The 144,179-nt window shown below is 42.1% G+C and overlaps 1 protein-coding gene across 1 annotated transcript; it reads left to right on the top strand.

Moving 5' to 3' along the window:
- The first annotated feature begins 82,697 nt into the window (after positions 1-82,697).
- Positions 82,698-132,514, top strand: LOC126237513 (uncharacterized). Its single transcript, XM_049947682.1, has 2 exons — positions 82,698-82,963; positions 132,124-132,514. Exons 1-2 carry the CDS (start codon positions 82,748-82,750, stop codon positions 132,307-132,309), a joined length of 402 nt encoding a protein of 133 aa, XP_049803639.1. The 5' UTR covers positions 82,698-82,747; the 3' UTR covers positions 132,310-132,514.
- The last annotated feature ends 11,665 nt before the right edge of the window (positions 132,515-144,179 follow it).

The following is a 144,179-nucleotide window of genomic DNA, read 5'->3' as shown; positions in this document are numbered from 1 at the left end:
TAGTTCTTCATAGAAGCTTTCAGACTCATCTTTTTTCCCTTCTTCAGGTGCGTATACACTTATAACGGTGGCGTTACCCCTTATCAGTTTCAGCCTAAACTGTAAGTATTCTTTCACTTACATATGTACATTATTGTATGTCTTTTTCCCATTTTTTTATGCAGGAGTAGTGCTACACCTTTGCTCTTTTATGTTGTTCAAAACCACCATAGAACATAATGTAACCCCTTCATATTTATTTCCTCTTAATTTCTTTTTAGTTTCTGTGAGTGCTACAGCATCGATACTCATGTTGCTTAGTATGTTTATCAGTTCTGTCTCCTTTTGGGAAATTCCTCTCACATTCCAGATTGCTACTTTGATGTTTCCATTTATCCATTTTCGTTTGTCCTTTTTCACAGCATTTTCATTTACCTTTGAGACCGTCCTGTTGCCGTGGCTCGTTTGGGTAGTGGGTGTAGTCTGTATTTTCTTAGAGTTGGTTACCAGCCATCTGATCAACCCCCTACTAGGAGGATCAGGATTTTCTTGCGGGGTTATCTCCCTTAGCCGATATGTTCCGGTTGTTTAAAGGCGCCGGAAATAAGTTCGCCTTTCATTCTCTCCCATTTGCTTTGTAGCCTGTATCCACTGTGTTTCATACACTGTCTAGGGGTTCACGACTCATACCTTCTAGGATGTGGGAGTAGGGTTTGTTGCAGAGCTGCATTGAAATCCTTGAGGTCTGATTGATTTCTCAAATTTCAGTGGACATGCCCCAGAGTTTTGTTTCTGCAAACAGGTATCGGCAGCCTGAGCAGACTCCACTGTCCTTTGCCAACCTTTGATCGTTGTAGAATAGAAAAAAAATTGGAAGACACCCTCAGACCTCGAAACCTAATACCACTGGGGTCGAAAGAGGAAGAGTTGGCCAAGGGAGGCCGATAGGAAAGAAAGCAGATGAAGCCTGACACAAGTAAGTGGAAGTAATATCAGCTAAGAGTCCATGTGGTTGCCACCCGTATACACCCAAGACAGGAGCCCCTGGGGGCCATGGGTGACCCTACCGGGAGCATAGCTCCCGCCAGCATGGCTCAGTGGATCACTGATACACACAAACCTCCCCACCAACGTTAAGGTGGTAGTCCCTGAGGAGGTACCAATTAGATGGAGGCGAAAATTTAGGGGGGTATGAGATAGAATTTGTGATCTAAGGAAGTAAGATAACATTATGTAGATTGGCGTAAGGAAAATTTAGTTTAAAATAGTGATCAAGAAAGAACAAAGGTGTTACTGAAACTAAAAATCTATAGTACAGGATGTGTGGAAGTGAAACATCGATACTGAGGCAACTGCATAAGAGGAAACTGAAAGAATTTCAAATATGGTGCTATATAAGGGTGTCACATCTTCTGTGCCCGACGAATGATTATATGGAGAGGAAAGAAACAAGATTGTGGATTACCTTTACTATAAAAAAGACGTGGTCGTAGAGCATGTTGCTATGGCAGTGGGAGGAGCAGCAACGAGGAAAAGTTGTAGAGAATTATAAAAATTCTTCACAGTACCCATTTTTTGCAGGATGTTTGTCCAAGGCATGATGGAAAGCTTTTGTGAAGTTTGGGAAGTATGAGACAGGTAAACCCATATTCAAAGTTATAAGATGGGTCGTGGGCCGAGCCTGGATAGCTCAGAAGATAAGAACATTACCCACGGAAGACTAAGTTCCTGGTTCGAGTGCTACTCTGACAAGCAGCTTAAGTCAGGAAGTCTCACAACAGCACATGCTTCGCTCTAGAGAAAACTACTCACGCTAGTTGGGAATTAGTACATATAAAGCAGAATCTGCGTGCCGGAGATGTTCTCAGATGTAAAAATTTGTAGACTCTCGGAAAAGAAGGTTGACGGTAGTAAACCGACAGCGAGTAAATATGATGGGTGAGTTAGTAGCGCTGGTTTTGTAATTTTAGTCTAATTTGAGCTTTTAGTTTGAAGCTAAGTTGTAATTATATGATGATTTTACGTCCGATAACTAATCAATAAGGTTCCTTATATTTTTTTCAAACAGATATGATGATTCTAACATGGGAATGTGGTATGGACTACAAGCTACAACTTTATTCTTCTTAGAACTTTGTCGATTGTATGGCTGGTTGGTTGATTCGGGGAAGGGAACCAAACAGTGAGGTCATCGGTCCCATCAGATTACGAAAGGATATGAAAGGAATTTGGCAGTGCCCTTCCAAATGAACTATCCTGGCGGTAGCCTGAAGCGATTTAGGGAAATCACGGGAAACCTAATTCAGGATGGCCGGACGCGGGTTTGAACCGACGTCCTCCCGAATTCGAGTCCAGTGTGCTGACCACCTCGCTCGGCGGTGATTGTATGTATCTCAGGTTATGCAAAGTGCTCATTGTCTGAATAGTGAAGCGTTAACCAGTGTTTATCTGCTCACTCAGCTGCAAACAAAGCAAGTACGTGCTTGCAAACTTCTGTCGAGCTACCGAGGAAATTATGTCGTAAGCGTGGCTCTCTGATCCAGTTGTCGCTGACTGTTGTAATGCATTCTGTCAACAAATTAAACGTTGATGATTAATTCAAACAAAAATAGCTACTGTCTACTCTCTAACAGCCATATAACGAACCTCTCCCTTCAAAAAGAAGTTACTGATGACGGACAAATCACGTTGCCTTTGTAATCATCGCCCAAATAAGTTATATAATACTTTGATGTCGTGTTGATCTTCATTGTCTTCACAAAGCCGGCCGCTGTGACCGAGCGGTTCTAGGCGCTTTAGTCCGGAACCGCACTGCTGCTACGGTAGCAGGTTCGAATCCTGCCTCGGGCATGGATGTGTGTGATGTCCTTAGGTTAGTTAGGTTTAAGTAGTTCTAAGTTCTATGGGACTGATGACCTCAGATGTTAAATCCCATAGTGCTTAGAGCAATTTGAACAATTTTTTTTGTCTTCACAAAAGAAGACGAAGTAAATATTCTAGAATTCGAATCAAGAACAACTGTCAACATGAACTACTTACGAGTGGATATCTTCGGTATAGCGAAGCTGCTTAAAACATTGAACAAAGGCAAGGCTTTCGATCCAGACTGTATACCAGTTAGAGTATGTTGATACAATAACTCCCCACTTACCACTCTGGAAGGAAGATCGTAACCAGAGACTGGAAAGTTGCAAAAGTCGCCCCTATGTCCAAGAAGGAAATAAGATTAATCCACTGAATCACAGACTATATCTCTAACGTGAATTTGGTGTAGGACTTTGGAATATATACTTTGCTCGAACATTGTGAATTACCTCGAAGAAAACGATTTAGCGACAAATAACCAACACGGAGTCAGAAAATATCGTTCTTGTGAAACACAACAGGCTCTTTATTCTCACGAAGTAATGAATGCTATTGACAGGGGCGTCAAATTGATTCCATATTTTTAGGTTTTCAGAAGGCTTTTGACACCCGTACTCACAAGCGACTTCCAATTAAATTGCATGCCTATGGAATATCGTCTCAGCTGTGTGACTGGATTCGTCATTTCCTGTCAGAAAGGTCGAAGTTCGTAATAACTGACGAAAAGTCATCGAGTAAAACAGAAGTAATATCTGGTGGTCTCCAAGAAAATGTTACAGGTCCTCTGCAGTTCCTGATCTACATAAATGATTTACGACGCAATTTGAGCAGCCCTCTTAAATTGTTTGCAGATGATGCTGTCATTTACCGACATGTAAAGTCCTAACAAATTGCAAAATGATTTAGACAAAATATTTGTATGGTGCTAAAGTGGTAATTGATTCTAAATAACGAACATGAGTAGTGAACAGATGTACCCAGCAGATCGGATGGTGCAAGAGGTGCAGGACGCACTGCTGCTCTTGCAACAACAGGGTAAGGATGTAATTTTCTGCTGGGTTCCAGGGCACATAGGGATTCCTGGAAATGAACTTGCAGATGCGGCTGCCAAGGAGGCTTGCTCCATCCCACCTCCTGCTCGCTGTTCCGTCCCCCTGCAGGCCATTACGTCTTTCGTGACTCGGAAGGTCATGCGTTGGTGGGAGGCTCAGTGGCTGGACGTGAGGGATAATAAGTTGCGAGCGGTGAAGGATTCTGTCCGACCGTGGCTCACCTCCTTCCGACAACGACGCGCTGAGGAAGTAGCCCTTACACGGCTTAGAATAGGACATTGTCCTTTGACACATGGGTTTCTGTTACGTCGTGAGGAGCCACCAACATGTCAGACATGTGGGACACAGCTGTCGATACGACATATTTTAACTGAGTGTGTTTCATATGCGGGATTGAGGGAAGATTTCAGTTTCCCACCAGACCTACCCTCTCTTTTAACTAATAATGAGGCGAGTGTCGCTAGAGTTTTACGTTTTTGTGTGATGTCTGGCCTTCTTCCCAAAATATTGGGATTGAAGTCTTAATGTGCTGTCCAGTGGTTTGGTCACCCATTATTTGTAAGTGGTCACTCAGCCACCGTTAATTATTTTTACCTGTTTGTACTGCTATTTTATTTTTAGTTTTATCTCCCTGTTTTGATGTGCTGTGTCCAATCTTGCAATTTGAGCAATACCCATTCTCTCACAATTCGGCTCTGAATTGAACTTTTGGGAACGGGCGCTGATAACCTAAAACACTAATAATCATCATCATCATCATGAGTAGTAAAATTAATTCGCTGAATATCGGTTACACGATAATTCACACAAATCGAAAGACAGTAAACTCAACTAAATACCTAGGAAATACAACTACGAACAACGTAATTTGGAACGACCAAACAGATGACGTTATGGGGAAAGGAAACCAAAGACTGCGATTTATAAGCAGAACATTAAGAAAATGTAGCAGCTCTACTTTGATACTGGTTACAAAAAGCTCAAACAAGGGCAGCTCGTCTTGTATTACCGCGGAATAAGAGAGAGAGTGCCACGGATATGATACACGAATTGGCGTTGCAGTCATTAAAACAAAGGCGTTTTTCACTGCGGCAAGACTTCCTCATGAAATTTCAATCACTAATTTTCTCCTCAGAGTGTGAAAATAGTCGTTTGGCGCCCACCTACGTAGCGAGAAATCACCGTCATAACAAAATAACAGAAATAAAAGCACGCAAGGAAAGATTTAAGTGTCTCTTTTTTACGCGCGCTGTTCGAGAGCGGAACTGTAGAGCAGTAGCTTTTCGATGAACCCTCTACTTGTGAGTTGCAGAGTAATCATGTAGTTGCAGATGTACATATAAATGTAAGACTTTCAAAAGCCGAAATAATTTTTTGATTCTGATTTGGGTCCAATGTAAGTAAACCATAGCTAGATTGACGTCAGTACCATAATAACACGAAAATGTTATTATAATCTTTTAAATTCACTTCTGAGGCAATAACTGATAAAGAGAGAAAAGCAAAACCAGAAATGCTGAAATTCTTCTTGCAGAGGATACGGGTATTATATGAAGTTATTTCTCAAAATGCTCCACAAATATTCAATCGTATACGGACAATATTTCAAAGTGATGCGAAGATTGGTAATTTGAGTCAAATGTTCAGAAATGTAAAATTTCACCTTTCACAAATCGAAAAAATTTAGTAGCCTTCGACTTGGATACATCAATATATGTATCAAGCAGGCTTTTAGATGACGCTAAGGAACTATCTCGTTCCATTTTGCAAAAAAGAAAAACTAGAGAGCATTAACCATACAACAAAATTACACGCCTCTCTGCGTATCTCAATTCGATATCTTGAACCCTTCAGCAAATAAAAGTGTTGTAACGCCTTCCGCTAGTTACCCACTATACTCCACAAGCCGTTGTACAGTGCATGACAACGTGGGATGGTGGATATCTCGCACCAGTTCTATCCTTGTTCTATTCCGTTTGCGTAATGTGCGTCTGTCTATACACCTCAACACCCGCGTTAATCTACCTTAATCTTAGTCGCGTGATCCCTGCGCAAGATATATGATGCTGGCAACAGCTTCTCGATAACAGCTTCTCTAAATTTACTCACAAGGTTTCTCGAAAACTACGTCGTTTTTATTACAAGGAATCCAATTGAAGTTCCCCGAGAATTTCTATAACGTTTTCGTATAGGTTATTGAAAGTGATCTTAATAAACAAAAAAGATAAAAAAGCTTATGTAAACGAGCACTTGTTTGCTTTACTTCTGGACTGTCTCTTTCTGAATGTATAAACTGTGTATGAATGTAAACTGTTGCATATCAAAACAGTTCAGTTCATAGAAAAGAAAAATGTGGACCAGCTAATCTCACGTATACAGTTAACATCTAAATCTGTCTGTAAGAATAATAAACAATTCTGACTGTGCGAATGTAAATGAAAATGCCTTGTCTTAATCAACACTAAATTTTACAAAAAAAATTTAGTGTGAACGTTAATAAGAGAAACTAAACTCAACACTGTTAACTGAGTCTGTGAAACTGAAAACTCATATCTCCTGTATTTGGCTTACCTGTGTCAAAATAGGAAACGCAATGCAGCTGCTAGCGTAGAAAAAGAAGAAAAGAAGCGTCTCAATTTGTAAGCTGCTACTAACGACAGAGAATCTCTGTAATGAAAACTTGGTTCTCATAAAACTTAGCTCTCATATAGAAGACTGTTCATCAGGTAATGTGAGCTGGATAGTGATACAGGATATTTTTCTCAAGAAACTATATTAAAAAAAAGTTCATCTCAAAAAAATTTCTTGGCGCTATTCCATTTATAAAATATAAAAAAAAATGGTTCAAATGGCTCTGAGCACTATGGGACTTAATTTCTGAGGTCATAAGTCCGCTAGAACTTAGAACTACTTAAACCTAACTAGCCTAAGGACATCACACACATCCATGCCCAAGGCAGGATTCGAACCTGCGACCGTAGCGGTCGCGCGGTTCCAAACTGTAGCGCCTAGAACCACTCAGCCACCCCGGCCGGCTATAAAATCTCACCATTGAAGGTTTAGCAAGCAGTAAGAAAATATTTCATTACAAACACAATTATGAAAGATCAACACTGGTGAAATACAAAAATGTAACTCACCTTGAAAATTTATTCTGACACAAAAGTTATCATACTAATGATTAAACTCTTTTCGTCTTTTCAAATGCATTAACATTTTCTGTGAGAAAACTTTATAAAAATAACATGAAATTCCTGAGTTGGATGCCTGTGGTGAATCAAGAATGCCTAACTAAATGCTGACGCAATAAAGTGAAACATGTTCATTCGTTACTTTAAATCCCCATCTTCTCAAAACAATATCCATCTTATAAACCTATCTCATTCAGTGCATATTGATACTATTCCTTTTGTAATAATGAGATCTTTCATGAGATCAATAAAATATTTCCCAAGAGTACCATGTTCTGAGTGCTTCGTGTACATGCTTTCCGCCACGACATCTGACTACAACTCCCCATCTCCCCTCCTCTCGATTAACACTTAACACCCAAGCATCTTAAAAGAGAAAAGACGACCTAACTAGTATACGGACAGAACAGCATCTCTGACGAGGCTGCAAACGCATAACTAAGCGACATAAATATTACATGCACGTCCTAAGACATTCAAACAAGAAAAATACCTAAAAAATTTTACAGACATAACTTTCATTACCCCTCAGTTCCTCTGGTCCTAATTTTACAGAGTGAGATTTGTAAGTGACATAGATTAGTCCAAAAAACTCTAGCGAAGTTATGAAATAGAATAGAAAAGAACACCGGTTCTAACAACGGAATAACATAATGAGAATTAAAAAGTAACTTGTTTTACAGTAGTGGCAAAGGTATTAAATCGTCATGCACAGGCACAGAATCATAGTAATAAACATCAGTGTGCACTAGGCTCAAGTAAGACAGATGTGTAATTCAGCATAATATTCAAATGATGTAATAGTGTTATTGATGACAGTCATCCCTTTTTCATTCATTACTGTTCTGTATACATAAGAAATGATTGATGGATACACACTGCCGATAGTCTGTGAGGTTGTTGCAATAGGTTTGTTTCATCATAAAGATCAAGATAACACTTCACTGAAATTTCGTATGTGTACAGAACTGCATAAAACGTATTTCATCGATGATATACAGTGTAGTCAAGGAAGATTATAGACGACCCCAGTGTACGCTATGTAACACTAAAATCTCGTTCAAGTGTGTCTCGAAGTAAATATTTTGTCGAAGACTCAGTGGGATACAAACATTGTTTTAAATCCCATTGACATCGACAGATATTGCGTAAGTAGAATAAGCTAAGAGCGGACTCAGTGGATGACGTACCGGGCCATAAATTCTCCGCTAACAACTCAAAGCCAATGTGTCTTACAATCACATACTGCCAGGTGTATATTTCCATATTAAGACGAAAACGTAGTTTCAGTTCAACAGATGTTGTGTGGTTGATAGTAGCCTTGTCATAAATCAAACTTTGTTGTGAAATGTGTATTCCTTGCGTCATCATATCACAGTGCAGGCGTAAAGAATCTCAAGATGTGTTCAGTCGGAATATTACATACGAGATAAATATCGTTATAAAATATCAAATACGTAAGCTATTATAAAGAATGAAAGATGTGTATTACAATGTTGTAAAACACTATTAGCTAAGGAAGTTTGCACAGAAGAATAAGTTTCGTGGAGGCAGTCATGAACAGTCCACAATACAGAGCTAACGTTGAAAATCCTAATGCTAATCAAATGACAGAATACCGTGAAGATTGCATATTAAAATATAAAAGAGGTTATTCACATCAGTGGAACAAAAAATCTAGGTTAGAAATAATGAACAAAACGTTGTTTCCATACAAGACATTAAATGAGAATAGAAAAATTATATCGTCAATGTACAAATATGTGTCAAAATTCAGTAACAGAAAGAAATGCATCATCATGACATATTAAATCAATGTTCATGTGTATAAGACTGACGGACGTATGTAAAATTACTATAAATCGGGATACTACTGCCCACAGAATTCTCAAGCTCCAGGAACTACTAAAGAGGAGTGTGGACAAAGGAACAGAGCAAAGGGTTTGCGCACAAAGCTGTCATTGTACCTGGTAAAACAAACAGTTTGTCTCTCAAACAAAAGAATACTAAAATGTGGCCAAAAGTGCTTATTCTATGCACATACCTACTAACAATTATCATCTAAGAACAACATGCTTAACATTTCCCACACACAAGGAAGATAAAGCAGTAAAAAAAAAAAAAAAAAAAAAAAAAAAAAAAAAAAAAAAAACTTTGAGATATTCAAAAAAATAAAGAATCGGCGTGCCTATTTAGTTCTAAATATGTTTAACCTATTACGCTTATGTACAAAGACCATAGCTGAATAAAGTGTCATTGACCTGTTGCCGGAAAAAGAAGTGTAGTTAGAGCACGGAACAGCAGAGCAATTGTAAAATGAAGATTACGAACGTATCTGTGATCTGACACAAATCTCAATAAAATATAGTGTTCTGAAAAGCTGTTAAAGATAAAACGTTCTGTCATCACAGTATGGAAAATCAAGTAGCATATAATCCCGAAACAGCCTATCTCAGTTCATAAGAAACTCCCTACATCAGACAAAAATCACTAAACCACAATATCTCGAAGTGTGCACCACAATCAAAAGAAAAAGTCCCTCGCAGTGTCTAACCCACCGCATGTTAAGCACAGTTCCTCACAAACATATATCATAAATCCACATAATGATAAAATCAGCATATAATTGAACTTTCACAAAGCCATCGTGTCCACTACCAAAGGGAAAAAAATCATCAATAATCTCAATATCCTTCATCTATATGTGTGCCTAAAAGTTTCTTATGGCTCTCTGCTCATAGAATATGAATTGTGTTATTCTGTCTGAGTAGTCTCTGCTGAAAATAAGAAATCTGCTTCAGTCAGTTAAGTAACATGGCGAACTCATCCAAGGAATAATTACCTGATTCGCATGTAAGTACGTAACATCTTACGCCAGAGTCTTTCAAATTGCTCAGCATAACAATGTATCCACCTGTAAGAAATATTTCATTAGTTTACGCTGTATTTCATGTTACCTCCTTTCAATCAAGCTTTCATTTTATTTTATGTTACTATGTGATAAAAATTTGTTGCTTCCTTACTAGTTTGTCGTTTTTCAAACTCCATGTGACATATACAGCTAAAATAGTTTATAATCAACGATATAGGAATGATAGTAGTGATGAAGAGTAGGCTGAAGTTTAAGACATTAGTCAGGAAGAATCAATATTCTAAGAAGTGGGATACGGAAGTGTTAAGGAATGACGAGATACGGTTGAAGTTCTCTAAGGCTATAGATACAACAATAAGGAATAGCTCAGTAGGCAGTATAGTTGAAGAGGAATGGACATCTCTAAAAAGGCCATCACAGAACTTGGGAAGGAAAACATATTTACAAAGAAGGTAACTGTGAAGAAACCATGGGTAATAGAAGAAACACTTCAACTGATCGATGAAAGGAGGAAATACAAAAAAGTTCCGGGAAACCCAGGAATACAGAAATACAAGTCGCTGATGAATGAAATGAATAGGAAGTGCAGGGAAGCTAAGACGAAATGGCCGCAGGAAAAATTTGAAGACATCGAAAAAGAAATTATTGTCGGAGGGACATACTCAGGATACAGGAAAGTCAAAACAACTTTAGATGAATGGTGGGCTCCATGTGGTTACCAAGTTGTGCAGCGACCGTAAACCATAAAATTACCAAATATGCAGCAACCAGTCGCAAAGTCATGTTTCATTTCTTTACTTTTGCAAATCGATTTCAACTGATGAACAGCCATCGTCGGTGCTTTCAACCAACATGTGCCCTGAGTAGTAATACTGTCTTAAGCAGAGGAAACATAAAGTGATACATCGAGATTGACTATCAATCTTGATGTATCACTTTATGCACGAGCTTTAGACTGCTTGCACATTACACGATTTCGCTCGTACGGGAAAAAACCGTACGGGCAAATTTTCGTAGTCGACTGTTGAAGAGCATGAGACCTTCCACATTGTACGGTTACAACACGGGCACGATTTTTAGTCGTGTTGCAGCCGTCCAGTGCCACTGCCGCCACACGGCACCGTACCGTAATCTCGGCTCAGTGGCCCACGTGAACAAGTGGACGCTTTCACACTACACGATTTCAGTCGTACGGGAGCTGTCCCCAGTGTTATTTCTACTGCGTTCATTTTGGTTTCACGTTGCGATTGTCCGTGTTTTCAGTTTGTGTGTGTCGTTGGCTTATTTTCATATTATGGAAGGAATTGACGCTGAAATTTTGTTATCGCTGGTTGAATCAAAACCTGTATTATGGGACAAAACTTAAGATATTTATAAGGATAGAAACGCAACAAGAAAAGCCTGGGAAGAGGTATGTTCAGCACTCAACTAAGATTTTGAGAGCTTTAGTGATACAGAAAAAAATGCATTTGTTAAGTACTACCAATTAAGCAAAGTAAAACCTAATTTGTAAATATTTATTTGTATTATAACTGAATAACATTTTACTTTTCCTTATAAGGCATTACGGCCGTGTGAAGTTGGTTCACCCAGAATTTTACCATCTAGTCGTTAGTTCCGTAAATTTTGTTAAGTAAATAATTAAATACCTGGAATATTTATTCTCTCAATATAAGGTGGTCGAGGTATAATTAGGATAACTAAATAAAATAGTATTGAAAGTTTAAAAAATGCAATTTATTTCATGAAGGCTACAGAATACTGATTTTCGATCTGTAGAAGAGACACTTCATACAATCTTTTGTTCTACATTTGACAAATTATATTTCAGACATTTGCCAGGGCACACTTCCACATCTGACACAAAATATCTGCTAAGCACAATTCTGATGTTGTTTGCTGCCAAGCCTCCTCTTGTAGTATTTTCCCCTGACAAATTTTCCAGGCCTGTGATTGTCGTTGTGTCCTCAACAATATATCCGTCTCTGTCACGTACATAGTTGTGCAATACAATGCAAGAATTGACAATGAACACTGCAAAATGTGGCTGCACATTGATAAGGCGATGGAACACGCGCCATTTATTACTAAGAATGCCAAATGCAAATTCCACATATCTTCGTGCTCTGCACAGTCGAGAGTTAAATATTCTTTTCTCAACTGTTAAGTGTTTTCCTCCAAAGGGTCTGAATAGGTGTTTGTGTAAGCCAAACGCTTCGTCTCCAACAAAAAGGTATGGTATTTTAGGACTCTCCGTCCCTGAAAGAGGTTGTTCCACAGGTAATGGTAGAGAACCACTTTCTATTGATCTCCACAATTTGGACCTCTTAAAATGATGAGTCACATTCTTTACCATACCTCCCTACATCAACGTAAACAAATCTGTTCTTTGCGTCTGCTACAGACATAAGTATAAAAGAAAAGTAATCTTTGTAATTGTAATACATTGATCCCGAGTCAAACGGACAAGTCAGTCTTATATGCTTACCGTTGACAGCGCCAAGACAGTGTGGGAAATTAGAGATACTTTAAAAGTCAGAAGCGATTGACATCCACGTATCAAAGGTTGCTGTTGGTATACACTCTTCTCGCATTACTGAGCAATCGCTGCACACACTTCTTCAACAATTTTTCTAGGCGTTGAATTCCAACCCTGTAGCTATAGTGCAAATCCGTAGACGTATAGCCACTAGCCAAATAACTAAAATAATTGACCATTAATTATTACATAACTCAACAATACTAAAAAAGTTTTCATAAAAATACTCAGATAATACATTTGTATGTATGCACACAAGGAAGTTATCCGAAGATGGACCAACCTCCGAGACTGTTTCGCAAAATCGAAAAAAAGAATGAGAACGCTGCCAAACAAATTGGATCTGGGGCCGAAAAACGCAAGAAATACCTGTTTTAAGACCCAATTTCAATTTTTAAACAAGATGTACACCGAAAGGGATACGGTAGACAGCCTGGACCCAGAAATTAAACCAGGAACACTTGACGAAGACAGGGAGCCAGAAGGTGACAGTACTACAACTCTGACTTCTGCTAACGTAAACCCGCCATACAGGCTCACAGGAGGAAGAAAACATAAGAAACCAGACGAGGTTGAGATGAAGATACTAAAAGTTCTGGAACCTAAAACTCCCTGCAGTAAGATGTCCTTCCTTCAGAGTTTAATGCCTCATTTGACGAACTATTCTAACAGTGAATTCCTTCAGTTTCAAATGGGAGTATTAAATGTAATTGATAACATAAACAAAATGAAGCAAACAGTTCCTTATCCTCAACCAAGGCAATCCTCTTCCATGACTTCTTATCCGCCATTCCCTAAGTGTACCATTTTTAAACATTCAACAACCTCCATTTCCACCTCAACAATATGCAGGATCTAGTTTTTCACATTACAACTAGCGTAGAAGAACATTCCTTGTATCAGCATAGGCCTATATGTGGACACCAAAATCATTCAAAGGAAGCACAGTATTCAACGCCTCTCCAAAAAAGTACACAATCCAAACCAGAAACACAGACAACATCACATGACATGCACGAAATTGTTCACAGTGACTCTCCACAAAGTGAAAATGTTGCAAGTCCGTCTATTTCTCCTTCAGGTAATTCCTCATATTCCGATTTCTTCAATTGATATCATCAATTTGTTTTTGGTCCGTCACAAATAATCTACCAAAACAATAAACACAATGAAATCCATAATTTGATCAGAAACCTGCAATGTTTGTATTTTCCGAATTTCATATTTGTTCATAATTGTGTTTTGATTGATAACATAATCTCAAATCTAGCCTAATAAATAAAATCGATTATTTTACGTGTTTTAGGTACTTTGGTAAATAGAAATATAATAAAAGAATTTTATGTATAGAATTTGAAAAAATACAGCAATAAGATTCTATACATGTGTTATTTAGCTTCAATGGCATATTTTTTCAAACACCACCAATAACAAAGCTGTATTTAAAAACTTACCTTGAAGTCATAGCCAGCATTTCAATAGGCTGTATACAGTTTCTGAATTGCGTGTTTTGGCGTTGCAGAACATTCTTCAGTTTCCCATGCAGTTAATCGAAGGAGCCAACTGACATACGAAAGTAGTTAAAAATGATGTGTAGAAAACCCCGACTTTTTCACATCTCAGATTAATTGGATGAACCCAGTGAAGATGATTGCGCCTTCGTCTTTTCCGACGTCGATACAGTATCAATAACGCAATGACTTGTTCATGATCCACAATAAGAACTGTACCAGGTCACACTTTGAAGGGAACTGATGTTCTTGTTTAACGTTTAAAAAACGTTCAGTGTGAAAATCAACTGACTACGATATAAACCCGTACGCTTTTTTCCCGTACGAGCGAAATCGTGTAATGTGCAAGCGGCGTTACATATTCTCTCTAACTACTCGAACTTTGTTGCCTCCAATAATTTCGTTGATTACAATCACTGAAGTTGTCATAATTACATAAAATGTTATCGTTCTGAGATTACAATTAAAACATATCGAACAGGATACAAACTCATGGAAAAATATGTTAAATGATTCAGATAAGCAATGCTGATTACATTTTTGTTAATCATACTGAAACTAAATTATCCCAAGTCAGTTAGTTTCGCACTGTGAATTACAGTGAGTACGAAGTAATTCGATGCCGTTATGTTAAACAATAGTACAGCAACTTGATAGTATGACAAACAGAATTGTTACAGGTACATTATAAAGTACAGTTTGTTTGGTGCTTCTTTTGTAATTCAACTGTTTGTAAATGAAAAGTCCTAATTACAACGAAACTAATCACGATACATCTTCCTGGCAATGGATGGACGTAATATTAGCTGATACTTTGCCATGAAATTGTTGAAAATGACATTGTAGGGCTTATAAGTCGAAATTACATATATTGGTCCTACCTTGTCATTTATCAAGCAATCAATTGACCCAGATTAACTTCGAACTTTTTACAAAAAAAAGAGGCTGTTACTCTGAATGGAAAGAATAACAACCTAATTTTGTATTTATCCTACTGTTTGCATACACTTTTCACTAGTCCTTTTTTGCTACATAGTCCTTTATCTGGTTCGCTGCTCAGAAGCGACTGCAAGACTGTCTGGTTGGTAGGAAGCATTTTCGATTTCACACGATTCCTTAAAAATACGTGTAAAATGCTATTGTCAGAAATGATATCCGATTTATCCACCACATCAGTTTTTTTGTAAAATTTACCCTTTTATTACAGTTTTATGACTGTTTTTATATACAGTATGTATACTGAAGCAACATTAAGACTTACTGTTAAACAGACTAGAGGTTTTCTGGGAAGAACCGTTGGATATTAAATTGAAATCAACGCCTCGATCAGCTGAAGGGATACAGCTTGCAGCGGATTATGGAGCAAACATCGTCTTCTGTCAGGATATATCGATTTTGATGGCGAATAAGTGTGAAACGAAGTAACATTTCGTCCCTCAGATTAGGGTGTTTTTCTTTTTTTTCTTTTGAGATAAACAGGTACAGGGTGGAGGTACGAAATTATATAATTACCGAGAAGTTGCGAACGACATTTCATTTAAGAAATTTCTTTGTGTATAAATGTCACTAATTTATTCCTAAAGTTCATTATATCGATCTAATTTGTTGTTTGCACAAAATTCTATAAAAGGAGCCACGACTGGGGGTTTTGAATGATATGATAAGAGGTTTTACAGTCAGTACACTGACACAAAAATTTCGGTGGAAGAATATGATGTAGATATTATTTGCTAAGACAAACTTTTTTACTTTGAATTAATAATCAGAAAACTGGGTTATATGTTTGTTCTCATATCAAAAATTTGATGACTGATGGTTTTCATGTGAGAAAATGTAATTTATATTACAATGCTAAACATTCTGTTAGTTACTTTGGAGTATAACTTCATAATCTTTTTATTTTGCAAATTATTTCATGTTAGTTTTGCTTGTTTAACAAATGATGTCTAGTGTTTCTCCACAGAAACATTCACTAAGATATTTCTGACATTCAAGTTTGCACACTGCTTGTCAATACTGTTATGTAAATTTTCTGGCCGCAGTGAAACGCGATTTTTGATAGGTGGTGCAAATACAAGTCGTAAAGGAAATAACGAGTTTAGACAGTCTTTTTCGTAAGCTATACGTCGTATAACATCCCCGACCGGTCATATACTGCAGTTAAAATATGAATACATTATTAAAATACCGAAGTTTCTATAAACTTTGTTTTTGGAAGAGATGATCATTTATTTACAGCAGTTTTAGCCACAAAGTAATGGCCTTGCATAGTTCAACTCTATTAGAAAGGCAATTCTAAACATTAAATTTCCCTGTGAATACAACAATTAGTACTGTGAAATGAACATCTGTGCTTCACTAGTAGTGAACTCCGCATTTTTGTTATACAGTTATTCTCCGCGAGGAGACTCGTGGTAGGTTAAGCATTCTGTTTCCAGTGGCACTGTTTGGCGGACAACTGCTATAGCAGTCGCAGTACAATATCGGCAGATACTTCATTAGTTCATGAAATAGAGGGTTGCTGACAGAAGGCGCACTCTCTCACAGGAAATTATCTTGTAGCGTAGGCAGTGTACAAACTGTACGAGCTAAGATAGCAAGACAATACAACCCACCACCACACATTATTCAGATTTACTAGGTACCGCACGCAGTTTAAATTTATTAGCAGAAATATAAATGATCCCATCTACGAACGCCAATCCATTACACTAAAATCGTTAGCCTGCTGTATCGAATACTGCATGCAGAAAGAAATTGATAATTTTGTCATATTAACATTTATAGTAAAAACGCCGTACATAAACCCATAAAAGGTAAGAGAACATCTATGGCCAATTACTTTTTATTTTGAGTTCTTGTTTGTTGATGTGGAATGCATCCAAACAGTTCACTACAAATGTCAATAATTAGCATTAACGTAGAATACTTGAAAGTGAAAATTTTTACGAACATTACAAAACTATTGCGTTTGTTATATGTTTGTATGATTTAGTTATTATTTGTTAGCATGAATGTACATTAAATTTACAACAGCTCGCAGTTAATTTATGGCAGTTCGTGATGAATGCATTTGTCTTTGTCTTCGTGAACAACTGCGTTTATTTTTTACGGCAGCAGTACCCAAAATGTAACTTAATAATTTACATTACATATCTACATTTCTCCTTCTTCTGTAGACTGTATCTCTCTGTATTCATCCACTCCCACAAACAAAAATCTGATGATTTTAGGTCGACAGATAGTGATAGTCGCTAATGACACTTCCACGACAAATCGATGCACTAGGCTCTGCGTTCGAAATGTGGTCTCTCACAAATGATGGAATGTGGAGGGTCTCATCATCATGAACGTATAAGGCAGTCTGTATTTACAATCTGCTTCTCAGCCAATGTAAATAAAAACGCGATTAATTATGCTCCGTCAGTCATCCACGAAAATAATAGTGCCTGCGATCGTAAGGATCACGCCACACTACACTTTCTGTAGAAACGATCTTAGGATTTGTATCCAATATAACATGTGCATAGTCCTACAGGAATCGATAACAAACTATTATAACTCACGATGTTAACTGTATGTTGTTACTGCATATTTTATCGAAAACCTCGCTCAGTAGAAATTTTTACACTTGGCAGTCATTCGCTTTACGCAATGTGTGAATACAACACGCGACATAAAATATAACGATTTGGCATAAAAGGTGTAGGATAGCAGTTAAATGAAATGTGTTCTCTCTCGGAGACCATTCGGAATAAATCACATGTTTCTTCACGAACTTCTTTTGTTTCAAATGACAACCTCCCCCCCCTCCCCCCCATCCCCTCCTCTGTCAGGTTGCCATGCGTCCCAACACATCGAGATCGCCACTTTTATGGACCTTCTTGGAAATTTTTGGAAATTCGTGGTAAGTTCCTGTGGGACTAAACTGCTGAGGCCATCGGTCCCTAGGCTTAAACACTACTTAATCTAACTTAAACTAACTTACGCTAAAGACAACACACACACCCACGCCGGAGGTAGGACTCGAAACTCCGACGAGGGGAGCCGCGGTTCTGACATCCCGACAAGACACAATTTTATCCCGATTTTGCAAAATATTGTTACTAGCTTGGTTCAAGAACTTAAGTAACGCTGTCTGTTAGCGCAACATATGAATGAAGCCTCAGTTTTATTTGTGTCAACAAGTTTATGCTGACAAGGTTATCTCACATATGGCGTTGCATGCCCATCCTGTATCTACGATGCAGGCACCTTCCAGATCTAGCGCCGTCATTCGAGAAAATACCAGACTCCTCCAGTAGTATGTGGCTGGAACTATTTAAACAGCGCCACGCGGAAGAATCGGGCAGTATCATTTGAATAGTGATCTGATAAGACGATTCTTTGTCAACATAATACGAATAACGAGTGCAAGTGAGTAATGTTTGAAGTGCTTACTGCGGGTATATAGAGCGTGAACTGTATAGTGACGCGTATTTCGATGACAAAAGTGCTGTACACCATCAACAATTTATTTTATGTAACAGACATGGACTCCAAACATGTCTATATATGACAGAATTGCATTATTGTCGACTGTTTACCGTTTAATAAAATTATCATAGCTTACGAAAATGCCTAAGAATGGTAAGAAAAAGTGTCACTTTTCGGATGATTACACGAAAGCTGGTCTTTTGTCAAGAAAGGACGTACGGATCAGGAAGCGTTGTGTGTGATTTGTAGCCGTTTGATCTCAGTAACTCACGGAGGTAAGGCAGATGTGAGGCATCACATTTCTATGAAGAATAACACAAAAAATTTGCGGTAACATTGACATCAAAGCCTATTTGTACATTAAAGAAGATACCCAGGAAGAACTGCTCGTTGCTGCTGCAGAACTAACAACAACTCATAAAGTTGTCAGGCATCATCAATCGTTCAGTTCTCCTGCCTGTATCGTAACACTGAGTGCAGCCGTGTATCCTGACTCCAAAGTCGCCACAGGGCAGCGTAAAGCCAGGACTAAACTACAGGAATTGTTAAAAATATTCCCGCTCCACACTCCGTGTCCGAATACATGAATCATTTACAAGAAGACTCATTTTACGGCATCGGAACCGGGGTATCGAACCACAAGATTGAAAAGATGTTTCCTTTAGTTCTTCACTACTTTACTGAAACTGACGGAATCCAACAGAAGCAGTTGAAATTTGATTCACTGAATAATGAAACATCAGAGACAATTGAAAAGTTTTGTCTAGCCACTTTAAGGCAACCGGAAATTCCGTTAGGTTAATTAGTCGCTTTTTGCGGAGACAATAACAATATAAACTTCGGAGGGCTTCATCGACGCGGTTAGCGGAATGTGTTTCACCAACTTAAAGAAGAACTAGGCAATATGTAGAAGGAATTGGAGGTCCTGCTCATAATCTCCACAATACTATATCAAGCGCTGCTAGAGTCTAAATTCTCGGCATAGAAATAATCGCCATGAAAATATTTAACTATATTTCAGTATACACGGTAAGGACAGGGAAGCTATAAGGTTTCTGCTTATACGTTGATGTCAATGCTCAGACTCCTCTGTCTCACTCAAAAAAAAGATGTTTATCGTTAATGCTCGTAGTTGGGACAATTCTTAAGATTTGGATTCCATTAACACGATGTTTTGACACCGAAGACAGGCCACCTACAATAATTTCATATCTTTTCAGTAGTCCGATCAGCGAAATTTGCTTCATCTTTCTGCAGTCAAACTTCGGGCTGTATGGAAAAAATATAAAAAGTGTGGTGAAGAATAAAGTCTCGATAGTTGAAATAAGAAATATATTAATCGACACTCTGAATGAAAGGAAGTCTCCCGATTTTATTGGCATGCAAACCAAGATGAGTTTGAACAAATTAAAGAATGAGAACCCTAATCAAGGAATAATCAATTTGATTTCGAAATTCAAGGAAAGACAATGACTTTCTATACCATAGCATTTGATTACTTAGAGAAATGGGCTAATTCTTTTAATAAATACCAAGTATTTGATTGGATGACGCTATCTGAAACACAAGATTGGGTGACGACTGGAAACACTATTACAGACCTGACTAAAAATGGTGTGAAGATTTCAGGCGACAATTGTTTTCAGGAATTCATGTATCTGAAGAGCTCTTTAGAAACTAAGCGTGACTCGGAAGGATAGAAGTCTAAACGCTCCGTGGAAGAAAAATGGATTTACTTTCCTAAGGAAACCCAAAATCCTGTACGCACATGCCAGCTGCTAAAATTATGTATTTGTTTTCTATTCCCGCACACAGTGCCCTTGTGGAAAGAGTATTATCGCTGATATCGGCCCATTGTACCGAAGAAAGAAATCGACTGCTGCGAGAGGCTGTGGAGTCAGTCTTACAGTGCTAGTTTAGCTACAAGCTGATTTCCGTGGAGTCTTATAAATACGTAAATGGAAAAAAATAATTGCTCAAAAATGTGAAATCTTTCGAAATATCTTGTGTACCGACTACTTCTGCTGCAACAAGTTCCATGAATTGTGTTCTAAATAAAAAGTAATTATTTGAAATAAATTTTTATTTCATTTCTACACCCCCATCTCAGAGTGTCCCGCCGAGGACCCGGCGAGATATGGCAACGCTACACCTCTCGGACATCCAGTGTAGTGTCCCACGGGATGCAGATAAAAATGGTATATTGATGGTTCATTACGTCGAAAACAGGTTTCAACGGATCATGTAAATGGACTGGTGTTTTTCAATGAGATTAATACTATTATGTTTTAACTACCAGCACAGGAAAGTAGTAATGATCGTATTAACTGTAATGGTATCGTTTTCAACCCACGTGGAGACCTCTTAAAAATGAGAGTAGTGACACTTTTCGGAAAGAGGGCGGGAAACGTGCGGAATGAGTTTCCCAAGTCTGTCAGTTCAACAAAATCTCGCTTCCACAACTCATGGTTCCATAAAACCTGCATCAACGTGCTCAAACTTTTCCCATATTTTTGTGAAAAGTTTCACTGTAAAGTTTATGTCCCACTTTACTTCTCTTTACAGAAGCTCTCGTAGGTCATTAAAAATAGGATAGCGTCCCGTTGACAGCACGGTAGCCACTTCATTATTTAATTATACAAAAGTCAAGTATTAACCACGCAGCAAAAGACTCTTCCTATTGCGTACTCATATTCATCACTCGACCGTTTACGAAACGTTATTGACGCCCATCCTCTATCTGAATTATGTAAGTAATATTTCCGCAGTCAACAGAAATGTTCTGCCTTCGCATTATCGCATAGAAAAAGTAGAAATAGAGTATGAAAGAAGTTAGACTATCATGAATAATTCAGATGTTGTATATTGTAAGCACTTTTTTCTGGCTTTGTGCATGGAAGACATAATGGGTTTGCACATCCGAGAGGTTCTTCAATGTTTTAACTATGAGTTCGCGGCGCGTAGCCCATCTTCAATTTGAACAGGTGCTACGAGTCCTGCACTGCTGCCAAGAGATGGCAGCACTCGTTGGCACGGGCCTCTAACTTCAGCATTCTACGTTGGCGATGAGAAAGGAAAGCGGTCTTATTCTGTGCTCTTGGCGATTTTGAAGCAGAAGGGTTTAAAGCTGCGATTAAAGATCTTGACAGTGTTTAGGTCAAATTTTGTCATTGTCGGACGGATAAAAAGCTTCAAATATTATCGCCATGCTTTTAATTAATTATATTTTTCTCTGCAGGCACAACCGTTACTGTTACGTCCATTCAGTTTTGAAATTATGAAATACGTGTAACGGAAAGAAGGTTTAATGTTAGTCAGAGACAGAGTATTTCCTGAATCTGAAGCAATGTTGGCTCTATTGGTTCTTCATTTGTTTTAATTCCCTTTGCCCTCTTTTTGAAAGGGAGCCGCAACAGAGGGGGTCCGGTGGAGAGTCGAGACAAACTTGTGCTTCGTGGAGTGGGACCATAGCCTTTTCGGTAGTTGCAGGGCCAAAAGTTTGAATGACTGACTGGTCCATTCTTCTAACACAAGCCAACATGGCCTTACTGTTCTGGCACTGTGAACGTCAGAAAGCAAGGAGAAACTACATCCGTTATTTTTCCCCATGGTTTGTCTATCTTCTGTATAACGGAATGATCGTGTAATTCTTGTGGATAAAATATTCCGGAGGTAAAGTAGTCTCCTATTCGTATCTCCGAGCATTGAATAATCAGGAATATGTTACAATCAGGAAAAACAAAACAAGTTCTACATGTCGGGGAGTGGAATGTTAGATCCCTCTCAATTGAAGGATGAAGCTAGATATAGTGGGAGTTAGTGAAGTGCAGTGGCAGGAAGAACAGGACTCTGAGCAGGTGTGTACATGTTTATAAATCCAAAATTAAATAGGGTTAATGCAGGACTCGTCTACTAAAGTAGGAATGCAGGTAACCTACTATGAACAGCACAGTGGTCACATTATCATAAACGAGATAGACACGAACCCAACAATAACGACAGCAGTGCAAGGTGCCTATTAGCTCCTTAGATGATGAAAAGATTGAAAGCAGCGATGAGGTGTCAGAAGAAATTATGTAAATTGTTAAGGAAGACGAAAATTTAATTGTTATGAGGAACTGGGATTCTATATTAAGAAAATGAAGAAAAGGAAAAATAGTAAGATAAGATGAATTTAGAGAAAGAAATGAAAGATTTTGCACAGAGCATAATTTGATCATTTAAACACTTGGTTTAAGAATCACGAGAGAAGACTGCGTACTTATAAGACACTGAGAGATTTCACATCGATTACTTAATGGTTAGACAGATATTTAGAAACCTGATTATAAACATTCCCAGGGATGGTCGTCGAATCTGACCATAAATTATGGATTGTGAATGGTTGCTTAAAACTGAAGAAATTACAGAAATGTAGGAAATTATAGAGATGGTTCCTGGAAAAACAGAAAAAAACAGTTTATTGAGAGCTTCAGCAGTAGCGTTAGGCTAAGTTTGAAGGTAAAAGGGGAAGGAATATAAGAGAAGCCGAATGGATAGCTTTGAGATATGAAATAGTGAAGGTAGTACAGTATCAAACAGACAAAATGACAAGGCCAGTATAAGATCTTGGATAGCGCGTGAGATACAGCATTTAATTGACTAAAGGACAAAATGTGAAAATCTAGCAAACGGAGCATGCAAAAGGAAATACAGACCTTTACAAATGAGACTGACAGAAAGTGCAAAATGGCTAAGCTGATATGGTTTAGAGGACAAAGACAAGGCTGTAGAAGCGCACGTGACTAGGGACGGATAGAAGCCGTCTATAGGCCAATTATAGACTCCTTTGGAAAAACGATAAGTGGCTGCATGCATACAAACAACTCAGATGGCAAGTCAGGACAAAGCAAACAAGGGAAAGCTGAGAGGTGGAAGGAACATAGAAAAGGTCTATTCAAGGGAGATGAATAGTGTTATAGAAAGTAAGTGAAGGTGAGATGGAAGATACAACCCTGTGAGAAGTCGAAACAAAGACCTTGGAGTAGACACATTCCCTCAGAATTCTCAAAATTATGAGGTCTTGGAAGAGCCACCAGCTACAAAACTATTTCACTCGGCGTGCAACATAAATGAGACAGGTGAAGTGCCCTCAGGCTTCAAGATGAATGTAATGATTCCAATACAAAGAAAATAATTCAGGACGGGTGTGAGTATTACCGAACTATCAGTTTAATTATTCATGGTTGAGAAATACTGACGCGATTAATTTACAGAATAGTAAGAAAATGAGTAGAAACCGACTTCGGGAAAATCACTTTGTGCTCCAAGAGAAATTTAGGTACAGTGATGGATGCAATACTGACCCTTACCAGGTTAAAGTAGAGGCAAATTACATTTATACATTTAGAGAATGCTTTTGACAGTACTGACTGGAATACACTCTTCCAATTCTAAAAGCAGCAGGAGTAAAATAAAGGGAGCGGAACGTTATTCACAGCTCCTACAGGAACCAGACTGTAGGTATAAAAGTCGAAGAACATGAAAGGTAAGCAATAGTTGACACATGAGTGAACAGAGTTGTAGCCTATCCCTGTTGTTATTTAATCTATAAACTGAGCAAACTGTAAAGGAATAAGAAAGGAGAAGACTCTAAACGTAGTAGATGAGCTTCGCTATTTTGGAAGCAGAATGAATGATGATGTTCAAAGTATAGAAAATTTAAAATCCACAGTAGCTGTAGCAAGAAGTCTGTTAACGTTTCATTTATATGTTAGTACTACTGTTCAGCCACGTTATTCTAGTTCTATACTAGTTTGTATTATTAATTTATATCTTTATATTCTTCCACATTATTCTCAAAAATATGATTATATTGACAAGAGAAGAATATTTTTATGCTATTATCATTATTAATTTTTTTATTTTCTTTATTTATTTAAGTGTGACTTTTTTTAGAAGTTTGTTATCGAAAGTGGGGAGTCTTTCACATCGATTTTCTTAGAAACTTTTTTTTATAAATGTAGTAATTAAGTAAAACCTATTCCTAACACATTTTCTAAATATCATGTACATGTAAATACTGTGAATATTGTTGGTCATTATCAAAAAATGTTTTTCTTTCTAGACATTCATATCAACATTGCTACACTAACAAATAAGAATTATTTCCAAGAATTGCTTTGACAAAGAAATATACATACATATGTATAGAAATATTATACTAACAAATGGTACGAATGTTAAAGGGAAAACATCCAACAAGATAATTTTTTATTCTTTGTTGTTATGAGAAGAAAATAAGTAAAATGTAGTTATTCTTTTATTTTTTGGGGAGAAAATATGTACCATATAGTTTTAGTGTTTATTATGCCTTACTTTTGTTCTTTATCCACTGTCCATTTCAGAACTAATGACTTATTTTTATCGATAGTCTGCTTTTACTTAAGTCCATAGTCAATGACTGTTATTTTGTAGTTTATTAGCTGTCAGGTGTGCTTTACTTATTTAGTTTTTCACATGTGTCTTTTGCACAATTCCTACATCACATGAATTCACACATTTTCACGATCCTATGAATATTTATGCATGAGGTTGATGAATGTTTTTGCACGAAGTTGATGGACTTGAGCGAGATGGATGTGGGCAAGTACTTTATGTACAGCTTCGTTCATCGTTCCTTGTTGGCTTTGCAATGGTGTATTGCTGTTGTGGAGGTCCCATAATGGATTGGAGCTGTGAGTGCAGAACCTCATGGTTTACTGGCTTTGTATGCGTGAAAGTCCTCATTAGATGTCGCTGAAAGCGGTTGTTTTTCGTTGTAATACTTCACAGACGACTAGTTTACAATAGGAAGGGATTTGGAAAGGTATGTCGTCTATTCTTCACCCATCTTCTTCCTTGGTCTCAATCTTGTGAATCTTCAGCTTCTTCCTGCTTTTTCTCTGCTTCTTACTTGATTCTTGGTTCTTCTGTGGGCAGGATATTGGAATATTTATTGATAATTAGTCGCTTTGAAGCTCTCCTCTTAGTAACAGTTTGATAAATTCTCTGGACGTGTCTTTCTACTTTGCGGAAGTTTTCCTCAGTTTCCTGCTCCAGCATTGCTGTTTAATAGCAGTAGTGTGACTTTTACACATATTTTTTGCGTGGTGGCTTGTCCAAGCCTTCTTCTCGTCGGGCCGTTTTTTGCTCGCTCTGTTGAGTCAGAGCTTCCCGGGACCCTCCTGGCGTTCTGGGTCATGTCCCTGCAGGGTTCGGCTTAGCAGCAGATTTACTGCCGACTTCGGATACAAGTGCTCTTTGTATGTCTCGCTGTCCTTTCCCTTCTCTCGACGCTTATGCCTTGAAGGAATCGTGTCTTGCTAATTACATCCTTTTCTTTCTTGATACTCCTCTCGTTGCAACTTGGGGGTCATTGCATCTGGTTCTTGCTGGAGTTTTTTACAATGGTTCTTACAAAAAGTTTTACTTATAATCATCTAACATATACCTAGTACCTACATTGTTTTACGCCTTCTTAAAAAGTTTTACAAATTTTGGCGCCCTTTCCATGTTACAATTCTAAGATATTTTGAGTCTTAACTTCTACTAGAATCCTCAAATTCGTTTTTTATTTTTGTGTAGTGTCGTGGTGTATAGCATTTTAGTGTTTCATGCTGTTAGACTATCTACACTTTATCCCTTCACCTTAATCTATGCTACTATTGGTGTTATTTTTGTTTTTGTTTTTATTGAAACTACTTTCTTTTCGCCACCTTCCTCTCTCTTCATTCTTCTTTCTCCTGACGATCTTATCTGTAACATAAACTTTAAATATTGTGCTGATTATTTACTTGAACTTCTTGAAATTTTTCGTCAATTTCTTTATGGACTTCTAACATGAGTTGAGGCGATTCTCCCTTTTGTGCATACCATTCTAATTCTTCGTCCTCATTATCTCACATCATTCTTAATTGTTTGTTTGTAACTGGTATTTCTTCTAATTTTAGCTTTTGCTCAAAGAGAAGTGTGACATTCCAGAATGTTACGCTACCTTTCCCCATATCTATTATCGCTCGTCTCTCATTTAAAAAATCTGCACCTACAATCAAATCTACAGTTAGTGTAGGTGTAATCACAAAGTTGGCTTCGATCTTTTGACCTAGGCATGAAAGAGTTAACCTTGGTTGTCTCATAACTTCTGCAGCATTGTTTCTAATAGGACCTCTTACTTTAATCTTACGTGTTTTCAGAACTGGCAATTCCTCATTGGCATTACACTGCATGAATAAATTTTCTGAGATTGCGGTCAGTTCACTTCCGCTATCAATTACAATATTGACTGGGATCTGTTTTACCATGGCCTTCACAATTGGTTGTATTTGAAAGGGTTGGTTCTGTTCTTCTTCTTCTTGCATCAACGAATACTCCACTGAATCATACATGAGTCTCTTCAGGACTTTCCCCTGTGAATTCGAACTTTCTGTAGGGTAAGCTTCGACTGCTACTTCTCTTTTATTTCCTCTTCTCTATTTCTTCCTTCATTTATGCTTTCTTCAACATCCTCTACTTTTTCCTCATCTTCATCTATCTTCTCCTTCTTCGTCGCTACTTCCACATAATCGCAACTAAATGCTCTAATTATCGCTTCATAACTTCCATCATTATATACATTGGGTTCTGTGCCCACTAGTAACTTATTTTCAACTTCTGTTGACTGCGCATTATCCTCATTGAATTCGCTTTCCCCGGTTTCCATCTCAAATAGCTCTGCAATACTCATTACTTCATCCTTTCCTCCTACATTCGTTGTGCATGCCTCTGGTAATTCATCTTCCTCGTCAGTATTCTCCCAATTAATTTTGTCCCAACACAATATTGTTATTTTCCTGTCTTCATTTTCATCTGGTCCCTGCGGTTTTGTTTCTTCCTTCATCTCTTCTCGTGATAAGGTATTTACTTCTCTGTTCAAGGTGCTGCAATTATCCTGGGTCAGTGCGTCATTCTCTTTGGCTTGGACGCTTAGCTGTCAATTCGAACGTTTTTCGGGGTTTGGTGGTCTTACCTCCACCTCTTCTATCTGTATTCTATTTTCTTGTTCAGCTTGTTGATATTGGTTTCTTTGTTGATAATTTGTCCGTCTATTGGTTCTCCAATACCCATTCCGGTTGTCATTATTCGCTCTGTAATAGTTGTTGCGGTTCCTCGGTGATTTATAGTTATTCCCATATTCTCTTCTAAATCCGTACCCGTTTCTTTCTTGAAATCTGTTGTCATTTCTTGGTGTGAAGTTATCACGTGGTTCGTAATTATTGTTTCTTCGTACTGTGTTTTGTGGATTCCAATGCCTTTTGCTTTCGTTTTCACGTTCGCTTCGTCTTTTTCTTGGGTCATCTTCCGAAAATATAAACTCTAGTTCCCTTAGAATTCCTTTAAATGCTTCGACGTCATTGCCTCCGCGACCTACTAATGATTGCTGGTATTTCAATGGTAACTTCATCGCGCATAATTTAATCAACTCTCCGTCACTGTATGGTACATCTAAGCATTGATTTTTCTTTGCCATTACTTCGAAAAATTTCACGGGACTCTTCTCTCCTGAATTTTCAAAATATGGGTTCTGTAATAATTCGTACTTCACTCTTTTCTGTGCTTCGCTGGACCAATATCGTGAGAGAAACTTCTCTCTGAAATCTTCGTACGATCGGCATGTCACTGCAACATTCTGCATGGTTTCTGCGACTGTTCCTGACATGTGTGCACATATTAAGTCTAATTTGTGTGCTAGCGTGCAGTGTTCTGGTAATCCTACTCGGAATTGGTCAATAAAAGTTCGTGGATGTAATGAGTTTACTTCTCGAAAGTGTTGAAATTTTCTGACTGTGAGGAAATGATCGTTGTCGTACTTCGTCATGGTTCCATGTGAAGTTCGCGATTCTTCGCCACTTTTGTTTCTGATCATTTCTCCCGTCGTTCTTTCCGGTTGTGGTAGATCGATTGGATATTGTCCACTGTAACTTTCGCCACCCTTGCGTGATATCGTTGGAGTGGTACGCAATAATTTTCTTCCATCGGTTGTGAACGTGCAGCTGAATGAATTGCACTGTACTCTTCGCGACCTGGCTTTCCATTGTCAGGTACTGGTTCGGTATCTTGTCTGGCTAACCTTGCCGCTTCATTGCACGATCCAAACTGTCTTGAAACATACATTTGTAGTTCCGCATGTGTTTGTGGTGCCGTTTGTTCATCAAGAGTTTCGAAATGTGTTTGTTGCTGTGCAGGCTGTCTGATTTCACGTATGTTACTTTCCGCCTGTGATTGGAATCGCAAATGCATGATATCTTCGTTAATTGCTTGTTTTTCCGGTGCTGTTACAGATACGGATGTGGTTGCAGACTCAGTGCTTGTTCTGTCCTGTTCACTACGCTCTTCAATGGTTTGCAGCAACTCTGTTCGCAATTTCTGAAATTGTTGCTTCGTTTGCGCTTGTATTTTGACTATGCGATTATCATATCTTTTCAGCGCTGCTTTTGTGATACGTTTGTTTTCAGCAATTTCACGCGCTGTACCTGCTGCTTGTCTAGTAATTACGTTTATTTGTTTCTCTAGTTTCTTGACTTCTCCCTGGGTGTTGTTACGTAATGTTTTGATCTCGTCCTGAATGTCATTAAGCAATGTTTGTACGTCCACTTGTAACTTGTCAATGTTTGTTCTCAATTGATTGTGACATGTTATTAAGTTTCCTATCACTTCTCGAGATTCTTTTGCCTCTTCTTCAATATGGCTTAGGTGTAACTGAATTTTTTGTTTTGTTCTTTAATCTTATGCATTTGTTTCGTGGTTTCTGCATTCTGAATTTGGTTCGCAATTTCTTTATTTTGCCTTTCCATGGTTTCCGTCATTTGTTGTAATAATTCTGCCAAGTTGGTGGGTCCTATTGCGTTTTCTTCCGACGTCCTACGCTCTGTACTTTCGCCCAAGTGTTGGTTTGCAACCGATTTCACTGAACTGTGCGGTGACACGTTTCTGCCCGAATTTCTTGTACTCTGTTGTGAGGGAGCTCTGATTACTTGTACTATGGGTTCAACGTATTCAAGACGCAAGTTAGAATCCTCATCGACTGTCTCTCTACTTTCCTGCTCCTCTGTCGTATGCTGACCTACGTTTTCTGTGCCTTGGCGTACATTACCCTCTTTATGGTGCGTTATCTGTCCTATTTCTCGGGATACTGCATCGTCTGTTGTACTGTCCTCTATTCTCTGTCCGTCTTAATGCTGGGTCTCTACCTCAATTCGGTCAATGTCTCGATCTGCCATTGCAAATCTTTCGGATTCCCTTATTTTCTGTTTCAAAAGCAATTCACGCGCCCTACTTTGCGTTAACATGCGCTCATAGGATCTCACGCGTTTCATAAACTTTTTGCTCACACGACTTGACCGTTATTATACCCAAGACTGACAATCCATTCACTTACTTGTTGGGTCAGAACCAACTTGTCAACGATATATCCGCCACCTGTGCGCTTGCATTGGAGAGAAAACTTAATTCTAACAATATTAAAATTCATAACTTAATTATGCTATTGTCTCTGCTAGAATGTCTCACTTACTATTGAATACTTTCTTACTATCTATCGCTGCATCTACTGTTTTCGACTATTTATACCATTCAGAAAAATTATTCGTTACGAAAATTTTCAACAGGATATTTTTCTGACCCAGTTAGGCATGTGGTCGACCCTCAATCATGGTATTTTACCATCCTGGCAGGGTCGCCATTCTATAACATTCTGCTTGGTGTTCAAAATCGTGTCTCCCTACCACTTTCACGCAATGACGCTCTGAGTGCGTTTTTTAGGGAATTGACTAGTTTGAACCTGGGACCTGTTGCTGGAAAGGAGACGCCAGACCACACATGACATGTAGAGTTCAGAAGAGTTCAGTGAGACTAGCGATGATATAATCAAATACTTCATGATTTCAGCGTCAGCTCCACTGCACTCCCTGTAAAAGAATCTTAATACTAACTAAATTTAGTGGAAGGAGTTCAAGGCTTTCCTATTTTTAGTTAGCTGGTAAAATAACGTCGAAAAAGCAGTTAAGTTTAGGAATGGAATGTTTATTCTACTCACAAAACATTGTTTATAAATTGCGCTATTGATGAAAGGAAATATTTTAATACAGGATGATAAAAACCAACTACGTTCAACAAAAATGTGAACGAATATTAGCTGAATGGGTTTCCAAGCTACAATGGATCGAAGGATGACCTGTGCCATATCATATCTATAATATAGGTTTAAATTGAGTTTCATAAAAGAGAAAACTATCAAAATGGTCTACAGTGACCCTCAATTATCTTTCAAAAATGGTTCAAATGGCTCTGAGCACCACGGGACTTAACATCTATGGTCATCAGTCCCCTAAAACTTAGAACTACTTAAACCTAACTAACCTAAGGACATCACACAACACCCAGTCATCATCAATTATCTTTAATTATTTAACTTGTCGTAAATTACAGTGGCTGATGTGGCTTCTCAATAATTATATAACAGAAAAATCATTGCATTTCAGATTTTAACTTCAAATAGGAAATATGAATACCATGAGCTTTAATTGACGATCGACACTAGTATTGAGCAAAAAGGGGATGTAACAGATGAGGCTTCTGCAGTTCTGAGTGAAGCCTTATGCGCTGTTATGCGGCATTGTGTGCGTTCATTACCTTGTTGGTGGTTAGGCAGCGTCAGGGAGCAGAGGGCGGCGCAGCTCCACACACCTCGCCGTCTCGGAAGCAACTTCTAACTTCTCCTTACTACAATTTTCCGAAGTTGGTTTAAGAAAAAGGTATCTGGCTGTGTTTTCAACTGACCAATCAGGGTGTCAATGTTAACCTTAAGCTCCGCCTACAAAAATTCTGTCTATCCAATGAGATATGTTATACGTTTCGTGGTGGGGCAATGTTTTTAATGTTTGCTACGTAACAGAGACGCGTATAGTCTCACGCTAAAACTTGCAGCTGGTGTGGCCCTTTTAGTGTTATCGTAAGATCTATACTGTTCTTCTGGAGGGATCTATCTTTTAACATGGGCTGTTGGCTGCTCTTGGCTGTTGGCCGGCGATGTGGGTGTCCTTTATCGTAGGACCTTCTGGCCTACATGGCTCTGCTCTCGGTTTCTGTTCTCGTTTCTCCCCTCGGAACTGCGTCTTTTTCATGGTGGGAAGGTATGACATGCATTTAGGCGTTCTTGTGTTAGTCTGTGGTATTCCATTTGCTCACTCGTTGATCATATTACTTTGATTAATTTAATGTCAGGATTTATTCGGAGCTATCTGACATATTGCCGGAATTGCTATCATGTCAGGGTTTTCACAGAAGGTGTTGGATTTGCCTGACACCTTACACGCTATTTTGGAAGCAGAATGAATGATGATGGTCAATGTCTAGAAAATGTAAAATCCACAGTAGCAGTAGCAAGAAGTCTGTTAACGTTTCATTTATATGTTAGTTAGTCTTTTCTGAAGGTATTTTTCTAAAGCATAGCAGAACACAGCTAATAGTTCAGTCAAGCAGGGTAGTTCTGTAAATGTGGTGCTACAGAAGAAACTGAAATTTAGATGTGTAAGTCGAGGAAATTACGAAGAGGTGTTGAGCCGAATTGGAGGAAAAGAAGCGATTGGTTGGCACGCTCAGGCTAAAAGAAGTGATCGGTTGATTGGACACATCCTGAGGCATCAAGAAATCATCAATTTATTACTGGGGGGAAGTTCTGGGGTATAGATTCTAGAGGGAAAGCTTGGCTTGATTGCAACAAGCAAGTTTAAATGGGTGTAGGTTAGTGTGTAGTTATACATGAAGAGGCCTGCACAGGGTGGACTGCTGTGGAGAGCTGCGGGGTCAAGCCAGTCTTCTAACGTAAGACCACAACAACAATAACAACAACCAGATGCTGAAATGAGAAATTCAGGAGCAGGAAATTAGAATTGAGAAAAGGGAAACTGTATATGGCTGAAGTGGCGTAACTTGGTCCCTGACAGTTGCAGTGGGCTGGGCGCGGCAGCTTAGGGGGCCTACCACAACATCTGTGTGGCAACGCCTCAGTGTTGTCACGGCTCTGTAGATGGCTGCTGTTTGGGCCTGCAGCCGTTAGTGCTCCACAGTTGAAAGCTGGCAAAAGCGCCACGAGCTTTCAATGATCTACTCGTGTGAAGATTGTGTCGTGAAAAGCAGCATTATTACATTAGCTTCAATTGCAGTTTTGCAAGATTGGAGGGCACGTCAAGTCTGTGTTGATGGCTGAGGACAACGCCTTCCTTCGGTCTGGAACCGCGCGACTGCTACGGTCGCAGGTTCCAATCCTGCCTCGGGCATGGATGTGTGTGATGTCCTTAGGTTAGTTAGGTTTAAGTAGTTCTAAGTTCTAGGGGACTGACGACCTCAGATGTTAAGTCCCATAGTGCTCAGAGCCATTTGAGCCGCACGGCGCCTTTACAGGCTGTTGCCACTGCGTCTCTGACACCAATACTTGACGTGTGCTCCCTACTCTGTGCAGTTGAGTGTACTGGTGTTTTCTTTTGAATTATTGTCAAGTTTAATCAGTTGAAATGTTATTGCTACACGTCATTATAGAAACTGCGCCGAGTCCGGACCTTTGCCTGCCGTATGCTGGTAGTCCCGATCCTCAGACAGAAACACCGTGCGCGTCTATGCTGTGCGACTGTGTTCGGTTGTATCCTTTTGAGTTTACTGTCGAGTTTCCATTCGGTGATGATCAACGAGTGTCTCTTGTGTTGGACTATCCAGAAAGCGGATCGTATGTAGAATGTCGGCTTGAATTCATACGAAAATTTGCCGGTGTGCGTTTCCCAATGATTCTACGATACATAAATTAGTGAAGAAATTTCAAGAAACTGAATCATTGTTACACAAACGAAGGCCTAGAGAGCCTAGCGTTTTATCCGACAATAAATTAGACGGGATAGGGGAGGCCTTGGAATGAAGTGCGAGAAAATCACTGCGCCGTTTGGCGCTTCAGACTGGTGAGTCAAGAGCATCTGCTGACAGAGGTGAGCACAAACTGAAACTGAAACCAAACAAAACAACGATAGTGCATCAACTGAGGAACTCAGATACTGTTGCTCGTCGTCGTTATTGCAACTGGCTGTTTCAGTTTCTGCGCGTTGAGGAAGTTGATGGTTCAACTGGCTCTAAGCACTATGGGACTTAACATCTGAGATCATCTGTCCCCTAGACTTAGAAGAACTTAAACCTAAATAACCTAAGGACATCACATACTTGCGAAAGCTTCCTAGTTTCATGTTCAACATTTTATGCTTAATCTTCTTCTTCTCCTCTCCTTGCGCAATGTCTTTTTCATATTTCCACAATGGTCTATTTGCTTTGCTCGCTATCTTGTAATGATTCAAGTGTGCCTGACGAGTATGTGTTTATTCGTTCTTCTTTTTTGTTCCATTCACACTACGCGCGGGGTTTGTCTTGTTACTTTCTAGCTGTTCCATGTTATGTGCGTTGTTACCGGTTTCAGTCTTTTGCTCTGGTAGCTTGCTGTTTGCTTTTTAACTCATTCTTCTTCGCGTTTGTTATCGATTCGTTTGACAGTCATTTTTGTGTGTCTCATTGGCTCTGGGGTCTCCACGAATCTTGGCCATGCGTTTTCCTCTCTGTCCCTTCTCACATTCGCATAATTGTCAATTACATCTTCTATCTTTTTATCACTGCTATCTTGATTTTTTATGAGGATTTATCCTGTTCCTCAAGGTTTTTTCCTCATCTCCGTCTGTGTCTCGGCTTTCGTCAAATGTTTCCGATGTGCTTGCTTTATCTTCGATGTTCTTAGTATCGTTTGCAGTTTCATTCGCTATGTTTTCAGGAATTTCTGTAGTGACATCCTTTACTTGCTGTGTACTGGTTATGGGTGGAGGGGAGGGGAATTCTTTATCCTGCTAGAGACTGACAGGATTGATTGAGATAATCTCCTGACGAGAAAAGGACGTTAGCGGCAGTACTGCGGTTCGTCTGCTGCTGGGACAGTTCGCTCTTACGATCCACCGTTTTACGTAAGTGCGTTGTTGCCCATTGTATATCACCAAGAATTAATACTTGGGTAAAGTTAGTTATTAATATGTATGATACCGATTTCCATTTTCATTGACGCATACTGATGTTTCTGTTTTTGGTGAAACACACACCCCGTTTCTCATTTTTGATTTGTAATTATGGTACCGAGTGCTTTCAGGAATGTCTTGACTGGTTCTTTTCGAAAGTTGTACTTGCCCTGCCTACTTTTGTGGCAATTAATTCACTTGAAGTGCCGGCAATATTGTCGAACTTTAATTTACAAATTCAAATTTCGATTATTTTGTTACAGTACTGCAAAGTGGCCGCTTATACAAAAAGTCAATTCTGAGATGACTCTAGCTAAATTCCATATATTTGTTCTTTTATTAATGTCACCTTTCAAAACGTAATTTGTAAATTTAATATGGGACGATCTTTCGAGGAACTTGTCATAAAGCTCTTTTCTTCCGAGTAGGCCATTGCAGCGTCTTGAGCTTTTCTGTCTGTAGCCGATGGTCATCTGGCATGCACCAGACTGCAGTTGGTGATTTAGCATTGCCTATGTAATTAGTGCTAGTGTCTCTCTTGCCTCGACCCTCGCTCTTGCGCTGCTACAGCCGTCTGCAGTAGAACACGTTGTCTGAGTTATCCAGGCGTCACCGACGACTTAACACTTGATAGCTTTAGTTCTGACCGCACGCATCTCCTTCTCTCCAAACTTCTTGAAGTTCTCCTGCACACTTTGTGGGACTAACACTCCTGGAAGAAAGGATATGACGGAGAAATGGCTTAGCCACAGCCTAGGGGCATTGTTTCTCCTTTGTCAGCCAGAACGTACAATACACAGCCGTATACAGAGAGAGCGTCACACAGGAACACTAGCTTCCAGAGGGTCGCAACCTAATTAGGGTCAGACGCCATAGAGGGCGCACACAACACAAGCTATGTTATGCTTCTGCTATACGTTACACAAATAGTTCCCAAATGGGCATCTGTGTGCTACAAGCCGTTATAAGCCAACATATGGTTCTTCTGAAGTCAGTGTCATCTTCAAGTGTCAGCATCAATAGTTAGTTCGACAGTATCAACGCCATGCCTCAAGACAGAATCAGGACGTACGAGATGCGACAATAAAATAATGAGACTGATTTTCTTTGCAAGATGTGGCAACTCTGCAGGCTTGCTTACGCACAATATCTTTGACCTTGGTTTATAAGCTGCTTCTAGTCCAAGTGTAACATTGATGCAACTGCTCAGTTGTGAGTTGTGCTGTAATAAGTTAACACGTGTTTGTGTCTCTCGTCACAGAAATGGAACCACGTAATATTGCGCAATGGTATGCCATTTCTTTTCATGTTAAATTGTGTGAAAACGCGATGACAACTTATGGTAAGCTTCAGAAGGCTTTTGGAGAGGAGGTTATGTCAAGAGCTCAAGTTTTTCGTTGGCATAAAATGTTGAGTGAAGGCAGAACGAATGTTGAAGATGAAGACCGCAGTGGACGACCATCAACCTCACGGACGGATGTCAACTTGGCCAGGGTGTGTGTGCTTGTACGATCTGATCTAAGATTATCCGTGAAAATGATTGCAGAAGAACTGAACATCAATCGAGAAATGGTTTGTCTAATAATAACTGAAGATCTTGGTATGAGAAAGATTTGTGCAAAAATAGTCTCCAAATATCTCACACCACATCAGCAAGAAACACGGAAAAATGTGGCAGCCGATCTGTTAGGGAAAACGGAAATCAATCCAGAATTTTTGAGCCATGTTATCACTGATGATGAAAGTTGGTTCTTTCAGTACGATCCAGAGACAAAACGCCAAAGTTCGCAATGGTGCTCAAAGGGATCACTCAGACCAACAAAAGGTCTCATGTCAAAGTCAAAAGTGAAATGCATGCTTGTGTGCTTCTTTGATTCCAAAGGAATTGTTCGTAAAGAGTGGGTGCCTCCTGGACAAAGAGTTAACCAATATTACTACAAAGAAATTTTAGAAAGACTTATTAAAAGGAAACGAAACGAAATCTCAGGAAGGAGGAGAAGTTTTATATATGGACCACGGCAATTCAGCTCGGAAGTTTTAATTAATGAAGGCGCCGGCCATGAAAGCTTACATGTTATGATTACTTAGTAAAAGAGTTCTTCGTGTCTGTGCCAACATTGCTGATAATTGAATTCTGCATCACGATAATGTGCCATCCTATAATGCTCTGTCAGTACAGCAATTTTTAACTTCAAAACAAATTTCAGTACTACCATAGCCAGCCTGCCCGGTTGGCCGTGCGGTCTAACGCACGGCTTTCCTTGCAGGAAGGAGCACCTGGTCCCCGGCACGAATTCGCCCGGCGGATTTGTGTCGAGGTCCGGTGAACCGGCCAGACTGTGGATGGTTTTTAGGCGGTTTTCCATCTGCCATGGCGAATGCGGGCTGGTTCCCCTTATTCCGCTCCAGTACTAAGTCGGCGATTGCTGCACAAACAAGTTCTCCATGTACGTGTACACCACCATTATTCTACCACGCAAACATAGGGGTGACACTCGTCTGATGTGAGACGTTCCCTGGTGGGTCCACTGGGGGTCGAACCGCACAATAACCCTGGGTTCGGTGTGGGGCGGTGGAGTGGTGAAGTGGACTGAGGTAGTCGTCGTGAGCTTGTGGACCACTGCGGTTGCGGCGGGGATGGAGCCTCTCCGTCGTTTCTAGGTCCCCGGTTAACATACAATACAATACAATACTACCACAGCCACCTTTTTCTATTTCCAAGAGTCAAAACGGCGGTCGAAGGACACCATTTTCAAACAACACGAGATGTCTAAAAGCTGTGACGAGGGTCTTGGAGGATATTACTGAAGATGAGTTCCAGAAATGTTACCATCAATGGCAGAAGCGCTGGAAAAAGTGTGTGTAATCAGAAGGGAACTACTTTGAACAAGACATCACTAAACTTGACTGAAACGGTAAGCAACATTTTTTTCATATTAGTGTCATTACTTTATTGTTGCACCTCGTACGTACAGTTGACACCCATTCTACTAATTATATTAGTCATTGTTCACTCGATTTAGTAACAGAGCAGTGTTCAAAGTTAGAGTAAAGCAAATCTTTTGCCAACAATAATGCCACTCATTAAGGTCACTAGCGCACGTTTGTGAAATGGCACATGACCTAGGGGCAAGCTGGCTCCTATCCTGGAGGTGGAAAATATTTTCACTGCCAATTGGCCGGCAAGGGACGAGAGGCGGTGTACTGAAGTTCCTATCACCAGACATTGCGCCAATGTCGTGATTTAAATACCAAACTGTAGTGTCTCACAAGCCTTGCTGCAGTGGTAACACCGGTTCCCGTCAGGTCACCGAAGTTATGCGCTGTCGGTCTTGGCCAGCACGTAAATGGGGCAACGTCCGGGTCTGAAGAGTGTTGTTGCAAGCGGGTGCACTGAGCCCTTGTGAGGCCAGTTTAGGAGCTAATCGACTGAGAAGCATCGACATCGGTCACGAAAACTGACAACAACAGGGAGAGTGGTGTGCTGACGACGTGCCCCTCCATATCTGCATCCGGTGATGCCTAAGGGCTGAAGATGACAGGGCAGCCGATTGGTACCGTTGGACTTCAGGTCCTGTTCGGACGGTGTTTGCTTGGTGTCTCATGAAGTGAGGACATATGACGCTGTTTATGGTGATCCGTTAGTCGGATGGGGACGTTAAGCTTGGCAACCCCTTGGTACTATTCGCAAGGAGTTGGTTATGTGCCGGCACTGGGTATCACTTTATCGCTTCTCTCATCATCATCATCATCATCATCATAATCATCATCATACTACACACACACACACGCACACACACACAAACACACACTTGAAGTATTACAAATATTGTGTGGGGAATGTTGTAAATCAATAAACAAAAGAAAGTGCCGTGCACCATATTCACATCCAATAAAAATAATGTAAACTCTAAGGCAACAAAAAAAAAAAAAAAACGCCGCATCAAGAAGGAATTATGCGAATGGGATGGAAATAAATAGATGTGATGTACATGTACAGACAAACAAATTGGTCCACCTGTGGCCCTTACGCAGCAGTTATTCGGATTGGCATTGATTGATAGAGTTGTTGGAAGTCTCCTTCTGGAGACTGGCGCATGAGATCGTCAAAATTCTGATCTGGTTGGAGGGCGCTGCCCATACTGCCCCAAACGTTCTCAATTTGGGAGTTATCTAACGACCTTGCTAGTCGCTTTGGTATCCACCCGCTGTCTGCGGAGACTCCAGACACATGTTAGGCCTGGTATCTCATTGACTGGAGTAGAACCGTTTTCAGTGACGAACCACGTTTCGAATTGAGCTCTGATGATCAGCCAAGACGTATCTGGAGATGCCCGAGACAGCGATAGGATACCAAGCTGATTGTATCCCGCAATATGCTCTACAACCAGGAGTGGTGGTCTAGGGTGCCATTTCATTTCGTAGCAGGACCCCTTGGGTTGTTATTTGCGGCACCCTTACAACACAGCGGTACGTCGATGATACTCTACGCCCCACTTTGTTGCCTTTCATGGCAGAGCACCTTGGGCTTACAGTTAAGCAAGATAATGTCCGCCTGCACACTGAGAGAGTTTCTACTGCTTGTCTTCATACTTCCCAAACCATACTTTGGCCACCAAGTCAGATATCTCCCCAGTTAAGAACATTGAGAGAATCGTCGACCTAGCCGTCCAACCAGCTCGTCGTTTTGATGATCCAACACCTCAATTGGACATAATTTGTTCCTATAACCGTCATGAGGACATCCAATAACTATCAATCAATGCCGATACGAATAACTGCTTGCATAAGGACCAGAGGTGGGCCGACGCGTTATTGACTTGCTCAATATGTGAAGCTTTTTCTCCCGAATAAATCATCCAGTTTTTAAGAACGTCTTCATTTGTCTGTCTCTACAGCGCATCAAATCTACCGAGTTCTGTCTCATTAGTATAATTCCTTCGTAGTGTGTCGTTTTTTCACTTAGAGTGGATATATTCTCTTAAAAAGCTACAGTAATTTGTTGCTAATTCGTGTTGTCTTTATTTTTACCGGGGTTTGTCTAAACCTCCTTGACCCTGTGACGAGGCTGTGTAGTTGCTGCATGCAACCAAGCCAACAACTAGCGTCGATGGTAGGCGGTTATCTTCCTGCCACATTTATACTGAACATCAACACCGCCGTATTTGGTAAATACGACATCTTCCAGAATGAATCTTACACTCTGCAAGGGAGTGCGCCACGAAGATTCCTGGTAGACTGAAAGCGTGTTTCAGAGTAGATTCAAACAAGGAATCCTGCATTTCGTAGGCAGTGTTCTTACTGACTGAGCTATCCAGAGACGTTATTCTTTGTATCGGGTTCTTTTTGGTTCTACACAACTTTCACTCTACATTCGTGAGAAGCGTGTGAAATAAACTGCTGCTACATTTTGAGCCAAATCTTAAAAAAGGAGTGAGAGTGGAAAAAGTGGTTTCCTGTGGGAAATGTTTCGGAAGGGATTTCCCTTTCCGGTATTCGTCCATCAACGAAAGAAAACCTCCCGAAGGCCTTGGTCGAAATCAAGGAGTTGGAACTATTTTTAGTTTTATTCTGGGACAATGCATCGTACTGTCCACTGTCCAAGACAGATGATAAAAATGTGTGCGGGCGTGAGTGTGATGGCCGGGGGGGGGGGGGTAGGGGAGTATGATCTGGAGGGTGGAAGGGGGGGGGCGCGACTGCGCTCTCGCTCGCGCTGTGTCATTTTAGTCATGAAACCGTGTATTAGCCACTAGAAGTCTGCCGAATCCAGTGTTCTGATGTATGCGGCTACGAAATAAAAACATAAAACAATAATGTTAACAGTACTTTTGTGATGCGATTTGTACTGTAAAACAGTGCCAACTGAGACATGAGACACACGAGTATAAATAGTCTCCGCGATGAATGGGCAGTGAATGGTGGCTAGATAGTAAATGAGAAGTGACTGACACTAAAAACTGTTTTGCTTCGTGATACGTACAATTGGGCACAATGATCAGTTCCGTAAATAAACTGACCTGTTGAAATTGCGTGTTAGACCAACAAGGACGACGTAATCTATTTACGAATTACGACTCTCTACCAATGAGAGAATCTGATCACTACAGGTACCTCGCGCGGGGAATGGTGGACTTGTTTTCTGTCATAACCAGTTCACAGTGGTATCTGCAATAATAGAACGCGAGTGTACTAATAATAAGGTGATGTAACACATGTTGTGATGTTGAGGACGTCAATATAGGATCCTTGTTTTGTAAGACACCCGTTTCACCGCATGTCCCCTTCCACTTTTCCGCGAAGTCAGTCGGGGCCTCTTCAGTGAGCGCTGAGCTACATTCGCCTGGTAACTCAAGGACAGCCTTTTTGACAATATTTGCTGTATGCGAAGTAAATTGAGCTCTTCACCTCTCTAATCAACTGCCCACCTGCCAGCAAACAGACGCAATAGGCCGCCGCCTGCTGTCACGGCGTTCGTCGTAGAACAGCTGCGGAACCTGCCAAGAAACTGCTCTGTACCGCCGCCAGGTACGCTCCCTGTTTGTTTCCGTAAATGTGGCGCCCACGCTTCTGTCTGCGTATCGCAATATGAGCGTAGGCGGTGTAGATAGTGCAGTATCTTAGTTCACTCAACTGCAGTCTTACGTAATGGATTCTTATGTAAAGAGAGGTCTAGCTGTTGGCCTATTCGCATCGAGAATTCAACCAGGGGAAGAGCAGTTCCTTCTCACACAAAATTCTGCGTATAGGACATACTTTAATCATTTCTGAGGACGATCGCATACCGTTTACAGCACTGATTAACAGGAGGGGTGGTAAATGAAAGAAGCAATCATCAACTTTCCTTTCATTCGTACTGATTTGTATTTTTCCTAATTCTGCTACACAGCAAAGCCAGTCATTCTGTTTTAGGTTGCTAACATTCCCGACCCTCGATTGACTGGAAATAAAGTACGCTGTATACTGGTCAAACTCTTTGCAGAGCGTTAAATAGCGACTCTTAGCGGGAAAGATAATGTATTTAAAATTTTACAGTCGCATAAATCACAGTCTGAGTACTAAAAACACAAAATATTTATTTTGTCCACGCACAAACTAGTTTCGGAGTGGTTTGTGTGAATTTCCATTGAAGGTCATGTGTCTGCTAAATAATGTAAAGTAATATAATACACTACTGGGCATTAAAATTGCTACACCAAGAAGAAATGCAGATGATAAACGGGTATTCATTGGACAAATATATTATACTAAAACTGACATGTGATTACATTTTCACGCAATTTGGGTGCATAGATCCTGAGAAATCAGTACCCAGAACAACCACCTCTGGCCGTAATAACGGCCTTGATACGCCTGGGCATTGAGTCAAACAAAGCTTGGATGGCGTGTACAGGTACAGCTGCCCATGCAGCTTCAACACGATACCGCAGTTCATCAAGAGTAGTGACTGGCGTATTGTGACGAGCCAGTTGCTCGGCCACCATTGACCAGACGTTTTCAATTGGTGAGAGATCTGGAAAATGTGCTGGGGAGGCAGCAGTCGAACATTTTCTCTATCCAGAAAGGCCCGTACAGGACCTGCAACATGCGGTCGTGCATTATCCTGCTGAAATGTAGGGTTTCGCAGGGATCGAATGGAGGGTAGAGCCACGGGTCATAACACATCTGAAATGTAACGTTCACTGTTCAAAGTGCCGTCAATGTGAACAACAGGTGACCGAGACTTGTAACCAATGGCACCCCATACCAACACGCCGGGTGATACGCCAGTATGGCGATGGCGAATACACGCTTCCAATCTGCGTTCACTGCGATGTCGCCAAACACGGATGCGACCATCATGATGCTATAAACAGAATCTGGATTCATCCGAAAAAATGACGTTTTGCCATTCGTGCATCCAGGTTCGTCGTTGAGTACACCATCGCAGGCGCTCCTGTCTGTGATGCAGCGTCAAGGGTAACCGCAGCCATGGTCTACGAGCTGATAGTCCATGCTGCTGCAAACGTCTTCGAACTGTTCTTGCAGATGCTTGTTGTCTTGCAAACCTCTCCATCTGTTGACTCAGGGATCGAGACGTGGTTGCACGATCCATTACAGCCATGCGGAGAAGATGCCTGTCATCTCGACTCCTAGTGAAACGAGGCCGTTGGGATCCAGCACGGCGTTCCGTATTACCCTCCTGAACCCACCGATTCCATATTCTGCTAACAGTCATTTGATCTCGACCAACGCGGAGTAGCAATGACGTGATATTATAAACCGCAATCGCGTTAGGCTACAATCCGACCTTTATCAAAGTCGGAAACGTGATGGTACGCATTTCTCCTCCTTACACGAAGCATCACAACAACGTTTCACCAGGTAACGCCGGTCAACTGCTGTTTGTGTATGAGAAATCGGTTGGAAACTTTCCTCATGTCAGCACGTTGTAGGTGTCGCCACCGGCGCCAACCTTGTGTGAATGCTCTGAGAAGCTAATCATTTGCATATCACAGCATCTTCCTGCTGTCGGTTAAATTTCGCGTCTGTAGCACGTCATCTTCGTGGTGTAGCAATTTTAATGGCCAGCAGTGTATTTAAGGGGGAGAGACGTATACGAAAATTCAGTAAAGTAGTTATTGTTAGATAACTCACACTGCATAAAGAACAGTTTGATCAAATTTTATACTACGCTGATATTATTTTTATGTATTTTCTTTATTTTCTTTTGATTTAAATTCAAGTTCTTGAAAAATAATTTACTTATATTAGGTACGTACACTGAAGAGCCAAAGAAACTGTTACACCTGCCTAATATGGTGTAGGGCCACCCGCGAACACACGGAAGTACCGCATCATGACGTGGCATGGAGTCGACTAATGTCTGAAGTATTGCTGGAGGGAATTGACACCATGATTCCTGCAAGGCTGTCCAACGATCTGTAAGAGTACAATCGGGTGAAGATCTCTTCCATACAGCACTTTGCAAAACATGCCAGATATGCTCAATAACGTTTATGTCTGGGGAGTTTGGTGGCCAACGGAAGTATTTGAACTCAGAAGAGTGTTGCTGGAGCCACTCTGTAGCAATTCTGGACTTGTTGGGTGTCGCATTGTCCTACTCGAATTGCCCAAGTCGGTTGGAATGCACAATGGGCATGAGTGGATGTATGTTATTAGACAGGATGCTTATGTACGTGACACCTGTCAGAGTCGTAACTAGACATATCACAGCTTCCATATCACTCCAACTGCACACGCCCCACACACTTATAGAGCCTCCACCAGCTTGAGCAGTCCCCTGCTGATATGCAGGACCCATGGTTTCATGGGGTTGTCTCCGTATCCGTGGAAATTTGTGGCAATGTCTTATGGGACCAAACTGCTGAGGTCATCGGTCCCTAAGCTTGCACTCTATTTAATACGGCTTAAACTAACTTACGCTAAGGACTACACACATCCCATACCCGAGGGAGGACTCGAACCTCCGGGGGGGGGGGGGGGGGGGGGAGCTGCGCGGACCGTGACAAGACGCCTTCGCCTTAGACTGCGCGTACACGTCTATCCGCTCGACACAATTTGAAACGAGACTCGTCCGACCAGGCAACGTGTTTCCAGCCATCAACATTCCACTGTCGGTGTTGACGGGCCCAGGCGTAGCGTAAAGCATTGTATCGTGCAGTCATCAAGAGTACACGAGTGGGTCTTCGGCTCCGAAAGCCCATCTCGATGATGTATCGCTGAGGTTCGCACGCAGACAATCGTTGGTGGTCCACCATTGAAACTTGCAGCAATATGCTAAAGGGTTGCGCTTCTGTCACATTGAACGATTCTCTTCAGTCGTCGTTGTTCCCGTTCTTGCAGGATCTTTCTCCGGCCGCAGCGATGTCGGAAATTTGATGTTTTATGGGATTCCTGATATTCACGGTACACTCGTGAAATGATTGTACGGGAAGATGCTGTGTCCCATCGCTCGTGCGCCGATTACAACATCACTTTCAAAGTCACTTAAATCTTGATAATCTGCTATTGTACCAGTAGTAACCGATCTAACACGTGCACCAGACATTTGTTGTCTTTTATAGGCGTTGCCGACCACAGTACCGTGTTCTGCCTGTTTACATATCTCTGTATTTGAGTACGCATGCCCATACCAGTTTCTTTGGCGCTTCACTGTGATTCAATCTGAAACAATTTCTAGAGTAAATTGTTCCACCGGAGTTCCATCATACCATAAATGCGTGTACGCCGTTTCATTTTAATGGCTTTAATAGCTGAAGAGAAAATAGCAAAAGAATAAAAATTTAGAGGCGTGCCTTGCACTTCTCATTAGAGAAATGATTTGTGAATGGCTTAGTACTTTGAATGCAGGTTTAAAAATTTGAAATTTTATTTCTACGATCTGCATATAAAATTTCAGCCTATTTTTTGGAATCTAATATTCTAACGCAAAAATGAATTAAAAAAATCTTCACATTAGTTGCTTTCGCATAACGCTCTTTTCTCACAATAAAGATATGAATAATGTTTCTGCTAGGTATTTACTAGGACAGATTTCAGAATATGTGGACTGTAAATTGCATTAGTCATACACTTAGCAAACTAATGCACTGAATAGAAATTCCCTTGTCCTCTCCTCAGTTCAGTCGCTGGCACATTCTTGTTGCAAATGTGAAGCGTATGACTTCTGATTCACCTTGCATACATCAGTGTCTGCTTATAGCAGCTTCCTTCATTATTGAGAAGTTGTGTTATTCTGCTGATATCAGCTGTGCTGTAACAGCGTTTCCGGTAATGCTATCACCTGTTTGTTTTTCTTGGTTGCGTTTTTGGTCTCGTGTATGTGTTTGCTGATGTGTCGGCAGCTGGGCCAACACCTTGTAGATCGAAGTGGCTGAAAGTGCACGCTAAACTAACGCAGACGGGCGTGAAGTACTGGAACATGAGACTTATTAATGAATAAGAAGAAAAGTACGTAGCTGGAATAATATACTTAACTTTATTCTCTTGTTGGAATACATCTCTTGAATAGTAGTAAGCTATAAGCACTGATACACATGGCGCCTTGCTAGGTAGTAGCTATGGAATAAGCTGAAGGCTATTCTATCAGTCTCTCGGCAAATGAGAGGAAGACTTGGTAGGTCTGGTCGCAAGCTATGTCGTCCGTACAACTGGGGCGAGGTCTAGTCCGTGTCTTGTGACCTGCCATGTGGTGGCGCTAGGTTTGCGATTACACAGTGGCGACACGCGGGTCCGACATGTACTAAGGACCGCGGCCGATTTAAGTTACCACCTAGCAAGTGTGGTGTCTAGCGGTGACACCACATTTGCTAACGGGCCCAGAACACACACCAACACAGTTTTTGTTTTGCTTTGTTGTGATTTTTAATTCAACTAATAATACATTTTCATGGAATACTGAAGTGAGTTTTGAAATCCTAGTTCAACGTAAATAATTATTTTTATCAACATGGATTTCAATGCTATTCTACTATCAAGGAAAAAAAGTTAGAAAAGAAGCCAAATGATTGTAAAAAAATGTCATACTTCCCAACTAAATCACTCTTTTGACAGCCAAATGCTATTAAAACGAAACTAGTGTTAGCTCTAAGAAAGCTGATTTGGCAAAAGTGCCCGATAGCGCTTTTGGCTCCTATGCTCAGTACTGCCAGTTTTGTCTATGCGTATGACATTGCTCGATCACCTGTCACAAAATAAGAGTAAGAATACTGAAATCTAATGTAGGAGGTAAAGCTCACTGGCTAATGCGTGCTACGTCAAGGAATGCGAGAGTTAAAGACACTCTCACAACCTTGCATTATAGAAGAACGAGGTAACTGGCATCCCCAACGTATTTCTTCTGATTTTTATTTATTAAAGGAAGGAAGTGCTTTAAATATAAACTGAAGTCAGATTCACTAACATTAAAAGAGGAGAGTCGCGCAGTATAAGCCAGCTAAGTTTTTTTTTAATTTACTGTGTAACTATGGGCCGGCCGGGGTGGCCGAGCGCTACAAGGCGCTACAGTCTGGAACCGCGCGACCGCTACGGTCGCAGGTTCGAATCCTGCCTCGGTCATGGATGTGTGTGATGTGCTTAGGTTAGTTAGCTTTAAGTAGTTCTAAGTTCAAGGGGACTGATGACCTCAGAAGTTAAGTCCCATAGTGCTCAGAGCCATTTTTTTGGTGTAACTCTGGTGGTTGGTTAATGGGAATATTAGTGTATTATTTTCTTACCTCAAGACATATTCTACGGATAGCACAGTGTAATGATCTTTATTTTTAATTTATGCTACTAAATTACATCGCAAGTGAAAGAGCTCCTATTGTAACGTTTGTAGAAAGTGTTTTGCAGTATCGGACTTTGTCTTTTCTGTGATAAAATCGGTTGTTAATGGTACACTGCATTGATACTTATTGAATAATAACATAACACATAAGTGTGGTAACTTTTTATTGCTATTTCATCTCATTTAACCAATATTTAGCTCACTGTTTTACAGAAGTCGCAAATAAAATACAAAATATTCTCCTCAACATGTACTCAGCCTCTACACTTGGTACCCAACACTCCAGGCTTCTTCAAATAACTCCAGACACATAGTACACTTTTCAGTCTCTCCTGTTAACCCATTATTTCCAGTAAATTCAAGTGTTCTTCACCGCTTTGTAATTGCTTTCCGTGGCCACCCTTTGCGTATGTATTTTATTTTGGAAAACTGGATTTACGTTCAGCTTTTTTCATCTCATTTTCAGACTATGTTGTCTGCTTTCTTCGGCGACGATACTTTTCTTCTTTAATTGTTGAAAATACTCCAGCTGCCTCCCTCGCGGTCATTTTGTTACGTCGATCACAGCCATTTTCATGAAATTTTCACTACATTTTCCTCTTATTTTTTTCTCATTTTCCGCGATTTCAATCTGAAAAGAACTAAGAAGAAGGAAATGTAATTTAAAAATTGAAATTACTTCTGGGCGATGCAGAAAGACAATCGGTTGTCCAACACTGCACAAAAAACAAGTCGTATCTAGTCATTTTGTACGTTCTTTTATAGAAATTATCATGAAACTTTAGTTAGATGTCATTCCTTACACAACATAGATAACCGGAATATAGATTTCAGAATATGTGCACTGTAATATTGCATTATATCATACACTTAGCAAACTAATGCACTGAATAGAAATTCCCTTGTCCTCTCCTCAGTTCAGGCCTCAAAATATCTTTCGTGCGCCAAGGGTGACAGCAACACCATCATGGACTAACGGCAGACCAAGCGCTGAGGAGAGGAAGAAGACATCGGAGTCCGGAGCACATGGATACACAAGCTCACTTCTGCTTCCTGTACATTTCTGCCATTTCGAGGTGGGAAGGGAAATCACACTACTGGCTGGTACTTTAAGCCGACTCTCCCTTATGTTAGCGAATGCTCACCTCGGGTCTCGGTTGAAAAGTACACTGGTAAGTCAGAGCTTTATAACCACTGCCCACTGCGACGTTGGATATCGCCTGGTGGCGTTACGGGCACGTGACGTTATAACAAAAGTATATAAGCGGAGCAGAGACTGACGGGGGATTACCCTAGCGAAGATACGGGCTGCAAATGGTGGAATCCATGGAGATAAGCGACTTTGATACAGGGCAGATTATTATTACGCAGAGCCTGTGAACAATTAACTCGAAAAAGGCGAAGCTGGACGAATGTTCACGTGGTACTGTCGTGAGCAGCTAAGGGAAGAGGTAGAAGGACAGCGAAACAACCACTAGGCGCTAAATGGTTCGACGTCCACAACCCTTCATAGAACGTTGGGTTCGGAGGCTTGTCTGCTCTGTAAAGTAGGATAGATGGCGATTTGTGGCATCTCTGCTGAAAGAGCACACTGCTGGTACAACCATAACCGTTTCAGAGCACACTGTTCACCGTACATTGTTCAATGTGGATCTCCGCAGCAGATCACCCCTACGTGTTCACATGTTGACCCGAGGACATCGTCGGCTACGATTGCAATGGTTACGGATCCATTGGGATTCGATCGTCGATCAATGGAAGCGAGTCGGCTGTTCGGTTAATCACATTTTTGCTACACTAGGTCGATGGTCGTCTCCACAGACGCCGTCTTTGAGGTGAACGGCGGTTCGAAACGTGCAGCGCGTCACGGACTCAGGCTGCTGGGAGCAGTATGATGTTAAGGGAGACATTCTCCTGCACTTGTATGGAACCTGTGGTGGTGATTTAAGAGACGTTGACAGCGGGGGACCACGTGCATCCATTCATGCTTGACGTCTTCCGCGACGGCAATCTCATCTTTCAGCAGTATAATTGTGTCTCGAAGCCAGTATCGTGCTACAGTGGTTGGAGGAGCCTTATAGCGAACTCACGATGGTGTCTCCGCGACCAGATTCGCTTGCTGTAAATCGTATGGAACCAATCTGGCTCGCTACCGGGCGCCAGCACCGCGTAACCAAATCAACGGCCCATTACTCACGCGAATTACATGAACTGTGCATAGACATCTCATTCCACATACCTCCACAAACCTACCAGCAAACTTGGTATCCCTGATATGCCGAATCAGTGATATATTTCGTTCCAATGACGGACAAACAAACTATTAAGCAGGTGGTCATAATGATTTGGCTCATCAGTGTATATCTGACATGAAAATTTTTTTTTCTTTTTTGAGCACGTAACACTCTTACTAAATAAACGCTAGCCCTATATTTACATTGTAATCATTTAATCGCTCTGTTTCGGTATACAGGAATATTGCTTTGCGGTAGATCGAAAGGCAGTAGTTAATGAAAGCAAGGTAGACGTGGAAAGCACATCGGTGCAGATGAAGGAACATTTCTGCAGCAAAAGGACTGCCATAAAAGTCATGGAGCTGCGAAGGATTGTTCTGAGCTGCCTATCTAACGCACACCACTCCATGGAAGCGAAACGTGCACCCTGGAAAGCCTGAAGACTTCATATCACATGCTATCAAAAACTAAATGAGTATTACAAAAAATGCGTTAAGGAAAAGTCATTGGAAAATGGTTGCAAGTAGATGGAAAAGGGTCTGTATGTCATACGCAGATAATCATTGTCTGAGTTGGAACATACTGATTTTAACCAGTCGTTTGTGAGTTGTGCAGGTAAGACGCCTATGATATTAGGACAATGAATAACAGCTGCACACAATTTACAATTTATTTCTGCCATTTTACGAGGGGCGTTCAGTAAGTAAAGCAACATATTTGTTTTCTCGGACAATTTCAGTTGAAAAATTGTGGACTCTTTTGTGGGGCATTGTGGAATATTCCTGCTTGAGCGCCTGTACTTCCATGAAGTTCCGGTTCGTGGCTGCGCTGTACGTACTCTTTAAAATGGCATCTGTAACGGAGGTGCGTTCTAATCAGAGAACTGGCATTGAATTTCTTTTGACGGAAAACTAAAGAATCGCAGATATTGATAGGCACCTGCAGAAAGTCTATGGGACTTGGCAGTGAACAAAAGCGCAATGATTCGTTGGCCGATGTGTCTGTCATCATCGCAACAAGGTCACACAAACCTGTCCGATCTCTGAAGTGTATTCTGCTTCCGTCAGGAATTTGAAGAATTGATCTCAGCGTGTTCGTCGTAAGAAAAAATGCAAACTAGTTTCCCCTTCTCCATGACAGCGCAAGGCCTCACACAAGTCAGGAGTTCACAAAACTCCTCATCCGCCCTACAACCTGTATCTCGCACTTTCCGACTTCCATCTGTTTGGCCCAATAAAGAATGCACTCCGCGGGAAGTAGTATGTATATGATGTGGAGGTTATTGATGCAGCAAGACGTTGGCATCGATGTCGACCAGTAACGTGCGGGGATACAGACCCTACCAGTAAGGTAGTGCAAGGCTGGTGCATTGAGCGGCTATTATGTTGAAAAATAGAGTTGCGTAGCAAAAAGACTGGGAATTAATATGCTGTATTGGAATTTTGTGCATTTCGTATTGAACGCCCCTCGTAGATTAAACTTGCAACAGGTGCTTAAAAAGTACATCCATTAAATGCTTGATACTTTCGTACTAATGACCATCAAATAGTGTCAAGCACGAAAAAATATTGTTTTCTGTCTACAGTTATATCTACACGTATATTCCACAAGCAGTTGTATAGCGCACAGGAACGCATCCCTGACTAGCGCAATCAACTCACCTCAAGTTCTAATCTATGTCACACTCGTGACACTGTCCCTAAGAAAACTATCAAACGAACTTGCTGGCTCCGTATGAGCGCGGAAAAAGGATGTTGGAGCAAGCAGGGAGGAGGAAACTTACTTAACGTTCCCAAAGTCGGAAGTTACCTGTGTTCGAGCGTCGCACTGAAACATGCGGGTTTCTGTCACACTTTAACCAGACGTAGATCCGTACCGTAACCGGTGATATCTCCAATAATCCCGCGAACATTGTATGTACTAGGGCTATTCCGAAAGAAAGGTCCGATCGGTCGTGAAATGGAAACCACAATGAAAATCAAAAATGTTTTTCTCGCAACAGTTTTTACACTTTCCAGCTGCTTTTACACATAGTCGCCTCTTGGACTTACATTTGTCGTAGCGTTGTACCAACTTGCCAGTTTCATCATCTCAGAAACCCTGCGCTTTCCATCACTTCTCTAAGTTTGGCTGCATTTTGTTGTCTGTGCCAAAATTCTGTCTTCATAGCCACCGGTTCATGAGAGCAGAGATGAACATCAGAGGGCAAGTCCGGTCTGTATGGTGTGTGATCAAACACTCCTAATCGAAAACGCAGCAGGAGTATCTTCATTGCAGAGTGCGACCGAGAATTGCCATGAAGAAGGAACCGTATTACAGTTACGTTGTGTGGGCTGCATGAAATCAGGAGAAACCTTGCAGCGGGCGCATGTACTTGGCGGGAGGACACTATCGGTCTAGGCATCTTTTCGTGCTCACTGTGCGCTCAGTACTGAAAAGAGCGAAGTGATGCGATCGACAGGCATTCTAAGGACACTGCCCAACACATCTGTACAAAACTTCATCGGATTTTCACTGTCGTTTCCATTACGAGACCGATAGGACATTACTTTCCGAATAGCCCTCATAGAAACAGATGATAAGCTGGTACGTTTAATCACGCTCGTCGAAATACAGGTCCAATCGTTCTCGTACAAATATTCGAGGGATTCGTCTGAAGGCACCCCAAATGCTCGCTAATTTCCAGACGTGAGTATCCCTAATGCTAAAATAGCGGATTTCTGAAAGACATTCGGTACAGTTTAGCTCTGTCGTTTCGTAAAAAAAAGTTACCTATACCGATGGACAATATTTCTGACTGCATTCAAGACTTCCTAGCACACAGAATTCTTAAGGGAACGAAATCGACAGATGTAAAGGTAATTTCTAGAGAACCCCAAGGAAGTGTTAAACCTTTTTTGTTTAAATTAAATGTAAATGATCTAGTGGATAACATCGGAAGCTCCATGAGTTGTTTGCAGACGCTTCTGTTATCTGTAGGAAGCTTACAAGACCAGAAGACCCTAGCGACATGCAGAAAGACGTGTGGAGGATCGATAATTTGTACATGGACTGGCAGTTTTACCTGAGCGTAAATAAATGTAACGTGTTGAGCATACATAAGAGAAGAGATACATTACTGTTCAGTTATGCTTTTGGCCAAAAATCAATGTAAAAAGTAACAAGCGTAAAACAACTATTAGTCACGGTCCGGAGCGACCTAAAGTGGAACGAAAGTCAGGAAAGAACCTTAAATAAATGTAATTCATCCGAGAAAGAAGTGCCTTTCAAAATATTGAGTATCACTCAGAGTGGCGCATTTCGTCACTGAACCGTTTAGAAAGCGAGAGAGCGTTACGGAGATGCACAGGAACTGCAGCGGCAGACTCTGTAACAGAGCGGTTGCGTATCACGGGGAGGTTCACTACTGAACTTAGGAGCCTGTACGTTCCAACTAGAGTCCCGCGAAATACGATATTAAATCCTCCAAAATATACCTCGCGAAATGAGCACGACGAGAAAATCACAGTAATCAGAACTAACACAGAAGTTCACAGGCAGTCGTTCTTTCCTTGCGCTATTCGCTAACAAATCGAGGAATGCGGCGGTGATAGTGGTACCAGAAGTACACTCCGCGACACAGAGTAAGGTGGCTAACCAAGTATAGGTGTGTATGTAGAATGTCGTACCTGTGTAGGTTGTGCTCCTGCAGCACACCGAACGGTTGCGTGACCTATGGCTGCAATAAATGACACACGATGCGTAATTTACTAAAGGCGTATTCTAAGTGTGATTTTCTCAAACCACGCTTATTTGGCATCTCCTATTAGGAAACCATCCTGTTAGAAACGACGAGTGTAACTTCCATTGTTCCTCGCCCCTCAAAAACACAACTCTATCAAAGGACTCAAACATCTTGTCGACCACAATGGATCCAAAACTTCACGTGAAACAGACATGAGGTCACAACTTCAAATAAGTACGAGTTGGCTGCAGTGAGTTGCGTACCACGATCATTCATGCAAATAACTCACCGATGGCGGGTTAAAGTGGGTATTCTTATTGTGTGCAATACCAAAGTAGATGAAGTGAACGAATTCTACCAGCTTGGAACCAAAACTTTATCGGTGTGACCTTGAAAAATCCTATATTTATATACGGGGTGTTAGAGGTATAAGTGCAGATATTAATATTGGTGACTAAGGAAAATAAACTGAACAACGTTATACCAGTATATATTTCATTTTCATGCTAATAATTGAAGTTATTGGGAGTAGTGTCTTTTCAGGTTGTTAGTACCTCCAAGTATATATGGTAAGAGCACGTCATTAATGCTTATTGTCCCCTGGGCAGCAGGTCAGGTGTTGATGTGTCGACATGTGGCTGCAAAACGGCTAGTTTATACTGACAGGCGTATTCAACATAGTAGTGCAGTTACAACCATGCAAGAAACACCTGGTAGTATTGCCTGTGAAGTGTTTGCAAAAATGCTATTACACAAAAGGAAAAAACAACTGACACACTGAAGTGGGTACACATCGAGATACCAGTGATCACAATATCTTCACTTGTACCCCTAATTCCCTGTATTTGCATTATATAAGCTTCTTCAGCAAGGTTCTCGGCTAATAGCTGGACAATATAATGCTATCGTCATTATAGAGAACCATTGTTCCATGTCAGTCGCATGCCTTCTGGTAATTGTGCTTTTGGGTCTAGAGGATCGGTTCCGCCGCCCTCTTCTATGAAATGACCGATGCGGGTTGTGGGATTACTCACATAGAAAGCACCTGGCTACTAGAGTGACGGTTTCCAGATTAGTTATAAGTGGGGAGGGTCCAGGTCTCCGGGGAAAGTCCTCGACGCATAGCAGCAGACCATGGTGACGGCGAGAAGTTCCGAAGGCCCGCGCTGACAGTGGCGCCCGCCAGCCCGCGGCATTAGAGAACTCACCACTTCACTGGGGGAAAACCAAATTTTACAAAATCCTCTCGCCTTCCTAACGATTCTTCCTGTATACTGCAGGGATCGAGCACCGTGTCGCAGATGTTGAAGCGCTGGACTCGTGTTCGTGAAGAGCGGGTTTCAAATCCGTATCCATCCTTCCAGATTCGTTTTCTGTGATGTCTATAAATCACCAAATGTGAGTGCCAGGGTAATCCCTTCGAAAACTCTGGAAGAGGTTTCCTGTGTCACACTTGCCCACTGCGAATGGATACATTCTTCTTCTTCTTCTTTTTCTTCCTCATCTGTCTCTGTTCACTGCAGGTTCGATAGTGTTACGGGCACTGACGCAATGTTAATGACAGTTGGTGGCTGGATTCCCTTTTTGTCGCTACCGCTTACCACCAAGGATGGAATGTGTGTATCCCATCTGTCTACGTCTGGAGTAAACAAGATGGTCAGATGTGAGAACGTTTTAATAAATATTTGCGTAGCTTGTATCAGAGGCAATACCTGCACACCAGTTCAGTATCTAGTTGTACGTGGGAAACCGCATAAAAAACCACATCTAGGCTAGGCGAGCAACCAAGACCCGTTGTTTATCTATTCGGTGCAGGCTTTCTTTCTTTCTTTCGCTTACGCCATAGTCCTGCAGCGATTACATGGTCGCCGTGGTTACAACGGATTTGGCAGTGTTAGTGTTGGGGATGGCTGCATGCCCTTCGTGCCACCACCCCGTACCCCCCAGGACGGAACCAGTGTAGCCCAGCTGTCTGCGTCTAGTGTAAATCGTGAAACAGTGCGGACGTGTTTCAAATGTCTGCGACGCGTGTAACTGAAGTGGAACGTGTGGGCCAGCCCGGTATTCACCTAGCGGGATGTGGAAAACCGCATAAAAAACACAGCCAGGCTGGCCGGCACGCCGGCCCTCGTCGTTAATCCGCCTGGCGGATTCGATCCAGGCCGGCGCGCCTACCCGAGTCCAGGAAGCAGCGCGAGAGCGCTCGGCTACCCTGGCGGGTCTTATTCGGTGCAGGCTCATCTCCCCTAATCATGGAAGCACGCGTTAACACTCTCTGCTATCTAGGCAGTTTCATTTATTAGGTGTAGTCGAGACGTTAAATACTAATCTTACTTGAGTCTTCCAAGTAGACAGCGTTATAGACCGTATACAGTTCAGTGTTATTCAAGTGTTACGTCGTTTTCTCCGCTGAGAAAATGCCTCTCACATTAAACTTAAACTGGAACTTCCGGAATTTCTACATTCTTGCCAAATTGTTATAAACTTCAATTTGGGTAATAATGCAGAGCTGATTTTTCTCGCCCGTGCAGTCTGGAACCGCGTGACCGCTACGGTCGCAGGTTCGAATCCTGTCTTGGGCATGGATGTGTGTGATGTCCTTAGGTTAGTTACGTTTAAGTAGTTCTAAGTTCTAGGGGACTGATGACCTCAGGAGTCAAGTCCCATAGTGCTCAGAGCCATTGGAACCATTTGAACGTCGCCCTTGTGTTCCTCTTCGCGTCGGTGGCTGCTCCATGTTGGTCGTATATAATGTGTTATGACTGCTCTGTCACAGACACGAGGGGCATTCGATAAGTAATCCAGCACGTTTTTTCTCTGCCATATTTGGTTGTAAAAATGTGAAGTTCGTTGTGGAACATCGTGGAATATTCCCACTTCAGGCCCTCGATATATGGCGGCACTACACATAGCTTTCAAAATGGCGGCGTAATGGAGGTAGGTTGCAAAAAAGGAGCTGTCATTGACTTTCTTTTCTCGGAAAACCATAGCGCCGCAGATATTCATAGGCACTTGCAGAATGTCCATGGAAACCTGATAGTGAACAAAAGCGCGGTGAATCGTTGGGCGAGACGTCAGGTATCATCACTAATAGGTCACGCAAAACTAACCCACCTCCCGCTTGCCAGCCGGCTGCACACAGCTGTGACATTTGCAATGTTGGAAAGTGTTGACACTCATTTTCGACGTGATCGACGGATGACAATCAACCCCGCTGCACAACTTGACGCCTCTGTTGATAGTACTGGGACACTCGTCCACCAGTTTGGACACCCAAAAGGTTTGTGCCCTCTGGGTTCCTCGCCGGCTAACAAAAGACCACAAAGAGCATCGAAAGGTCATCTGTGCGGAACTGATTAAGCGTTACGAGGATGATCTTGACTTTTTTTGTCGAACATCGTAGCATGCGATGAAACGTTGGTTCATCACTTCGAACCGGAAACAAAACGGTAATCCTTGGAGTGGCGCCAGCGCATCTCTCCTCCGAAGAAAAACTTCAAAGCCGCGCACTCAGCCGGTAAACTCATGGTAACGGTCTCCTGGGATTCTGAAGGGCTCATTATGTTTGATGTCCTCTCTCATGGTGCAACGATCAGCTCCTAAGGGTATTTTGGTATCCTCAATAAACTGAAGAAACGACTTCAGCGTGTTCGTCACTACAAAAATGCAAACGAACTTCTCCGTGACAACGCAAGGCTTCACACATGGTTGCGCACTCGAGAGGAGCTTAAAAAACTTCATTGGACTGTTGCTCCTCGTCCACCTTGGAGGGGAAGCAGTACGTGGTTGATGGGGAGGTTGATGAAGCAAGACTTTGACTACAACGTCGACCAGCAGAGTGGTACCTTGCGGGCATACGGGCTCTCCCAGTAAGGTGGCGTAAGGCCGTAGCATTGAACGGAGATTATATTCAAAAATAGGGTTTTGTAGCTAAAAGAGTGAGGAATAAAATGATATATATTGGAATCCTGAATAAAACCATCCTTCAGAAAAAAGATGTGTTGCATTAGTTATTGAAAGCGCCTTGCAAAGTTTCTCTACTGAATCCACAATATTATAATACCATAAGTCACCAGACATCTCGATGTACTCGTTCTGCGAACTTCATACTATGCACCTGAGGGTGTACAAATATACAGGGGGGTCCATCTGAAGTTTCTGATGAGATTATCTCGAAAACTATTCATCGGGTAAAAATAGTGGGTACGACAAATTCGTAAGCTCAAAGGAGGACATCAAATGATACTATACGTGACCTCCAGCACCCGCCCCCTTGGGTGGGGCGGGGGGCAACCTTTAAATCTTAAATGCAAACCCCCATTTTTTATTGCAGATTCGGGTTCTCCATAAAAAAAGTAATCAAGTATTGTCTGAAACATTTTTTAAACCATTGACAGATGGCGCTGAAATCGAGAAAAAAATAAAATCGGGGAACAACTCTGATTTATTTAGTATTATCCAAGAATGACGCACCAAATCGATAAAAAATGAGCACCAATTCTTTCGTTACGCCAAATTAAGCTATTTTTGTACAAAATGTACTGTATCCCACTTTTAGCGTTACCCAGGAACAACGACATGGACGTAGAAGAATGATGATCCCATGGGGTTCTTCATTAGTGTGAGTCCCCATGCCTCTCACATGTTGGGGTACTTCATTAGTGTGAGTCCCCTTGCCTCTCACAATTTGGGATGCTTAATTAATGAAATTAGCAACGAAGGAATCGTTCAAAATTATCCCTATTTGCTTCAACGCATAAGTTAATCGTCTGCGAAAGTTGTCCACAGTTTGAGCAACACATCCCATGGTATGGCTGCACACGCTCTTCGAATGCGTTGCTCCATATCGTTTCGAATTGTGGGCTGTCTTTCATAAACAACATTTTTTTAAAATAACCCCACAAGAAAAAATCAGGAGATGTTAGGTCTGTTGAACGTGGAGGCCACTGAATTGGTCCGCCGCGTCCTATCCACTCACCAGGATACTGTAAATTTAAAACGTTCCGCACATTTTTAGCATAATGGGGAGCTGCTCCGTCCTGTTGGAACCATTCGTTGCCTAGTTTCTAAATCAACATCTTCCATTAGCTCCAACAAATCATCGCGGACATGTTGTAAATAAGATTCCCCAGTAACATTTCGGTATAAAAAAATAATAAAATAAAATAAAACGGTGCTATCAAGTACCCGTTTAAAATTACACACCAGACCATTAACGACCATCTGTGTTGATTGTCAACGGGTCTGTGCCAGTGTGGATTGACAGGAGACCAATAATGACAATCATGACGATTTAATTCGCCATTGTTTTTGAATGTGGCTTCATCGGTGAACATAACGTATCTAAAAAAAAAATAATTGTCACCTCTTATCATTTCCAAGGCCCATTGGCAGAAATGCACGCGTATTTGTATATCTTTCGGCGTTAATGCCTGTGCCAGTATGATATGATACGCATGATATTTATGTGCCTCCAAAATCCTCAAAACAGTTGATTTCGGTATTACAGTTTGTCTCTGAATCGCACGACTGCTCATTTCAGGATCCAGTTGAACACAGACGAGAGCGGTAAGGGCACGAGCGTCATTTTCATTGTATTCGCGATGACGAGGTGGACGGTGCAAGTATCCATTTCGAGCTCGTTGAGTGCAATTTCGAATAATGTTTTCGCTTGGATGTCGTCTGTTTGGGTAACGATAAGCATACAATTGCGCAGATGGAGCGTAATTGTCATGGCATATACCTAGAATTAACATCAATCCCTACAGGAGGATAGTGAGCCATGTTTCGCTAAAGAATAATTTTCTTTCGTCAGTTGATGTTTACGGTTTACAATCTGAAAGTGAAGTGACGTCTGATCGCATTGCACCCACCTTTATACTGAGCCATAGTTCGCAGTTTGGCCACGGCAGCGGCACAGTCGGGTGAGTAATGCAATTGTGAAGAGATCCCTAACGAGATTTTAATACCATTCCGCCTCCCTCCATCAAAAACTGTGGTGGGTAGGATACATTTTGTAAAAAAAAAAAAATTAATTTGGCGTAAAGAAAGAATTGGTGCACATATTGTATCGATGTGATGTGTCCTCGGATCATTCTAAATAAATAGGAGTCCTTCCCAGATTTTAATTTTTCTCGATTTCGGTGCCATCTGTCAATGGTTTAAAAATGTTTCAGACAAAACTTGATTACTTTTTTATGGAGAATCCGAATCTGAAATAAAAAATGGGGGTTTCCATTTAAGATCTAAAAGTTGCCCCCCGTCCCACACAAGGGGGCGGGGTCTGGGGGTCACGTGTAGTATTATTTGATGTGCCCCCCCCCCCCCCTCGCCGCCCTCTTTGAGCTTACTAACTTGTCTTACTCACTATTTTTACCCGATGTGTAGTTTTCGAGTTAATCTCATCCGAAACTTCAGACACTCTGTAGGAACTAAATGTCAACAGCTTACAATTTCTGCATAAATGAAACAATGGACAGATTTGAATTCGAACGATGTACGATATAGAAGTTCACCAGTTTGAGAGTTTTAGTATCAGGCAGTAGTTCCTATTCCCCGCTCAGGCCTAGTATCGATACAGAAGAAAGATCAGAGGTACTCGGGATTCGTACCACGGCTGCAGCTTGTTCCTGCCGAAGGCGCCTTCATCACCACCGGCATGTCACGTGGGCACACACACACACACACACACACACACACACACACACACACACACATATATATATATATATATATATATATATATATATATATATATATATATATATACACACATACACGACACGACACTGCCCGTAAACATCGTGGTGCCTCGCTTGTCTGGCAGTCCTCGCTGTTCTCTGAAGCCTTTGATGTGTTCCATTCATAGTGGAGTGACAGACCTTGCCTGTATTTACGTTTTCCGATTCAAATCGTTCCCTGGACTGTGCTGCATGTACTTACGACAACTTTTACTGTTTTTGGACTTTGCTTCTGGCTGGCCTTTCATTTAGAGAACTCCGGCACGATCGACTGCAGGAACTGTGCTTCTTCCACCAGTCTCTGCATGACTGAGCGCGAGTGTCCATGAACTGTGCTCTACCTAGTACAAGACACAGGCAAGTGGCGGCGAAGAACTTCTCACAGTATGGTTATTAACAGTGAAGCAAAGATCATGAGTTTCTATAGCTGTGACGGCAGCAGTTGCAGCTGCTCCGGCAACAACTCCTGTAGCAACAAAAACACCAACGAAAATGGTGGGTATTTCGACAATAATAACAGCAACAGAAGAAACTGCTGTTACAGCTTCTGCGAAACCAACGACAGTCTGTAGCTGAAGCATCGTCATCTTCAACTCTACTGTTCGCTAGTTCGACGAGGCGAACGAGAATTGGGTTGTTCACGTCATTTTGCTTTTTACTGCAAGGCACGTGAAATATGTGACCCTGAGCGGTACAATCCTCTCTTACCGTCTTCTGGTAATAACCTGTATGAAGAGGTTTAAAAATTACGGCCACTCTCAGATCCTAGGGCTCTGAGTTTTTTTTATGTTTGCGCTTTGCTGACTATTACACTCAACAAATCGACGTAGTTGCGGAGGCCTTCGATGGGGATTCGACACAGGCCGCCCATTTTTGGCCCTGCGTTCCGATAGAAAGGGGACGTGAGGGTTTAGTATCCGACAGTGCCTCAGATTCCTTGCCCAGTCCGAGTATCAATATGGAGGCAAAGTCAAAGATACCTGGGCTTCAAACCAGAGCCGCAGCTTGCTCCTGCTGTAGACGCTGCCGCCGCGGGACGTCACGTGGAGCCGTCCACACATGCGTCGGAATTCGTAAATACTGCGGCCCTGCATATCCACATCATTAGTCATGTATATGCATCGTTGATAGTGGCGTAATTGACTTTGCCTCTGTTTGCATTTTTCGATTCGAATCGCTCCATGGTCTGTGTGCACATACTTGCGACAACTTTCGCTACGCTCTGGATTTCGCTTCTGCCTAGTCGTTCGCTTTGTCTGCAACAACAACCGTCTGCTTGTTTGACCAGTCTCGACGTCACCACCAGTGCGAGTGATCCTAAGCTGTGTTCTACCCACGTCGAGCAGCATACAAAAAGATTTACAAAAAATGCTTCAAATGGCTCTGAGCACTATGGGACTTAACAGCTGTGGTCATCAGTCCCCTAGAACTTAGAACTACTTAAACCTAACTAACCTAAGGACATCACACACATCCACCCCCGAGGCAAGACTCGAACCTGCGACCGTAGCAGTCGCGCGGTTCCGGACTGGGCGCCTAGAGCCGCTAGACCACCGCGGCCGGCAGAAAGATTTACATCAGGCTGTTTTCACAGGAATTACATGAGGCCTAAATCAACTGAAAGCGGCGAACTGTGTGGCCGAGCGGTTCTACGCGCTTCAGTCTGGAACCGTGCGACCGCTACGGTCGCAGGTTCGAATCCTGCCTCGGGCATGGATGTCTGTAATGTCCTTAGGTTAGTTAGGTTTAAGTAGTCCTAAGTTCTAGGGGTCTGATGACCTCAGATATTGAGTCCCATACTGCTAAGAGCCATTTGAACCATTTGTTCAAATGTTCAAATGTGTGTGAATTCCTAAGGGACCAAACTGTTGAGATCATCGGTCCCGAGACTTACACACTATTTAAACTAATTGAAACTAACTTATGCTAAGAACAACACACACACACCCCTGCCCGACGGGGGACTCGAACCTCCGGCGGGAGGGGCTATGTGGTGCAGTAAACATCGGCGTTGGCCGTTGAGACAGTGGAAGTGCGGACTGAAGTGTTGCGGTACCCGGGGTGGCGCTCACATCGGGTGCATTACGGACTCCTGCCAAATAATATTTACCAGAGTTTGTTGGAGCCACACTGGAATTGCGTGGCCAAATAATATTTACCAGAGTTTGTTGCAGTTACAATGGAATTGAATGGCGGCGCTCTGGTGGACGGTACGTCTTAATTGGTTTAGACTCAGAGAACTAGCTATTCGCCGCTGGCGGCATGGAAGTAAATCTTTTTCGAACCGTTTTAGACAACAGTATACTTCCCACGTTGTGGCTTTAGTTTGTAACAATACATATTTGTATGCAGATGGTATGTTCCTCCACAAAGCAAGGAAATTAGCACAGAGTTTTGAAGAAAAATTGATGGATCTGTTGGGCTGGTTCTGCTGAAAGTCGCGGTCGTATACTACCGAATTAAAAAAAAGAAACTATAAATATCCATCATTTACAAGGTTTTTATTTCATCCGCTACACATTTCAGCTGTTAAACCTTCATCATCTGTAGAAGGCGCCCTTTTCTTAGCTGTTTTCAATGACAAGCATTGACAGTTTCTTCCAGCAGCGTGTGAGGCGTTCGTAAGATTGTGTTGTGTGTCTTACTGGTAATAAATAGTTGAATGAATCACAGAATCTGAGTGCCCTTGACATAGAAAATAGTTTGATCATGCAAAAGGTACAGTATAAGAAGAATTGCAGTCATTATATTCCTCTTGTATTGTAAGTACCTTTCACCTACGTGTTCTCCAGATCATGAAAGGACCGAAAACATATGGCAGTAGAATGCGATTATGCAGTTAGTTAAGGCTGAAAAAAAATCTAATCGTGAGACGATAACTAGCAGGGGAACATGTACTGCGGGGAAAGAAATGGAAGAGGATGTCGGCTGGGACAAATTTTCAGAACACAGCTTAATCATCGCTAATACCTGGTGTAAGGATCATTAAAGTATAGTATATGCATGAATGAAACCTGGAGGCATAGAAATCGTTGAAATGGGTTATGTACCGATAAGACCAGATTTTAAACTGAAGTAAGTGTCCAGGAGCACACGAGGGTTGTGGCCGTAGCTTGTAGGCTATTAACCGCAGATTAAAACTGAATAAATTTCAGAAAGATAGTAAACTGAGGACGTGGGATCTCAAGGAACCAGAGGCTGTTGGGAGTTTAGGCAACTATGAGTATTATGTGAAAGAGGAGAAGATACGGTAGAGGAGGAATAGGCAGCTTTGAGAGCTGAAATGTTGAAGCTAACAGAGAATCAAGTTAGTAAAGACAAAAAGCCCAGTAGAAATTTTGGACAACGTACGTGATAGTTTATATGACAAAAGGAGAAAATATAAAAATACAGCAAATGAGGCGTCAAAGGTAATACAGAGATCTAAAAATGACACTGACGAGGAGTAAAAAATTGCAGTGCAAGAACAGATGAAATATAGACGTAGAAGAACATAATAATGTGTGACAAATAAATGTCACCTACAGAAGAATTAAAGAAACCTTTGCAAGAAAGTCGAGCAGTTATACATCAAGAGCTCAGACGAGATACCATTACCAAGCAAAGAAGAGAAGGAATACGTAAATCGTCTATTCAAAGGAAACAAAAATTAAGACAATACTATGGAAAGCAAATAGGAAGCAGGTAAAGATGAGACCTGAGATGTGATACTGTAAGAAGAATTTGACACAGTACTACAAGATATATGTCGAAATAAGGCACCCAAGTAACCGCTATTCCATCAGAATTACTGAGATCCTTAGTAGGACCAACCATGACAAAGCAGGTATACGAGATATCTAAGCGAAACTCCCTTTGAGTTCAAGAAGAATGTAGCAATCATATTTCCAAAGAAGGCTACTGACAGGTGTGAACATTACCGAAACGTCAGTTTAAAAAATCGTGATTCTAGTATTGTACCTTGAATTATTTTCAGAAAATTGGAAAAACTGACAGAACCTGAGCCTGGGAGAAGTACAGTAATGCGGTAGACAGTACTGACTTATCTATGAAGCGGAAGATAAATTTGGGTTTTTTAGAACTGTCTGAGGCGATACTGAACTTACGACTCATTTTAAAATGAGAACTGAAAGAGGTCAGACCTACAATTATAGCCTTAGTACATTTAGAGAGAGATTTTAACGATGTTGACTAGAAGGCACTCTTTGAAATTCTGAAAATTGGCAGGAAGAAATAGTTATCTAAAACTTCTGCAGAGACCAGACTGCAGTTCTATGAGTGGATAAGCATGAACGGGAGGGAGCAGTTGTGAAGGGAGTGAGACAGGTTTGTAGCCTACCTCTCTTATTATCCAAATTGTACGTTTAGCAAGCAGCAAAAGAAATGAAAGAGTAATCAGAAAAGGCAATTAAAATTTAGAGATAAGAAATAGAAAAATTGGAGGTTTGCTGGTGACAATCTATCAGAGACAACAAAGCATTTGAAAGAGCAGTTTAACGGAATGGACAATGACTTGAAAAGAGGTCTTAAGATGAATATCACACAAATGCAAACCGAAAGTGAAGCGATTTAGTCCAATTAAATCACGCGATGGTGAGGAAATTAGACTAAGAAATGAGACACTGAAAGTAAATGACAAGTTTGTTATTTGTGAAGAGTGGTAACACTAGATAGCAGTAGTAAAGAATGTATGAAAAAACAGGCACACAAGAATAAGAAAATATTTTCTGAAAAAGATAACTATTTAACACGTAATACAAATTTAAGTATTAAGAGTCTTTTCTGAAAGTGTAATTTAGTCTTATACGAAAGAGAAATGTGGACAATAATCGGTTAAAAAAAAATGGTTCAAATGGCTCTGAGCACTATGGGACTCAACATCTTAGGACATAAGTCCCCTAGAACTTAGAACTACTTAAACCTAACTAACCTAAGGACATCACACACACCCATGCCCGAGGCAGGATTCGAACCTGCGACCGTAGCAGTCCTGCGGTTCCGGACTGCAGCGCCAGAACCGCTAGACCACCGCGGCCGGCTCAGTTCAAATGGTTCAAATGGCTCTGAGCACTATGGGACTTACCATCTGAGGTCATCAGTCCGCTAGACTTAGAACTGCTTAAACCTAACTAACCTAAGGACATCACACACACCCATGCCCGAGTAAGGGTTAGAACCTGCGACCGTAGCAGCAGCGCGGTTCCGGACTGAAGCGCCTAGAACCAATCGGCCATAGCGGCCGGCGATAATCAGTACTGACATGAAAAATATATAAGCTTTTGAGAAGTAATGACTAGCTAATGAAGAGGTTCTATGCCGAATCAGGGAGAAAACGCCATTATGACAAAACTTGACGAAAAGGAAGGATCGATTGGTATCACCAAGGATATTGTCAATTTGGTTATGGTGGGAAGTGTGGCGGCTAAGAATTATAGAGGAAGAAAAGTACTTGATTACAATAAGTAGATTCAAGAAGACGGAGGCTGCAACAGTTACTCAGAGATGAAGAGGCTTGGACAGGGTACATTAGCGTGGAAAACTGCGTCAAACCAGTCATCAAACTTAAGACCACAACAACGAAAACAACTCACTGAAGCTAGAAATTGAGGAGTAGGAAACGTAGGCAGGGTAAAAAGAGAACGATGTAGCTCATTTGTAGTTACAAACTGTGTGTTAAAGAAAAACAACACTTTTATACTAGCTTCTCTTGCAGCATCATAAACTGGGAAAGAACGTGAAGCCTATGTTGGCCGTTAAGACTGAGATTTGAGTTGTTTCAGACCTTCGAGTTTAGCTTCATCTCGTATAATTATATCACCAAATTTCAAACTTTAAACTCAAAGAAGGCAGTGCCTCCCATAAGTAAGATGGTGCTTGCAGCTTGTGCTGGTATCAAACTGAAACTGGTTCTTTTTTAAATGTTCTTCTCTTTTACTGCTTTATGTAATTACGTTGAAGGAAAGAAAACGAAACATCAAGAAATAATTAATGTAGGGTAATGAAATTTCTGGAATACTTTTGCCTATGTAACATACATAAGTGACTAACATTGCATTGACACAGGTTAGGGTAATCGCGAAAAAAAACATTGTAAATTGAAATGTTGGTACATTAATAATTGGTGTAACCAACAGAATGTTGAATGGAAGCTTGTGTTGTACAGGCGACAGATATCAGTTTGCGGGATGGAGTTCCATGCCTGTTCCACTTGATCGGTCAATACAGGGACGGTTAATGCTGTTTGCGGATGACGTTTGAGCTGTCGTCCAATATTGTCCCATATGTACTCGAGTAGAGAGAGAGATCTAGTAATCGAGCAGGCAAAGGCAACATGTTCAGAATTGGTAGAGCACTTTGTGTTGCAACAGCAGTATGTGCGCTTGCGTTATCCTGTTGGAACCCGAATCTAAACCCCCCCTCGAGTACAGTCCATGAATAGCAGCACATCAGGCCGAATCATGAGACTGACGTACAAATTTGCAGTCAGGGTGCGTGGGATAACCAAGAGAGTGCTCCTGCTGTCATACGAAATCGCATCCCAGACCATGACTCCCGGTATACGAGGTGCGGCTAGAAAAAAACCGGACTGATGATGGAAAAAACATTTATTTACAATTATTTACAATTTCATGTTATCTCCTTCAATGTACTCTCCTCCTCGGTCTCTACACCGGTCCATACGAATTTTCCACTGTTCATAGCAATGCTGCAGATCATTTTCGGTAAGTCCGTACATTACTTCCGTCGCTTTTTCTTTTACTGCTTCAACAGTCTCAAATCTAGTTCCTTTCAAAGCTGACTAGACTTTAGGGAAAAGAAACAAAGTCACAGGGGGCCAAATCAGGTGAGTAGGGTGGATGATCTAAGATGGGAATGTTGTGTTTTGCCAAAAACGTCTTCACTGACAACGCACTGTGAGCTGGGGCATTGTCTTGGTGAAGGATCCATGACTTTTTTCTCCACAAATCGTTCCGTTTTCTCCGTACTCGCTCACGTAGGGTAGCCAGGACGCTAATGTAGTAATGCTGATTCACTGTTTGTCCCTCTGGTACCCAATCAATGTGCACAATCCCTTTGATGTCAAAAAAAAAAAAAAAAAAAAGAAACAATCATCATTGCCTTGAATTTCGATTTTGACATTCGTGATTTTTTTTTTTGTCGTGGAGAACCAGGAGCTTTCCAATGCATCGATTGGCGTTTAGTTTCGGGATCGTAAGTAAAAAACCACGATTCATCGCAAGTAATAACATTTTGTAAGAAGGTGGGATCACTTTCAATGTTTTCCAGGATGTCAGAACAAATCATTCTTCGGCGTTCCTTCTGTTCAATTGTGAGACACTTTGGAACCATTTTTGAACACACTTTGTTCATGTTGAAACTTTCATGAAGAATCTGCCTAACACTTTCCTTGTCAACTCCTGTTAACTCAGACACTGCTCTGATTGTTAAACGGCGATCTTGTCGAACAAGTTTACCGATTTTTTCAATGTTTGCATCAGTTTTTGCTGACAATGGTCTGCCAGTGCGAGTGTCATCACTGGTGTCTTCGCGGCCATCTTCAAATCGTTTAAACCACTCAAACACTTGTGTTCGCGATAAACAATCATCGCCGTACACTTGTTGTAACATTACAAACGTTTCACTTACAGATTTTCCTAGTTTGAAACAAAATTTGACGTTAACACGCTGTTCTTTCTGTACACTCAACATTTTCCGACGCACAGACAAAACGTCAACTACTTAAAACAGACGCCACGGGCAGACTGAGTGCAGGAGGCAGATGAAACTCGAGCAGTAGGCGGAGCGAGAGTCACGTGACAGGCCACGCGACTTTCAGCCTTATTGCATTCGTTTTATTGTTTCACCAGTACTAGTCCGGTTTTTTTCTAGCCACACCTCGTAGATCCAGTGTGTCTATCACGCAGAGGGGTTGGTTGCAGATCCTCAACTTGCCTCCTTTTGAGCAACAAACGGCCGTCACTGGCACCGAGGCAGAACCAGCCTTCGTCACAAAACACAACAGGCCTCCACCCTGACCTCCACTGAGCTCACGATGACGCCACTGAAGTCGCAAATGGCAGTATTTTGGGGTCTACGGTACGGAACGTCTATCTCGGAGCTGTCCTTGAAGCATCCGACTTGCAACGGGTCTTTGTGTCACTGCGGTGCCAACTGCTGCTCACAGGGGAACCTCCCCACCACACCCCCCACAGATTTAGTTATAAGTTGGCACAGTGGATAGGCCTTGAAAAACCGAACATAGATCAATCGAGAAAACAGGAAGAAGTTGTCTGGAACTATGAAAAAATAAGCAAAATATACAAACTGAGTAGTCCATGTGCAAGATAGGCAACATCAAGGTCAGTGTGAGATCAGGAGCGCTGTGGTCCCGCGGTTTGCGTGAGCAGCTGCGGAACGAGAGGTCCTCGGTTCAAGTCTTCCCATGAGTAAAAAGTTTCCTTTTTTTATTTTCGCAAAGTTATGATCTGTCCGTACGTTCATTGACGTCTCTATTCACTGTAATAAGTTTAGTGTCTGTGTTTTGCGACCGCACCGCAAAACCGTGCGATTAGTAGACGAAACGACGTGCCTCTCCAATGGGAACCGAAAACATTTGATCGCAAGGTCATAGGTCAACCGATTCCCCCACAGGAAAACACGTCTGATGTATTCGATACGACACTGGTGACGGCATGTGCGTCACATGACAGGAATATGTTGTCGACCCACCTAAATTGTACACTTGGCGAATGGGTAAAAAGGTTCCTCTACCTTGCCCGATTTAGGTTTTCTTGTGGATGTGATAATCACTCCCAAAAAGTGATGAAAACATGAGTTTGTGACATAAACTGCAACAAATGAATGCAACAGTTTCACAGTCGCACAGTTTTCCCTGTGCTCTGTCAAAACGTGTGTTTAACGTTTTCAAATTTTTCCGTGTGTAGACCGTCAAATCCTGCGTATGTCCAAGCAAATCTGAACATGTCCTGGAATTTTGGAGAGCGAAGTTTTTGTGTCAGTGCCTGAACTTTGATAATTGTCTGAAAATAAAAAGATTAAACTTTTCACTCGAGGGAAGACTTGAACCAAGGACCTCTCGTTCCGCAGCTCCTCACGCTAACCACGGGACCACGGGGTTCTTGAACTCACTTTATCCTTCATGTTGCTTATCTACTACTCAGTTTGTATATTTTGCTTATTTTTTCATAGTTCCACACAACTTCTTCCTGTTTTCTCGATTGATCTGTGATCAGTTTTTCAAGGCCTATCCACTGTGCCAGCTTATAACGAAATCTGAGGGGGGTGCGATGGGGAGGTTCCCTGCTCAGACTGCTGCTGCAAATGCTGTACGATGCGCCAGAGCTACACGCTAAACGTGGTTATCTTCCCTCTCGGTAGTGTCACTTAGCTATCCGGTGTCCGGTCTTCTTCCTACCGTACATTCTGCCGCTGGCAGCAATCATGCACGGTGAATACAGTCCTGCCAAGTCTGTACAGTAAATATTTGCGATATCCCCATCAGTGTACGTGAACATAGAACGTACAGCACGAGAGATCAGTTAACTAAACACGTAGGTCTTCTATGCAGATCGCTATCTGCGTCTTGTTACAGTACTAGCGTGGGCAGCGTTACCGACAGTACGTGTTATATCTGACCTTGTCTCTAGTTCCTGCGTTTAAAATGCACGTATTAACCGCATAATTGCAGGTGTATCACATTGTTCAATCGAAATTGGGTACAGCCTCTCTTCATTTATGACTGGGAAAAAATTAGTCAACCATAGTATGATACTCTCGATATGCTGTAAAAGGACTAAAATATTGAGTTTAACGCGCCTCCAGTCATTGAGTTTTTTTTAACAGTATTGCTTTTTCCTGGTTCGTCAGTCCTATGAGTAGTCTGACGCGGTACATCGTGATGTCTCCTGTGCGAACCTCTTCATCTCAGAATAGCATTTACTGCTAATGTCCATAATTATTTGTTGAATATATTCCGATCAGTGTATTCTCCTTTGGATTGTAGAGCACAATAAAACAAAGTATGTGTCACGTTATGCCTACATCTTCTGTGAGTGATAAATACTCAGTGCAATAAAAATAGCACAAACTGTTCCACTTGTACTAAAAGTATCCGTTTTATCTTTAAACTTTCCTGTGTCACATGTGTTTAAGACACAACACGTCAGGATCACTTCTGCAAGAAATCGCCAATACCTGTTATTAAAAACGGAGACGTAACAGATGTTTTCTTGTTACTGATCTAGAATTGTAATCCTTCCACTTTAATTAGTAGTCTACATCTACACCTACGTGACTACTCTGCTATTCACAATAAAGTGCCTGGCAGAGGGTTCAATGAACCACCTTCATGCTGTCTCTCTACCGTTCCACTCTCAAACGGCACGAGGGAAAAACGAGCACTTAAATTTTTTCTGGGCGAGCTCTTATTTCTCTTATTTTATCGTGATTATCATTTCTCCCTATGTAGCTGGGTGCCAACAGAATGATTACACAATTGGAGGAAAAAACTGGTGACTGAAATTTCATGAAAAGATCCCGTCGCAACGAAAAACGCCTCTGTTTTAATGATTGCCACTCCAATTCACGTATCATGTCTGTGGCACTATCTCCCCTATTTTGTACTTTTTCGATGTCATCCATCAGTCCCACATGATTCGGATCCCACACCGCACAGCAATACTCCAGAATTGGGCGGACAAGAGTAGTGTAAGTAGCCTCTTTACTAGACCTGTTGCACCTTCTAAGTGTTCTGCCAGTGAATCGCAGTCTTTGGTTTGCTCTACCCACGTTGTTGTTGTTGTTGTTGTTGTTGTGGTCTTCAGCCCTAAGACTGGTTTGATGCAGCTCTCCATGCTACCCTATCCTGTGCAAGTCTCTTCATCTCCCAGTACCTACTGCAACCTACATCCTTCTGAATCTGCTTGGTGTATTCATCTCTTGGTCTCCCTCTACGAGTTTTACCCTCCAAGCTGCCCTCCAATACTAAATTTATGATCCCTTGATGCCTCAGAACATGTCCCACCAACCGATCCCTTCTTCTAGTCAAGTTATGCCACAAACTTCTATTCTCCCCAATCCTATTCAACACCTCCTCATTAGATATGTGATCTACCCATCTAATCTTCAGCATTCTTCTGTAGCACCACATTTCGAAAGCTTCTATTCTCTTCTTGTCTAAACTATTTATCGTCCATGTTTCACTTCCATACATGGCTACACTCCATACAAATACTTTCAGAAACGACTTCCTGAGACTTAAATCTACACTTTATGTCAACAAATTTTTCTTCTTCAGAAACGCTTTCCTTGCCATTGCCAGTCTACATTTTATATCTTCTCCACTTCGACCATAATTAGTTATTTTGCTCCCCAAATAGCAAAACTCCTTTACTACTTTATGTGTCTCATTTCCTAATCTAATTCCCTCACCATCACTCGACTTAATTCGACTACATTCCATTATTCTCGTTTTGCTTTCGTTGATGTTCATCTTATATCCTCCTTTCAGGACACTATCCATTCCGTTCACCTGCTGTTCCAAGTCCTTTGCTGTCTCTGACAGAATTACAACGTTATCGGCGAACCACAAAGTTTTTATTTCTTCTCCATGGATTTTAATACCTACTCCGAATTTTTCTTTTGTTTCCTTCACTGCTTACTCAATACACAGATTGAATAACATCGGGGAGAGGTTACAACCCTGTCTCACTCCCTTCCCAACCACTGCTTCCCTTTCATGCCCCTCAACTCTTATAAATGCCATTTGGTTTCTATAGAAATTGTAAATAGCCTTTCGCTCCCTATATTTTACCCATGCCACCTTCAGAATTTGAAAGAGAGTATTCCAGTCAACATTGTCAAAAGCTTTCTCTAAGTCTACAAATGTAGGAAACGTAGGTTTATCTTTCCTTAATCTAGCTTCTAAGGTAAGTCGTAGGGTCAGTATTGCCTCACGTGTTCCAATATTTCTACGGAATCCAAACTGATCTTCCCCTAGGTCGGCTTCTACTAGTTTTTCCATTCTTCTGTAAAGAATTCGCGTTAGTATTTTGCAACTGTGACTTATTAAACCGATAGTTCGCTAATTTTCACATCTGTCAACACCTGCTTTATTTGTGATTGGAATTATTATATTCTTTTTGAAGTCTGAGGGTATTTCGCCTGTTTCATACATCTTGCTTACCAGATGGTAGAGTTTTGTCAGGACTGGCTCTCCCAAGGCCGTCAGTAGTTCCAATGGAATGTTGTCTACTCCGGGGACCTTGTTTCGACTCAGGTCTTTCAGTGCTCTGTCAAACTCTTCACGCAGTATCGTATCTCCCATTTAATCTTCATCTACATCCTCTTCCATTTCCATAATATTGTCCTCAAGTACATCGCCCTTGTATAGACCCTCTATATACTTCTTCCACCTGTCTGCTTTCCCTACTTTGCTTAGAACTGGGTTTCCATCTGAGCTCTTAATATTCATACAAGTGGTTCTCTTTTCTCCAAAGGTCTCTTTAATTTTCCTGTAGGCAGTATCTATCTCACCCTTAGTGAGATAAGCCTCTACATCCTTACATTTATCCTCTAGCCATCCCTGCTTATCCATTTTGCACTTCCTGTCGATCTCATTTTTGAGACGTTTGTATTCCTTTTTGCCTGCTTCATATACTGCATTTTTATGTTTTCTCCTTTCATTAATTAAATTCAATATTTCTTCTGTTACCCAAGGATTTCTACTAGCCCTCATCTTTTTACCTACTTGATCCTCTGCTGCCTTCACTACTTCATCCCTCAAAGCTACCCATTCTTCTTCTACTGTATTTCTTTCCCCCATTCCTGCCATTTGTTCCCTTACGCTCTCCCTGAAACTCTGTACAACCTCTGTCTTAGTCAATTTATCCAGATCCAATCTCCTTAAATTCCCACCTTTTTGCAGTTTCTTCAGTTTCAATCTACAGTTCATAACCAATAGATTGTGGTCAGAGTCCACATCTGCCCCTGGAAAATTCTTACAATTTAAAACCTGGTTCCTAAATCTCTGTCTTACCATTATATAATCTATCTGAAATCTGTCAGTATCTCCAGGCTTCTTCCATGTATACAACCTTCTTTTATGATTCTTGAAACAAGTGTTAGCTATGATTAAGTTGTGCTCTGTGCAAAATTCTACCAGGCGGCGTCGTCTTTCATTTCTTCCCCCCAATCCATATTCACCTACTACCTTTCCTTCTCTCCCTTTTCCTACTACCGAATTCCAGTCACCCATGACTATTAAATTTTCGTCTCCCTTCACTATCTGCATAATTTCTTTTATTTCTTCATACATTTCTTCAATTTCTTCGTCATCTGCAGAGCTAGTTGGCATATAAACTTGTACTACTGTAGTAGGCGTGGGCTTCGTGTCTATCTTGGCCACAATAATGCGTTCACTATGATGTTTGTAGTAGCTTACCCGCATTCCTATTTTTTTATTCATTATTAAACCTACTCCTGCATTAGCCCTATTTGACTTTGTATTTATAAGCCTGTATTCGCCTGACCAAAAGTCTTGTTCCTCCTGCCACCGAACTTCACTAATTCCCACTATATCTAACTTTAACCTATCTTTTTCCCTTTTAAAATTTTCTAGCCTACCTGCCCGATTAAGGGATCTGACATTCCACGCTCCGTTCCGTAGAACGCCAGTTTTCTTTCTCCTGATAACGACGTCCTCTTGAGTAGTCCCGACCCAGAGATCCGAATGAGGGACAATTTTACCTCTACCCACAATATTATCTATCTGAATGTTCCAATTTAGGTTATTTGTAATTGTAATCCCTAAGTATTTAGTTGGATTTACAGCCCTCAGATTTGTATGACTTATCGCGTAATCTAAATTTAGCTGCATTCTTTTAGTAATCATGTGAATAACTACACACTTTTTCTTATTCAGGATCAACTGCCACTTTTCGCACCATACAGAATCTTATTTAAATCATTTTGCAAGTCGTTTTAATCATCTGATGACTTTACAAGACGGTAAATGACAGCATCATCTGCAAACAATTTAAGACGGGTACTCAGGTTGTCTCCTATGTCGTTAATATAGATCAGGATCAATAGAGGGCCTGTAACACTGCCGGCCGAAGTGGCGCTGCAGTCTGGAACCGCGAGACCGCTACGGTCGCAGGTTCGAATCCTGCCTCGGGCATGGTTGTGTGTGATGTCCTTAGGTTAGTTAGGTTTAACTAGTTCTAAGTTCTAGGGGACTAATGACCTCAGCAGTTGAGTCCCATAGTGCTCAGAGCCATTTGAACCATTTGAACCTGTAACACTCCCTTGGGGAACGCCGGATATTACTTCTGTTTTACTCGATGACTTTTCCTGTATTACTACGAATTGTGACCTTTCTGACAGGAAACCACGAATCCAGTCGCACAACAGGCGATACTCCCTAGGCACGCAGTTTGGTTAGAAGACGCTTGTGAGGACCGGTGTCGAAAGCCTTCTGGAAATCTAACAATATGGAATCAATTTGACATCCCCTGTCGATAGCACTTATTACTTCATGAGCATAAAGAGCTAGTTGTGTTTCACAAGAACGATATTTTCTGAATCTGTGCTGACTATGTGTCAATAAATCGTTTTCTTCGAGGTACTTCATAACGTTCGAATACAGTATATGTTCCAAATCCGTACTGCAAATCGACGATAGTGATATAGGCCTGTAATTCAGCGGATTGCTCCTAATTCCCTTTTTGGGTGTTGGTGTGACTTGAGCAATTTTCCAGTCTTTAGGTATGGATCTTTCTGTACGGGAGTGGTTGTACATATTTGCAAAATATGGAGCTATTGTATCAGCATACTCTGAGAGGAACCTGACTGGTATACAATCTGGACCGGAAGCCTTGCCTTTATTAAGTGATTTAAGCTGCTTTGTTACACCGATGATATCTACTTTTATGTTTCCCATCTTGTCAGTTGTTCTCGGTTGGAATTCTGGAGTATTTACTTCGTCTTCTTTGGTTAAGGAGTTTCGGAAAACCGTGTTTAATAACTCTGCTTTAGTGGCACTGTCATCAGTGACTTCACCGTTGTTATCGCGCAGTGAAGATATTGATTGCGTCTTGCCACTGGTGTGTTTTGTGCATGGCCAGTGACAGTCATACCAGCACAGTCCGTAATGGATGCAACTGCTTCTATGGAACATAACTGAGATGAACAAAGCGGCAGTAGTGTGCTAACCTCGTTGCCTAAATTCTCCTCGACAGTTCTTCACAAGACTTTAGTAAAAACTGATAGAAATTCGGCCTTTAGTGCATCAGATACTGTCTTGAGAGCGTTCCAGTAAAATTAAACACTGTAATAACAGCAATGAGACTTACTACACACCAATGGAAAGATAGGAAATAGGTATCTGAGATAGGAAATAGGTATCTGAAAAAAAATATTTCGAAAACTGTTTACCTTGATTATATCATTTGCTGGTGATCGTAGTGACTTGTCTCATGATGTTTCTGAACCTCTAAACGAAGTTGACCATCAGCAGTTCCATTAACGGTTTTGGAAGTTAAATATAAGAAGTTTGAGGGTCTGCGAGAGAGAAATGAAAGGAGAAAAGGGTGGGAGGGAGGGAGGGAGAGGGAGAGGGGGAGAGAGAGAGAGAGAGAAAGAGAAAGAGAAAGAGAGAGAGAGAGGTGACTTCTGCCTAGATCAGGGTTTCCCACCGTGTGGTCCGCGGACCCCTTAAGGGTCCGCCGGTTCTTTCTAGGGGGTCCGCGGCCACCCTTTACCAAATAGTGTAAAATAATGAGTAAAATCATTGAATAAAAATTTGAAAATCAAATTCATCACTATTTTTTTTTCGTGTGAAAAACGTGTGCTTTTACTTCAGGTAGTTTCCCAAGCAGTCTCTGCGGTTCCTAAGTGAGAACGCATACACAGTTTAGTGCCGGAGAATGCGGTTTATCTGATGGACTGTTTCCCAACAATACAGGGGTCGTTCGTGCGCCGGCTCACGGCGCTAGATGCGCTGAAACCTTTTACGCATGCGCGGAACGAGTCTTGTCGACCAATCAGAGCGCTCGCTGGCACGTATGCGGCCCCAGGCGTCATTAAATGTTAAACTTGCTTTGTCAGTGCACTACCTATTTCATAAGTCGATTTTTGACCAGTTTATTGCTTCTAACATGGATCGGTGGCTGAAGCCAGGATCATTGAAGAAGGGTGCAGTTTCTCCATCGCCTACGCAACAAGGGAAGTTTCCAGTTGAAATGAATGAGGTGGGAGGACGACCAAAGGAAGAACAATCACAATAAGCTCCACAGCCGGATTTCTTATGTGAAAACGCTGCAAGTACCGGTACTCCGTTGGTTGCAATAGCCTGTGGAAGTGGGATAACCAAGAAGCGTAAGTTCAACGAAAGCTATTTGGAAATGGGCTTTATGGAGACAAAGGAGGGTGAAGCTCAGTATGTAATTTGTGCGCGAGTTCTTCCGAACAGTTCAATGGTTCCAGTTAAATTGCGCCGTAATTTTGAAGGTACTCACCCGGATTTCCAGGCGAAAGACATCGATTTTTTCAACTGGAAGAGTGCTGAAGTAGCTACTACTCAGCATTGCATGAAAACTCATGCAAAAATAATTAATGAAAATTCATTAAAAGCTTCTTTCTTGGTTAGTTATCGAGTGGCAAAAACAGGCAAAGCTCATACCATTGCAGAAAGTCTCATAATTCGATCGTTAATTTCAAGTTGTTTTCATTCATCTACACTCCTGGAAATGGAAAAAAGAACACATTGACACCGGTGTGTCAGACCCACCATACTTGCTCCGGACACTGCGAGAGGGCTGTACAAGCAATGATCACACGCACGGCACAGCGGACACACCAGGAACCGCGGTGTTGGCCGTCGAATGGCGTTAGCTGCGCAGCATTTGTGCACCGCCGCCGTCAGTGTCAGCCAGTTTGCCGTGGCATACGGAGCTCCATCGCAGTCTTTAACACTGGTAGCATGCCGCGACAGCGTGGACGTGAACCGTATGTGCAGTTGACGGACTTTGAGCGAGGGCGTATAGTGGGCATGCGGGAGGCCGGGTGGACGTACCGCCGAATTGCTCAACACGTGGGGCGTGAGGTCTCCACAGTACATCGATGTTGTCGCCAGTGGTCGGCGGAAGGTGCACGTGCCCGTCGACCTGGGACCGGACCGCAGCGACGCACGGATGCACGCCAAGACCGTAGGATCCTACGCAGTGCCGTAGGGGACCGCACCGCCACTTCCCAGCAAATTAGGGACACTGTTGCTCCTGGGGTATCGGCGAGGACCATTCGCAACCGTCTCCATGAAGCTGGGCTACGGTCCCGCACACCGTTAGGCCGTCTTCCGCTCACGCCCCAATATCGTGCAGCCCGCCTCCAGTGGTGTCGCGACAGGCGTGAATGGAGGGACGAATTGAGACGTGTCCAGCGATGAGAGTCGCTTCTGCCTTGGTGCCAATGATGGTCGTATGCGTGTTTGGCGCCGTGCAGGTGAGCGCCACAATCAGGACTGCATACGACCGAGGCACACAGGACCAACACCCGGCATCATGGTGTGGGGAGCGATCTCCTACACTGGCCGTACACCACTGGTGATCGTCGAGGGGACACTGAATAGTGCACGGTACATCCAAACCGTCATCGAACCCATCGTTCTACCATTTCTAGACCGGCAAGGGAACTTGCTGTTCCAACAGGACAATGCACGTCCGCATGTATCCCGTGCCACCCAACGTGCTCTAGAAGGTGTAACTCAACTACTCTGGCCAGCAGGATCTCCGGATCTGTCCCCCATTGAGCATGTTTGGGACTGGATGAAGCGTCGTCTCACGCGGTCTGCACGTCCAGCACGAACGCTGGTCCAACTGAGGCGCCAGGTGGAAATGGCATGGCAAGCCGTTCCACAGGACTACATCCAGCATCTCTACGATCGTCTCCATGGGAGAATAGCAGCCTGCATTGCTGCGAAAGGTGGATATACACTGTACTAGTGCCGACATTGTGCATGCTCTGTTGCCTGTGTCTATGTGCCTGTGGTTCTGTCAGTGTGATCATGTGATGTATCTGACCCCAGGAATGTGTCAATAAAGTTTCCCCTTCCTGGGACAATGAATTCACGGTGTTCTTATTTCAATTTCCAGGAGTGTATAAACCAAAGACTATTGATACTTCGGGGTGAGGGGGGGGGGGGGGGGAGCTCATTGGGAACATGGCACTTGCATCAAGAAGCTTTCAGTTCCCATGGGTTTCGCTCTGAAATTTAAAGTTACTGTGCCCTTGACTAACTAGGGGTCCGCCATGGATTTTCGACTGAAGAAGGGGTCCGCCAGCTGGAAAGGTTGGGAAGGCCTGGCCTAGATGATAATCGCAATGGAGGCCTGTGTTGCGTCATACGTGTCGATTTTTCTGGTTTGTTAGGACCAACAAGGACGATACACAGTGCGTCGTTGCAAAAGTTAATTTGACGAGAGCAGACGCACGTACAGTGTAGATGTACGTGTTATCCGAAGCTAAGTTCGTGCTGGCGCTTCCGCTCACTGGCAGCTGTTCCAACAGCGGCAGAGCTGCCGGCGCAACTGTTTGCTCCAAGGGCAGTGACACAATATTGCCACAGACACACTTCCGCGCACCGCTAGTCCGCACGCATTCCTGTCTGTAATTTATCTCTAGCCTGGTAAAAAGTTGCACAGTAGCTTCAAATCAGCACCGGTGCCAAGTACGGATTTATGAAGAAGGATTCAAGAGTAGAGCACACCTTATTTTGACAGTGTACTCCATTGGCCAGAAACCGTGCACCCTCGAAAGCTTATAATTTGAAGAGAAACTTAACACGGCAGAATAGACGGTCACCTCAAAGGCAATGTATACTTTTTCGCTGGTGCTCAAAAGTACGCCAGCTTTTCGAGCGCCAAAATTGCTGAAGACGTAATAGTGTCATCTATGTACGATTTCAGTGCACATAAGCACACTTAGTTTCTAAAAATGTGAACAAAACACATAAATGACAATAAAATGGAGAAAAAATGTCGTTTGGTGCACACGTGGTGTGTACACGTGTGTGTGACTCAGCGTAAATAGACTATGAAAATATAGTCCGAGATAAAAAGTATTGGATATGTATGAAGAACACAACCAGCCTCAAATTCTTTTAAAAAGTCTCTATTTCATGCCATAACGGTTTTTTCGGCGTATCACGTCCGTCTTAATATGGTTAACGTTTCCGATTATATCAAGGTTTTCATGAGTAGCATATCATCCGCTCCTGCATTGCACAAGAATGATTGAATGTATAGTGCAAATTTATATGCGCTAAATATTAAAATATTCTTGTGTAGTGGACCAGACGATATGCTGCCGACTAAAACATTAATAAAATCGGAAACATCAGCCATCTGAAGCAGGACACGATAATCCGAAACTGGTTTAAGGTATTGAAATAAACCTTTTAAAAAAGTATTTGTGATTGTCTGCTTTCTTCAATAACACTTAACGGTCATAGAGTTCACAACATGCAGTGTGGATAACATAATATCAATGTTCCAACATACAGAGTGTTTGATACATCCAGATAGACGAACCAATTAGCTACACTGATGCAAATACGAAGTGTTGCATCATGTAGCACCAGTCCGATAGCAGAAAACTTTTTGCAGACTCTCTTGAAACTAGTACTTTATCGGTTCGTGAAGAATGCTCGCTGGAGGCTGGCTGGACAATATGCGTTTTAGCATTGCATCCCAGATATTGTCCAAGACATCAGTCAAGAATCTGTATGTTCCTCAAAACGTTTATTGTGTGAAGTGTAGCGTGGGATTTTGCATTATCTTGCTGGGATATATTCTCGAAAGAATGCGCACAGGTTGCCCAAAGTCTTACGGGAATCGCCAAAGAGTGCGCGAGTAATGAGTGGGTGGGCAAATGTCTATAAGGTACAATACATATGTAGAATTGTGGACAGTTGGGAATGTGAGTCTCACGGGAAGCGTGCAAGGGATAAGTCCCTGCAGTCGCGCTATTCATCCGTGTCCTCGGTGGCTTAGATGGGGAAAAAAAAAAAAGATGGGTAGGGTGTCTGCCATGTAAGCAGGAGATCCCGGGTTTGAGTCCCGGTCGGGGCACACATTTTCAGCTGTCCACATCGAGGTATATCAACAACACCTGTCGGCAGCTAAGGTTGTCAGTTAGTCATAATTTTCTTGACAGTTCGTGGTGACACACTGCCTGTATTTCAGCTGTTGCCATCCGTCTGTTTGACAGTCAGTCTAACAGTCCTGCGATCCTCTTGTTGAGCAGTCATTATGTAAGGAGCCATTCTTAGTCTTCTGTGATCCTGATTCGATCTTCTGGTTATTCGTTCTGCGTCGTTGTAATACGTCTACCCGCCTATGCAATCTGTCTGTATGATACTCCTGTGTCCCTCATGCCCATGATTCGACCTTTCCCAAAGTTCAGAAGTTCCTGATAAGCTGCTCATTCATATCCTCTGCAGGCCTACATGCTGAATTGCGAACTGCGCATGAAAAGTCCCAGCACAGTTGAAAGATGGCAAGTCCTGAGGGTTTGCCTCTCATTTTTGTTCCTGTAACGACGGTTAATGAGATGGGACATCAGTGACTGCATGCGGTGTGCCTCGGCATCTAATTGCAGTGGGTAGTTAGACGTAACAGGTCTTGCCATCTTTTGACTAAGATTTTGTGTTCTGTCTGCGCTGCTGTGACATGGATAGAAACGCTCTATTCATGATCCTACACAAGGGCTACCTTAATGAGTCGAATTCAAGGAAGTCTTAAAGCGGCTAGTCGCAGGTAGAATGGCGGAGTGCCCATGGGGTTTCCTGGCTGCTTTCATGATGAGAGTTTGCGCAAGGACAGGGGAAGTCGGCACGTGGAGTCGCCAATGAACCGGCACTATCCCCTGCTAACACAACACGGCCCCTATCGTCCCTTATGCTGGCCGGAGTGCATTTACGATTCCCAGGTCCTCCAGCATGAGGGGCGGGCGCCCTCGAAATTGTTGCCAACTGGAATAGTATTTTTTTTTTTCGGAAACTGCAGGTATAAGCGGGCCGGACGGCCGAGGAATCTTTTTTTGAGTGAAGAATGTATGCTAACGTGATAAAATGTGAGGTAGTCCCACGCTACGGGATGTCCGACTTTCTGTCACCCACTCGGCTGGTGTAGTTTTTGGAAAGGGGTTCCCGCGCAAAGTGATTTCCCACGCACGCTAAAAAATAAGCGTAATGATTGTCAATAAGACGGTGACGCAGAAATGTATCGTTGGCGTCGGCAGCTTTCGGCGGCAAGCCTTTCTGTTGGGAGAGATCGAGAGAGTTCTTTTCGCAGTGACGGAAAAGAAACGACACTGTGTATGCTTCGAGGGGAGTTTGTTTGGAGACGGCGTCGTGCCTGCATCGCAGACTTGGGTCCACAGGTGGTGGCAGAGGCGAAGTCCGACGTTCGAGTCTGAGAACGGGCGTTCTGGGTGTAGATGAGTAAATTATTGACGGCGCTGAACACGGGATTGACTGACGACGGGTAGCTGTCTAGCGTGAGAATCTTTGTGGCTGCTGCACACAGGGAACTTTCCGTGTTGCTTTACACCGTCAGGGTTGCAAAGCACTTCTGGCTGTAGTTATTCAATTAATGTATGTTGCATACCTTTTATGTTTCGTGGTGCATAATCACTGTCATGTCAGACAGAGTCGGCTAGCCGGCCGGAGTGGCCGTGCGGTTCTAGGCGCTACAGTCTGGAGCCGAGCGACCGCTACGGTCGCAGGTTCGAATCCTGCCTCGGGCATGGATGTGTGTGGTGTCCTTAGGTTAGTTAGGTTTAATTAGTTCTAAGTTCTAGGCGACTGATGACCTCATAAGTTAAGTCGCATAGTGCTCAGAGCCACTTTAGAGTCGGCCAGCCTTACCATTGTTACACAAGAAGAGAGGTGTCGCGGAGAGAACCCTATCTCTTTATGGAATATTGCCAATCGAGTATTACTGTTGAGATAACTGTCGTCTACAAGTGTTTTATAGGATCTTTTTTCTCTACTGTTTACTGTCAACAACAAATTTCATACACGATTCAGTTGTAATAAATTAGTCATTTCAACGAATAGCTTTCCTGATTTCAATATAGAATATACCTGTTCCTGTATTATTTTTGATTTTTTTAGGGACTTAACATGTTAGTTATTGTTTTATTGCCCGCCCGCCCGGCCGTGCTGTCTAACGCACGGCGTTCCGGGCGATAAGGAGCGCCGGTCCCCGGCACGAATCCGCCCGGCGGATTTGTGTGAAGGTCCGGTGAGCCGGCCACTCTGTGGATGGTTTTTAGGCGGTTTTACATCTGCCTCGGCGAATGCGGGATGGTTCCCCTTATTCCGCCTCAGCGATTGCTGCGCGAACTAGTTCTCCACGTACGCGTACACCACCACTACTCTACTACGCAAACATAGGGGTTACACTCGTCTGGTGTGAGACGTTCCCTGGGGGGGTCCACAGGGGGCCGAACCGCACAATAACCCTGGGTTCGGTGTGGGGCGGCGGAGGAGTGAAGCGGACTGCGGTAGTCGTCGTGGGGTAGTGCTAGGTCCTCGGTTAACATAACATATTGTTTTATCGCAAGTTGCCAATTTACGTTCCACAACTAGGACCAGAAAACATTAATAAGCGTTCAGATAGTCGGTCACGCGCAGGTTTCAGAAGTGTTTCTTCTCTGTCGAGAGTCATACCGGGGCAGAAATTAACATCAGGTAATTCTAACATTACCAAATTCACTGGCATCTTGTATTGGAAACACTCAAATCATTCTTCATATGTAGGAATTGCTTTTTTCTGTGTTGAAAATAAGCTCACATAACGATAAAATTTTAATGAAAACCCCTACTGGCGTGGAATAATTGTGCTATCAGTTTGGTAGAGTTCGCTCATAGTGTTTATGGCGCCACAGTTGAAAATCGATGTAGAGTAAGGCAAACTAATTGAAAGAGGCCATTACCAAGAGGAAAGGCAGCAGTGGAACAGCTACAGTAGATTGGAAACGTAAGAGGCACCTAGCTGTGTGGTGCCCGGCAGATAAGAGCGCTCCTTTCGGCAGTGCGGCTGCGACGGTGAGACGTGACGCAACGAAGGAGTCGGCGCGGTATAAGCACGGCGCGCCGGCCGCCGGCTCAGTGGGAGCGCCATGTCTCTCGCGAGCACTCTGCTGGTGTCGGCCGCCGCGCTGTCGCTGTCGCTGGGGTGGCCGCTGCCGCTGCAGCACCAGCTGCCCGCCACCGACATCCTGTGGGGCGCGCTGCCGCGGCCGCCCGCCGTCTACGGGGTGGCCCTCGCCTCCTCACACAAGTGGTCCGCCCACCCCCACAACGACCAGCACCAGCAGCTCGTCCCTCTCAAGCAGGTCTGCGCATTCGCCGTCTCCGCTACCCTTACCCTTAGTCGCGTTTGCTCCTAATCTCAAGATAAGTTTAATATATCTCTTTTGCAATTTTTCCTGACGAGTACGAATCCGAAGAAATTTTCCGGGATACGAAATGATTCAGGAGGTTGTAACACCTCCGTTTTTTTTCATCCCGACCTGATCTGATCGAATAGCAGCCCAATATTTATTATTAACATGACCGTGAACCTAATGGGGCTGGTAATCGGAATTGACTGCTACCGAAGTTGTTACTTTCCAGTTCGTCCTGTTCTATACTATAATACTGAATGTATGGTAATAAGGAACACCAACACAGTTTCACTAATTACGAACTTATATTCTTCTTAAATCACAAAAAGGAGACAGCCACTGCCTTCGTCATACATATCTAATTACGGCTAATCTCAGCACAGGCTTTCTTCATTTGCCATTATCGTCACACGCTAATCCATCACTGCATCCAACACTGCAATCCAAGGTTAGGCCGGCGCGGTAGACGCGAAACTAAATATCGACACTAGTAACGTCACTGATCACTTTTATAAAGATACTTCATCACTTTCCCGGTATTTATTTATTATTTAGGGGTCTAACCACGGCGATGGTGACCACTTCTCGGTTACAAAAACCTGTATTCCAATAATGGCCTACACACACACACACACACACACACACACACACCATTCCCGCCAACACTGGCACATCTCGATATTCGCTCTCGCCACACGTCACAATCGATTATTCGCCCTATCGACCTCTGCCGAGTGCAAAGTTATAGTAAGGCCCTACGGACCCCTTACAAGGATCAGTAAACATTTTAGGAGGTGGTGGTACAGGCTAATTCGAAGAAAAAAATGGTTCAAATGGCTCTGAGCACGATGGGACTTAACTGCTGAGGTCATCAGTCCCCTAGAACTTAGAACTAATTAAACCGAACTAACCTAAGGACATCACATACATCCATGCCCGAGGCAGGATTCTAACCTGCGACCGTAGCGGTCGCGCGGTTCCAGACTGTAGCGCCTAGAACCGCCTGGCCACTCCGACCGGCAATTCGAAGAAAAGTTTCCATATGGCGTACGTGCAATTTTTCTTGGTTGCAGGCATGCACCTGGTTAAAAAAATAGCTTTCCATTTAGACTTTGGGATTCCAGTTGCCAGTTATTTGTCGATTGTCATTTTTCTTTTGATGAAGTTGTGCTTCAGTTCACATATTGGAGCTTTTCAGCTGTGATTGTGACTGTGATGATGACGTTTGGTTTGTAGGGCGCTCAACTGCACTATCGTCAGCGGCCGTACGAAGTACCAATTTTTGCACAGTCCAATTTTTTCACAATCCAATGTAGTCACTGTCACGAATGATGATGATGAAATGATGAGGACGACACGAACACCTAGTCCCCGGGCAGAGAAAGTCCCCAGCCCGGTCGGGAATCGAACAAGGGACCCTGTGATCCACAGGCAGCAACGCTAGCTATTAAACCACGTGCTCCGGACGATTGTGAATCTGACTGACCAATTCTGCTGCTTTACTTTACCATGCCTCACGTATTTACATTGCCGATATCCTGTTTGTGAACAGATTTTGTAATGGAAACTCGTCTACTACGGCTTGTACAGAATACGATAAACATATATACATTAATCCTTGTTCCATAGATCATGAATAGGACATTTCGTAATGATATGGAACGTGTCACTTTAACGTAAGTTTTCTTTACACAAAATAATTCATTAATTACTATTATTATTTTTTACAGTAACTACTTCATATCTAAGAATACATCGAGTGAGTAGAAGGGATTGTCATTCAGAAATTCTTTTATTTTGCTTTTAAGTGTTTCTTGACTATCTGTCAGACTTTTAATACTATTTGGAAAATGACCAAAGATTTTTGTGGCAGCGTAATCCACTCCGTTCTGTGACAAACTGAGATTTAATCCAGAATAGTGAATATCATCCTTCCTTCTAGTGTTGTATCCATGCACTTCGCTATTATTTTTCGGTTGGGATGGGTTATTAATGACAAATTTCATAACTCAATATATATATATATATATATATATATATATATATATATATATATATATATATATATATATCGAAGGTACTGTGAACACCCCGAGTTCCTTAAATAAATGTCTGCAAGATGATGTTCGGTAGGCTCCAGCTATTATTCTGATTACACGCTTTTGTGCAATGAATACTTTCTCTCTTAATGCCGAATTGCCCCAAAATATGATGCCATATGAAAGCAGTGAATAAAAATAGGCATGGTAGGCTAATTTACTGATATGTTTATCACCGAAATTTTCAATAACTCTAATAGCATAAGTAGCTGAACCTAACCGTTTCAGCAGATCATCGATGTGCTTCTTCCAATTCAGTATCTCATCAATGTACACATCCAGAAATTTTGAGTATTCTACCTTAGCAACAGACTTCCGTTCATAGTCTATATTTATCAATGGTGTTATGCCATTTACTGTACAGAATTGTATAAACTGTGTTTTCTCAAAATTTAGTGAGAGTCCATTTGCAGAGAACCACTTAATAATTTTCTGAAAGACATTATTTGCAATTTCCTCAGCTGACTCTTGCTTCTTGGGTGTGATTACTATACTTGTATTATCAGCAAAGAGAACTAACTTTGCATCTTCATGAATATAGAGTGGCAAGTCGTTAATATATATTAAGAACAATGAGGGACCCAAGACTGAACCCTGTGGGACACCATTCTTGATACCTCCACAGTTAGAGGACTCTGCCGCATTTTGCAGACTATCTGTACTGTTAATTTCAACCTTCTGCAGTCCTCGAGTTACGTATGAAATAAACCACTTCTGCACTGTCCCACTCATACCAAAATACTTAAGCTTATCTGGAAGAATTTCATGATTCACACAATCAAAAGCCTTTGAGAGATCACAAAATATCCCAGTGGGTGATGTTCGGTTATTCAATGCATTTAATATTTGATCAGTGAAAGCATACATAACATCTTCTGTTGAAAAGCCTTTCTGAAAACCAAATTGACATTTTGTTAGTACTTCATTTTTACAAATGTGAGATGCTACTCTTGAATACATTACTTTTTCAAGAATTTTGGATAAAGCTCTCAGAACAATTTTATAACCGTAAAGTACCTGATTAAAGTGTGTTTACTCGTGCCTTCACTAAATTGCCTGAGACTGCTGCTGGGCCGAGCAGTCATATCGCATCTGAACTTGCAAATAAACTGAGTATGGCTGAAGTAGAGGACGTTATTCAGTTAGAAGAATGTAGTCCTTCAACAAGTACACATAAAATCTCTACACAGATTGGTACAGACAAAAATATAGCGGACATTACATCTGCACGGCCCCTACCATTGTCATTTACAGCGGGAAGTGTGAGGTCATCCGCATGAGTACTAAAGAAATCCGCTAAATTTCGGTTACACGATAAATCGCACAAATCTGAAGGCTATAAATCAACTTATCACTTAGGGATTACAGTAACGAATAATTTAAACTGGAACGAGCAGACAGATAATGGTACGCGTAAAGAAAATCAAAGACAGCTATTTATTGGTAGAACTCTCAGATAGAGCAAAGAGATTGCTTACACCTCGCTTGTCCGCCCTTTTCTGGAGTATTACTGTGCAGTTTGGGATCCGCATCAGGTGGAACTGACGGAGGACATAAGATAAAAAAAGGACAGGTCATTTTGTGTTATCGCAAAATATGGGAGGGAGTGGCACGGATGTGATACGTAAATTCGGGTGGCAGTCATTAAAACAAAGGCGTTTTTCGTTGCGACAGGATCTTCTCGTGAAATTTCAATCACCAACTTTCTCCTCCGACTGCGAAAATATATATACCAACATAGGGATAAATGGTCATCATGGTAAAATAAGAGAAATCAGAGCTTGTACAGAAAGATTTAAGTGCTCGTTTCATCGGTGCGCCTGTTGGAAGTGGAACGGTAAAGAAATGGCTTGAATGTGCTTCGATGAACCCTCTGCCAGGAACTTAATTGTGAATTTCGAAGTAATCATGGAGATGTAGATGTATGAGCTAGTAAGGTATACGACTGGAATTTTATCGTTCCCTAACTGCAGAACGTTGTCCCCAGTTATACTGTTTATTGATGAAGTAACTCACATCGATGGTCCGACGAAAATCCCATATCTTTGTGGAGATGCTTCTCTTTAAACGTCTGGTGTATTATGATAAAGAATCGGTTGATTGCGCCTGTTGTGTTGCCGCATCGTCTAACAGGCTCCCTTGTCCAAATTTTCATGAAAACCAGCTTCCATCAATACTGAAAGAGGTTTCTGTGGCTATAAGGATGAGTATGTTCTTCCAGCATGAAGGAGTCCCGGCACATACCAATCGTCATGTGACAGTCATCTAAACATAACATTCCGTGGAAGATGGGTAGGCATGTTTCTTGGCCATCAATGTTCTCGGATCTTATACTTCAGATTTTTGCCTGTGGGAATACATGAAGGTGAAAAAGTAAACACAAGGGACAAATTCATCGTTCGTATTCTGAATAATGCTGCTCCAACAAAAGAACGCCAAGAAACCTGAGAAGAGCTCCAACACAACTCCAAAGTACTACTTGGTTACTTGGTTACTACCTTCCGAGAGTATTTGCTTGAATTATATCCTAAGCGCTCTATCTCTGTAATTCATGTTATTATAGACAATGTTTCATTCGAATTAATCTATACTGTATTGTATTGTATGTTACTGGGGATCTAGAAACGACAGAGAGGCTTCGTCCCGGCCGTAGCCCGCAGTGGTACACAACCCCACAACAGGCTACAGCAGTCCACTCACCCCACCACCGCCCCTACACCTAACCCAGGGTTACTGTGCGGTTCGGCCCCCAGTGCCCCCCCGCCTCCCGGGAACGTCTCATACCAGTCGAATGTAACCCCAACGTTTGCGTGGTAGAGTAATTATGGTGTATGCGTACGTGGAGAAAGTGTTTGCGCAGCAATCGCCGACATAGTGTAATTGAGGCGAAGTAATGGGAACCAGCCCGCTTTCGCCGAGGCAGATGGGAAACCGCCTTAAAAACCATCCAGAGACTGGCCGCCACACCGTACCTCGACACTAATCCACCGGACGGATTCGTGCAGGGGACCGGCACGCCTTCCCGCCCGGGCGGGCTATCTATAACGTATGTTTTTCCTTTTCTTGAGTCATCAGTCTTCTTACTGGTTTGATGCGACTCGCCAGGAATTGCTCTCCTGGGACAACCTTTTCATCTCGGAGCTGAGATTGCAACTTATGTACCTCTAGTACCATATCTTACGTTTTATGTCTGATGTCTTAACAGGTGTCATCCTGTCCCTTCTTCTTGCCAGTGTTTTCCATATGTTATATGTTCCTTTCCTCGTCAATTCTACAGGGAACCTCCTGCTCCTTACCTTATCAGTCCACCTGATTTTCAACATTCTTCTGTAGCTCCACGTCTCAAATGCTTCGATTCTCTTCTGTTCCGGTTTTTCCACAGTCCATGTTTCACTACCATACAATGCTGTGCTCCAAACGTACATTCCCAGACGTTTCTTCCTCAAATTAAGACCCATGTTTGATGCTAGCAAACTTTTCTTGGCCAGGAATGCTCTTTTTGCCAGTGCTAGTCTGTTTTTTATGTTCTCCTCGTCCCGCCTGTCATGGGTTATTTTGCTGCCTACGTAGCAGAATTCCTTAATGTCGTCTTCTTTGTCATCTCAATTTCTGATGTTAAGTTTGTCACTGCTCTCATTTCTGCTATTTCTCATTACTTTTGTCTATCTTCCACTTTCTCTCAGTCCTTATTCTGTACTCATTGAATCTTCATTCCATTCAACATATCCTGTAATGCTTTTTCACTTTCACTGATGATAGCAACTTCGTCTGCGCATGTTATCATTGCTGTCCTTTCATCCTGAATTTTAATCCCACTCTTGAAGCTTTCTTTTATTTCCCTCGTTATTTTTCGATGTATAGATAGAACAGTAAGAGCTAAAGACTACACCCCTGCTTTACACACTTTTTAGTTCGAGCACTCCGTTCTTGTTCTTCCAGTCTTAAGGTTCCCTCTTGGTTATTTTACATATTGTATATTACCCGTCCTTTCCTGTACAAGTAGTCACGTGAAATAAGGTCTCTGAAACTTAAATTATGATCATTACCTGGTGCCGGCAAACGCAGGCAAAGACTCAAACACCGAGTACCAGGGATAGTCACATGGCTTTGCTTACACCCTCCAAAAATTGTAACGTAATCATTTTTTGTTTATTTGCAGGTAAATGTCTGCAATGAAATCTTCGCGCACCTATACCGTTGCACACCCCAATGGGAACCAAGAGAAAACAGCGCGGGCCGTCACCACCTTATCAGTGCGCAGTCACGTTTTGTTTTGAGATATGCTAAGCTACTGTGACGCGGCGATTTCAATTTGTACTAGGACTACAAACACGTATCTGGAAAAAAGGAGTTGTATTATTCCAAGGTGACGAAACTAGCGTTGGATGAACAAATCAGTCTCATCATTTGGTCAAATCTGTGTAGTACAGTGCAATAACAATACATTAACACTGTTTATGCGTAAATGTAACTATCGAAATAGAATAATAATAATAATAACCACACATAATAATAATAATAATAATAATAATAACCACACATAAATAAATTATTTCTGTATCAACTCCAAGTAGCTTTTCAACTGTGTAAATCCAATACTGTTCTCGCCCATAAACATATTCCTAACGCAAACCACAGCTTGCAGATTTGTAATCAAGAAGTTATATGATGAGTGGTAATTGGGAAGATAAAAAACTGAAACATTTTAGCTGGAATCCAACCTTGCATTACATGTGTGTAAAAGAAGAAGCATTTTTGAATCATTCGCCAGCAACATAAAATTCATGAAAACTGTATATTTCTCATGTCATAAGCACATCCAAACATAAAGAGCACAGTATCCATATTTAGAAACATCTAGTCGTTATAGTTGTCAAATAACTATCACATATGCATAAATCGAAAATGGCATAAATTAATTACCTGGTATTTAATGTGACAATCACAACATGTCGTAAAGAAGATAATGTTGACAGAAGAAAACTGTGATAGATGCATAATGAAGTTCGGGAAAATAACACAGCCCAGAAGAATGAAGGTAGAGAGAAGTCCTCTATGGACTGCGGTCATCTGCTTGCCACACACACAATTCGTAAGGCATGGATCCCCATGAAGGTTTTTACAACATAGCTGTAATACCTGAAACAGTATTCCACTTCTAAAAAAATTATCTCTGAAAATCATGGGTAAAACATCATATGCCAATTTACCGAATTAAAAGCTGTGACAAGTTTTCCATCTGTAACATAAGTTTACTTTACACTTTAAGGCCACTCTTTCCCTTAATCTAACAGACAAATCGCAATTTTCTGACATTAGAACACAGGCAAAAATAACTTTAATTTCACATACTTTAATGTCTGTTTCCTTTAAAGTTATTGACAAGCCAAAACTATGCGTCTTTCCATAAGAATAACACATTTTAAATAAATCAGTACCACTTACTGCATGTCCAATAAATCTTTTCCAATCTATCTTGAACTGTCTGCCAAATTTATTTAAATACTTCTCCCACTAGTCAATCCGCAACTGTCCGCAACACTTAGGTAGCTTTTAACGAACTGACTCTTTACACCTAAGAAATTTTGAATGACTGTCTGCTCTCAGTTTTGGAAACTCATCTGTTTCTAATCTTTTCACAACATAAAATACTATTGTAAACATTCAGTTTCCTCTGACAAAAATCATGGTTCAAAACTCAGAAGCACTTTATAGCCTCATGTACACGATATACTTCTAACAATGCATCTTCACTCTCCACACAAAAGTGACATGAATCAACTTCCTCAGTATCAGTCTTATTTGTAGCACACACATAAAATTTTTTGGCGTTATCAAAGGCACTAAGTTAATCTTTCAAACCAAAATCCAATTCAGTCAGGTTTAGATACACAAATTTCGATTTGGATCCAACGTTGGTTCCTCTGATGTATTGCTTGATTTAAATTTTTAATCTACAGATATTCCGTCTTCCTCCAATTCCTTCTTAATTTCTACTAATGCACCGCTTATGTGATAATTATTTTCTGTACATAGCTGCACAGTTCACAAATCATTTATTTTCACTGACTACTCAAACAGATTTTTGATTCAGTCACCAACTTTTTTTCATAGGCTTTTATGTTTCCCTTTGATTTAATCTAAAATATTTCTCCCCATTGTTTTTGTTCCCAGATCAAAATACGTTTTTGTCCTATTTGAATGTAAATAAAGTCGAAAATGAAAAAAAAACGTCACTCGCAATGTTTCTTCAAAGGTGATTTCAGTCATCACAATATTAAAACAAAATTGAGCTTCACTACCTATGTTCTTGATCTCAAGTAAGCTGGTGAAGAATGATGTCTTCAACATGGAGTCCAACTTTTCTGCCTAAATTTTTGAGATTCAAATTGGTTTTGTCCTCCAAAATATGTGTGCGCCTAGGTAATTTGTTTAGCTGAAAAATATCAGACTTGCCCAAGAAGAACCAAAATTATAAAATATACCAATTCAGAGCCCCAAGTTGTAAGGTTAACATTGCTCTCAACTATATATTTTAAGTTCGAAATTGATTGCATCATATTCCAACAAATTATATAAGTGAATGCTGCAGTATTTAAGAAATATTTGAGAACACTAATCAAAAAATATGTTTCGTTATCTTGTGTTTTGTTGGACTTCTCGAAAGTGCATTGTAGGCAGATCAGTCGCAGTTTCCATTATAGTCTTGGACTGGACTTAATTTTTGTATTCTGCAAATGGAACTGGCGATCATAGGTTTCTTCCATCTGTAATGTAGACATATTGTTTCTCCTGCCAGAAAGCTATCAGAGTTGAGGACGCTTTCTCTGTAGACTCTTTTGTCCTGTTCTTTAAAATTCTTCATACATTGCTAGAATTTTTTTGTCTTCCTGTCTTCTGAAACAGGACCACCTATTACTGCCAAAGACCATTTGGTTATTCTTATTGTCCGTTCTGTGATGTACGTGTAACATTACGTTTTGTTTTTTCATTTACCGCGCACATGAATTGCAACACGGCACTAAGTTCTTGTGACAGGTCTACGCCACATTAATTCATTGTAGAAATACATTGTTCTGTTGTTTTTTTTGTCTTTGTTTTTCTCTATTCCTCATATATTATGTGTGCTCATTTTCAACAAATCAGGATTTCCTTTATATTTTTTGTTTGGGCTGGTCGTTGTATTTCAGATCTCCCCACAAAATTTTGCCTGCCTCTAACTCGGCAGTCAGGAAGTGGGGTTGCCACATTAGGCCTCCTTGACGTATTGTTTTTCTGTCAGGGTTGTCTCCCCCAGCCAGAGGACCCGCTTTAAAATACTGATTTTCACTCTCTCCCATTTGCTCTCCCTTATAAACGTCGGAGTAGCTAAGGCAGGGCTGACCACAGCGTACCAGACTTTTCATTCAGTATTATGGTGCGGCATTTTTCGGTCGGCACAATTCACTTCATTTCGATAGAATTTTGGTGTCAGTACTGTTTAGCCTTGGCTCTTTGTCTGTGGTATGAAGGATTTTCATAGATTCAGTGGATGTTTGCACAAACAGAGGCAGTCTAGCGATCTATTCTCACAAGCCTTTAAAAATGAATGGGAATGACATAAGAGATGGACGAGAATTCTCAATATCTGTTACGCAGTCGCATAAGTGACAGCTACTGTAAATATGCTATGAAACGATATGACAATACCAAACAGGAAGAATTTAAAGATGTAGTTGACAATGAAAGGGCAAAAAATTGCAATTTGTGTGAATTTCTAAGGGACCAACCTGCTGAGGTCATCGGTCCCTAGACTTATACACTGCTTAAACTAACTTATGCTGAGAATAATACACACACCCATTCCCGAGGGAGGAGTCGAACCTCCGGCGGGAGGGCAATGACTGACAGACGGGATTCGTTGTTCATTACAACAAGAAGCACTTGGTTCCTAATTTTCAGGCAAAAAAGAACGTGAGAAACCTGGAGGTATGAATAGTAAAATTTATGAAGTGACACGCATTATTCGACTGTTGTTTGCAACAGTTTTCGAGGGAACTGACCGAAAACTATAGAGCCTTTATACATTACTGTAGAGTAGATTGCTTGGCTGGAACGATTTTTCGATTTAAAACTCGCTATTGTGGAATTTATGAAGGGAAAAGTAGTGCAGGAGCGAAAATTTGAACATCCAGAATGGATTACATACTTCGCATTTTAAGTGAACTAGACTGCACTCTGCCCATAGTAAGACACTGCAAGGTGAGAAGCACCAGTTGAAAGCGCCCCTGTGTATGTGCTGATGTTAACTGATTGATCTGCAAGGTAATTCCAGTTTTAATGACAAATCTTTTTACGTTAAAACTATCCAGAGTGTCTACATTTGCACGTCTCAATAATAAGGCTGCAAAACTTCTACAATATATCGATCGATATATTTGTGCGAAAGACCATTTTTAAATTATGAAACTAAACAAATCACGCTTATGTGGCACTTGTATGCGAAAATCTGCAAAACTGTCTGCGTCTGTCTGTATCGGTTAGTCTGTCTGAGTCAGTTAGACCGTCAGTGAGAGTGCACTGCGAGTTCCTGCTACTAATAAGGCGAGTACACCGTTCGCTTGTTACATATTTTTACGAACTTCAAACAGGAGCGACTTATTTTCAGTTATCTGTGTAGTTACTAGTTTATTTTTGTAATTTCTTGCATGTTCGAATGCTTACTAGGCACAACCTTTTATTTAAATAACAGTGTACTGTACAGTATCGCCATTGCTAACAACCCTCTTATCGTTCAGGCCTCTGTTTGTTTGCTTAGAACAGCTCAGTGTCAGTTAGACCATGAGTGAGAGAGAACTTAGATTTCCCGCTGCATGTTTTTACGAGCTTCAAACAGGAGCGACTGCAGTAATGGATTGGAACTGTGATTGTTGTGTATAGATGCAAGCTGAGTTGGGGACCCTTCGCTCTCAGCTCCAGGCTGTGATGGCTTCCGTCACACAGCATGAGGCTGCTGCCAAGGGCCGTCTCTGTGGGGGATCGAACACGGGGATGTGAGGGGTGTCGAGCACATCCCACGTGTCTTCCGATCAGTCCGCTGCTGTGACCGCCCCGGGTACAGCCTGCACTGAGGTTGACCCCTCACCTGTGGTCGAGTGGGAGATGATTCCAAAGTCTGGCAGGTAGTGAAAAACTTTCCGAGGGGCCGATCGTAGGGCCTACCCGGTTCATTTGACGAACTGATTGTATGCGTTATCTGTGGCTGATGCTGTCTCTGAGCCGGATGCAGTCGTCCACCCTGTTCCAGAGGAAGCTTCTCGGCCCGCAAGGTCTGGGCATTCACAGAGGGTGGGTTTTCTGGTTGTTAGGAGCTCCAACGTTAGGCGCAGAATGGGGCCCCTTAGGAACATGGCTGCCAAGGAGGGGAAGAAAGCCAGTGTGCACTTCGTTTGCATTCCGGGGAATGTCACTTCGGATGTGGCAATGGTGTTTCTGGATGCCATGAAGAGTACAGGGTGCAGCCAGCTGCAGAGGGTGGCTCATGTCGGTACAAATGACGTGTGTCGCATTGGATCGGAGCAGATTCTGTCTGGTTTTGGGCGGCTACCGGAAATGGTAAAGACTGCCAGTCTTCCTTCCGAGATTAAGGCGGAGCTCACCATCTGTAGCATCGTCGATAAAACCGACTGTGGTCCTTTGGTGCAGAGCCGAGTGGGGGGTCTGAATCAGAGGCTCAGGCGGTTCTGTGACCGTGTAGGCTGCAGATTTCTTGACTTGCGCCATCGGGTGGTGGGTTTCCGGGTTCCTCTTAATAGGTCAGGAGTCCGCTAAACACAGAAGGCGGCTACACAGCTAGCGGGGGCTGTGTGGAAGGGACTGGGCGGTTTTTTATGGTAGAAGGTCTCAGGAAACTACAGAAGGGGCGTCCCTCTAAAAGTGGACAGGCAAAACACAGTAAGGCAATTGTAGAAACTATTGGTATTTTAGTTGTAAATTGTCGTTGCTGTGTTGGGAAGGAACCCGAGCTCCAAGCCCTAATAGAAAGCACTGAAGCTCAAATAGTTGTAGGTACAGAGAGCTGGGTAAAGATGGAAATAAGTTCAGCCGAATTTTTTTGAAACGATCTAACAGTGTTCAGAAAGTATAGATTAAATACAGTTAGTGGTGGAGTATTTATTGCTGTCAGAGATAGTTTGCCTTGTTGCGAAATTGAAGTAGACAGTTCGTGTGAAATAGTATGGGCACAGGTTATACCTGACAATCGGACTAAACTATTAATTGGATCGTTTTACCGATCACCTTACTCAGAAGATATAGTTGCTGAACAGTTCAAAGAAAAATTGAGTCTCATTTCAAATAAGTACCCTGCTCATACAATGACAGTCGGTGGTGACTTCAATCTACCCTCGATATGGTGGAAAAATTATACGTTTAAAGCCGGCGGCAGGCATAAAACATCATCCGAAATTGTACTGACTGCTTTCTCAGAAAATTATTTTGAACAATTAGTTCGTGAACCCACTTGAAGCGTAAATGGTTGCGAAAGCATACTTGACCTTTTAGCAACAAATAATCCTGGACAAGTAGTGAGTGTTGTGACGAATAGAGAGATTAGAGACCACAAGGCAGTTGCTGCTAGGCTGAATACCGTAACACCTACAAGTATCGAAAAGAAACGCAAAGTATATCTATTTAAAAAAGCTGATAAAAATACAATTAACGCCTTTTTAAGAGACAGTCTTCACTCCTTCCGATCTCATCATGTAAGTGTAGAAAAGTTGTGGAATGTTTTCAAAGAAACAGTATCGACGGCAACTGAGAGATATATACCACATAAATTAATAAGTGAAGGTACTGATCCACCATGGTACACAAAACTGGTCAGATCGTTGCTTCAGAAGCAACGAAAAAAGCACACCAAATTTAAAAGAACGCAAAATCCCCAAGATTGGCAAAGGTTTACAGAAGTTCGAAATATAGCATGCACTTCAATGAGCGATGCTTTCAATAATTTCCACAACGAAATTCTGTCTCGAAATCTGGCAGAAAACCCAAAGCGATTCTGGTCATACATAAAGCACACCAATGGCAAAACACAATCAATACCTCCACTGCGTGATAACAACGGTGAAGTCACTGATGACAGTGCCACGAAGGTAGAGTTATTAAACACGGTTTTCCGAAACTCCTTAACCAAAGAAGACGAAGTAAATATTCCAGGATTCCAACCGAGAACAACTGACAAGATGGGAAACATAGAAGTAGATATCCTCGGTGTAACAAAGCAGCTTAAATCACTTAATAAAGGCAAGGATTCCGGTCCAGATTGTATACCAGTCATGTTCCTCTCAGAGTATGCTGATAAAATAGCTCCATATTTTGCAAATATGTACAACCACTCCCGCACAGAAAGATCCATACCTAAAGACTGGAAAATTGCTCAAGTCACACCAATACCCAAAAAGGGAAATAGCAGTAATCCGCTGAATTACAGGTCTATATCACTATCGTCGATTTGCAGTACGGATTTGGAACATATACTGTATTCGAACGTTATGAAGTACCTCGAAGAAAACGATTTATTGACACATAGTCAGCACAGATTCAGAAAATATCGTTCTTGTGAAACACAACTAGCTCTTTATGCTCATGAAGTAATAAGTGCTATCGACAGGGGATGTCAGATTGATTCCATTTTTTTAGATTTCCAGAAGGCTTTCGACACTGTTCCTCATAAGCGTCTTCTAACCAAACTGCGTGCCTATGGAGGATCGCCTCAGTTGTGCGACTGGATTCGTGATTTCCTGTCAGAAAGGTCACAGTTCGTAGTAGTAGACGGAAAGTCATCGAGTGAAACAGAAGTAATATCGGGCGTTCCCCAAGGAAGTGTTAGAGGCCCTCTATTGTTCCTGATCTATATTAACGACATAGGAGGCAATCTGAGTAGCCGTCTTAAATTGTTTGCAGATGATGCTGTCATTTACCGTCTTGTAAAATCATCAGATGATCAAAACTACTTGCAAAATGATTTAGATAAGATATCTGTATGGTGCGAAATGTGGCAATTAAGCCTGAATAAAGAAAAGTGTGAAGTTATTCACATGAGTACTAAAAGAACTCAGCTTTTAAATTTCGATTACGCGATAACTCACACTAATCTGAATGATGTAGATTCAGCTAAATACTTAGGGATTACAATTACAAATAGCCTAAATTGGAAACTTCCTGGCAGATTAAAACTGTATGCCGGACCGAGACTCGTACTCGGGACCTTTGCCTTTCGCGGGCAAGTGCTCTAACCGCCCGCGAAAGGGAAAGGTCCCGAGTTTGAGTCTCGGTCCGGCACACAGTTTTAATCGGCCAGGAAGTTTCATATCAGCGCACACGCCGCTGTAGAGTGAAAATTTCATTCTAGGAAACTAAATTGGAACGACCACACAGATAATATTGTGGGTATAGCAAACCAAAGACTGCGATTCATTGGCAGAGCACTTAGAAGGTGCAACAGGTCTACTTAAGAGACTCCTTACGCCACGCTTGTCCGCCCTATTCTGGAGTATTGCTGTGCGGTGTGGGATCCGCATCAGGTGGGACTGACGGATGACATCGAAAAAGTACAAAGAAGGGCAGCTCGTTTTCTATTATCGCGAAATAGGGGACATAGTCTCACAGACATGATATGTGAATTGGAGTGGCAATCATTAAAACAAAGGCGTTTTTCGTTGCGACGGGATATTTACATGAAATTTCAGTCACAAGTTTTCTCCTCCGAGTGCAAAACATTCTGTTGGCACCCACCTACATAGGGAGAAATGATCGTCACGATAAAATAAGAGAAATCAGGGCTCGCACAGAAAAATTTAAGTCCTCGTTTTTCCCGCGTACCGTTCGAGAGTTGAACGGTAGGGAGATAGCTTGAAAGTGGTTCATTGAACCCTCGGCCACGCACTTTATTGTGAATAGCAGAGTAATCGCGTAGATGTAGATGTAGATGTAGGTGTATGCCTACAGTTTTTATCAAGTAAAGGTTTCATGGAAAATTACGTTATTTTTTTAGCCCGCCTAAAATAATTAAATAATACTGAAAACTTATTTTGTTTGTGATCTATGTCGTTTGCGGCGATTTCGTAATATTCCCCTCTTCCCACTTCTCGTGCTCAGACAGCGTGACGCGGTGGTGGGGAAAATGTGCAGTGAGGCTGAGCACTTTGGCAAGTGGGCCCGGGGATGGCCCGCTAGGCGACACCTTAGCCACCCCTGAGCTAAGGAGTCAAAGAGACTTTTCATGTCCAAAGTACCAGTCGTGAGGTGGTACCGTTGGAATATCAGTGTTTGGTTCCAAATACTTACACTGTATCAATAATAAACAAATTGCAAGAAGACTGCAAAAGCATTAAAAGCAACAAAGGCACTGACGAACTGTAAACATAAGGAAAAGATAGTTACTGCAGTTTAACTTATAATACTTCGGCTATATTTATTATTTCGCAATTATTTTGCAATCAGTGATGTTGAAGCATATGGGAAGTCGATAAGTTGAAAGAACCAGAGGTCGCTGGGAGTTTCAAAGGGAGCATTAAGCAACATTTCACTGGAACAGTAGAAGACGAATGGATGACTTTGAGAGATGAAATAGTGAAAGCAGCAGAGGATCAAAGAGGAAAAAGATAAGGCCTAGTAATAATACCTTGATGTCAGTGTAGATACTAGGTTTTATAAATAAATAAATAAATTCAGCGAATGATGCAGGCAAAAGGGAATACAAACGTCTAAAAAATGACACTAAGAGTAGGTGCAAGATTGCTAAGCAAGACTGGATAGAGGACAAACGGACGTCTGTAGAACCATGTATAAGTAGGGGAAAGGTAGATACCGCCTAAAGGAAAATCTACGAGACTTTTGGAGGAAAGAGAAGTCGCTCTATGATATCGAGAGTTCAGTTGGAAAACCAGTTCTAAGCAAAGAAGCGAAAGTTCAAACGTGGAAGGAAAATGTATAAACGAACTATACAGGGTGAATGAACTTGAAGACAATATTATAGAAAAGCAAGAGGAAGATGAGATGGGTGATAAGATACTGTGAGAAGAATTTGACAGTGCAGGACCTAAGTCGATACAAGGTCCTTGCATTTGACGCCAGTCCCTCAGAACTGCTGATATTCTTGGGAGAGTCAGCCATGAGAAAAATATTCCATCTGGTATGCAAGATGTTTGAGGCGGGGTAGATACCCTCAGACTTCAAGCAGAATGTTATACACCAAATTCCAAACAAAGCAGGTGCTGAATGAGTGAATATTACCGAACTATCAGTTTCATAAGTCATGGCTGCAAAATCCTAACATGAGTTATATACAGAAGAATGGAAAAACTGGTAGAAGCCGACATCATAGAAGATCATTTTGGGTTTCGGACAATTGTAGGACTATTGACGCCGCGACGCATCTCAGATGATAGGTTAAGATGAGGTAAATCTACGGTTACAGCATTTGTAGACTAAGAGAGAGCTTTTGGGAATGACTGGAATACACTCTTTGGAATTACGAAGGTGGCTGAGATAAAATACAGGGAGAGAAAGACTGTAGGCAACTTGAACACAATCCAGAAGGCAGTTATACGAGCCGAAGGGTGTGAAAGGGTACGAATAGTTGAGAAGGGAGTCAGACAGGGTTGTAGCTTAGCCCCGATGTTATTCAGTCTGTGCACTGAGAAAGCAGTAAAGGAAATCGAAGGAAAATTTGGAGAAGGAATTGAAATTCAGGGAGAAGGAAGATAAACTTTGAGGTTTGTCGATGACATTGTAATTCTGTCAGAGACAGCAAAGGGTTTGGAAGTGAAGATCAACTGAAATGATAGTGTCACGAAAGTAGGATATCAGATGAATACTAACAAAATCAAAACAATGGAAACGGAATGTAATCAAATTATATCAGGCGGTACTGAGGGAATTAGATTAGGAAATGAGACACTTAAAATAGTAGACGAGCTTTCTTATGTGGGCCGTTAAATAAGTGATGGTGGCCGATGTGAGAGGATATAAAATATAGACAATGGTAAGAAAAGCATTTCGGAAGAAGTGAAATTTGTTAACATCGAATATAGATTTAAATGGGGGTATCTGTCTGGAGTTTTTGGCAATGACTGGAATATACTCTTTGGAATTCTCAAGGTAGCAGGGATAAAATACAGGGAGAGAAAGATTGTAGACAACTAGCACAAAATGTAGACGGCAATTATACGAGCCGAAGGGCGGAAAGGGGAGCAACAGTTGAGAAGGGAGTGAGTTAGAGTTGTAGCCTATCCCCAACGTTATTCAATCTGTACGTTTAGTAAGCAGTAAAGGAAAGCAAAGGAAGCAAAACGTAAACGAAAAGCAATTCAGACAAGAAAAGAATAGAAGGTTTTTAAATGTGGTTTTACGAAAGAATGCTGAAAATTAGTTGGATAGATGGTACAATTAACGAGGAAATAGTGAATAGAGCTGCGAAGAAAAGAAATTTGTAGCATAACTTGACTAAAAGAAAGGATCTGCTGATATGACACATTCTGAAACATCAAGGGCTTACCAGTTTAATGATGAAGGGACGTTTGGGAGAGGGGAGGAGGAAATTGTAGAGGGAAACCAAGAGATGAATACAGTACGCAGCTTCAAAATAATATAGGTTGCAGTTGTTATTCGGAGATGATGAGGCTTGTACAAGATAAAGTAGCAAGGAGAGCTGCATCAACCCAGTCTTCGGAGTGAAAATCACAAGAATAGTAACGGTGTTTTTTAAGGCTCAGATTCAAAGTTGCGGCTCATAATTATAATTCTGCTGCTTTAATAGAATATTCTAAAGCTGTATTTAGATAGTGCAGTTCAAGTTGACACGTAGTACTCTAAGATGGCTTAAGAAATTCGAAAGTCATTAATTTCTAAAAGTAACAGTTTCATTCATATCATTCTTCGTAAATATGTGAAGTACACTGACTGGAAAAAAATTGCAACACCAAGAAGGAGTTCAACGAAAGTTGTTAGGCGTATTTCTCCATCTGGAAAATGATGTCCATTCTAATTGCGCTCCAGTCGCCTAATAGTGGCGCTAATAGCGCCACTATGAGAATGAAAATAAGGTTTGCTTCAAATGTACGCTGTAACGGTCATGAGTGTTAGTTGAGACTGGACACGGTGAGTTGACATTAGTCAAGAATGTCTTTAAAGCGGCAAAGACGCTATTATCAATGGCTCACTGAATTTGAACGAGGTCATGTAATTGGGCTACGAGAAGTAGGATGTTCCTTCTGCGATACTGCAGAAAGACTCGTCAGGCATCTAGCCACTATACGTGACTGCTGGCAGCGGTGGTCACCGGAAAGTACAGTTGCAAGAAGACCGGGTTCCCGACGCCCGAGTGACATTACTGAGAGGGAAGACCGAAGGGTTTGGCGTATGTCTCAGGCGCATCATACTGCCACTGCAGCAACATTTGAGCAGCAGTTGGCACCTTAGTGACACAACAAATTGTTACAAATCGGTTACCTCAAGGACAGCTCCGAGCCGGATGCTCTGTAGCCTGCATTGCTCTGACCCCAAACCAACGCCATCTGCGACTTTAGCGGTGTCAAACAAGAGCTGGGTGGAGGTCTGTTGTGCTTGCTGATGAAAGCTGGTTCTGCCTCGGTGCCAGTAGTGGCCGCGTGTTGGGTAGAAGGAGGCCAGTTGAGGGCTTGTAACCAATCTGTCTGCGCGCTAGACACACTGGACCTACACCAGGAGTTACGGTACGTAGTACGATTTTGTATGATAGCAGGAGTGCTGTCTTGGTTATCCCACGTACACTGACTCAGATCTGTACGTCAGTCTGGTGAGTCGATCTGTTGCGCTGCGATTCAAGAACAGTATTCCAGGGAGTGTTTTCCAACAGGATAACGCTCGCCCACATTCCGATGTCGTAACGGAACATACTCTACAGAGTGTCGACATGATGCATTGGCCTGCTAGATCACCAATCTGTCATCAATCGAGTACATACGGCACATCATCAGCGTCATTCGCAAATAACATTGATCGTTCCTGTCTAAATCTACATCTACATGGTTACTCTGCAATTCACGCTTAAGTGACTGGCAGAGGGTTCATCGAACTATTTTCATACTATTTCTGTACCATTCCACTCTCGAATGGCGCCTTGGAAAAAGGAACACCTAAATCTTTCCATTCGAAATCTGATTTCTCTTATTTTATTATGATGACATTTCTCCATACGTACGTGGGTGTCAACAAAATATTTTCGCATTCGGAAGAGAAAGTTGGTGATTGAAATTTGTAAGACGTATGCGTTGCCGGCGATGGGCGAGGCATGACAGAGTCTCTGACCAGAGAGTAGTAGGTAGTTAGTTGTTGCTTGTCGCGAGTCGCCGTCAGTCGGCTTTAGTAGTCAGTCGGCTTTAGTCTTCTGTCCGTGCTAGTAAGCAGTAGTCTGTGTGAGTCGGCGGGAGTCGGCGCGTGTCGGCAGTCTGCTCGGGACTCTGGTCAGGACTCTGGAGGATGAGTACTATTGTAGAAGGTAAAGAAGCAGCCTTGCGCATATCTAGTAATGTATATTAACTGTCATTAATTTCTTTAAAAAAATGTCCCCAATAATAATTTTTATAATATAAAGTAACTTTTTTAAAGAAAAGCATTCATTTCAATTTAAAGAATATTTCCAATGCATGATCATTCCTTCCAAGAATCAAAAAAGATATACGCCAGCATTGCACGAAGCTGTGTCGAAAATTACTATGTAAGAGCAGATATATTTGCAGTTTTTATTGAGGTAAGAATTTTTGCTTTTTTTATTCAGAATACAACGCCGAAGGGCAGCGCTGCTGTCCTCATAAAATTTACCAGGTTACTAATTTTTTTTATTATTATTTCCGGATTTACGAATTGAATTTTGAGGTTACATTAAATGTAAATGCATTTCAGCATAGAGATCATAAATGGGAACTAATTTTGTTCAGAGGTTACAATACTAATAACAAATTCATTTAATTATTATTTTTGTGGGGAGTTTACGCTTGGTCCATTTTCATTATTATTTTTCTGTGGGGAGGTTACAAATTTCATAAATAGATCTCGCCGCAAGGAAAACCGCCTTTGTTTCAGTGACTGCCACCCCAACTCGCGTATCATATCAGTGACACTCTCACTCCTATTGCGCGATAACACGAAACAAGCTGCCCTTCTTTGCACTTTTTCGATGTCCACGGTCAATCCTACCTGGTAAGGATCCCATACCGCGCAGCAATATTCCAGCAGAGGACGGACTAGTGTAATGTGGGCTGTCTCTTTAGTGGGTTTGTCGCATCTTATAAGTGTTCTGCCAACAAAGTGCAGTCTTTGTTTCGCCTTCCCCACAATATTATCTATGTGGTATTTCCAATTTAAGTTGCTCGTAATTTTAATTCCTAGGTATGAACACTAACTGACGTCCAGCGCCTGTAAAACGCAATGCGTGTGCATTTGCATACTTGCGTTCAGCATACTGGCGCTGACACCTGTTATTAATGTACCAGCATTTCACATTTGCCGTGGCTTATCTCACACTTACGTTATCTGTTATCTTGCAAAGTTAATTACTGAAATTTGTTACCTAGACAAATGTATTCCCGAAGTTACATTACTCTACATTAATTAATTTCTGGTGTTGCGATTATTTTTCGTCTGTGTATGTACACATTTCACCAGTTTTCCTATTTCTTGTGGACTTTGCTAACGACGATTACTCACGATAACAAGGGACTGATTTGATACTGTGACTTGCCGTTATTTGCTAAATTAGTCGAATGATTCTACATAGCTGCGCTAGTCGCCGCCCGTAATGATACTGATGTCAGCGGTGTGTTAACCTTTCCCCCATGTAAGAAAACTTTAGATCACTCTGGGAGTGCTAAGCGGTCTCTGACTTCGCAAAGAAACAGTTGCCCGTGGTATGACAGTCGCCGCCATAGCGGCCGTTGCGTTCCGCACGCTAGACGGGGCCGCTGCGGTTGGACGACGACCGAACTTGCCGCAGCGCATTACGTCTTTATCAGCCGACGATAAATCTGCGAGATTTATAAATAGCGGCTGCGGCAAAAATAACAGGCCCTTGCGTGCTCCATTAGAAACAAAATCATGATTTTGTACTGAAAATTAGTTTTGTATAATGTGTTTTCTCTTGCGCCGCACGCTCACTAAATATGAATAGTGTATAGTCTGCAGAGAAACTAACCGGAGATATTCCGGAAGTAAAGAGATGGTAGAGCACAATCATAAATCAACGGAATCACTAAGACCTTACACGTGCGTCTACTTGTACATCCTACCTGCCACCTAACAGGGCATTACGGAGGATGTTCCGTACACATTTCTTATTCATTCGTATCATGAGAAACGGAAAATTACATGCTTCGGGCCGGCCGCTGTTGCCGAGCGCTTCTAGGCGCTTCAGTCTGGAACCACGCGGCTGCTACGGTCGCAGGTTCAAATCCCGCCTTCGCATGGATATGTGTGATGTCCTTAGGTTAGTTAGGTTTAAGTAGTTCTAAGTATAGGGGATTAATGACCTCAGAAGTTAAGTCCCATAGTGCTTAGAGCCATTTGAACCATACATGCTTCGGTAAGTACCTAAAATCTCTCTTATTCCCATGGTCCCTACAACTGATATAGATACCGAGCAAGGTGGCGCAGTAGTTAGCACAATGGATTCGCATTCGGGAGGACGACGGTTCAAACCCAAGTCCGTCCATTCAGATTTAGGTTTTCCGTGATTTCCATAAATGGCTTCAGGTAAACGCTGGGACGCCTCCTTTGAAAGGGCATGGCTGATTTATTTCGTCTTTCCTGACAATCCAATGCTTGTGCTCTGTCCCTAATGAGCTCGATGTCGACGGGATGCTAAACCCAATCTTCCTTCCTTCCACATGACTGAGAACTATTTCACAAAAGTTCCTGGTTACCTCTTTAGTAACTCTATCCCGTAGGTTTTCGTACGAATAACGACACCTTTTTTCCAAAGATTCACATTCGTCGAGCATCTCTTTACCCTTTCGTACGGGCTCTACCAGTCTGTTACGACCCTAGCAGTAGGCCGCTGAATCTGTTCAAAACTACGGTATTGTCTACTTCATAATATGTCTAAGGTTTAAATTTCCATGTGCACTGCATGTTCCCAAAAACTTTTATTCAAATATATCTTGAATTTATTGTTTCTACGTCACTGCTTCATATCGCTTCTTGGTATCAACATATATTGAATTTATTTAGAGTTGTACTAAACTGCCATTCAATGAGCCAAGTTAAAATTTGTAGCAAATCCTTATTCTTTTAGTTGCTCACGCCCAACGAGGATGTTTTCACTCTGCAGCGGAGTGTGCGCTGATATGAAACTTCCTGGCAGATTAAAACTGTGTGCCCGACCGAGACTCGAACTCGGGACCTTTGCCTTTCGCGGGCAAGTGCTCTACCATCTGAGCTACCGAAGCACGACTCACGTCCGGTACTCACAGCTTTACTTCTGGCAGTATCTCGTCTCCTACCTTGCCCGCGATAGGCAAAGGTCCCGAGTTCGAGTCTCGGTCGGGCACATAGTTTTAATCTGCCAGGAAGTTTCATATCAGCGCACACTCCGCTGCAGAGTGAAAATTTCATTCTGGAAACATCCCCCTGGCTGTGGCTAAGCCATGTCTCCGCAATATCCTTTCTTTCAGGAGTGCTAGTTCTGCAAGTTTCGCAGAAGAGCTTCTGTAAAGTTTGGAAGGTAGGAGACGAGATACTGGTAGAAGTAAAGCTGTGAGTACCGGACGTGAGTCGTGCTTCGGTAGCTCAGATGGTAGAGCACTTGCCCGCGAAAGGCAAAGGTCCCGAGTTCGAATCTCGGTCGGGCACACAGTTTTAATGTGCCAGGAAGTTTCATATCAGCGCACACTCCGCTGCAGAGTGAAAATTTCATTCTAGAAGTTGTAAACATTTGTACATTTCAGAACAAAACAGTGGTACAAATTATTGTCGAAGACAGTGCCTGGTGACTGCATTAGTCAGAAAATTAAAATTTGTCCTAAAAATGTTTGAGATCACCTACAATTTTTATTTTCTTACAGTTATCGACACCTTTGACCCATACTGACAAGATTCGGATTACCTTTACATTTCAAATGGGAATCCTAGAGAGTAGACGGGTAGACTTGATAAGTAACGAAGAGGCACTGAATAGAATTGCGAAGAAACAAAATTTATGGCACTTACCTGGAAGAAGGGATCAGTTGATAGGATGCATCCTGGTAAAAGGGGTGTGTGTGTGGGGGGGGGGGGGGGAGGGGAGTAAGAAACTAGACGGGATCCAATGCCAGGAAAGTAAGTTGGTTCAGGAGTAAGGCAGAGATGAAGAGGTTAGGAAAGGATTGATTAACTTGGAGAGCTGCGTCGAACTATGTTTCGGACTGAACGCATATTGGTCAGAGTGATTTGCTGAGGTGTTAGCAAATGTCAGACTTGCCAGCTCGCATGCAGCCGATGTGTGCCAGAATTCGTGACGTCGGGAACTGGCAGCTGCGGCGGCTCCGTACGTTCGTCTCCACGTCTCTTGCTGCAGTCCTCATTCCATCGCGTCACTTCTTATGTAGCGAGCTCCAACAGTCTTCAGCCTTACCATATCACAGCAAGCCATTACTCGTCGTTTTACTTTTAACTGACCGCCGCACGACTACACCGCCGCCCATTAAAATGGAAACACCACGCAGAATAGCAGTGTACTGGATGAACGAAACATTCCTAGTGGTAGGAAAAAAAGTGCAGTTTATTCCTGTTTTCAAGAAGAGTCGTCGAACACACACAATTATAGACTTATGACTCTGATTTATGTCTGTTGTAGGGTTTTCAAACATGAAAAATGTCTCTAGAGACCAAAAATCTCCCATAGATAGCAACATTTGTTTCGAAAACGATAGTGTGAAAACTCAGCTCACTCTGATCGTCCATGAAGCCCAGAAAGTAGTAAATATCGAGACCCAAAATGATGCCGTGTTCCTTCCACAAGGCATTCGACACAGGTCCCCACTGCCACCTAATGAACAAAATACGGAATGTTAGACAAGCTGCGTAACTGGATTGAAGAGCTTCTAGCAAACAGAACATGTCATTCTCAACAAAGACAAGCCATCAGACTTAAAAAGCAACTTCGGGCGTGCTCCAAGAGAATGTTGTGGAAAATTATTTTTCAAAAAAATGGTTCAAATGACTCTGAGCACTATGGCACTTAATTCCTAAGGTCATCAGCCCCCTAGAACTTAGAACTACTTAAACCTAACTAACCTAAGGACATCACACACATCCATGCCTGAGGCAGGATTCGAACCTGCGACCGTAGCGGTCGTGCGGTTCCAGACTGTAGCGCCTAGAACCTCTCGGCCACCCCGGCCGGCATTATTTTTCAAATGAAGATATTAACAACAGAGAAGTTTCATATCAGCGCACACTCCGCTGCAGAGTGAAAACATCCTCGTTGGGCGTGAGCAACTAAAAGAATAAGGATTTGCTACAAATTTTAACTTGGCTCATTGAATGGCAGTTTAGTACAACTCTAAATAAATTCAATATATGTTGATACCAAGAAGCGATATGAAGCAGTGACGTAGAAACAATAAATTCAAGACATATTTGAATAAAAGTTTTTGGGAACATGCAGTGCACATGGAAATTTAAACCTTAGACATATTATGAAGTAGACAATACCGTAGTTTTGAACAGATTCAGCGGCCTACTGCTAGGGTCGTAACAGACTGGTAGAGCCCGTACGAAAGGGTAAAGAGATGCTCGACGAATGTGAATCTTTGGAAAAAATGCGTAAACGGGCCACTCATTTTATTACAGGTTCGTTTAATAAAAACAAAAGCGTCACGGATATGCTCAGCCAACTCCAGTGGCAGAAGCAGCGGAAGTTGCATTCTGTGGCTCTGAGCGCTAAGGGGCTTAACATCTGAGGTCATCAGTCCCCTAGACTTAGAACTACTTAAACCTAACTAACCTAAGGACAACACACACATCCATGCCCGAGGCAGTATTCGAACCTGCGACCAGAGCGGTAGCGCGATGCATTCTGTATTACGATGTTTTTTTGAGGTTACACTTCAGAGAGTTTACATTCCTAGAAACGAAACAATATTTTGCTTTCTCGTATGTATATCTCGCGAAAAGACTATTAAGGTAAAATAAGAGAGATTCGATTTCACAGAAAGGCATACCAACAATCATTCTTCCAGTGGGCCATTCGCGTCTCGATTACGGAAAGGGCAGAATGACAGGAATTCACATAGCACCCTCTATCACACAAGGCAAGGTGACTTATAGAACAACGATATAGATGTAGACGTAATGCAAACTTACTTATTGCGCGTATAGAGCGTAGTAGGAGGATTTATTTTTTTACTGTCAATAGGTCATCTGAGTACCACGTTCCAATTTCAGGTCTTTGTTCTTTGTTCTTTTCTTTTCTTCCAGTATGCTTTCATCTATTCACCATGTTTCTTCTTTCTGTCTTCAGACCATTTTGAACCAGTCTTTTTAGCTACTCTGCCTTGGAATCCTTCCATTTTCCTTTCCCGAAAAGCTTTTCTGTTGCACATATCCTCTGTTTTTATACTGTTTCTTTCTAAATACATTTTTGCTTCGTTGACCCAGCTTATTGTGGTCTTCTTACCCTAAAAATATGTCCAAAAAAACATGCGTCTTCTTTTTCTCATTACGTTTGAAATATTTTCTACATTTTGATATATTTCAACATTACTTTGTAATTTCCAATCTTCTGCTGTGTTTTGTAGTCCTAATATTTTCCTTGTAATTCGCCTTTCTAGTACTTCTAATTTATATAAATTATAATTTAATTCGCTTGCATATAGGCATTCTGGCTTCACTACTGTGTTGTAATGCCCTATTTTTACATTTTTCCAGGGGCACTTTTTATTGTAATGGTCTTTGGTGAGACCATATGCTCTCCCCACTGTATGCAAACTTTTCTCTATTGCACATTTTTCCAAAGCATTTACTTGGATTTATCTCCGCAAGATATTTGAATTTTTTTACTCTCCCTATTTGGCCAAATCTATTTTCAGGGATTTTGGAGCATCCTTATGATTTGGTACAAATTTTGTTTGTTCTGCAGAAATTCATAAGCCAGTTTTGCTGTTATTTCTTAGGGGAGATTTATTTGTGTCACAGCAGATACAACATTTTCGGAAAGTATAGCAAAATCATCTGAAAATGCATGACAATTGATTTCGATATTCTTGCTTCCTCTTTCTGCCCTTAAAGGTGAGATCTTGAGTTCAATAATCTTTTCATTTCAGATTCTCACTGTTTTCTCTAACACACTATTAAAGAGTATTGGGGATAGGCCGTCACCTTGTCGTAAACCTGTTTTTATTTTGATAGGCTTTGAAATCTCTCCCATAAATTTTACTTTAGAGACTGTATCTGTATGTGTTTCATGGAGCAAGTTTGCCAGTTAAGACTTTACGCCAAATTCTCGAATCATTCTATCTATAGTTTCTCTGTCAACAGAATCAAAATCCTTTTTGAAATCCACAAACAAAACTGCAATGTTCTGTGAGTTAAGTAATCTGTGGTAAATTAGTGACTTGAGATTAAATATTTGTTCTGAGTATGATCTTCTCTTGCTAAAACCACCTTCATATTCACCTAAATGACTGTCTATGGTTGTTTCTATTCTGCTTAATAAAATCTTGGAAAATACTTTATACGCTACTGGCAGTAAGGAGATTCCTCTGCAGTTGTTTACATCCTGCTTATCACCTTTTTTATGGAGTGAATGTATCAAGGCAACTTTCCATTCCTCTGGGATTTTTTTTTATTTTCCAGATTTCTCCAAAGAGTAAATTTAGCTCATTTGCTACAATTGGCAAGGACCACTTCAACGTTCAGCTTTAAGCGAATCTTCTCTACTAGCTTTGTTGTTTATGAAGGGTTTCATTACTTCTTCAATTTCTTCTATAGTTGGTGGTAGACCTTCTTCCAAATTTTCATTAATATCTGAGAATTCCAATTTATGAGCTAGTTTAGGGCAGCTTATAAGCTCATGTTTTGGAGTTTGACACCCCTTTAATTTGTTCTTAAAAGTTTGATGAAGTCACAGGTGTTATTTTTTACAAAGTTTTTGTCTGTTTCCAAATCTTCCTCCTTTTCAAAGCCTCATTTGAGATTTCTGATTAAACTGACTGTTCCTTTCTTTGTTGTTTAAATTGATCATAATCTTCCATTTTCTTTAAACATTTCCCTTTTTACCATTTTTGAGCCCTCTCTGCTATGATTTCTTCGCATATTTCATTTCGCCATACTTTCCTTTTAATTTTTACTAACCCAAAAATTTTCTGCGCAGCATTATTAATTGCTTTGGATATTACTTGCCAGTGGCCATTCTTAGCCACCATAATTTAGTCTTGATGGTTTATAATTGATTCTTTTTTATACTAATTCTGTTTGTATTATATTTTGTTAGCTTTTGTGATTTTTTTTGATTCTATATTGGATAGGTGTTTGACTTTAATTTTAGGGAGGTAATGATCAAAATCAAACTCTCCATTCCTTACTACTTTCAAGTTCTTAATTTCCATAATTTTGATTGCTAGTTTGCATTTGAAGATTCTGTATTTACAACTATCTACTAATTTTCATCTAAGAACCTTGTTTCTTGAACTTCTGAAGTCTGAATGTTTTGTTCTCTAAAAGTATTTCTAGCTCTTTTTGTTTACCAGTCTTGATTAAAGACTTTATATTTAAAGCCCCTAGGAAGAATTTCTTTTTGAATTGCATTTTAGAAGGATTCCAAGGTTACTCCGATTCAACCTCTTGACTGCAGTTGTCAGCACTGCCCAAAACACTTGGTCCCAATGCACTGCGTGACGCAATGGTGTATTTCTCTCTCGAGATACCACCTGGTGTGGTGCATTCATTTTGCGAACTTTCCACGCTGCAGTAGAAGTTCTATGATATAAAAGTAAGGAATTGCGTTCCGAAATACGAACAGATGGTTAGTCCGAATTTTTCTTTTTTTTTTCGTGGTTCACTTGACTATGCTCTTCCATTCTCTCCACCGTAGGGAATTAAATCGGCTTTCTCTTCTGCCTTCGAGATCGTTGGCCGGGTTTCATCTGTAACCCAAGCACGGGCCATCACAGGGTCTACCATCGGGAGCCAGATGCACCCAGATTTCTGAACGAGGTTGCTACTCCTCCTACTCCTCCTTCCCCGTCACTTGCTAGACGGGCCACGGGATTCGGACCAGTGATAGCGGAATTTTAGGAGGAATTTATTTATTCCTTGGGAATTTAAAGACTTGTTAGCTGATATTTTAAAACAGGTCGCACATATTACGTTTTTAGTTTATCATCTTTTTGTGGTTTTTGTTTCGTTTTTATCTGCAACATTTGAGACGGAATATAAACTTTTTTAAGATAACAAATAATGTGAGGTTGACATATAAATAAAATTTACTTGCCGTAAGAAGAATTTAGAAACATGATAGCATAGAGCTGAGATTTGTTAGTGCCATCGCCGACTGTAACTGGCGGTGAATAGCTCAGAGTGGATTCTTCGATGTGCTGACCGCCGTTCACAACAAAACAGTTTATAGGTGGCAGTAGAGAAATGGTATCGATTCTCCTATATAGTAACATATCTATTCATTCACGCACAACGTTGGCTCCTTTCTTGCCTAGATTGCCAGCTCCATACAATACATTCACTCTAGTATTCGCTATCCGCAACAATTATTTGACTGATATGTACAATTTTCAGTGCACTTCGCCATGTTATGTCTTAGTCATAACTCTTATTTATTGCTGCATCTCATCTTCCTCCTCCTGCTGCTAATCCACTTCAGTGTCAGTATTGTCACTGTCACCGTTGTTGTCCCTGGCAAACCTCTGGAGATTGTTGTGACGTTACACATAAGCATGACTGTTATGTCATATCCTCAGGTATTCTTCATGAGTTGTTTTTGAAATGCTGTGTGTTAATGCATTTAATCGTGCCCACTGTTCTTAGTCTCTGCCATCTAAGTGCAGTGTATGTCTGTTGTTCGAGTATTGCCCACAGAAGAAGACACTGTATTCTGGGAACTTCATCCCAACATGTGCATGCTGGCGTCTGTCTAAGACTCACGCGGTTAAAGTGCACGAGATATGGTCCGTGTCCAGTTAAGAAATGCATCGTACCGCGTCTGGGATCGATGTACTCATATTTCATTCTCAACCGCTCCCTAATGTCAGAGGGGAAGTCGTAAGTCTACGTCCCTTATCACCTTGTCACGTATCCAAACGCCATTATCCAAATGCCATATTTTAAGATGGCTTGTCGTCTGTATAGGTACACCAGTTTTTGTGTATATCTAATTTAGTCCCCCCTTCCACCTTGCAGCTCTGTATGTAATCGTGGTGTCTGTCGGACACCACACACAGTGCATCCAGTGAGGTTCTTGATAGGCTGAGTGGGACACTTCTCTGCCCTCGTCTGACCGACGATTTGTTGCTGACCAGGCCCAATCTGAGTGCGCACGTTCTAGCTCCAAGGTGATAAGATAAATATTTCAGCTCTAACAGGAATTCTGTGTTCCAGCTCTTTTCTGAAGCGAAATATACCGCTTCGTTTACGATAGTGAAAGCATTCGATTGGGTTTCCCCGCTATCGGACTTTAATAATGTGCATGTTCCTGAACAAAATGTATGAAACAATATGCAGAGGCCCAATAGACACATTCGGTGAAAGCAATATCTGGACAGAAATCAGAATCACATTCTTGAGCCGGAAAATAAAATGCCGCATGAATCACATTCTTTAATTCAGCAATGCGGGAGTATTGCACCCAACCGCTTGGCAGGAAAATTGAAGCATAGGGTGAAACACAGGAGTACACATCTGATTCTGAATAACAGAGCTAGCCTTCAAATCTATGTTTGGTGGATAATTGTCTTTTATAGTCTTTCTAACATTCGGACCGAAAGTTTTTCCTGAAAACAAACACAGTTTTTTCATTAGATGTCCGCTCATTCGAAGTCCAGCATCTATTGTATTGCTATGGGTTGTATTGTGTGCAGATTGGACCAAGATAACTATTGATTTTTCCCCTTTTTCAGATATCTTTCCCGCCAGAAGTTGGTTCATAAGTAAATCCACTTTGCTCAGCGTTCCAAATGCAATGCAGCTGTATCTCAATACTTACAGTTTTCTCGTTTACTTCTTCGACAAAACGGGCCGCAGGCTGACGAATATCTTGGTGTTCCTGAAAGCACTGATGTGTCTACGGCTCTAAGGCATGTTCTGTATTCTTTCTTGAGACGTGGTATGAAAGCTACAGGACATTTAAACTTCGTGTGCCTAATTTCTCTTGCTTTTTGCATTGCCCAAACTTTCAAGTGCGAATCCTTGCTATGTGAAGCTGTGACAGAATGTGTTATTTTATCTCCATTTCTTTGATTACCTGATTTCCTCAAAATGGATGTTTATTACGCCTTTCTTTCTCACATAAATATTACTTTGATGTTCGACATGCCTTTTATAAATGGATTTCTCTTCAATAACGACCAGTAGGTTGCAACATTCCGTGGAAATGTCTGATGACTATCATAAGTACGTTAAAAACGTTCTTCCCAAATTTTCATTAAAATACTAAAAGTACTGGATTTATATTTTGGTGAAGATTCATAGTCACCAGAAACCTTAGCTTGTCTCTGAGGAGCACTGTTTCCGCCACTGCCACTAACACTACAATCTTTAACACTATTAAGCACCGGGCGAACGGTCTACCCAACGGGAGGCCCTAGTCAAACGACATTTACATTATCGCGTTATCGTCCACAATGTCGATTTCTTCATGCACTATCGTATCCAATGCAACTTCAGTTAAGCATCAAACGAATGTTAATGTTTCAGAAGAATCAGAGCCACGATAAACATTGCGAAAGTGTCTTCATCCTGTCCTACACAATCTTCCGTTGGATAACACCTTAATTTGGATGGCAGAATACTTGAAATGTTCGAAACATTAATGGTTTAGTTTATTTTTGCTGTATATGTAACGAATATGTAATTAAATTTGTGGTTGATTTGAGTATGTACAAGGTGTATAGAGTTCCAATCTCCGGCAGCAGCAATAGCGCTAACCCAGCGGGAGATTGAGCCAAACTGCGCTTGGATGATAGATGAGCGCACGTCATTCAATGCTGCATCATCTCTATGCCAGAGTGCATCTATCGTAGTGACTTGTTAGTGGTGGCGTGAAAGTCTCTCTGCAACGCATGAATAGATGTTTTCAGTCTCTGTGAGGTTTCTAGTATTTCCTGGGTAGGGCAATAGTTGATCACCGTCCTTACTGAGGTAGGTCAGAACAGCACGAGCAGCATCTGGTATTGCGTTATCTTGTTTAAATATGACGTCACGGACAGCTCGAAGATAGGGTACCGCCAGCAGCCTGAACACGAAAGAAGTACAACAGCTGTAGTCCTAATAACCAATTACGCGCCCCATACCATTATGCCACAGGATCGCTGCGCATTATGATGGTGTTAATGGTATCAATGGATAGTATCAACACTTGCAGAGTTCCTGCTCTTTTCCACAGTCTTCACAAGTCATCACTGGAGTCCGAGTATGATCCATTTCAGATCGAAACCGATCACCACTTAGGAATAAAAGTGTTTTTATGCTATCAAGATTGTTCTATATAATATTTAATTTACGATGAATTGAATCGAACAATGTTTGTTCTTCTCGGAGCATTCACATACAGATACATCCGTCGTAATGCTGTACATAGAACCATTACCCTTCTGAAAAGAAGGCTTGGTGCCACTCCTGTGTCCTGTGTTACTGTCGCGTGCACCACTATCGGCGCACCTCTGCCTGCTGTCGCAACACTGGTAGCCTTCCTGACGGGTCGTGGTGCTGCGGACGTCGTCGCATTGTCTGTCGCACAATTTGGCTAGCAAGCTCATTTCTAACAAAGAATCAACATTTATATTCAATTTCTAAGTAATACCTGCCAGTGCGTACTCATTCCGCAAGAGCGTGCAAAAATTTAACAGGACATAGAGGATGCTCACTGAACAATTTGAGGTAGGGAACCTGGGGTCGGAGAGGCTAGCTTAAGGAGATATGGAAGTAAACTTGTCTACCGCTTTGTCTACCATTACTGTTTTCCAGTTTATTTACAAATAACACGAGTACAAGTTTACACGTACTGTTCTGCTTGTTTACATGTACATTCTTTATTTCCTGCGAGGAAACAAGGAGGACGAGCCATATCATCCACCTGCCCGTCTAAACGACCACTTATTCTTGAAGTTCGTGCACAGAGCTCTACCTGAGTTGTTGGAGGACGTACCCCTGGCTGTTCGTGAGCGGATGTGGATACAACCTGACGATGCACCGCCTCACTTCAGTATGGGTGTCCGCAACCATCTCAATGGTGTATTTACTGATCGCTGGACTGGAAGGGGAGGTCCTGTGAGGTCACCTGAATCCCCCTGATTATTTCCTACGGGAATATCTAAAGTCACTTGCGTCTGAGACCCCAGTGGATACGAAGATAGAATTATTTATCAGAATTGTAGCTGCCTGCGATGTGATTCGAAACACAATACGGATATTTCTCAGGGTGCGTCAGAATCTTGTACGCCGATGTCATGCTTGCATTGAGATAGATGGATGTCAGTTTCAGCACATTTTGTAAGATGCAGTACAAGTGCTACGTTCCTTGTGACAGCAGTCTTATTTGCAGTTAACCGCCGGCCGGCGTGGCCGAGCAGTTCTAGGCGCTTCAGTCTGGAACCGCGCGACGGCTACGGTCGCAGGTTCGAATCCTGCCTCGGGCATCGTTGTGTGATGTCCTTAGGTTAGTTAGGTTTAAGTAGTTCTAAGTTCTAGGGGACTGATGACCTCAGATGTTAAGTCCCATAGTGCTCAGAGCCATATGAACCATTTTTTGCAGTTAATAGTAAATAAAAAAGTACACAGTAATATGATTTTATTCCTGTTATCCACTTAAGCTGGCTTCTCCGACCCCAGATTCCCTGCATCAAATTGTTTAGTGGAACATCCTCTATGTCCTGTTAAATTTTTGCACGCTCGTAGGGAAACACCATGTACGCAGACTGAAGATGACGTTACTTCTACCTCAAAGTGGGAGGGTTGGTCTACTTCCAAACTGTCTCGAATCAACATACGAGATATAATAACACCTGGTGACACTAACATACATTTTCTTTACAGCTCTCCTTACAGTATAAAATTCAAGCGTATCGCTTTCTTCTTCAAAAGTGACGCCACTTGAGCTTGCGCCTACGCATCACACGGCTAGTAGGCACACTCCCATAGATCTAAAATTTGTAATGGAAACTCCAAATAGAATAATTTGTGTGTGTCAAACATCTGCAGCTCTTCTGCCTGCAACAATTTACATGACGCACTCATTAGAATGTCTCAGAAAGAAACGACAAATGATCGCATACGAAGACTTTAAACGATTTAATTTACCTGCTCTTGTAGTTGAGGTGCTAGAAATACACTCCTGGAAATTGAAATAAGAACACCGTGAATTCATTGTCCCAGGAAGGGGAAACTTTATTGACACATTCCTGGGGTCAGATACATCACATGATCACACTGACAGAACCACAGGCACATAGACACAGGCAACAGAGCATGCACAATGTCGGCACTAGTACAGTGTATATCTACCTTTCGCAGCAATGCAGGCTGCTATTCTCTCATTGAGACGATCGTAGAGATGCTGGATGTAGTCCTGTGGAACGGCTTGCCATGCCATTTCCACCTGGCGCCTCAGTTGGACCAGCGTTCGTGCTGGACGTGCAGACCGCGTGAGACGACGCTTCATCCAGTCCCAAACATGCTCAATGGGGGACAGATCCGGAGATCTTGCTGGCCAGGGTAGTTGACTTACACCTTCTAGAGCACGTTGGGTGGCACGGGATACATGCGGACGTGCATTGTCCTGTTGGAACAGCAAGTTCCCTTGCCGGTCTAGGAATGGTAGAACGATGGGTTCGATGACGGTTTGGATGTACCGTGCACCATTCAGTGTCCCCTCGACGATCACCAGTGGTGTACGGCCAGTGTAGGCGATCGCTCCCCACACCATGATGCCGGGTGTTGGCCCTGTGTGCCTCGGTCGTATGCAGTCCTGATTGTGGCGCTCACCTGCACGGCGCCAAACACGCATACGACCATCATTGGCACCAAGGCAGAAGCGACTCTCATCGCTGAAGACGACACGTCTCCATTCGTCCCTCCATTCACGCCTGTCGCGACACCACTGGAGGCGGGCTGCACGATGTTGGGGCGTGAGCGGAAGACGGCCTAACGGTGTGCGGGACCGTAGCCCAGCTTCATGGAGACGGTTGCGAATGGTCCTCGCCGATACCCCAGGAGCAACAGTGTCCCTAATTTGCTGGGAAGTGGCGGTGCGGTCCCCTACGGCACTGCGTAGGATCCTACGGTCTTGGCGTGCATCCGTGCGTCGCTGCGGTCCGGTCCCAGGTCGACGGGCACGTGCACCTTCCGCCGACCACTGGCGACAACATCGATGTACTGTGGAGACCTCACGCCCCACGTGTTGAGCAATTCGGCGGTACGTCCACCCGGCCTCCCGCATGCCCACTATACGCCCTCGCTCAAAGTCCGTCAACTGCACATACGGTTCACGTCCACGCTGTCGCGGCATGCTACCAGTGTTAAAGACTGCGATGGAGCTCCGTATGCCACGGCAAACTGGCTGACACTGACGGCGGCGGTGCACAAATGCTGCGCAGCTAGCGCCATTCGACGGCCAACACCGCGGTTCCTGGTGTGTCCGCTGTGCCGTGCGTGTGATCATTGCTTGTACAGCCCTCTCGCAGTGTCCGGAGCAAGTATGGTGGGTCTGACACACCGGTGTCAATGTGTTCTTTTTTCCATTTCCAGGAGTGTAGTTTGGGAGACGACTTTCATTCCTTTCTCCGACTTAAAGGAAAAACATCTTGGATTTTCTAACAAACTCGCTCAACTACAAGAGGCGGCCATACGAAAACGAGATGGATGGAAAAACTAAGTATACTGTTTATTATTTCAAAAACAACCACCACAGCTGTTAGTAGATTTGTCCCACTGTGAGACGAAACGATCAATGACTTCACCTAAAATGTTTGGAGGTTGTGTAAGGGCTTCCCAGTGGAACTTAGGTAGCACAGTCGAAACAACCTGCCAACAACACACCCGCCCATACATTGCCGAGGTTGTTTCAACTACTCTGCGGAAGTGTCACTGGATCGCCGTTACACATCTTCAATACAGTCCCGACCTCTGCCCAAGCGATTTCCAAATTTTTGGAGCCCTCAAAAACGTCAGTCGTTGGCGTCGATTTACTTCGGACGAAAATATGTACGCTTGGGTGCAATCACGGTTCCGCAGGCAACTGTAAACATTTTGCAATGAAGGCATTGACCATCTTGTCCAACAGTGGGATAAATGTATTAACAATTATATCGATTACTTTTGAAATAGTAAACAGTTTACTTACTTTTTTTCCATCTGTCTACTGCAGCCACTACGAATTAAGATACAAAGGAATTACACAAAGTGGCTACCAATGGGCACGGATTTAAATCAAGCGGAAAGTTGAAAATTTGTGCCGGATCGCAGTTCGATCACGGGTCTTCTGCTTAGTAGGCAGTTGCTAGTGTAGTCCATGCAGCTGTGATCATGAATGTGTCCGTATGGCTCAGTGATCAGAGCATCTGCCTACTAAGCAAGAGACCCCAGTTCGAATACTAGTCTAGCAAAAATTTTCACCTTTCCCAATTGGTTTAAATCAATGCCCATTCAGAGTCATTGTCTGTAATTCCTTAGTGTGTTAAAATTCAAATGGCTTACAAGCAGAGGCAAAACAGAATCAGGCAACCTGAGAGAAATAAACTCAGAGGTGGCTATACGTTAACCGACAACAGACAGAGGCTATCTGTCCTATGGAAACACGTACGTGGTCTTGCTATAGGCAATGTAAAAGCTGCAACTGGTTCCAGTGTCCCAGTTGAACCGGTACTACACATTACCTACAGCCACAACTGAACCGCCAATGAAACAGGAATTTACTGGTTATTTCGCGGGGATAGACGACGGCAGCCACGAAGACTTCTGCGTAAGCACTTTACTTGCAATACCGTCAAAAAAAGAACCATCAGCTCTGTCAGATCAGAATCTGCTGGACACAATGACACCACAGTTAAAGTGGTGTAGCTTGTTATTGTCCCACTACTGCCCAATATAGCAGATATATTCAACTATTCCTTGACTGCAGGTATTTTCCCTGAGACCTGAAAACATGGACTAACTAGTCATTACTGACCTACTTGCATTCTTCCGGCACCGTCAAGGCCTTAGAATATATGGGTTGTTCCAAAGTTTTTGATTCAAATGTGTAGGTGTTATACATGATGACATGAGGAACAACTGTTGCTAGAGATGAAATGTTCCCTGGCTCTTACGTTGACGATAGCCGTCGTTTTCTATTCGCGGCCCTGCGAAGACGAGATTTCACGGAACTAGCACGGTCTACTATCCAGGTGTGTCGGATACCACCTACACCAGTAAATAGATACAGTGATTTTCAACAAGAAAATTTTGAGAATGAGTGTCTCTAAGTGGAGAAAGATATTTTGGAAGCGAATCAGGAACTTTAATTATCTCAGCCTACTCCCTTCCACGCAGGGCACATGACTATGATCCAGACAAGACCCGCAGCATGTGCACGTCGCAGGGTGCTTACGCTCTGACGGCTCTCAGGGACAGAAAGGTAAAAGGTAAGGCTCCGCGTTCTGGCATTCCGCGGGCCAATCTGGCCCGACCGACCGCCGTGTCATCCTCTGCCAGTGGCTTCATTGGGTACGATATGAAAGGGCACGAGGCCAGCACATCGCTCTCCCCGGCGTTGTCCGGTTTCTCGACCTTACAGCCGCTACCGGACAATTGGCTCCTCAACAGGCCTTACAAAGCTGAGTGCGCTCCATATCAGTCCTCCCAGCAAGGAGTAATCCTTGGTTTTACTGGGAATCGAAACTGTGTTTTTCCGCGTGACAGAGAGCCGCGCTGACCATACAGCTACGGAGGCTAACAGGGGCATTCCCAACAATAAAAGACGCCGTGTCCAGGAAGTATCAACGAATATCTTGTTTTTAACAGAAGTTGTTCCTCATGACGTCCTCTGTCACTCGCGGATGTTTGATGCAAGGACTTTCACCGTCTATAGTCCACGACCAGCTAATCACCTACTTAACTACAAAGAGCCAGAGAACCAGCAAACAGCCTACTAGACATACAAATCAGGTTTCAGTAAACATTGCGGCACAATATCTCCCTTAATAGAGGTAACAAATTACGTGAAGCTTGCGTCATGTGCTTCTCCGAGATGAGCAAAGTCTGTGACGATGTCGACTTCGACATTTTCTTGCCAAACTGATGAACCTAAATGTTTTGCCAGGTGTATTGCAATGGTTTCGTTCGTGTCTGTCGGCTCGCAACCTCTGCGTCACGTCCAGCATCAAAGTCACAGTGTAGACAGGTAGAATGAGGCGTCCCCAGGGTTCGGTATTAAATCCTATACCCTTTTCATTGTGTGTTAATGATGTCACATTAGTTTTGTCCTAATGCAGGTATCACATTAACGCTGATGACCTCCAGTTCTATCTAACTGCATAACCAGTAAACATGAAGACATCTGTCGAGAATTTCAATACTAACCCGTGTGCATTATCAACACTTATACAGACTATATGGTTAAAGCTCAACCCATCCATAACCCAAGCGGTACTGATTAGTCATTCTAGGCTTATTATCCCGAAATGTCGGGAATCCTTACCGCGTTTAATACTAAACCCTTCAGAAAAGAGACTAGGAGTAATAATACATGAAAATCTAAAATTCGCTGAGTACATAGCTGCAATGTGGAAGAAGGCATCAGCATCTCTATTCCCTTTCGACCTGCAAAAGAAACTTGTACCTACGTTTATACACTCCTGGAAATGGAAAAAAGAACACATTGACACCGTTGTGTCAGACCCACCATACTTGCTCCGGACACTGCGAGAGGGCTGTACAAGCAATGATCACACGCACGGCACAGCGGACACACCAGGAACCGCGGTGTTGGCCGTCGAATGGCGCTAGCTGCGCAGCATTTGTGCACCGCCGCCGTCAGTGTCAGCCAGTTTGCCGTGGCATACGGAGCTCCATCGCAGTCTTTAACACTGGTAGCATGCCGCGACAGCGTGGACGTGAACCGTATGTGCAGTTGACGGACTTTGAGCGAGGGCGTATAGTGGGCATGCGGGAGGCCGGGTGGACGTACCGCCGAATTGCTCAACACGTGGGGCGTGAGGTCTCCACAGTACATCGATGTTGTCGCCAGTGGTCGGCGGAAGGTGCACGTGCCCGTCGACCTGGGACCGGACCGCAGCGATGCACGGATGCACGCCAAGACCGTAGGATCCTACGCAGCGCCGTAGGGGACCGCACCGCCACTTCCCAGCAAATTAGGGACACTGTTGCTCCTGGGGTATCGGCGAGGACCATTCGCAACCGTCTCCATGAAGCTGGGCTACGGTCCCGCACACCGTTAGGCCGTCTTCCGCTCACGCCCCAACATCGTGCAGCCCGCCTCCAGTGGTGTCGCGACAGGCGTGAATGGAGGGACGAATGGAGACGTGTCGTCTTCAGCGATGAGAGTCGCTTCTGCCTTGGTGCCAATGATGGTCGTATGCGTGTTTGGCGCCGTGCAGGTGAGCGCCACAATCAGGACTGCATACGACCGAGGCACACAGGGCCAACACCCGGCATAATGGTGTGGGGAGCGATCGCCTACACTGGCCGTACACCACTGGTGATCGTCGAGGGGACACTGAATAGTGCACGGTACATCCAAACCGTCATCGAACCCATCGTTCTACCATTCCTAGACCGGTAAGGGAACTTGCTGTTCCAACAGGACAATGCACGTCCGCATGTATCCCGTGCCACCCAACGTGCTCTAGAAGGTGTAAGTCAACTACCCTGGCCAGCAAGATCTCCGGATCTGTCCCCCATTGAGCATGTTTGGGACTGGATGAAGCGTCGTCTCACGCGGTCTGCACGTCCAGCACGAACGCTGGTCCAACTGAGGCGCCAGGTGGAAATGGCATGGCAAGCCGTTCCACAGGACTACATCCAGCATCTCTACGATCGTCTCCATGGGAGAATAGCAGCCTGCATTGCTGCGAAAGGTGGATATACACTGTACTAGTGCCGACATTGTGCATGCTCTGTTGCCTGTGTCTATGTGCTTGTGGTTCTGTCAGTGTGATCATGTGATGTATCTGACCCCAGGAATGTGTCAATAAAGTTTCCCCTTCCTGGGACATTGAATTCACGGTGTTCTTATTTCAATTTCCAGGAGTGTATTTCCAGTTGTTAGTTATAGCGATGCTATCCTGAGTTCAGGAAAACTCACGGTGCAGGGAACTCATTACGAACGACTGTGTTCGATATATTTGCGATGTTCGACTCTTTGATCATGTGTGTTTCACCATCTCATGCGCAGCTATCCTCGCTACGTGCAGACGAGCGCAGATATTTGCATACACTCTGTCTCCTCTATTGTCTTATCAACGTGCACTGTCCTTCATATCTCTCCTCGACCTTAACCATCGTGTGTGAACAATATGGCAGAAACACGCGTTTCCGTCAGAGCAAAATCCTTGGTGTCTCAGTTTATCACTCAGCCGCTTTCTCGAAGTCCTTTTCAGTAGCAGAAACCCGACTCTGAAATAGTATTCCTCACAAAATCTGAGAACTGAATAACATCTCTAGCTTCAGAAGTGTGTTAGTCACGTCTCTACCGAAGCACTCTATGACAGAGGGTCGTCCCTCTGTACCTCTACGTCTGAAGTATCCCTTCTCTGTTTATGATGCTCTAACCGCCTCTCACATTGAAAGAAACCTTTTAAATCTCTGATTGTTTCACTGTTATTGCTATTGGTATAATTTTGCCGAGACGTGTTCTCTCTCGAGAACGGTTGGATGCAAGCTTTCTTGGGATAACAGTGTCATTTCCCTCGAGTAGGTATCAAGAATAGAATTGCATGCAGCGTACCACGAACTGCGGATTTTATTCTTTCTTGTTGTTGTTGTCGTTATCAAAGGTATTGTGTGGATATTCACAATGTTCATGTTGAGAGTTTCCTAACACCAACAGTATTTTCTTCGACATTCAAATGATCATTATTAGCGGCTGTGCAGTATTCGTAGCCACGTAATGTAATGAAATCAAAATTACTACATCATAAACATAAATCTAAAACTGTCTATGACTGCCCCTGAAGAAGCACGCAAAAGGTTTTTTAATAAACTCTCCAAAATCATTAAAAAAGAAACAGACCTAAAATGTTTTAAAAATCATTTGAAACTATATCTCACAGAGAAATGAATATACAGTTTGAGTGAATACTAAGATGGTGTTTAAATTGTCTGGAACCGCAAGACCGCTACGGTCGCAGGTTCGAATCCTGCCTCGGGCATGGATGTTTGTGATGTCCTTAGGTTAGTTAGGTTTAACTAGTTCTAAGTTCTAGGGGACTAATGACCTCAGCAGTTGAGTCCCATAGTGCTCAGAGCCCTTTGAACCATTTGAGCCATGGTGTTTAAATATGTTATATCATTACTAAATTGTACCTTTAAAAATTATCATTTCTGTATGCTGTTTGGATTTGTGTGCATATATAATGTGAAACATGTAATACATTTGTATGCTTATAGACTATTTCTGTTTAATTATTTGTTTCATTTATATATAATGAAATCAAGTTTGATGTTAATAGCCTATTGTATGACACATCCAATACTCTCAGCTGGATTTTCAGCTGGAGTCCATGGGCAATAAATAAATAAATAAATTTTAGTTTCAGCCGAAACATGTCAACATCTACATCCGTAACACACCTAACGGTGTGAGGCGAAGGGTACTTCTGGTACTATTAACTTAACTCCCCCTTCCCTGTTTCATACGCGAGTTGCGCGTGGCAAGAATGATTGTCGGTAAGCCTCTGTATTAGCTCAATTTCTCGAATTTTCTCGCCGTGATCATTTTGCGAGATGTTTGGGACAGGAAAGTGTTATCTCGAAATTTCAATAGTAAACATCTGCGATGCATAACGTTTCTATTGTAACGTCTGCCAATGGAGTTTGTTGATCTTTTCTGTGATGCTCTCGCGCCGACTAAAAGATCTTGTCACGAAAAGCGCTGCTCTTCGCTTTATATTCTCTGTCTCTTCTACCAGTCCTACATGGTAAGGTTCCCATATTGATGAACAGTACTCGGTCAAACAATCACCTTATAAGCCACTTCCTTCGTGAATGCGATACATTTCTTTAAGATTCTTCTTATGAATCTCAGTCAGGCATTCACTTTTCCTACTACACTGTCAGAAAAATATCGCAACACCAAGAAGGAGTCGTGCGAAATAAACGAAAGTTGGTAGGTGGCTATTCAGATATCTCGCCAGTTGCATAAGATTGGCGTTAGTAGAGCCGTTATGAGGATGCAAATAAGGTTTGCTTTAAATACATGTTGTAACGGTCGTGGCGTTAGATACCTTGGAGATTCGACATGATGAGTTGATGTTAGTCAAATGGTTAAAATGGCTCTGAGCACCATGGGACTTAACATCTGAGGTCATCAGTCACCTAGAACTTAGAACTACTTAAACCTAACTAACCTAAAGACATCACACACATCCATGCCCGAGGCAGGATTCAAACCTGCGAACATAGCAGTCGCGCGGTTCCCGACTGTAGCGCCTAGAACCGCTCGGCCAGTCAAGAATGCCTTTAAAATGACAAAGACGCCGTTTTCAACACCTCACTGAGTTTGTACGACGTCATGTAACAGGACTAGGAGAAACTGGATGTTCCTTCTGAGATATTGCAGAAAGACTTGGCAGGTTTCTACCCACTGTACGTGACTGCTGGCAGCGGTGGTCACGAGGATATACGGTCGCAAGAAAACCGGTGTGGCACGAGCGAATGGAAAGACTATTACCGTGTTCGACGTATCGCTCTGGCGCATCGCACTGCATCTGCAACAGCAATTTGAGCAGCAGTTCGCACCACAGTGACACAACGAACTTTAAAAATAGGTTACTTCAAGGTCAAGGAGCCGACTGACCCGAAAACACGGTCATTTGCGACTTAAGTGGTGTCAACCAAGAATTCAGTGGAGAGCAGGCAGTTTTCCATCTGCCTCGGCGAATGTCGGCCGGTTCCCCTTATTCCGCCTCAGTTACACTACGTCGGCGACTTCTGCGCAAACACTGTCTCCACGTACTCGTGCACCATTATTACTCTACCACTCAGACATTACACTCGTCTGGTATGAGACGTTCTCGGGGGGCGGGGGGTGGTTTACTGCGGGCAGAACCGCACAATAACTTAGGGTTCGGTATGGGGCATCGGTGGGGTGGGTGGACTGCTGTGGCCTGTTGTGGGGTTGTGAACCACTGAGGGCTATGGCGGGACTAAGCCTCTCCGTCGTTTCTAGGTCCCAGGTTCAATACACAATACACAATAGGCAAGGAACTCCATCATCCATACTGACATTCGGCATATGTACAACACAATGCAGGCACTTTGCATGATTGCATTCAATATTGCACCGGTTTTTAATGTACCAACATTTCACATTTGCAATGGCTTATCTCGTACTTATATTAACCTGTGTCCTTGCAGTGTTAATCACTTAAATTTGTTACCTAGAGAAAGGTAGTCCAGAAATTTAATCACTCTACTTTCATTGTTTTTGGGTGTTTCGATTTTTTTTTTCGTTCAGTATATTTGTTTTATGTTGTCATTCCACTTAAGGTCGCGCTGTGTATTTTACGGTAGACAGTTTCCAGCAGTTTGTCATCAATAGTGTAGTTGTGTAGCAGTGGATTTCTTTTCCTATGTAAAAGCAATATGTTACGTTTATTTACGCTGTGTTATTTATATACATTGTGAACAGTAACGGTCCTATTACAGTTCCTTGAGGTACTCTGGAAGTTACCTTTACATCTGTCAATTTTTCTCCGTTAAGGGGATGTGTTGAGTTCTATCTGCAAGGAAGTATTGAATCCAGTCGCAGTTCTGGGCCGATACTCTACAAGCTGTTGTTTTTTTTCACTAGACGGCAGGGCAGGTCGGTGTCAGATGCCTACCTGAAGTCAAGGAAGACGGCATCAACTAGAGAGCCGTTGTCTACGTCGCTAATGATTTGACGGAGGAACAGAGCGAGCTGAGTTTCTCAAGGTCTCTGTTTTCGCAATACATCTTGATTTTTATGGAGATCTTCGTTCTCCAAAAGCTTTGTAATTCTTGAGATTAAAACACGTTCGTTAATTCTACAACCGACTGACGTCAACAATATACGTCTATAATAATGTGCATCCATCCTACGGCGTTCTTGGAAACGGGAATGACCTGCACCTTTTTCCAGTCGTTAGGTACTCTTCGTTGCTTCAGTGATCTACGATAAACTGCCGCTGGAAGTGGAGCAAGTTAGTTCTCATAATCTTTGTGTAATGTTATGGTTATCTCAACTGGTCCCGAGCCTTTCCACTACTGAACGACTGTAGTCGCTTTTCTGTTCCACGATCGGTTATCTCAGCATCTGCCATTTCGATGTTCGTACGATGATCGAAAATTCTTTTTACCTTAAGCCTCAACTTAAATAAGCTTTTAATCTTTGCAAAAGAAATCTGAAGAGTTGTATTGCGAAACAGCAAACAATGTGGCAATGATTAGAGGACGGCCGGACCGGCAGCCCGCCCGTTATCGGGTGAAACAGCGGTGTTTACTGCCACGCTGCACACAGCCTGTCTTATTAACTGCCCTTCTGCAGCACTTGAAAACTATATAAGCACCACTGATGACAAGAGTGATTCAGTTACTCAAAACAAATGACTTAACTTTCAATTTGAAAGCTGTATGTCGAAAGGTTCGAGGTTAAGATTCGCACCTGTGTTTAAAGGTTAAAGAGATTAACAAGTTGAAGTATGACAATACTTGGAAGCAACCAACCTCTAAATTTCAGTCGTCAACAGAGGTGCGACTGGACCCCAACCCGTCCCTTCTGACAATTAACTTAATCCCTGTTGACAGTTGGCTGTTAATATTTTGAAGATTAAACTAATTGTCAGTTATTAAGAATGCTCTGAAGGAACGTCTTAAAACATCACTTGTGAACATTCGACGGAACCACAAGAAAATAATTGTCCAAATGGCTCTGAGCACCATGGGACTTAACATCTGAGGTCATCAGTCACCTAGAACTTAGAACTACTTAAACCTAAGTAACCTAAGGACATCACACACATCCATGCCCGAGGCAGGATTCGAACCTGCGACCGTAACGGTCGGGCGGTTCCAGACTGAAGCGCCTAGAACCGCTCGGCCACACCGGCCGGCCGAACCATAAGATCCAGCTAAAATACACTAATAATGACGCGGTCTTTCAAACACAGAATCGAACAGCTTAGTAGAACAGGTTGTTCAGATTATAACTAATGACTGAGAAATGCAATTACAATCAAAGCATTGAACCGGTTAACAGCTAAATCTAACCAAAAGGTCCATCTTTTGTTTAACGGCAACCTGTGCCTTAGCACAATTGTTCCGGCTGTATTTACGACCAAGAGCTGATTAATTAGAACATTAATGATCGGATACAAACCTGAAAGGAAAGGCAATATAATAGCGGGACAAATTTTCAAACAACAACTAGTGTCTCAGCACAATACTACTGCCCGTATTTACGACCAAAGAGCCGACCCAATAAAACTCTGAGGGTTGGGTACAAAGCAGAAAATAATAAGGAGGGCAGGTAGACGAAGAAACAAATCACCACGAGGATTACAGAATGTTACTCCTCTTTATCAACAAGCAGCTCCATGGATCCTCGGTGCGTCGCAGCGGTTACTGAGTGGTGCCGATGAAAGCCAGGTAGAAGGGGGCAGCCAGGCCACGAGCGATCGTCCGACACGAATATTGCCAACCAACCGACGGGACGTCTGCCTACTGCTTCTCGTCGACGCTGACCCCGGTGAAGTACTCCGGTACCCTCGCTCTGCGCAGGCCCTCCTTGTGCAGCTCGTGGCTTCGGCCACGCGGACCTCGTGACTTCCTCTTGTCGCGACGCTACCGTCAATCCCCAAACTTCGTGCCTCCCTCACAGGCCAGCGAACCCCGTAGGTATATCGGCAGCAAAGACCTTCTATGGACAGCCGGCCGGTGTGGCCGAGCGATTCTAGGCGCTTTAGTCTGGAACCGCGTGACCGCTACGGTCGTAGGTTCGAATCCTGCCTCGATCATGGATGTGTGTGATGCCCTTAGGTTAATTAGGTTTAAGTAGTTCTAAGTTATAGGGGACATGATCTCAGATGTTAAGTCCCATAGTGCTCAAAGCCATTTGAACCATTTGAACCTTCTATGGACACAACCCACAGATGCCAACTCTTCCTCATAGATGTTGGTAGTGGGGTCGCAAGAGGGATAGTCGAAGGTACACCAGAGCCAGTGGCGCCAGACAGAACAGTCAGACAGAACAAACTAAATGGCTACAGTGTTCACTTCGTACCCGAGTTTGGCCGTGTGGCCGTCCTGCTGGACCGATCGCGGCGCACCCTGGGTCCTGGGGCGGCCGGCTGGCTTTCTGTTGCACATTCTTCATATAATTAAAATTGGACTCTATTAGAGAATTTAGACTATTTCCTCTATAACTCAATTGTATAAATAGTAAGTCCGAGTAACACGATTTTGTAATCTGGAATAATCTAGATGAGAAATCAGAAATCGAAATTGAATTTATAAGAACCAGTCAAATGCGAACTGGATGGATGGAAAAAAGTAAGTAATCTGTTTATTATTCCAAAATTAAGCACCATAGCTGTTAAATTTATTCCACTGTGAGACAAGACGGTCAATGCCTTCTTGGAAAAATGTTTACGATTGCCTATAGAACCATGTTTGTACCCAGTGTGTATCGCTTCGTCCGAAGCAAATGCACGGCCCGGAATGTCCTCCTTCAGGGCTCCAAGTATATAGAAATATCATGGGGAAAGGTCGGGATTGTATTGAAGAAGCGTAAGAACTTCCCAGCGAAACTTCTACGGCGTAGTCGAAACGAAATGCCCTCCCACATGTTGTCAAGGTTGTTTCGACTACGGTGCGGATCCCTTACTCTTCTTCCATACAAATTCCAATCTCTCCCTGCGCGATTTCCGTATTTTTGGAGCCATCAGGAAAGACTTTCCTGTCCGTGGATTCGTTTCAGGGGAAGAGCTCCACGCCTGGATACAAACATGGTTCTGTAGGCAACTGCAAACATTTTTCCATGAAGGCGTTGAGAGGCTTGTCTCACGCTGAGATAAATATGTTAACGGCTGTGGCGATTACTTTTGAAGTAATAAACAATTTCCTTACTTTCTCTCTCTCTCTTTTCATTTCACTGCCCATGACAGGAATTTTGATGACCAGAATATCCAGTGAAGCCATAAGATAAAACAAGAGCTTGGGTGCGACTTCATAATCCGATCCGATCAATTCTGTATTATGTGAGAAATGGACATGAAAAGAGCTCACTTTGTTGTAAGAAAATCTAACAAATTGATATCCATATAAATCGTAGAATTCAGGGTCTTGGTACCAATTTATTCTTTCCGATCAGTAACCTGTTTGGCCTCAGATCTATAAGAGGAAGATAAAAATAAAGGTATTCAGAATTTGTGAATCGTGTAGATGAACCTGTGCCATATAGAAGCAAAGACAAATAGGTTTATTAACTTATAAGACACCGACACATACTGACATTTCTTTTCATATATTCTTCCCATTTGTTCTTTCAGAAATATTTTTACATTACTATGGGTACTTTCAAAATACCAGTTCGTTATATGTGCAATTAATTCACACTCTTTTCGAACAAAAGTTGCACTATATTTTCTTACACCATTTTGTGGAAATGATTGTTACATGTGCTAGCAATTGTGTGAACACGACATTTGACTACGTTTCTGACCTTTAGTTACTTTCAGCAAATATTTAGCCTGTTGTGGTATAGCGTGTAGAGTACTAGACTCCGGGTTTCGAGTGGGATTCTTACTCGTTCCAGACCCTCCAGTTCCACTCATCTTACTACCACAACGACGGGCATTCTACCCCCACCCTTCTATTGTTACGACGAACAAAAGACCGCACTCTACCTGCTGTCAGACCAGAAGCCCTTTCATGTGTAGAGCGCCACAGACTTCACTCAGTAGATATTTGCTTTTTAAATGTACAAGTATGGCTGAATGTCGGTCGAATAGTCGGCATTTCAATATTTCATAATGCGCGGCCTAGTACCCAAAAGGTTTTACGGTATTCGTATTGACCTAGCGGTGGAAGTCTACCACCTTATATTTAGTGCACACTACATTGGCGATCTACCATTTCCTCTGCAGATTTTAATTAGAACATCATTATCTTAAGCTTGTTTTCGGCGTGTTTGTTAACGTAGTGTTCAAATTACATTGCTGGCAGGTCACGTATTGTCACCTCTCTGATGATCAACTAAGAAATACACTGAAGAGCCAAAGAAGCTGGTACACCTGCCTAATATCGTGTAGGGCTCCCGGGAGCGCGCAGAAGTGACGGAACACGACCTGCTATGGACTCGACTAATGTTCTGAAGTAGTGCTGGAGGGAATTGACACCATGAATGCTGCAGGGCTGTCCATAAATCCGTAAGACTACGAGAGGGTGGAGATCTCTTCTGAACAGCACGTTGCAAAGCATTCCAGTTATGCTCAACAATGTTCATGTCTGGGGAGTTTGGTGGCCAGCGGAAGTGTTTAAACTCAGGAGAGTGTTCTTGGAGGCACTCTGTGTCATTTCTGGACGTGTGGGGGTCGCACTGCTCTGCTGGAATTGCCCAAGTGTGTCGGAATGCACAATGGACATGCCGGTCATCCGACAGGATGTTTACGTACATGTCACCTGTCACAGTCGTATCTAGACTTATCAGGGACCCCACACTATTATAGAGACTCCCCCATCTTGAACAGTTCCCTGCTGATACGCTAAACGTCCGACCAGGCAACATGTTTCCAGTCATCAACAGTCCAATGTCGGTGTTGACGGGCCCCTTGCGAGGCGTAAAGCTTTCTGTCGTGCTGTCATCAAGGGTACACGAGTTGGCCTTCGGCACCGAAATCCCACATCGATGATGTTTCGTTGAATGGTTCGCACGCTGACACTTGGTGATGGCCCAACATTAAAATCTGCAACAGTTTGCGTTGTATTTCTGTCACGTTGAACGATTTTCTTCAGTCGTCGTTGGTACCGTTCTTACAGGATCTTTTTCCGGCCGCTGCGATGTCAAAGATTTGATGTTTTATTGGTTTCCTAATATTCACGGTACACTCATGAAATGGTCGTACGGGAAAATCCTCACTTCATCGCTACCTCGGAGATGCTGAGTCCCATCGCTCGCGCGCCGATTGTAACACCACGTTCAGACTTAGTTAAATCTTGTTACCTGCCATTGTAGCAGCAGTAGGCGATCCAACAACTGCGCCAGGCAGTTGCTGACCGCAGCGTCGTATACTGCCTCTTTACGTATCTCTGTATCTGAATACGCAGGCCTATAACAGTTTGGCGCTTCAGCCTAAAAATCTTCTAATAATACAGGTTGAGAGCCTGAGTACGAGTCACATGAATTATAGAAAATTACATTCACCTAGAAGATGTGTGAAGAGATTACTGCGTATTTCCCTTTTGCTTCATTTCAATACTTCTGATTTCGTGGTCTCTATGACAGTGTTCTGAAGTACCGGCTACCTAACTCCGATTTAGCACAGTATTAAAACAATCACCGTTGCATTTACTGCATAAAATATGAGTTAAGTATGTGGACCATTCTTTGTGCAGGAGACGGTGGAAATACCAGCTGACGCAGCGCAAGCAGCAGCTGAAGACGCAGAGGAGGCAGAGTCGGCGACGGATGTAGAAGACGACATGCAGCTGGTGGTATACAGCTTCATCAACACACCGGACAGGCCTTGTCCCGACGGCCAGTACCGCGACGCGCAAGGCATCTGCAGGGAAGCCTGGTAGTCAGGCTACCCGCCCAGCAGCAGTGTCATATGGGCTGCAGGCATACAAGGCGGCCCGAAATTGACTGACAAGGAACAATAGGCCTGGAAACTGTTCCCCTTCTCTTGACGACCATTGTTAATTTTGTTGTCTTTCTAGCTCTGATACATGACATCTTCCTTAACGGAACTTAATAAATTTCGTTTGTGCACAATACACATAAAAATTGTTGTTAGTGATTTTACACCAGGTAAAGACAAGGCTTCCAAGTGAACTAACAGATCTAAAAACACAATTTTTTTCCCTTCGCTCCATTTATTTATTTTCCAGGTTTCTGTACTGATGAGAGTAGATAAGGATGATCGTTCGTTTTCCAGAAAGACTCAGCGAAGAGGGAATACTCTCTGTAGCATCACGCACATGAGCGGAAACAGGTTCAAAACGGTTCAAATGGCTCTGAGCACTATGGGACTCAACTTCTGAGGTCATTAGTCCCCTAGAACTTAGAACTAGTTAAACCTAACTAACCTAAGGACATCACATACATCCATGCCCGAGGCAAGATTCGAACCTGCGACCGTAGCAGTCGCGCGGTTCCGGACTGAGCGCCTAGAACCGCTAGACCACCGCGGCCGGCGCGGAAACAGGACTCCAATACTAAGGCAAATAGGGTATATGAGTACGCACACTTTATAATGACAGCATCTTCTTTTTATTATTTTTTTTGAAGGAACAGAAGAGTACCTTTGGCGAACGTTAGAAAAATTAAAGATGAAATTCAAACTGTTTACTATTGTTGAAATTCGCAACTTTGTTAAAATTTAACAAGTATCAATTCGCTAATGGGTGTAAGTGCGTTACCATTCGATCCATGTGTAACGGGTTCAAATCTTAGTTGTGCAAGAACTTCTCATCACCGAAATTTAACCGTCGATGGGAGAAGGAGTGATAACGTTCAATTTTTGATCAGCTGAGGCTGTTCAGTATCTCTGAGGAAAGCTGGAAATGTTTCCATATTATGTCCCGAGTGGAAACATGAAACTGTTGATAGCAACATTTCAAATACAGTACGACAATGCACTCACCTCTGTCATACATACGATACAGATATGAATGTAGCCAATCATCGACAAGTCGGAGAAGGACAACAGCAAACAACTTCTGGTGGCATATAGTCTAAAGAACACCGGAGGGATGTCCAACACTGGCATTATGCTTATAAAATACGAGCACCTACAATCACGCATTTAGTAGACCAGTTGGCCAGACTACGGCACCTGAAATCTGTCAGTAAATTAACAAAGGATAGAAACATGGAGAAATTGGGCATTTTAATGATTCAAATGGCTCTGAGCACTATGGGACTTAACTTCTGAGGTCATCAGTCCCCTAGAACTTAGAACTACTTAAACCTAACTAACCTAAGGACATCACACACATCCATGCCCGAGGCAGGATTCGAACCTGTGACCGTAGTGGTCGCGCGCTTCCAGACTGTAGCGCCTAGGACCGCTCGGCCACCCCGTCCGGCTAGGCATTTTAATCAGATCATATATTATTTGAAATTACGCTATCAATGAAGTAAAAAACCATTAATACCGACAAAAATTAGAGTTTCCGTTAGTGATTCATGGGTTAATCTCCTGCCCATTTAAAAGATTCTAAATGGATAACGACGAGTTATGTGATACAAATTCTTAAAACCAACAATATATGTTACAGGACAGTTATAATGAAACATGAGAGCCTGCGATCTTTTTTCCGTCAATGTTTACTTATCAGTGGAAATACAGGAGATAATGTACATTCCTTCGTCACACCGAAATACTTTCAATGACTAGTGATGATTTCCAAACCTCTTCTCGGTTTCATGAAGTTTGATAAACTCTCGGCAGCCCATTTATTACTATTCTGTTGTACGATATGTTTGAAGATTGACATTATGTCGTCATCAGCAATCCAAACCTGCCAATACACTATTGATGTAATCCTCGCAGTTATCTGCACCAAACGTTTTCATCTAAGGTACAAATACTCTGATTTGACTAAGGTGTGTTGTCGGACAAAGGTTGTTAAACAAGCTCGGAGCCAACATTTCAGCAAGTTAAATGCCATCAAATTCGCCCGCTTTTATGAGGTAATGCTTGCCAAATTGCTTCGGTCAAAGAACACAGTTTGTTGATACTGAAGGGGAAGATCATTTTGATAGATGCAGGAGGACCAGTAGCTAGACATAGTCGAAGACGCTCTTGGTAAATTGATGATTTAAAAAAAACAATTCCTGTCATGAAGAAGACATAACAGGGCTATGTACCTTGTCTGTTATTGACTAGATGGAATAAAACGGCTTGTGTCTTGTGACAGAAAAGGATATTTTGGACGTCAATATCTCCCCTGAGGCGTACCCGAAATTGGTGGTACTCATTATTCTTGACGGTAAATCTAAAGAAGAACGCAAACTAAGGCCATTGTTCGCCGAGTTCCATTTGAAGTCATGTGATTCGCTGTTTTCAGGCACCTGGGTCACGTTGTAAGTTGATGTATAGTACGGCGATTTTTTACAGTATGGTCGACCATGGCTGATTTGGTGCTCTGGCGTAATTCAGTGTGGCGTCTATGCTTATGCCACATCTGTTCTACCGTGCGTACAATTTCCCCAATGTATACTTTTCCGCAATGACAGAGAATTTGGCGGACCCCTGGTCTGCGAAGGCCTAGATAATGCTTTACTAAGACCAGTGGTTTCATGGTCTCGCGCGGGGAGGGGGGGGGGGGGGGCGAACGCGAAATACACATCAAACATTTTACTTCGTTCCACTACAGGATTCTGCCGACTTTTCTTGGTGTACTGCGGGCGCAAACGGTGTGCACGCAAATGATTTAGTGTCCTCTTTTTCTTCCGGCTGTTGTCTACGAACGACCTGTCTAGACGTACGCTTTTCTGATTGCCGCTGTAACCATTTCTTCAGAATGTTGTCTCCAGGAGTTTCGGCTCAGCTGGAAGGCTGTTTTGGCGACAGATGGATTTCGCAGTATGGATACGTGTGCGTGAAACGGCTTCACGCTGGGAGTTATTACTGAAGATACAGATTACTGTAGATACATATTAATGTGTGTAGGCTTCCTGTACGCACTGTGTCCCATATTGGAATATGGTTTGTGTTTCACCACGACGTGAAGAAATGGGTGGGTGCCATTCTGTTCTACCTGCATAATAAACTGTATGTTGGGTTAAAGCGAGTTGAGGTGATAGAGAAGTTTACCTAAGGCGTCCCGTCCTCGTGGTCAAAGGTCGAGCGTATCATCCACGTAACGGTGGGAACAGGTTGGTTTTGGTTGGGCTTGCTTCAGGGGCTTCTCCTAGAAATCTTCCATGAACAAATGCGTCACAACCTGGTGACAGAGGTCGCCCCACTGCGACGCCGTCTGTCTGTTCGTAATAATTTCTATCGAACAGAAAGTAAGTTGAAGAACAAAGTCGAAGAGTCTCGCTAGGATGGTCTAGGAATTCTCGCTTATTAATTCTATGGAATCGTACGTCGGTGAAAAGGGACATTACGTCAAAACTCACGAGCAGGTCGCTATCACTGAGTTCTTGTAGACGTTGCACAAAGTGGAGCAAGGGTATTTGGAACAAACATCCGATTAACATTCAAGGGATGATAAATAGGGATAGACAGTTGCAAGGAACTGAACGTAAATCCGGCTACATTTGGAAGTACTTGTGGCACAATCAATATCAAGTTAAAAAATAAGACAAGACCAGAAGGTATGCTAAAATTTTATAAAATCCCATTTTTTCATCCTTTCTTTATGGGAGAGAACACTGAATTCTTAAAAAGATCTTTAGGTGACATACATGGTGGAGAATCTGAATTTATAAGAAGATTAGAGATTACTCAAGAGCGGCTCATGTAAGAAAAGAAACAGTGCCACGTGATATGGAATTAGATGAAATTGAATGAGTTATTATTGTGGTCTTCAGTCCGAAGACTGATTCCATGTAACCTTCAATGCAGGTCTCTGCTGTGCAAGACTCCTTATCTGTATTTAACTGCTATTCGCTACATAGATTTTAACCTGCTTCCTATAGTTTAGCCTAAGTCCTCGTTTACCGCCCCCCTCCAAAACTATACCTTGTTGGCGCAGAAACAGTCTTATCATTCTTCTGTAGCACCACATTTCAAAATCTTCTATTCTCAGTCGTCTGTGACGTTTATCGTCCATGTTTCACTTCCACATGAAACTACAAAGCAGTCAAATACTTTCAGACCAAGCTTCCTGACACTAAAAAAAATTTATGCTTGATATTAAAATATTTCTCTTTTTCAGAAAAGAGATTTTGTGATTAAGCACTTTATATTGTCTTTACGTCTGCCATCGTTCAAGTCCTTTGCAGTCTTTGGCAGAATTGTAATGCCATCGGCAGACCTTAAATCTGCATGTAAGTCTGCAGGCTAACATGACCGTTCTCATTGAAGGTAAAATCTTTTAGACAGTTAGGTAAAATCTTTTAGAATGTTAGGCAGCGTTATGTTTCTCTTTAATATCCTCTCCATGATCGACGTTTCGACCATTACGGAGAACTGCAGCGAAGTCGTTTATTTCAACAGTGTACGAACGGTGGCCAAGAAAACCAACATTTATAGGCGGGAAGTCCGAGATCAGCGAAAAATGGTTCTGAGCACTATGGGACTTAACATCTGTGGTCATCAGTCCCATAGAACTTAGAACTACTTAAACCTAACTAACCTAAGAACATTACACATATCCATGCCCGAGGCAGCCGAAATCAGCGACTGAGATGTTCAATAATGAATGTACCTTCAATAGAGGAGACAGATATAGGCTTTCAGCTTCATGGCCTCTAGCCATAAAGTAAGAAAATACGCACCCAGGGTACGCGAGCAATACAAATAACGACCAGGAAGTCACCTTGTGACATGTCAATAATATTTTGATGAAAGTCGTCTGTTCAGTGGCTCCGCTTCTTTAACATAAGCACCTCAAAACTTCATTTTAAAAGTGATCGCGACACTGGTCCTTGACAATGTCAGCTAACTGTGAAGATAGTGAAGCAGGTCCCAGTGGAGAGGTCAAAACGTCGACTATGTAGATGCGCAACCCAACATTCCAGAAAATTTTAAATAAAGTTTTACGTTTTCATCTCCCTGTACTTAAATTCGCTTTCCAAACTTTTCACTGGTTTTATTTACAGCTTGCTCAGTGTGCCGATAGAATAACATGGAGGATGGGCTACAACCGTGTCTTACTCCCTTATGAACTACTGCTTCCCTATCATGTAGTTCGAGTTATAACTGTAGTCTGCTTTCTGTACAGGTTTTGTATAACTTTTCACTAACTGTAGTTTATAGCTGCTGTCTTCAAAATTTCAAAGAATTTATTCCAGTCAACACTGTCTAAAGCCTTCTCTAAATCTACAAATGATGTAACCGTAGGTTTGTTTTTCTTCAGTCTTTCTCCTAAGGTGAGTCTTGGGGTCAGTACTGCCCCGCGTGTTCCTACAATTCTCTGGAACCCAAAGTGCTCTTCCCCCAAATCGGCTTCTATGAGTTATTCCATTCTTTTGTAAATGATTGTGGTTTTTATTTTTCAACCATGACTTATTATATTGATGGATCTGTAATATTCACAAGTCAGCACCTGTGTCCTTTGGAAATGGGATTACTACATTCTTTTTGAAGTCAGGGTATTTCGTTTGTCTCATATATTCTGCGTTGCAGTTTTCTGAAGGACATTTATCCCAAAGATCATTCTCGATGAAATGTGATCTACTCCAAAAGACTTATATAAACCTAGTTCATTGATGTGTTAAAGTCTTCTCTCAATATTATATCTCCCATCTCTTCCTCACGTGCAGCTGAATGTAAAAGCAGTAAATATCTCAACATCTGTTACATATGGGCGCAGAGGACTAGCAACACGTGCTTTACAAATTAGAATTGGCTTGTACACCGCCCGGTAGAGAAACTGTCTTAAGATCTGAGAAGATATGCGCAGATTGAGAAGACAAAGAAAATTAAGAATTTTTTAGTTAGGAAGCTCTTTGACCCTTCCTCCGCTAAGTTAACTAAACCCAAATGATAAAGCACGTGCCATAGTTGTGCTGATTTTTCATCTTATGAAGGTAGTCCATAGACATTTGTATCATATTTTCACCAGCGGAAAAATGATCCTATTTGAGCACAAACAAGCGAACATGCTACTGTTTAAGGCATTGACTGAAAAGTGAGGTGCCGACTGTTTCATTCTACCCTCCTCGTTGCCACTGTCATAGACTCTGTCTCTCATTATCGCTGGCTCTCACCCACTTCCACTTCCTTCCTCTCTTTATTTCTCTCCCTCTGGCGCCGTCACCTTCACTCTTCTCTTAGCACTGCTCTGTCGCTGGCACTGTGTTCATATCTTTCCCTTACACTGCCATTGTCTCCTTCGCTTTTTCTATGCCACAACTCGCGTCTATTATCTTCCAGTATTTATAACGTTTCCCTCTATTTTCCACTGAACCATCTCTTTCTCTCTGATCATGAAAGAGTCCGAATATGTCCGCATGTCAAAATTTTGGAGAACTTTTTAAAGGCGCCTAGGAAAATTAGAATGAGGCAGCTGTACTCAATTTTTTAGTTAGAGTCTTTTAATAGGAGTGTATTTGCCTTTTTTGTGCTCCGATAGGAGACTTTCTCTGCTGGTTCCCTTCTTTTTCCTGCTGCAGTAGGGCATGTCATTCATATGAAAAGAGCTTTATAGTCCAGTACGATTTTGATGGCTTACGTATGAGAAACTGAAATATCGCGAAATTGGTTTTACACCTCAGACCGCATTTTACTTGCACAATAACTTTGCATGTGTTTCAGTACTACAATATGTGGTTCAGACAATCATTCTGATGGTAACGGACACACTTTATATCATATTTCTCCTTGCTATGCCACTTTGTAATCTGTATTTTTGCCTGACACACGATTTTACTTTAGCGTTTTACGTGTACAAGTAGTGTAACTTTGAACCTCTGTACTTCCGAAACGGATGAAGACATCAAGAAGATTCGTTTTGTAAATAAAAATCGCATTTTATTGCTGAAGTATGTTTCATTTCTTCCAGACAAGTTTCCCCCTTTGCTTTACGGCATCGTAAGTGGATTAGTTTCTGGCGGTTTTAGTTGGCATTTGCGTTTCCTCTCATTTGGTCACTGGTTGGAGGTCGCACTATAACTTCACTTACGAAAAGTTAGCACGTTTTCGCATTATGAACATTTCTCTTCACTATTTTGGTATTGTTTGCGCTAACTGCTTGGAGCACTATTAGTCTTCTGTCACTAGTTGTAGATATTTTGCCGAAAACGGTGTTTTACAGTCGTAACTACTGTGTTTACTTCGTCTCATCCTGTTGAAACTAAACAGGGTAAGATAAATTGCATAGCTCTCTTCGAAATCGCGGCTCTTTTGGTACCAAAACCGTTTGTGGGATGTTTCTCTATAACAAATAAATATTATTGAAAACGGGAAGGTGTCACTTCTAGATAAATGCCTAGAGAATACAAAGTTAAAATATGATCAATTCACTTATTAAGATATCCGCTGTGACGGCGAAAAAACGTTTCTCAGGAACCACCCACGAACTAAATAAGCCCTTTAAGGTCCACAGTGGACCACATCGACTGCAAAAAGAACCAACCGATTTGCTCAATTTGCCTAAGCAGGATGGACTGTGTAATATTCAAATTTTGACCCTGTACTGTAGGATACTTAGCGCAAGACCATCCTTCTGTTGGGTACACATATGGTCCCTAACCCAAGGCTATACAGAACACTTGACCCTACCTTTGTATCACAAATAGAATCCGAGGTAAGAGCGCTGGAAAAATCCTGTTTTGATGCGCGGCGAAAAGAACATATTGGTAGCGCATGTTGTCGCATGCTTACCGATTATTTGGTTTATTTGTGCACTTTAATTTTGGAATAATTCCACAGTAAAACATTTCGACTCTTCCCAGTTTTATTGTTTCTACCGTTCCCAATGCCCTTACAGTGACGTAATGCAAATGTACACTTTCAGAAACTTTTTTCCTGTCAATATTTTACCAGTGGAGGTGTTCTGATCATGGACTTGACTGCATTCCCGTTTACCAAGCGAGGTAGCGCTGTGGTTCGCACACTGGACTCGCATTCGGGAGGATGACGATTCAATCCCGCGTCCGGCCACCCTGGTTTAGGTTTCCGTGATTTCCCTAAATCGCTCCAGGCAAATCCGGGAGAGTTCTTTCGAAAGGGCACGGCCGATATCCTTCACTATCCTTCCCCAATCCAAGCCTGTTCTCCGGCTCCAATGATCTCGGTTAAACACTGATCTCCCCCTCCTCCTCCTGCAGTCACGTTAGTGGAGTTGAACGTGATCACGACCGCCACGACAAAACTGCTGGCGGTCCGTCAACGTGGAACATCACGTTTCCTGTAGAAGGGATGGCGCAGCGGAAATCGTTTCCACTTTTATCTTCGACACTCTGTAGTGTCACTGGATTCCCTTCCCAGACATGTGTTTTTGTCCCAATTTGTTTCTCAAGGCACTCGAAGCAGCCCCTTAAAGAATGTCGATACCGTTTTTATACACCCAGAACAGGGTGGGCGAGAAGTTCCCGTACCCGTGCAACCACTGTTTATTATGCAGGTAGGTAGCTATGTTACTTATTATCAATTGTTGGAATTTATCTTAACGTGTTTCCGCTTTTGCAACTGCTGTCGAGTTTCAATTTGTAGCCGTGGAGTATGTGGGTGGTCATAGTTTCACTACTGAGGGGAACTTAGTGGGAAATGTGTCGGCGAACGAACAACAACACACACGGCAGACAATGAGACAGATTATGGGAGCGTTCCAGGAAAGATTTCATAGGGATCCACCGCCAAAGGCAACTCTCCTGGATTGGGAAAGACATGGTTTTGCTTTCGGCACTGATAAAAACAGCCGGCCGCGGTGGCCGAGCGGTTCTAGGCGCTTCAGTCCGGAACCGCGCGACTGCTACGGTCGCAGGTTCGAATCCTGCCGCGGGCATGGGTGTGTGTGATGTCTGTAGGTTAGTTAGGTTTAAGTAGTTCTAAGTTCTAGGGGACTGATGACCTCAGATGTTAAGTCCCATAGTGCTCAGAGCCATTTGAACCATTTGATAAAAACAGGCCGCGGAGTGGAAGGAAGAAGACACGAGAAGAAACATGTGCCGGAGTCTCTGCTTCGACTGAACAATGTATTACGATGTAGACACGTAAACGTGCATCGGAATTCGGTTTGCCGAGGATAACTGTGAGAAATCACCCGGAAAAAGACCTTAGCGTCAGGCCTTGTCGACCGAAGTTCGTAAAGAGTTATCGGACACAGACTGAAATGAGTGCGTTTTAGCAACCAGTGTTTTGTTAACTGAACTTCCAAATGCAGTGAACCGTGCCAAGGTTATGTTTTCAGATAAATGCCCGATTTACCGCAGCTCACGTACTAGAAATTTTGCCTTTTCTGCCAAAGAGAATCCTCATTTCACAGTCGAGTTAGAGAGGAACCCGCCTCACTTAATGATATGGGCAGCGATGAAAAGAGCTGCTTGGATCCTACTTTCTTGAAGCAACTGTGAATGTCGCAGATTACAGATATTACAAACTTGGTTAACACCTGAGCTTGAGGAAACGGACTTCACAGAACGCATATGGCTGCAGCAAGACGGAACGCATCCTCACTACGCTCTTGCAGTGCACGAATTCCTAAATGAACACTTTCCACGACAGTGGATAAGTCGTGGTTCATCAGCAACTTCCTTGAAATGATCACCAAGAAGTCCTGACCTCACCATTCCCGACAAGTCGTTATGGGGAGTCATTAGGGCGCATGCATCTGCATGTCGTCATGCTACAAATGGAGAATGGCGCTATGCTGTTGAGGATGCATTACGCACTATAACACTGGACATGCTCAAAAATATATAAAGAAGAACATGGAAACGTGCGGAAAGATTTTTTCAGCATGATGGGTAACATACCGATGTATTGGACCCTTAATATGTAAGTAAGTACTTGTGTAAAACAAATCAAATCAAATGGCAGTCGATAGTAAGGACGACGGATGTGACGACGTTCCCTGCTCTATTTCTTCGTTGATCGTCCTCGGTGTCGACGCACTGCGTTGCTACGCTGACTGAAAAATGGGGTTTGTAATGCCGACAATGACTACCGCAAATAATGCAGCCGACATGTGCACAGTTGCGTTTCACAGTACTTTAATTTCACTGTTCACAACGCCCCCAAATAATACACAGTTATATGGCCAGTGCACTTTCGACAAGCCTCATTAATAGTTTGCAGGCAAACCTCCACATACTGTTACAATAGTTTACTATTGAACATCTACGACCAATAAAAACCTAACCACAAATTTCACAGTTTTTGAAGAATAGAAAGGTACGTGTGGAACAGACACTGTCATTGTTTTAACGCACGGCCTATTTGTGTAACACTTATTTCAGTTAGGTTGAAACATTGTTGTTGTTCTAACCAACACAGGTTTCTCGTCTGAAACTCGGCCGTGGACTAACTGTCTCAGGACCAAAAATTGAGCCTTTATACATCCTCCCAACTGTTCGAAGTTAAATTTACATAAATTACAATTATAACTTAATTCGTTAAATTAACTGAATACATCGAAAAATTGTTTCATTTTAACAATTTCTCCTACTACAATGTTTAAGCCGAATTATTTGTTTAAATGATGAAATTAACGTATATCGTTACGCAAACAATACTTTTGACAAAACTGTTAATTACTTTGGAATTAATTAAGGTCTAGCTTCGCTAACATGTTTTCGAAGAGAGCCAAATAGATACTTTAAGATTACTAGTATTTCGTCTTCGAATTGTCTATAATTAGTACAGAATTTATATTTCTTTGTATCTCAACAATAGAATTTAAGTTACGAAACAATTACTGATTTCACCCTATAATGAGAGATACTAACTAGGAATGGTCAAAATAAATTATAAAGTCAATTACATACATAAAACTAGGTACAAAATTAGACCTGGTGTTATATTCTTAAAACTGAGGGCCAACCTTTCTCTTTTATGAAAATGCAGATTATACTCACGTATGTTAATGGTCATTAGTTCAAAACTTAAAAAAAAAAACGAATTTAAGGAGGCAGATGGCCAAACAAGACGGGAAGTAGAAATATCCCAACTTGCTTCGTCACATCACCCCCTCATTGGCTTCAACAGGTAGACATTGCAGATAACTAACTTCTCAATTAAGTGAGCACAAGTGACCGCAGACAATGGGTTAAAATTCTACGCACAAAAAATACTACATAAGATATCTTATCAAAACTACAGTACAGATGTTTCTTCAAATTTATACTTATATGAGCTGGTCATATGAAAATCCCCATCTAAAATATTTGCATACAGTGCATTGTACATTTGTACAAAATATCCACAAGTTATACTTCTAACAAAAAATTAGGCATCTTCATCATAAGTGTTTTTGGGTAGGTGAAGATTAGATTTAAAGATACGTATCATTTTATACAAGTCATGTCGTGCTTAACAAAAATTTAATCCTCATGGGTAGCAAAAAAGTTAAATTACACTGTGCATTGCAGTTCCCTTTTTTTTTTCTTTTTGACAGAAAATTTCATTTGCTCAATGTTTAGTATTTTACAAAAGCACTTTCAGACTTTTAATGAGCTTTTTCACATTTTCTCACCAAGTTGTCCACGCCTTCAACAGGTCCAAGTGGCAGTTAGCAAGGAAATGCACTGCTATCAGTTCCCTTGGAGGTGGTTCTCCCCCACCACAGTACACAAAAAAATAAGACAAAATATCCTTCTTTAGTACACTTAC

The sequence above is a fragment of the Schistocerca nitens genome, chromosome 1 (assembly GCF_023898315.1).
Source record: "Schistocerca nitens isolate TAMUIC-IGC-003100 chromosome 1, iqSchNite1.1, whole genome shotgun sequence".
In the NCBI taxonomy this organism is placed as follows: domain Eukaryota; kingdom Metazoa; phylum Arthropoda; class Insecta; order Orthoptera; family Acrididae; genus Schistocerca; species Schistocerca nitens.
Note: the sequence above shows the minus strand (reverse complement) of the source record. Positions and strands in the feature narration are given on the sequence as shown.

Bases quoted from the DNA above. Each gene is read 5' to 3' on its own strand.
- LOC126237513 (XM_049947682.1), top strand. From the start codon at position 82,748: ATGTCTCTCGCGAGCACTCTGCTGGTGTCGGCCGCCGCGCTGTCGCTG. The intron at 82,964-132,123 runs GTCTGCGCATTC...TTCTTTGTGCAG, and splicing joins AGCTCGTCCCTCTCAAGCAG to GAGACGGTGGAAATACCAGC.